Source organism: Parasteatoda tepidariorum, chromosome 12 (assembly GCF_982258835.1).
Source record: "Parasteatoda tepidariorum strain Cologne lab strain chromosome 12, Ptep-v5.0, whole genome shotgun sequence".
NCBI lineage: Eukaryota > Metazoa > Arthropoda > Arachnida > Araneae > Theridiidae > Parasteatoda > Parasteatoda tepidariorum.
Window position 1 is genome coordinate 33,563,563 of NC_141766.1, and position 137,158 is coordinate 33,700,720.

General features: G+C 28.4%; 2 protein-coding genes across 2 annotated transcripts; one reads left to right on the plus strand and one right to left on the minus strand.

Moving 5' to 3' along the window:
• Nucleotides 1–559: 559 nt before the first annotated feature.
• On the plus strand, nt 560–57,444 carry LOC107440928 (Y+L amino acid transporter 2). The gene is made up of 11 exons (XM_043041019.3): nt 560–1,186; nt 33,249–33,374; nt 38,278–38,371; nt 42,285–42,329; nt 44,101–44,224; nt 46,298–46,401; nt 46,522–46,618; nt 49,789–49,938; nt 51,145–51,229; nt 52,604–52,696; nt 54,419–57,444. The coding sequence occupies exons 1-11, from the start codon at nt 595–597 to the stop codon at nt 54,484–54,486; spliced, it is 1,578 nt and encodes a 525-aa protein (XP_042896953.1). The 5' UTR covers nt 560–594; the 3' UTR covers nt 54,487–57,444.
• A 15,489-nt stretch (nt 57,445–72,933) lies between these two features.
• Nucleotides 72,934–113,378, minus strand: LOC122269161 (uncharacterized). The gene is made up of 5 exons (XM_043041020.3): nt 113,140–113,378; nt 101,193–101,371; nt 88,143–88,215; nt 86,007–86,448; nt 72,934–75,102 (listed from the first exon to the last, which is right to left on the minus strand). Exons 2-5 carry the CDS (start codon nt 101,240–101,242, stop codon nt 74,048–74,050), a joined length of 1,620 nt encoding a protein of 539 aa, XP_042896954.1. The 5' UTR covers nt 101,243–101,371; nt 113,140–113,378; the 3' UTR covers nt 72,934–74,047.
• Nucleotides 113,379–137,158: the final 23,780 nt, after the last annotated feature.

Sequence of the window (137,158 nt, forward strand, 5' to 3'; positions counted from 1 at the left end):
GTTACATTTTAGTTTTTAGAGAAAATTCATTAAAACATTTTAATATTTCAAATAGATAATATTTTTAATAGATAATATTCAAATAATAAACAATATTAATTTTACTTTTTGGTTATAATTTAGTTTTTAAAGAAAATGAATGAAAAGGTTTTCATATATTTGATAAATGAACCATCCTTAGCATAATTTCTTTTTAAATATTTACATATTTATTTTGAAAATATAATTTTAATTCTTAAAAAAAATATTTTAATATTTTCCATATTCTTTAACATCTTTTCTTTTTCAACGTACATTTATTTTAATTTTTGATTATATAGTTTTAATTTGAAAAAATTATTCTTTTAAAGAAACCGCTTCATAGCCTCTTTTTCTTTCCCAACATTTATTTATTTATTTTTTGATTGCATAATTTTAATTTTCAAAGAAAATTAATAAAAAAATATTATTATAAAAGAATCATCCCTTAACACCTTTTCCCACTTAACTTTTACTTATAAAAGTGCTTTTCCACCTCAAATCATCACTTACTTTGGCGATCAACCACACAATACATTCTACGCACCCGCCAAGTTGTAAAAAATTTCAGGGCGCATGTGCGCAGCCCTTCCAGAGAAAGAGCCGAATGAGGGAGATCTTTTCACGCACAGAACTCGGAGAAGAATATTCCAAACACATCCCTCCGAAATGGCCGACTCACCGAACACCGTCTCTACAGAAAACGTCAAGATGTTAGAAAAAACATCCCCCACCGAAAAACCCCCTGCCAGCGATGTCATCTGCCTAAAACCGAAGATGACTCTATTAAATGGGATAACAGTTATAGTAGGAAGTATTATCGGATCTGGAATATTTGTAAGCCCGAAAGGGGTCTCAAAAGGTACCGGAAGCGTTGGCCTATCTCTCGTGGTATGGATCACTTCAGGAGTTTTTTCGATGGTTGGAGCCTATTGCTATGCCGAGCTGGGCTGTATGATTACAAAAACAGGAGCTGATTATGCATATATCATGGAATCGTTTGGCCCATTTGTCGCCTTTTTACGTTTATGGGTCGAATGCATGATTGTCCGTCCATGCTCTCAAGCAATAGTTGCATTGACCTTTTCCTTTTATGTTTTGCGACCCATTTATCCGGACTGTGAACCACCTGATACAGCTATTCGTTTTTTGGCCTGTTTATGTATCTGTAAGTATTACTTTTAACTGTTACTTAGATAATTGGTGGTAGGTCTAACTTCATGCTCATGCTGTTTCCTCAAAATCTATTCTCCTTTTTTCATGTGATATATATTTATAAAATGTATTTTGGTGATAAAATTTAGCAATTTTTTTATGTAAGAGCACCGAAAAGTGTAAAGTGTAATCACTTGACATTTTTTCTCTTTGAAAACAAGTGTTAGTAATGTATACCCATGCTGTTTCCATTAAATACATTTTCTTTTTTTAAATGATATATATTTAAAAAAATGTATTTCGGTGATAAAATTTTGCAATTTTGTATAACAGAATCACTCTTTTCAATATTTTTTGTGTTTCCAGTAAATACTCCTTTTTTCCAACGATATATATTTAAAAAATTTGTTGAAGTGATGAAACTGCGCAATTTGTTCACGTGTTTGTCTTTAAAAGTTGTTAAAGAATTGGTATTTTTTAATTGAAACGATGCCAAAACGTGTTTACTAAATAAAGAACGTGAACAGCAAATTTACAAAGACCCTGATCAGTTCAAATATTCAGAATTGGTTTACAACAAAATGTTTAATTAAATGCTCAAGTTCTAATATTCTAAAGCAAAGGACAAATTTGAATGAAGAAATTAATTCATAAATTGTCTGAGTTAAATTTTAGGTTTCAGATACTGTAAATATATAAATTACGAGGGATTTATTTTAAATAAACTATGAAAATACTTAAATTATTTCACATCTATAAATATTTGGAATATTTAGAAATAGTTTTAGAAAGTTGTAGTTCTAATATTCAAACAAAGTACATTTTTGAATGAGGAAATTAATTGATATTATTGTTTGTGTTGAAGTAAAATTCTAAGTTTCAGGCCATCTAAACGTTGTATTTTATGTGGCTTATTTGAAGGAAAATTAGAAAACATGAAACTTTTAATTTTTTCTAACTATTTTAAAAAACAAAATTCATTTAATGACTATTTGAAAATGATCGAACATGGCGACTTTCTAAATTTAAAACTTATACCTTGTGATAGTTGAGATATGGTGAAATAAAATAATGCGATTAAGCAACAAAAGAGTTTCTCTTGAAGTGTTAATTTTAATGAAAACAATCTTAAACTGAATTCTAAATACAGAAAAACGCCCCATTTAAAATCGTCAAAATATATAAGTGTACACTTATACTAGTTTTTGCACAATGCGAATTTTGTAGTTTTCAGTTCAGGCTTAATGTTAGGAAATTTCTTCAAGCTTGATATTTATATGAATTTAAAAAAATATACTAAACACATTTTTAATATAGTCTCTGATGAATAGATATTAAATAAGTATGAAACCCTAAATTTTACACAAAGTTTTAATTACGCTTAATATTAGAATAATTAATTTTCTACGTGAAGTCTTTAAATAACTGTTTTCATTGGGAAAAAAGATATTGTAAACAAGTTTCTGATATAAAGCTTTTTGATTCATTATTTGATATAATTTAATTATCATTAAAATGTATAAAGTTCATTGAAATATAATGCATTCTTCCTAAGCTCTTTAACTAGTGTGTATTATTCCATAAAAATTTCTATTTTTAAAAACTTTTTAGATTCTAATTTTCTGCAGGTTTTATACTTAAAAATATTCTTTAAGACATTTTAGTTGTAAATAAAATACTAAAAGTTTTGTAACAGTTTTAGGAAGTATTAAATTGAAATTTTGAATCTTTTCAGTGTTTTGTCCCTGAAAAATGTAAACTAGATTTCCCCGCAATTTTACTCGTGAAGTTAGAGGACAATTTTCTACTTCTAAATTTCAGTGAAGTAAACGGAGAAAATTTTCTAACTTCCTTCATAGTTAATTTACACTAAGCGATGTCTGTAATTTATTGAAGCTCTTATTAAATTTGCATAAATCATATTTCTATGTTTGAAAGCTTTCTAATTCATAATTTTCTGCAAATTTTGTACCGAAAACAGTCTTTAAAAACGTTAGTCATAAATAAAATGCTAAGAGTTTTGTTATAGTGTTAGAAAATACTAAATTAAAATTTAGAATCCATTCAATGTTTCTCCCCTGATAAGTGTAAACTCGTTTTCCCTGCAGAGTTCTTACTCACGAAGTTAGAGGATAAATTTTCTACTTTTAAATTTCAGTGGAGTAAACGGATAAAATTTGCTAACTTCCTTTCCGGAAAATTTAATAAGTGGTGACCGTAATTTATACAATTTTCATGAATCATATTCTATGTTTGAAAGCTTTTTAATTCATAGTTTTCAGCAGATTTTGTACCAAAAACATTCTTCAAAAACGTTAGTCATAAATAAAATACTAAGTTTTGTTATAGTGTTAGAAAATATTAAATCAAAATTTAGAATCCATTCAATGTTTCGCCCATGATAAGTGTAAACTCGTTTTCCCTGCAGAGTTCTTACTCACGAAGTCAGAGAATAAATTTTCGATTCCTAAATTTCAGTGGAGTGAACTGATAAAATTTATCAACTTCCTTTCCAGAAAATTTTATAAGTGGTGACCGTTATTTATTGAAGTTCTTATAAAATTTGTATGAATTATATTCTATGTTTGAAAGCTTTTTAATCTGTAATTTTCTGCAGATTTTGTACTTAAAACATTCTTCAAAAACACAGCTAGCTATAAATAAAATGCTAAGAGTTTTATTATAGTTTCAGTAAATATTAAATTAAAATTTAGAATCTTTTCAATGTTTTGCTCCTGATAAGTGTAAACTCGTTTTCCCTGCAGAGTTCTTACTCACGAAGTTAGAGGATAAATTTTCTACTTCTAAATTTCAGTGGAGTAAACTGATAAAATTTGTTAACTTCCTTTCCAGAAAATGTAATAAGTGGTAATAATTTACAGTAGTTTATTGAAGTTCTTATTAAATTTGTATAAATCATATTTCTATGTTTAAAAACTCTTCAATCTCCAATTTTGTACTTTAAAACATTCTTAAAGAAATGTTAGTTGTAAATAAAATGCTAAAAGTTTTGGTGTAGTTTCAGAAAATATTAAAATAAAATTTAGAATCAATTCAGTGTTTTGCACCTGAAAAGTGCAAACTAGTTTTCCCTGTAAAGATTTTACTCGTGAAATTAGAGGATAATTTTCTTTTTAATTTCAGTTGAGTAAATGGAGAAAATTTGGTAACTTCTTTCACAATTTATTTCGTAAGTGGTAACTGCAGTTTAATGAAGTTCTTATTAGATTTGTATAAATCATATTTTTATTAAGATACAATCTTTTAATATTAAAAATTATCACAAAGATATAAACTAAATCGTAATTTACAGAACTAAACCGGTATACATAATTAAAATTTTTAAAAGTCTTTGTCATAAAACATGCTTTATATTAACCCGGATGCCCGTTTGTTTTCGCAATAACAAATCGTCCAATTATATAACTTTTCTTACAATATTTAAATTCGTGCCAATTTTATGTATGGTCTCCTACTAGTAGTTGTTGCAAAGTTATTTTATTTCTGTGGCCTTTTTTACACAGGAAAATGTCAGCAAATCTTTTTTTTTACACTGTTTTAAAATAGTATCGATGGTTATTGGGCATGTTTATTTTGAAATTTCCATAGGCAATAGGACTAAATCATTAATTTAAAAGCACTTCCTTTTTTATGTCACTAATATGCGTATGAAAACTGTCATTGAGAGGAAATTACGGATGTATCTATTTGGAAATAATACTAAGAAACAGTATAACACTCAACTTTTGAAACATTAAGACTTATCACTATATCGCCCGAGAACTTCATTTAATGATTCAAGTAATTTTCAAAAATGCTCAAATTTTATACATGTTTCGAAGATTCGAAAGAAGCATTCTTTCGAATATTTCGTTCGAATAGCTCGATATTTTTCAGATTTTTCTAAACTTATATCTTTGAATAAATTAAATTTTAAAAATTGAATTAAATCTTAAAACAAAAAGTCCTGACAAATAGTTTATACAGGGTATTCCGTGATAATTGCTTTTAACATTTTAGCTCAGAAATAACAAAAATACTAATAAAATCGAACGAATCACTACTAACGAAAATGATATTGTAAACAATCAAAACCTGCTTGATTGATAAATGAAACTTGGTGTTTCTAATAATCAACTTTTAACCGTTCTCCGTTTCTCTGACGATAAAATAGATTTTAATGTTTCCAGTCCTTATAAAACCGGTGTATTTCCTTAGATTTCGATATTTATATTAATTTACGACCAATAATATGCATAATTGTTTTTCAGAATTTAAACTTTGAATTTAATCTCAAAATATAAATGTCGATAAATTCAATTTTGCAATTTAGCTAAATATTTAATTGAATACAAATGAAAAATAAGCACATTAGATTCCTCGAAAATTCACAATGTGCTTAGAAATATTTGAGCTTTTCTGAAGCTTTTCTTACAAAGCTTTTCTGAAATAAATTCAGTTTTCAAACAATACATTTATTTCCTGAATTCTGATCTTAAAATTACTACAATTTAAGAGCTTCAAACAATCTTTCATCCTGAAGATTAAAGACTAAAGATGGGATTATTCTGGATTAAATGAACAGGCTAGATATTAAGAGAATAGGCGAAAATTTTGCTCAGACTAAAGGGACTTGCATGGAATGCTAGACTATAATGACCTGAAAATACATCCGCAGATATTAAATGACGTCATTCAAACATAATTTAATTGAGGTAACAGGAAAGATTCGAAGTCTGGATTAATTTATGTCCTCTAGAAATATTAAAAGCAAAGAGTTGATTTGGAATCTAAATTCTTAAGTTGAAATTTGTAAAATCTATAGAATAATTTGTTCTATAATCTATAGAATAGTTGGCTTTTCAAAAGATTTAAATAGTCTCCAAAATTAAATTAGTAAACTTCCTGTAAGTATTTATGATTAATTTAAAATTTTATAATTCTTATAATTTTAAAATCAAAATTCTAATATTGATTACGATGAATTAATTAAAATTTAATGAATTACAGTAACAGAGATGCCTACTTGCTCCGGACAGCAAATATATATTTTAAAGTGGTAGTTTATCAATTGTGATTCTTGGTTTAATAAATTCAATTTAGTAGATTCTTATCCACCACTATTTCTAAATAATTTGTAGGCTTATATTAATCACCACTTTATAGTACTTATGTCATACTATACCACATATAAAGCAGACAAAAATTGTTAAATATTTGCAAAATTTACTTAGTTGTTATTTACCGTTTTTTTAAATTATTCTGGCGTGTTCGGAGCAGTTGGTATCTCTGCAGTAATGTGTAATTAAGTGCATTTGATAAATTTTGGTAATTGGTAAATAGAAAAACTGAATACCTTGAATAATTTTCGATCATATGATTGGATTTTCACGTATTAAGGCTCAATCTTAATGGTTTGAGTACCTAACATAAAATATGCTAATTAGCTCAGACAGTATTTTAAGTTGCGAAATCGGAAACAAAAGCGTGCTTTCTCTAACTAAAAATTCCCTTTTTTAAGCAATTCGGATTCTTGCCTCTTAAAATATGCAGGTAGCAGCAATCTTTTAAAATATGGTCCCAATAGTTTAGGCGGGAGAGCTGTTGGAAGTTTTAATCCCTTAATGATAATTTCACGTTTTGCGTAGGACACCGTATTTTGAGAACTTTCTAAGCTAATCGAAAATTTTTTTTGCTCATTATGATAAAATTCGCTCACCCAAGGATTCGTTTATCCGAGTAAAAACTATTTATTAATAACTATTTATTTTTATTAAATTATTTAATAATAGTCTGAAAAATTTTGAATTGTAATGTATACAAATTTTTATATCTTTTTAAAGTATGTAATTTTAAATAATAAAAAATTTCGAATTGTAATGAATGCGAACTTGTTTTGAAAAAAATGGTATCAGCTGATTTTAGAAAATGTTTACTTAGTTAAGGTCTCTCACTTTTTCTTCTCATAAGGGGTTTTACCACATTAGTAAAGAAATTTTTTTTTTATCTCTTAACCCTCTGACACAGATGGTACACCTGTGTCCCTTTTATATATTTTTTCTGACACTTAAATTACAAGTAAAAATATATTTTCGCATTTTTCAATTATAAAAAACAGTCAAATAATTACTACAAACAATCTGTTAGATTATCGGAATTATATTTGTATTAAAATATAAAATCCAATAAAAGTAGTTTGAAAATTTGTTTTTTCACTCATATTAAAAAATTTATTAATAATTGATTTTGTAAATGAAAGAACTTTTAATGATGAATTGGATCTAAATAACTGCAAGTAAGTGCAAATTTGTAAAATTAATGCTTGAAAGTCAGTCGTCTTCAGAAGATTTTGCACTTAACGTAGAGAAAGACCCCGGTGTTTCATGCTGTATTTCTTAACCATAGATTATGAAAATGCTAAATATAATATTTTAGTAAAATTTAAAGCGGAAGCAAGTTGTAGCTATAACAAGCTGGATCCGAAAAATTTGCCCAGGCTTCTAGAACATTCGCGTCTTTGTAGACCTCTGATCATAAATCAAATTTACAAAAAAATCAAATATTGATAATTTAAATGATAATTTTGATTTATATATGCTCGAAACAGGAGTGAAAGCGAGACGGAACACAGAAATTGCTGGTAGTAAAACTATTTCATTCACAGCTAGATTTTGGGAAGAGTCAACCTATTTATTTAAAATACTATTCAACATTACCTACTTCAGAAACTACAACATTACCAACATTACCTACTAAAGAAACAAGCATTTTAATATATATGCTATAATTGTAAAAAAATTTCGGTAGCTACAGATTTTTTTTTTCTCGAACAAAAATTCTAGAATAAAATGTCTTTCGTGCACTGTTAGAAAATTTCTGGGAAAAATGGTTAAATAACAATTTAGTGAATGGTTATTTTACCATATTTAATCCAAACAGTCAAATAACCATAAATAAAATGGTAATCAAACTGTTAAGTTTGAGAAAAACTGTTTATTAACTGCTTTAACCTAATACGGTTAAACAACTAGAATCTTATCTCATCAACTGGAACCACCTAATGAAGCTACTTAATTCTTTGCACCTGAGTACATATCATAGCAGAGCGGGCTTATCTGTCAATCTCATGACCGGCAGAACTGGAGTTCGAGTCCTAGTGTTGACACCGCAATATTTCCTCCATTCCCTTCAACAAGAATTTCCAGTGTCCGGCACTCTCCAATGCCCATTACCTTACGGAATACCAAGCTCCTATGTCTAGTTAAATAATTATTTATTTTTAACTTTTTATGAAAAATGCTAGTTGCAAATGGTTAAAAACCTGCATAGTTTTCTATTCATGGTTTTATAACCGTACTTTTTGTAAATGTTTTAAAAACCATAATGGAAAAAATGGTCTTCACCGTAATTTTTACGGTTAATCGAATGGACAGACAGCTGCCAGTTATTTTATCATAATTTCAAAATGAAAATTTTAACTGTGTACAAGTTTTTGCTCTTTTCCGTCTTGATATATATATAGGTTTTTAGGTCCTGGCTCGGAAATAAATTTTAAAGTGTATTTAAATATAACATGTTAGGTAAATGATTGCATCAAATGATTTTGCACTTTTCTTAAAGAAAGGTTTATCTGTTTTTAAAGAATTTTTATTTTGTTTTGCTTTTTTCTAAGAAACACAAAAAATATTGTGCTCCTAAAAAATGAATAAACGTTTCGAGTCAAAAAAATGAACATATGGTTTTGACAATGGAGTGAAAAAAATTGTATTACTTCGACTCCCAGCTAAAATGTTCCATTTAAAAAATAGCGAGAAAAATATAACTGAACAAATTCGGTTTATGTGAGACAGATAAGACTTTGCCAAGTCATTAAAACAGTGCACAGAAGTTCTGATAAAAACGACAGAGAACGAAAATATCTTTGGTTTAAGTTGATATAAAAACCAATAAATTTTTTTTGTTTAAGTAATTTAATAAGGGTATTTAAAGTTATGCAATAATTAGATTTATTAATTTGTGTTATTAAAATCTAAGTATTAGTAATACATGAATGTTAAGCTTACGTAAATTACATTAACATTTTTATTTCTTGTCTAAAATTGCTTTATGAAATTTTTTATGCATGAAGGTGAAGTTCATAAAAAATTTATTAAAATATCACAACTATTAACCAGATAAATATATTTGTATGATCAAATAAATATTATGGCAGAAAGTATGATTTTGCAGAAGTGATAGCAAATTTTTTTGAAAACTGCCCAATTTCGGGTTTATGTATGATTTGAAGTGTAGAATTCTTATTACTTAATACAGTGAGGTTAATCTAGATTTTTTTAAAAAACATAAAATTTGTATAAAAATTTAATTTTTGCGAAAATATAAACTTTTATATTTAATGTTTTTGTTTAAAAAAAAAATGCAAATCAACAAGTGAGCTCTTTTAAATCCGAAGCACGTATTGTTTTCATTTGGCGCAGCCAATTCATAAGCCAATTCATGTTTTCTTCAACTATAAACTCATATGCCAGCACTCCGTTTTAAAGCACAACTTTAAAAAATGCTTATCAAGAATTATTTTTTCTATATGAATATAACCTAAATGATTATTAATGAAAGCATACATTAAAATTATGATTTCTTTCATTTTTAAGTTCAACCAGAAAGTAATTTTTTGAAATGTAGAGAAAACAGTAAAAAAGCAATGTAGATTTTTCAATATGATTCATTTTAATGTTTCAATGCAATATTTATTTTTGAAAAAAAGATCTTTAGCGAAATTATTTTCGTGTAATGTAGAGAAGGTAGTTTTTTTAATGCTTAATTTTAATATTACATTTCAAATATATCTTAAAAAATAATTCACCCTAACATACTATTCAACTAACGATGTAATTAAGGAAAGTTATTTATAACATTTGAATTTATAATATCATTAAATTATTGCCGAGATCATTAAGAAGAATTAGTAACAGAATTTATATTTTAAACGTGATGAAGACGCTTCTTTAATAACTTTTTTTTAAATAAACAGCCTTATGTTTATTTTTTTCCCTCAAGAACCATCCGACCAATTTTGTTCAAATTTTTTATTTTTGGCATTTCAAATTACACAGTTTAAGTTGTTACAAAAAATTGTAAAAATTACTTCATGACATTATCTTTAAATATACGAATTTCGTAATGGTGTGCCAAAGATTTTTGATTTATTAAAAACTTCTCGAGATGTAGCCGACCGTTCTCCTGACTTAACTAATGGGACGATATTCTCAATTACTCTGGAACTATTTTTGATGATTAAAAATCCAAATCCGTCCCCAAAAGTGTTTATTCAGAGAAAGTGCAAATCGTATTAGTATCTTGAATTTAATTTATAATTATCATTACTTAAATTCAATTAATTTATAATTATCATTACTTAAATTCAATTAATTTATAATTATCATTACTTAAATTCAATTATTAGAACGAAAGTTATTTAAAGTTATATTTTATTTTTGATCACAGTATACGCTCCTTGTTAGTGCAGTTTTCCTCATTCACTTTGCAAATGTAATTAAAGCACTCAACGTTCTAACATTTTTGAAACCTTATTTTGCGTTAATTTGTCTTATATATTTAAGTATTTCTAACATTTTGAATTAAGTTTTAAAATAAAAAATAATAATAAAAGAGTTTTGAACAACTTTTAAACCTGATGCTTGAACAATTGAATTTTTATTATTTCACTTAAGATAGTCCTTTTATTGGATACCAAAATGTCGTTAGTAGCAAGTTTCATTGCTACATCAGATGTTTATGGGATATTCTTCTTCCGCTTGTAAGTGACTCGTCAATATTCTAACGGGGAGGTAATGTTTGAATAATATCAGAAAGGTTGCGATTTAATGTAAACCTATCTATAAACTCTTGAATTCAGAAATCAAATTCCGCCATTTTTCATCCAAAATTGTTTTCCACGGTGAATTTTTAAATTTTCTAATAAATTAAAACATTTTTTAAGGTTGCTTTTTCACATTTCAAATTAAACTGCATATTTTTAAATCAAATGCTCGTTGGAGTTGAAGTCGCATTTGAGGAATATAAAACACATTAACTATTTAAATTTAATACGATTTGATTAAAAATTTAACAGTTGAAATATCATTAAATTAGTTCAGGCTGCTCATAGAATTTCTTTCAAACATTATTTTGTCAATGGTGGTATATGGGATCTACCGAAGAGTGTGTTAAAATATATCAAAAATTAATATTTAATAAACATAAATAAAAAAACAAACGCTATACGTATGTTCCAACCTAGTGACTCCCGTCAGTCTCTGAAGATAACAAAGCTCGTTGACTAACCAGACTCCAATCTGTTTTGCCAATGAGTTTTATTATCTTCAACTAAAAGCAAAATTTACAAAATGCAGTAATTGCTAAGTTATTACAACCTTATTAAAGTCTCAAATTGAACCATATCGCTCAAAAGGGAACCATTTTGAGTTTGATTACACGATATTGTGACTCAAATGCGGCGGCATATTGTTCAATTTAACGACATTTTTTCAAATCCCCATCCGGATATTGTCATTTGTCATTCGAGTATCAGAAAGGCAGATTTGTTGACCACTGTTTCTCAGGGGCACTATATTACAGTTTGTCTAAAGTAAGAACTCCCCTAGCCATTCGTCTAGACACATGGCGGTGACTATGGTAACAAGGTAAAACTATTTCAAGCAGGGGTGTGGGATCACTGTTTAGGGCAGACTTTGAGTCTGGTCTGCGAAAGAAAGGTAATCTTTTTCTCCGTTCTACTGTGTTAGCCCTAGAGTGAAGAGAAGCTACCCTCCTTTAAATGCGCTCTTTTTGTTTCCGTAGCAGTAGACTGCCTCTAGACTTTGGCGGAGGAGTTCCTACCGTAGAAAAACTATAGGTGGTTTCACGCTGCTCCCACAATAAGGAGGACATATCGCTCATGGGCTGCAATAGCGGCACAACTAAAAAAAAAAAAATCAAGTTTTGAGATAAGTGGGTTTAAAATTTTCATTGCTAAGCAAAATGCAAACGAAATGCTTTAATTTGTTTTTAGCGAAGATTACCTTCAAGTTGAATTATGAGTTGTGCTAGTATTGCTGGTGAAAGACTATGCATTGTTAGATTTACACCTGTTAGTCCAAAACGCATGTTTTTTGAATTGTGCCACAATTGCAGCCTATGAGTGATATAATACAGAGAAGAAAAGGAAACGAACATCCGTGCCTTGTTCAGTATTCGAATTCTAGACCTTTCGGACACGAGGTCGGCAATTTAGTACCATAAAAAATTTATTGCAAATTTGTAGGATATTTTGGTTTAAAATATTGATAATTGTCAACATTGATCCTATTTTCGTTAAAGAGTATTATTTCTTGGCTTATATTTATTAATTTACACAACTACCAAGCTTAATTTATAAAAATTCATTAATCCAAACAAATTTGTTCTTGTGTGCAAAGAAAGATCGAAAAGATAAAGGGCTAGAAAATTCATTGCATTATAGGAAATTCCAATCTTTCACGAAAGGAGTTTGCCGGCGTTCCTTCTTTCTTTTTCCGGAATTAAAATTCTTTTGTGCAGGAAACGAAGGCGAGGAATAAGTTCATATATTTTGAGGGAGATGTGATTTCGACAGGAAGAATAGGGGGGGGGGGAGAGAAACCATTTGTCGACTGACCTATCAGAAAGCTCAACAATATTAGATCGATAATCATAAGCTAAATATGTCGTCATAAGTAGAAAAAAAATTATAAAATATATAAATAACCTTATTTTTACGTAGTTTTATTTGCAAGAAAATGGTTTTGTAAAATATTCTTTTATATTTAAGTTATTCAAGACATAATCTGATCGATAATACAGATTTATTTAAACACACATTTAATTCGCTTTAGGTCAAAGACCTGGTATAGAGCAAGGAACTTAGTCCAAAATTCAGCATTAAGAGGAAATATGCAATTCTTCTCAATTTTTATTTTTTAAACTTTCTTTTCGTGTGTACATTGATCAAAATTGAGTACCTTAATAACTTTTGATCCAGTAATCGAATTTTTATAGTGTCAACCCAAAATATGCTAATTAATTTGGGCAAATGATATTTTAAGTTAGAAACTAGACACAAAAACGTACTTTCTTTAAATAAATTTTTTTCTCCTGCGGATTCGGGTTTCTGATCCCCAAAATAAAGGGGGCAGCCGCAAAGATGGTTCTAATAGTTTGGTTCGGAGAGTGGCCCAAAGTTTGGCCCACTTAATGCTAATTTGACTTTTTGCGTATTTCACCATATCTCAAGAATTTTTTAAACAAATTAAGAAATTTTTGCCCACAATTATAATACTTGTTTATCCAAAGATAATTCCATGCAAAATAGAACTTTTAGTAAATATTTATAATTTTTTATTTTATTTAATAATGGATGAAAACTTTTTGAATTGTAAGGCATACAATTTTTTTCATCTTTTTAAAGAATGTAATTTTAAATGGCAAAATTACTGCCAATGGCAAACTTTCTCGAAATTGGTTGAATAGTTCCTGAGAAATCAAATTTTCCAAAAGTCATATTTTTTAAATTCAATTTCTCAGAAACTATTCAACAAATTAAACTTTTCCTTGGATTCTTTTGAATTCTTGTTTGGATTATTCCTCAAAATATGGAGGGGATAGCCACAACTTCGAAAATATGGTCACCATAGTTTAGTTTGAAGAGTGATTGAATGTTTATTAAATTCTATAAATTAAATTCTATAATTTAAATTCTATAAATAGTTCATTAATCCAGAATACTGAATAGTTTATAAATAATTACTACGAATTTATAGCTGCTGATAAAAAAAAATCTAAACTAATAAACGAGTCTAAGAATTTCCCCATAATATTATTTTATAGATTTCTCGACACATTTAAAAAAATTGATTTTAAATATTTTAATACAAACAAAATGAAGTTTTAATAAAAAAATTGAATGTTTTTTAATTTTTAATCAAAAATCTGTTGCTAAAAAATTTGTTTTTCCAATTAAGCTAGTTTCATAAAAGAAATTTTTTTTTAAAAATTCACTTATTTCGACTGGAAGCACCTAATAAAATTGGGGCAATGCTTACACCAATTTAATTTTGAGAAGGAGATTTATTCTTTAAAAAAATTTCCTAACAATGAAACTAAAATATTTATATTCATTTTTCTACAATTGTTAACCAAGTAAAAATATAACTTTGGTAAAACGTTTTAAAAATTAAAATTTTTTTACAATTTTCTTAAATAAGAGTTGGTGAGGGAGGTTAAAGAACCCTTGCAAAAATTTAAGGTGTTTTTGAAGTTTATTTGATGTTATTTTGAGGTGTAAAGATTGATTTGAGATTTACTGGAAGTTGAATTAAAAAACAACTTTAAAAGATCAACCTCCCAAGTTGTATGAAATTGTTTTATTTTCACCTGAGGTTGTTTTGAGGTTGATGGATATCTACTTTAGAGCAACCAGGTAAGGGAGGTTGTTTTTGAGGTGTACGGGTTATTTTTTCTTTTACACTTCAAGCAAATAAGTATATTATAGTTGCGAATGATTTCATCCGTTCTAAGCTAAAAAGTATTGCTGAGTTATATATGAGGTTGATTTCGTGAGGTGTAAATGAGGTTGAAATTGATGTTTGTTAAAGAGGTTACTTTTGGTGCGAAGCATAACCTTATTTTCCACCTCTGGTGCAGTTTTTATCTGTCAACCTCAAAACAACCTCAAAAACAGCTTTTTTTGAAAGGGAATAAGCAAGTGATTTTGAAAATTCATAATCGGAGTGAATTTTTTAATCTGAGCTCGAATATTTTACTGATTGTAATAACGAAATGATATATTTCTTAATAATGAAAGTACATGCTTCATAAATATAATAAAGTTATATGGACAAAAACAAAAACAAGAACAATTTCTTTTCTGAATCTGTTCATAACTTAACCAAGAATTTAAAAGCATGATTTAATGTGATGTTGAAGCAGTGTTTTAAATACTTTGATTGCGTGATCATTAATTTCAGGAAATTCAAATGGTCATTAACACTCTCTGCACTGGACAGTAATTGAAGTTATGTCATTTAATAGGTTTGTCCTTCAACTTTACAAAACAATTGTATATGGGCCTTCATTTTTGTAAATGTTATGTTTGCGATTACCTTGGTAGGAAGCGGTTTGAAATTTTTCAACTTGAGTACAGCTTATTCAACTTGTGTTAAGTACTGTAGGTTTTTATGTATTGTGAGGTGTACTTGCTTAACCATTTTGAAGCAGAATTTTTATTGAACATATTTTTCATAATCTTTCCATCATTCTGTATTAATTTAGGCCAAAGTATGTGAAAAATATTATATTTAGCATTTTAATAATTTATGGTTATGAAATACAGCATGAAACACCGGTGTCTTTTCCTGTGTTGAGGGTTAAATTTTCCAAACATGGCTCGCTTCCAAGCAATAATTTTTCGAATTTACAGTTATTGAGATCTGACAGAAGCAGTTATCATTCGAATTTTTTTTATTTACAAAATCAATTATTGATATATTTTTAATATAAATTTATTAAGAAATAGAGCATTAAACACCAGTGTCTTTTTCTGTCTTAAAGGTAAAATCTTCCAATCAGCTCACTTCTAAACAATAATTTTTCAAATTTGCATTATGTATATATGTATATATTTATATATGTCTCTATATATGTATATATTTATATATGTCTCTATATATGTATATATTTATATATGTATATATATGTATATATTTATATATGTATATATATATGTATATGTATATATATGTATATATATATATATATATATGTATATATATATATATATATGTATATATATATATATATGTATATATTTATATATGTATATATATATGTATATGTATATATTTATATATGTATATATATATGTATATGTATATATATATGTATATATATATATATGTATATATATATATATGTATACATTTATATAGGTATACATTTATATATGTATACATTTATATATGTATATATTTATATATATATATATATATATATATATATATATATATATATATATATATATATATATATATATATATATATATATATATATATATACAGTCACTTGTACCAAGATCTAATACTTAACTACAAAAGGAACTTTTTTAAAATAAAATTAATAAATAGCATTGCTGTTAGCATTTTAAAATCACCTAGTTCTAGCATCGACTATTTTGTATACTTAAAAAATTAAATTGAACTTTAAAATTTCATGTTTTTGGCATGTCACAAACAATGTTTCCAATAATAACTAGCTTCAAAACTTACCATAAATTTTTTAGTATCTAACTTTTATTATCTCAACCGGTGTAAGCATTTCTAGAATATACGCAGAGGGTATTATTTACAAAAACTTTGCTTAAAATAATTTTTTCTGTCTATAATTTGTTTGTCACAAGAAAATCTGTCATTTTCCTGGCTACTTTAATTTAGTGGTTTATAACCAAAATAGATAGAGCCAGCAATCAATATCTTATGTTAATAGAAGGAAATTTAATTTTTTTAGCACAAATTATTTAAAAAAACTTTACAATTTTATAGCACTTTTTTAGATAACAAGGCATTTGAATATTTTCCCTCAATTCGGTTAAAGTAAGCTAAACTCTTAATGTGTTCCTACCCAATAGTATATCCAGTTTTGTATGCTCTGACCCATGCTTTGACCCATGGGCAGATATTAAGTGCTAAATGTACCACTGCCAGAACAAGCCTGAGTGCAGATGTTAAAAGTATTGGTAAAATTTCCTGTAGATATTTCTAAATCAGACATATCAAAATTTAAAATCTTGCATTCTGAATCTATTTTGAAACTCTTATTTATAAATTTTGTCTCAATTTTAAAATGCTTTTTGATCTTTTACAGTTAAAAAAAATCAAACTTTTTAAAGAATGCTGGAAAATTAAAATGCTCATGCAGTTGGTTCAATTACTACTTCCCTTCAAAATATGTGAATAAAAAACCAGAGAAGGAATTAATTTTAAAACTTTTTATTTTAAAGGTTTTCACGAGGAAAACGTTTTGAAATTAATGTATTTCATCATTGAAGAAGTACATAAAAATGGTCATAAATATTCTATAAGTCATTTACATTTTTTAATTTCAAAGATTTAAGTTCATTTTTATTATTCTGGATTTAACTGGAAATATTATGCTTTTAGGGCTAATTCTTTTTATTATTATAGACTTTAATATTGTTATCAGGATTTAAAAAAATTGTTGAGGAAAAATTCTTAATTAAAATTATATTTTCCCCTATGTTTTAAAAATGATATAAGTTAAAATATTGAAAATTAGATGACATTTAAATTTTAAATGATGGTAATTTTTAGATTTAAATTAAATTTAAATAAGTTAAAATAATAAAATATATCTATTCTGATTGTGATGGAGTCACTTTTTATAATTTTGACTCATATTAACGTTAAAAAGTAGTTAAAAAAATTTAATAAAAAGTCTTCAAAAATCATCAAAAGCATCAGAAGTTCAATATGAAGAAAAAATGAAGTTAAGTTTCATTTTGCCTTTTAATACAGATGAAAATAAACTTTTTTTTTCTATTTTAAAGAGCATTATTTGCTTATACTTTTTTAAATATATTTAAGAATATAAATTTTCCAGATTTCTTTCTGAACCCTATTAAATAATTGTAATAAATATTCTCAGATCTTCTTCTATTTAAAATAATAAAAAATTTAAGTATGTTCACTTATGCTTGAAAAAAGTTTTACGTTCTCAGCGTTACGTACTTCGCAAGAGAAATCATTGAAAATCATGTTTTTCAAGCATTAAAGTATTAAATGCTGATGATGAAAAGTGCTTTACGGCTCGCAAAAGAAATTTTATGGACCGTTAAATGTTTGTTTGGAGACTTAGTCCTTATCAAGTGATTTTCGCATGATTATTGTTTAATTTTTATTTTTAACTTCAACTATTTTCTAGGTTCCTAAAGATATTGTTTAGCTTATATTTTAATCGCATTGAATTTTTAAATATATTGTTAAGCGTAATGTCATTTTGGCATTAGGAATATTTCCCCTAGATATTTAATAAAAAAGCTTAACAGACTGCATCACATATTAATCTTCACTTTTTCGGCCTTATTTGTATCAGCGATTAAAGTCCATATATATAAAGACTGAAAAGAGTAAAAACTGGTAACAAATAAATTTAATTTTTAGCTTTTTTTCGGGAGTAACAAAATATCCATAACCAAATTTTTTTAACCGATACAATTAATATATTGAATTGCTTCTTATCCCTAGACAAAAATTAATAGCAATGGATTGTTTATTGTTAAGAATCTATTTACTCCTCCAGAGAATTATCTATTATTGAAATAGCTTTACTACCAGTTTTTCTCTTTTTCCGTCTCGTTGTCAGGCCTGATTTGTATTCTAAATATAACTTTTTTTTGACCTGTACTTAAAGAAAAAAGAAGGAATGAAGAAATTTAAATTCTAAAAAAATGATGTTATAATTAGCTGAGACATGTGGGGTTATAATAAGGCTACGTTTATTTTTATTTAAATTGAAAAGGTAGCCGTCTCAATTTTTCTTTCTAATATACAAAGAATTTGAGGTGACAGTAGCTTTAAATAGAGTCGACTAATTTTAACCGAGGAAAAAAGCTTTGGTTTATTGATTTTTTAATGGAAACTGGGATAAAAGCTGTCTATATATCAAAAGTACTAATTTGTTTTAAAACTTTCCTTGAAATATAAAATTTAGTTGAAAAGTACTACGTATAATATAGGGGAAAGAAAAACCTATTTAGCTGGTAGTCTTAATTTCGGAAATAAAGCTGTCATAGCAATTTTAGTCCAAACTATTAATGAATCTGGAGTTCATAAAACTCAAATAAGAATGACTAAAAATAGATTTGTTAGAGAATCCCCATTATGACAATGCTATTACAGGTGTATGTGATCTTTCAGAACACAAACTTTGATTCGATGAACTAAGGTACGCACGTTTTTAGTAGATTATGTGAAAAGCTCTGGTACAAAATATAAGCAACACTTTTTTCAAAGTTAATATTTTTCCTTCAAACTGTTACTTACCATTCTTTTATAATAGGTGTTTCACAAGGTTTTTAAATTTTTTTCAAATAGCAGCGTAATAATTAGAAAGATCTTATTTGCTACATGGAAACGGTGATGCTTTTCACTAAATGAGAAAATGGGATTTGTCATTATATTGTAGAGAGTATACTATTGCATATTATTCAGCAAAATACATTTCAATGATAGTATGTAAGTATACACTATCTTCAATTGTGAGTTTGCATGTTTATTAAAATAATTATAGTTAAATTTTATAACGTAAAGTAAATTATTTTTTATCAACAGTATGTCTATAAATGATTAGGTTTAGGAAAAATTTCAAGTGTGCATTTCATTTATTTTTTCATTATCACCAATGCAACTCTAAATAATAATACTAAAATTTAATATATGTAGCCCAAATTCCATTACTTTCTCAATTTATTATTCAGTAGCTGTGTATTACAACCGCTAGTAAATACTTATAATATTTTGAGCAGCAATGGCCCAGGGGATAGAGCGTCGCCTTCCAATAAGGTGAATCGGGTACGAATCCCGGTGATGGCTGGTGGATACGAATTCCACATCCGGCTTGCATGGGCCAAAGTGCTGACGCGAAATATCCACAGTGGTAGACGCATCATGGGCTAGAGTCCCCTTGCCGTCAGGCTAATCGTGGGAGGTTCTCGTGGTCTTCCTCTCTATGCAACACAAATACGGGTTGGTTCCATCAAAACGTTCTCCACGATGGCAAATGTTTCCCAATACTTGATCCAGGAGTTTCCTTGTCTTCTGGATTGGGCTTAAAATTGCAGGGCTACGGAGGTGGACAAGGAGTAGTCGTAAGCCCAAACTTTTTGTCGGCTGTTCAACGACGGTTTTAAAGTTATATATATATATATTTTCTCAATGGCCACCTGTGTTAACATCCTTCAACTCAGACATATACAGGGCGATTTTGTTGGCCTCTCTTTCAGGGGCACCGTATTAGGTGGGCCAACGTCGCTCCCACAGTGAGGACAGATAGTTCAGAGAAGGAAAGAATATCCATGCTTTCCCGGGATTCGAACCCAGAACCTTTCTGATGCAAGGATAGTTCCCTGCCCCCTACACAACCGGTCAGCAAATTATAAAAATACAATATTATTTAGCTATAAATGAATTTTTATGCCCTTTACATAAAATTAGACCCACGAAAAAACTAAAATAGCACCCATTACTAAATCGTAGTAATTAAAAACCAATCTTACTAAATCGTAAAACTAAAATAGCACCCATTAAAATCATAGTGAAAAAAACAGCAACATTTTTACGTTTCGAAATGAATTATTTTTGTTCAATATTCATGTTCAATTTTTTTACAAAGGCTTCAAATTTTTCAATATTTAAATTTATAAATGTTAATTTTTTTTTTAGTTAAGTCTTTCAATTTTTACATAATTGAACGAAATGTTTAAAACTAATATTTTGAAAGATAAAAACAAAAACTTGATTTAGAAAAACGAAATAATAAAATATAAAATATTTTCTTTCTACTCTGAGTTCATGATTCATATTGAATGTAATGCTTAGTAACATAAAAGATGAAATCTGTTTTGGCGTCTCAAAATAATGACTTACTAAAGGTGAAGAAGCTTAACGGCGTTACTAACTCTTAAGGAGAAAAAATGGAAACATAAGTCGGGCATCTTCGAGTCAAAGAATCCGTGTTATTGGAAGATGGAGAGCATTTTACGGTATGCGCCATTTGCCACATTTCTGATATTGACTCGAAAAATAAGTTTTAAAAATTAAACTTAACCTATTGAGCGAAATTGCGTTCAAGAATGAGATAACTAGGATGTGAAAAAAATAAATTCTTTTATGGATGAGTTATACCTCAGTGCAATTATTTTCCGCAAAGTATGTAGAAATTCTACCTCAAGTACTTGACACCTGTAACAACCGGTATTCTCAGCTGTTTTTGACCATTTTATGTTTTTCAAGGATGTGATAAAGAACATTTTTTTTCAGTTTCTGTGCAATCGTTTCCGGTTGCTTTGATTGAAAAATGAAGCTATAGTACTCACATTTGAAAGTAGAATTATGGGAGATACGTACCAAAATGTCATTCTCTAAAAAAAAATTATTTTTCTTTAAGAAAAAAAAAGTTTTTCCTTGTTCAAACTAATTTAGAAAAAGTGTGCTTTTAGTACTTTTAATCTGGCTTATAGTATATACAATAAATTCCTACTATTAGCACAAATGTAATTTCTTTGTGGGCTTAAATAGTTCACTTAATTTATTTTAGTTAATGCAATGTAATTGAAAATTTAAAAACTAGTTTTAATTACATAACTACTAATTACTAATTACATGACTTCAGTTAACTTGTTTATTCTAAAAGGCAAAAACTCAAAATGAGTATTATCCATAATGTTACGTTCAATTGTACGTGATGCGATATCATGTTGTACCTTTGAAGAAATTTTCGCACTCTAAAAATAATTAAGGTGTATAAAAAAATGACAATATTTGTTCATAATAAATTAGACTAACGTTTTTCAAGATTATTAGACATATTTCACAATTCATTTAATTTATACATTGAATTAATAGAATCTTCAGAAAAATAAATAAGCGTTAAAATTCGTCTGAGGTAAAACATTCTCGGCCCTAATAACTAGATTAAAAACTTTATAAGTTTCAGAAATATTTAAATTTGAAATAACAGTTGACATGTTCTAAGAGTTCAAAAACAGGAGCCCATTCAAGAATAATCAGTCGTGAATGTGGACTCCTGTTTTTCCAGAGCTTAAAACTTGTTGCCTGTTATTTCCAATTTATATAAAAACTAAACTCAGTGGCTCAACAGCCTATGGAGGGCCAAGGCCTACTCTGCCCATCCTAATTTTCTTGATCTCTTAATCTGGGATGAAAGAGCAAATGTTCCTGTTAGATGATCACCATAACATGGAATCCCCAGTGTTTAGTCCCCAAGCCTGTTTGATACTCATTTTAACGACCCACTGAAGGGGTGAAAGGCTGAGTCAACCTTGCCTGGTCCGAGTATTGAACCCCGAACTTGTGGCAAGGGAGTGCGAGGATCACAACTCAACAAACTGGTGTTGATTTGTACTATAAAGCTTTTCAATATCTAGTTTTATTTGAAATTTTTTGATTTTTGAGTGAAACCAATTTTTGAAAAGCTGCGGCACAAAAAACTTATTGCATTTCAACACTCATATTTATTCTAGAAAAACGCGAGCAATTTAATTTCCTCAAAAGGAAATTTTATAAATTATATGTATGCTACAATCCCTAAAGATATTATTTACGTATTTCTTATATCTTTTCCTTAGTTTTTTCTTTTTTTTTAACTTCTTGTTTCAGAAGAGTGTATATTTCTTGAAAAGTATGGACTTTTAGAATAGTTACCAGAAGAAAAAACTTTCAAGTTGTGAAGATAATGGAGTTTCTTTTAAAAGAAAAAGATTTTGTTTTTTACAACTCCATATTTTTTAAACCCAAACTTTCAATAATTCCACAGAATATTTTAAATTAATATTAAACTGAAAGTTACTTTTCTAAACTGTTTTTACTCAGAGAGAGTTTGGAATACTTTCGCTATTCCTAGTTTATTCATCGCTCTATGAATGTAGGAAAAATTAATTCGAGAGTTAAGTTCTGTCTATACTTAACTTAAAGCAAACTACTGAAAGCAAACTATACTTAAAGCGAACTATACTTAAAGCGAACTATACTTAAAGCAAACTATACTTAAGGCAAACTATACTTAAGGCAAACTATACTCAAAGCAAACTATACTCAAAGCAAACTATACTTAAAGCAAACTATACTTAAAGCAAACTATACTTAAAGCAAACTATACTTAAAGCAAACTATACTTAAAGCAAACTATACTTAAAGCAAACTATACTTAAAGCAAACTATACTTAAAGCAAACTATACTTAAAGCAAACTATACTTAAAGCAAACTATACTTAAAGCAAACTATACTTAAAGCAAACTATACTTAAAGCAAACTATACTTAAAGCAAACTATACTTAAAGCAAACTATACTTAAAGCAAACTATACTTAAAGCAAACTATACTTAAAGCAAACTATACTTAAAGCAAACTATACTTAAAGCAAACTTTACTTAAAGCAAACTTTACTTAAAGCAAAATATTTATCATTATTTATGAGACACCCCAGTGATTATTTAAAAAAAAAAAACGCTTGTTTTTAACAAGAATTTTTATTAAACATGTTATTAAACATTTTTATTAAACATTAATTTAGGTCAAAATAAGTGCTAAAGTATTACTTTAGCATTTATTTATCGTTTTATTTTATTTAGCATTTATATTTAGCATTATATTTAGCATTTTAATAATTAATGGTAATGAAATATATTACTAAACACCGTTGCAATTTTCTGCATTAAAGGTAAAATTGTCCAAACAATATTTTAAAATTTGCAGTCATTTAGATATAAGATAAAGGTTATTCATCATAGAAATTTTTTTAATTTACAAAATCAATTATTAAATTTTTTAATATGAAGGAAAAGAAAAATCAAACTACTTTTTTGTATTTTATATTTCAGTACAAATATAATTCCTATGATTTAAAAGATTTTTTTTAATGACTATTAGACTTTTTTTATCATTAAATACGAAAAATTGCTTGTAATTACAGCGTCAGAAAAAATATATAGCAAAGAGACTCCGGTGTCTCATGTGCCTTAGGGTTAAGTTCGTTGAAAAGCAGTAAAAAATCTTATATTTATTCTGACATCTTGCTACATTATTTACAGTGATTTATAATTACTACTCGTTATATAAATTTTCCTTAGTCCGTGTTAAAAAATCTTATTAAATGTTTAAAATTGATATCGAAAGAAAGAATAAAAGCGCTTATAAGATATCTCTTTGTAACTCTTTGACGCAGATGGGACACGATTGCATCTTTTATATATATTTTTCAGACCCTATAATTACGTGCAAAAATATATATTGATATTTTTCAATTATAAAAAAAGTTTAATAGTTACTTAGAAAAATCTTAGATTATTGGAATTTGTTCCAAATTATAATATCAAGAAAAATTGGTTTGAAAATTATTTTTTCCTTCATATTCAAAAATTTATCAATAACTGTTTTTCTAAATAAAAGAAATTTAGCTGATTAATAATTGTTTCTCTTAGATCTAAATAACTTCAAATAAGGGCAAGTTTAAAAAGGTATTGTTTAGAAGTAAGCCATGTTTTAGAGATTAACATGGAAAACGTAGCAGAAGACAACAGTCTTTCTTGTTGTACTTTATAACCATAAATTATTAAAATGCTAAATAGAATATCTTAATTTATTTTGACCTAATTAATGCAAAATTATTAAAAAGTACAAAAAATATGTTTAAACAAAATATCGGCTTTCAAGGGTTAAGAGCTAAGAAGGGATGAAAACCATTAAATGCTTTTCATCCCTTTTTAGCTCTTAAACAGCTTAAATCTCTTCATTCCTTCTTAACTCTTAAAAAGCTCAACTTAGCTTAAAACCAGTTGAGTTGAGGTGCTTAACAATGGTTCTTAGTATAAAGCAAATGCATTTCAGTAAAACTTTAAAAACTAGTTTTTATTCCTTAATCCTTCTCTCGACTTCTATACTAACTGATCCATGTTTCTAAATTTTTTTTCACTAAAATGCCAATTTTCTACTTTAATAGTTTAAAGTTTTTAATACTTTTTTGGAAGAAATCCAAATATATATATAGTATGGGCAATCTGTGCAAAACACCCTGCATATTAGCTTTGGGATATTGTAATGTAAAATTACGTATCTAATATAATTTCTCTTTTTCAACCATGTAAAATAAGGTACCTGTATAATTTTCTTTAAATTGTAAAAATTCAATTTAGCGTGGTAAAAATTAAAATATTTTTTGTAAAAGAGTTTAGTTTTAACAAACTTATTTCCAAATCGGTTTTAAAGAGATTGAAACCTTAATTATTACTTAATTAATGTAACTAATTCTAAAAAAGAATTAGGTATTTCGTTTTTACCGTGAAGTAGTTATATTTATCATTCACAACAGCAAAAATAAACTAACAGCTGTGGGTTTTTGTTGGTACTTCGTCCGCATAAATTAAACATTATCTTTCTCATTTATTGTTTTTCCAATAATTTTTTCGCTACTTTAATTTCTTCAAATAAATGTCAAAAAAAGTTAAAATTATTCACGACAACTGTGACTTTTTTTCAGAAGAGGTTTACATTTTTCTAAATCAATTTCCTTAAAATTGTAAATTCAACATTATACATTAATTGTTTTAATTTTTGCTCCCCGACTATAAAAAATACTAATTAGACCTTTTTATATTATAGCTCACTAGAACAGTCTTTTTTTTTTCTCAAGGCGCTATCATTTTGCATCAGAAGTTTACTCAACTTTTTTCCTGTTCTTGACAGGATTAATATCGGATAGTAGTAACCATGGAAACCAGGAACTATCTTCGCCCTCACAACTCCCACCCGCACTGCGTTCACGAACATGACGTCATTGACCTCCCACGCTTCGACATTTTCCTAAAAATAAGTCATTCATATTCGCCCATGTGATAATTCCGGAAAGCCCTAGTTTTTCCTGCCATATGTTAGTTCAAGCAATAAAAGCAATTAGGCTTTTCAAGTATTTACACTTTATTTTAATTGTCGTAGATTTTCTTGAAACTAAATGGAAATGGGAATAAGTGTCCATAAATCATGAAATATATGTGATGCAAACTATGAAGAAAATATAAGACAAATTTTCATAAAAGGACGCTTTTAATTCACTGACGAATTTTAAAACTAATTACTTTAAAAATTTCCATGTCATAAATGATCCAGAACAAAAAAGTTACATAAGCCCTATATTGCGTATAAGGGCATGTGACATAAAGCATGTGACTTCCCGCATGTGACACACTATGGTAAAATATATTTAACCCCTTGACGTAGATGGGACACCGGTGTCCTTTATATATTTTTACATTTTACGTTCTAATTACAAAAAAAATAGATATTTTGGCATTTTTATTATAAATAAAGGAAAAAAAGAGAAATAAAGAAATTTCTAAAGAAATTTATTAGATTATCAGAATTATATTTGTACTAAAATATAAAATCCAAGAAAGATCGTTTGAAAAAAAATGTCTCAGTCAAGTTCAAAATTTTATTAACACGTTGAATGCCGCGTCAGCCATCGGTGGCTGACACTGAACTTTCCATTTAGGACGCGTCAACCACCGGTGGCTGACACTGAAATTACATTTAGGCCGCATCAACCATCGGTGGCTGACACTGACCTTTCACATAGGCCGCGAAAAACAGCTGGCTGACAGCGTATAACATGATATAGAACTATAAAATTTACTCTCTTTCATGGAATTGCAGTCCCGCAGTGGACTGATCGTTAAGACACGGTTCCCAGCAGATCACCGAAGTCAAGCATCACTGGCTACGGTCAGTGTGCGGGTGGGTGACCACTTGGATCAGTCTGCGTAGGGACCGAGGGTGTGCGGTATTGGTCCTCGTTAAACTGTGCTACCGTAAAGTGCTCGACTTCGCGCGTAGGTCGTCGGGCTACCGAAGCGGGGGTGCCATCCCTTCCACAGAGGATCAAAATTGTGATGGCATGTCTTCGGATCATCCTCCGGGATGTTTCTCAGACCGTCGCCAATAGCCCATTGTGCAGCTCTAGTGCGACGTAAAGTAACAACAATCATGGAATTGCAGAAAATTTATTCAAAATTTACTTCTTAGTTTAATGAATTCAATTTAGTAGATTTTTATCCACCACTATTTTGAAACAATTCGTATGCTTACATAATTCACCACTTTTTTCAGATATGTTATGCTAAACCTTTTATAAACTAGCAAAATCTGTTTATATTTGCAAATTTAGTTTGTAGTTATTTACCGTGTAGCCAGCCATGTAAAATTAGCGTGGCATTCAACGTGTTAATTATTTATTTAATAAATTGAAGAAATTTCAATGATGGACTGTTTGTGTTAGATCTAAATAACTGCAAATTTGAAAAATTATTGTTTGAAAGTGAGTCGAGTTTGGAAGATTTTACCTTTTACGCATAAAGACACCGGTTTTTTATAACCATAAAATGTTAAAATGCTATATATAATAATTTTCACTTATTAATACTTAATACTAAATATTGAAAATGTGTGAAAAATATATTTAATGAAAATAAAAGCATAAAAGTGTTAAAATCTAAATCTACGAGAACTCTTCAAATATCAATAGAGTTCCTCAATTATGTTAACTGAATTCACACCTTTTCTCTGCGCCTCTAAAATTTCAAAGTTGCTGCAATTATTTTTTTTCCTTTTGTAATGCGAAATATAGTTTTTAGGAACAACTTCAACACACATAAAATATTTGAAATTGAAAATTTACTAATGTATATACATATTGTGGCATGTTACACTTGTTGCCTGCGAGTACATGACTATCCTATTGTTCAGCATGTAACTTGTTTTGCGCACTACACATGGATTATTGCAATTTGCTATCATAATTACAACAAAAAAATCTTTACGTTTCTTTAGGAGTTATTTCATATATTTAATAATATTTAAATGAAACTATCAGAACGATTAAAAAAAAATATATTTGCAAAGTATCAGTTAATTTTGACAAACATCTCCCCAGAAGCCATGATGGCCCGATCAAAAGATGGTTTCAGTTAAATGCGTTTTAACTTTTGAATAATCCTTCAAAAATGTATCGTCGGTTACTGTTTTATTCTGGACAAAGATTGAAAAGCATGTTTACGAAAATGGACGTAGCTCAAAATGGGTGTTTTCGAAAATGGGCACAGCTCAAAAGGCGTGTTTTCGACGATGGACGTAGCTCAAAATGCGTTTTCAAGAAAAGGGAAATAGCTCACAAAGCGTGTTTTTGAAAATGGACGCAGCTCAAAATGCGTTTTTTTTTTTAAAGGGAAACAGCTCGAAAGGCGTGTTTTCGACAATGGGCGCAGCTCAAAATGCGTGTTTTTGAAAATGGACGAAGCTCAAAATGTATTTTTAAAAAAATGAAAACAGCTTGTAATGTTCAACCTAAATTTAACAACTAAGCGAGGAATTTCGAACTTCTTTACTTTTTTAAATACTAAGCCAAATTTCTACGAGGCAAAGTCCCAGATTTGGAGTCTGGGTAGCTGGATGTATTACAGATATTACTTTATACAGGCATTTCTTCGTACTCAAAACTGTAAACGACAGTGATTTTAAAAGATTCCAAATTCGTGCGAAGTCAATTTAATATAGCTGTTATAAGTTTATTAGACCCGCGACGACCTTGTAAAAAGGACTATTGACTTCAAATATCTTTTAAGAAGAAAACCGATTTCAAAAAATGTGGTAAGTTATTAAGACGAATAAGACATCACGATATTAATTTATTTGGATACATTAGTTTTTTTTTATTTTTTAGAGAAAAAAAAATAGGGAAATTTTAAAAAGCGCAATCAAATGCTATGTCCATGTCCTTAAATAGCCATGTCCATTTTTTAACAATATACAATACAGTGATAAGTACACTATACAACAATATACAATACACTATATATACAGATATCCTTATCTAGAGGAAATTGAGAGGATGACTGGAAGCCAAATATCTCCCGTCATCAGGATAAAATTGAGAGGAGATAGGTGATAATGAGAAAAAAATTCAAATTTTGGACAATTTTAGATGGTCAGATTCTAACTGGATTCGTCAGATTCTAACTTCATTGATTTTCCTTCGTTTATATAGTAGCTTAACGCTTATATATCATTGATGACGATATGTATTATATATCGTCCTCAAAATAACCGAATGGAAAGCTATAGCTAAATATAGGATTTTAAGGAAGGTCAAGACCCACACAGGGTTGTCGCACCGCCGAGAAAGGAAGGAAGGATATAATTATTTGCAGTTCCTAATGTAATTTTAACTTTATTTTTGAAAAGGGTTTCATAAAATATATATTAAAATTTGTTAATTACAAAACACTCTTTATAAAAATAATCTTGAGAATGGTTAAATTGTTATTAAAGTATTTCAAACTAAAAATATTTTTCTGGTTTTCTAATCAAATTTGTAATAAGACATTAAATATATCGTTATTGCTTTCCCTCTCAAAGTAATTGATTTAAAGTAAAAGGTTCAATTTTCTTTTGCCTCATCTTTTTTCCTTTTAAAGAAACTTTTAGCAAGGATTTATTCGGAAAAGGTGTCTTCTTTCTTTTTCTTTGCTTTCTTTTTAGTGTTAGGAAGAAAGGATGAATGCTTTTCGGTAACTTCTATTGGGTAATCTATTTCCTTTTCGCTAAGAATTGATTTACTGGGTGGTTCATTTAACCAAGATGCTCAAAGGTTTTATGTCGAAAAAAAGACATAATGGCGATAATATCTAAAATAAACATGTTATGTTTAATTATACGAGAGTAATATACACTTTTTTAACTAAAACTATTTTGTTAATGAATGCATAGCTGTTATTTATTACGCTTTTTATGGACGTGTTTTTTCAACGGAAGCAATATTTATGCATTAATATTTAATTTTTAGATTTTAACTTCTATTAGGTAATCTATTTCCTTTTCGATAAGAATTAATTTACTGTAAGTTTCATTTGACATAAAGGTTTTGTCTAAAAAAAGCTTAATGGCGATAATATCCGAAATAAAACACGTTATGTATAATTCTCCGGTAATATGAGTAAGTAATATATCCTTTTTTTAACTAAAAGTATTCTGCTAATTAGTGCATAGCTATTTATTTTTTTGGAAGCTACTTAATGCATAGCAATTTATTTTTGCTAATTAATGCATAGCTATTTATTTTTTTAATGGTATCAAATTTAATGCATTAGTTTCAGATTTTATAAATTTTAAAAAAGTAATTTTGATTACCACAGAGATTATAAATATTTAGATTTGCAGATTTATAAAAGATTTGAAAACAATGCCGAGGTGTATTAAAAAGTAATGTTTTGTTTTAAGATCCGCTTCTTTTAATTGAGTATCCGAATAATTTCACTGCTTTGTGAAAATCATTAGTAAAAAGTTGGCAAATTTGTTAATATTTTCAAGCAAATCCTTAAATTTGAATGAAAATTTACCCAAAATAATTTAAAATTCTCATGGTTCGTTGAGGTAATAGCCCAAAAAAGCCTCCTGAAACCAAGGTAACTCAATCTTTATTTCATTTGATCGATTTACTTCGATTGATTTTGATTTGATTTACTTCGTTCGAAGAATCGCTCGATCAGTTCAAATAGAAAGCTTAACTCTTTGCTTGATATGGAACACCGGCGTCCCTTTTATGTGTTTTTTTTCTGAGGCTGTAATTTCAAGCAAAAATATATATCAGTATTTTTTTTTTTATATAAAACAATCTAATAGTTTCTAAAAAAAGTTAGATTTTGGGATTTATATTTGTACTAAGATATAAAAATCAAAAAAGTAGTTTGAAAAATATTTATTTTTCATTCATACTAAAAAATTTATCAGTAATTGATTTTACGAATTAAAGAAATTTCAATATGAATAATTTTGAAAAGTTGCTGTTTGGAAGTTAACCGTACTTGGAATAATTTACCTTTAACGTAGAAAAGAAAAGAAAAAAAAAACGCCGGTGTTCCTTGCCGTATTTCATAATCAAAAAGTATTAAAATGGTAATTATAATAATTTTCACTTATTTTGATTTAAATTAATACAAAATAATGAAAAAAGTATAAACAAATATGGTTAATAAAAATTCTGAGTCAAAGGGTTAACGTTATTTACTCTTCGCACTGATTGTTAATTTGAGTGCGCAAAAACAGTGCGCAAAAAATAAATGGATGACCCTGATTAACCATTTGACCGAATATGCTCAAATTTTATATTTTACCATTTAAAATTACATTCTTTAAAATGATGCAAAAATTTGCACTCTTTACAGTTCAAAATTTTTTCGACTATTAAATAAAATAATAAAAAATAATAGATGTTTACTAAAAGCTATATTTTGTGTGGAGTTATCGTTGCGAAGACACATTTAATTATTTTCAAAATTAATTTAATAAAATAATTTAGTATTTTTTCAAAAACGAATTTAATAAACAAATTTAATAATGTACAAAAATATTTCAATTCGCTTAAAAAGTTCTCGAGATATGGCAAAATACGCAAAAAGTAAAATTAACATTAAGAGGTCCAAACATTGGAGCGCTCTTCTGACCAAACTATTTGAGACAATATTTCCAAGATTGCAGCTACCCCCTATATTTTTGGGATCAGAAATCCAAATCCGTCGAAGAAAATGTATGTTTCATTAGGAGAAAGTACGTTTTTGTGTCTGATTTCGTAACTTTAAATATCGTCTGTACTAATTAATTAGCATATTTGAGGTCACCCCCTCGAACCTTTAAGATTGATTCCTATATTGTGATGATACGATCATTACATCAAAAGTTATTTAAGGTGGTTCGTTTTTTATTTTGCGCTCTGTGCGTTACATGAAAAACGGCATTTTTATTCCTAGATTAGAATTTGACCTTATAAGCAAACTCTAAATTTTTATTTAAATACCTATTATTTCAGTCTTCAAAGCGTTTCAAACACAAAACTTTGTAAAATAAAATATTTAAATAACTAAAAGAATAATTAAACTAAATTGCTTTATATATTCTGATACATTAAAAATGAGAAGAATTAGCAAATTAATAAATTTACTTTTTTAAAAGCATTTTCAATCATATATTAGAAAGGTTAGGTTAAAATTTAATTTAAGTAGTTTTTACGAAAATAAACATCAGTATTGTTATAGAATTTAAAAATCTATTGTACTTATTTTTTTTTTTTAACCTCTGGCAATATTGTCTGGTAAACTTAATCATTTAAATCGGCAATCACTTGGATCGATTGCAGATATCCAATTTTTTCCATAGCAACGAAGTTTTTTTCTTATCGCAGAGCAAATAAGTAAACATTTGCTGCAAACTTACTTAAATTGTAAGAATAAAAATCTAATAGCCCCAAAGCAGTTATTTTTAGACAATTACTACATTTATGTTTGGATTTATTGGCTTCTGTTAAGGTCAAAGTTATTTAATAAAAGTCATGTTACTTCTCAGAAAAGTAAATTAATAAGTTATATACACTTTATGTAGGCGTCTGAACATCAACTATATCACTTATATCAACTACTTTAGAATCGGATCTAAAAATCAAACGTTATTGTCAACTTTTTATAGTTATTTAATTCACTGTTTTTTGTCTCGTAAATGTGTACATAAATCTATGTGTACATAAGTCAAGCAAATCTATAAATATATTTTTTACAGTTCTCTGATTATATGGCTACAACATTACGAAATCCAATCTAAAAACTAAATTTCAAGGTTTCAACTATTCAGTTTATCTATTCGAAAAACATATGCACAAATATTCCAATTTTGATTTATAATGTAAACAAATTGAAAAATTTATGTTATGTTTGTGTTCTGTTATTCTGTTATTCTGTATTCTGTTATTCTGTATTCTGTATTCTGTTATTCTGTTATTCTGTTATTCTGTTATTCTGTATTCTGTTATTCTGTTATTCTGTGTTCTGTTATTCTGTGTTCTGTTATTCTGTGTTCTGTTATTTTGTGTTCTGTTATTCTGTATCCTGTTATTCTGTATCCTGTTATTCTGTATCCTGTTATTCTGTATCCTGTTATTCTGTATCCTGTTATTCTGTATCCTGTTATTCTGTATCCTGTTATTCTGTATCCTGTTATTCTGTATCCTGTTATTCTGTATCCTGTTATTCTGTATCCTGTTATTCTGTATCCTGTTATTCTGTATCCTGTTATTCTGTATCCTGTTATTCTGTATCCTGTTATTCTGTATCCTGTTATTCTGTTATTCAAACAGGTGTTGTTCTGTATTTTTCAGGTTTGCTTACGTTCGTAAATTGCTGGGATGTAAAATGGGCAACAAGAGTTCAAGATTTGTTTACATATGGGAAGTTGATAGCCCTTATTGTTATCATCACTACAGGCTTCATAGAATTATTTAAGGGTGAGATTTATATCCATTTTTACAATGTTACAATATTTTAAGCGAAATGCATTTAATGTTACAAAAGGCTTAAGGTAATATAACGAAGAGCCACAGTTTCAAATTGTTCAGGCGAATGTGTTTAAAATCGTGTCTGGTGAAAAGCACTCTACTGGTGAAGAGTTGGAGGTAGCGAGTTCGATCTTGGTTGCTGATCAAACTTTTAACGGAGCAAAGGTGCAAGTTAAGTCAGTCTTGCTTGAAAATACTCTTATCGGTGGTGGTGCTGCAGATAGGAGAAAAAGGTGACAGCTCAGACGCTGTCTTTGTCATTTAACCTGAGTCAAAATTACGTGGCATTCCTACCATGGATATTAAAAGACTGTAATTAAAACGGGGTTCGATAATGTGGTGAAAAGCAATAGGACTTCCGTACAGACAAAAAAATATTTTTGTGTATTGTGCTGTTAATTAGAGATAAACATGGGAACTTATAAATTACCTATCTGGAAACAATACAAATGAATAGCTTGAAGTATTAATTTCGCCTTTAAAAAAGTGAGGATTAGCACATTCTGCTCCTAGCCCTTCAAATAGAATTAAATTCTATTCTGTACATATATAAAAAAAGTATGCTAAATTTTAAAGTAGTTAGGCATGAAAAATAAATATTTGTACTAGAACAATCGACGAAATTTGAGAAGTATAAATATTTGTGCACTAAAGTTGCAAATAAGAAATTTTTAGTGAAATTTGAACTAATTTTAAGAGCTTAAAAACATTCCTTTTTTGATATTCAGCAAAAAACTCAATTAGAAATACAGTAGTTGTCATTCCACACTGAAAGAAACACACGTTATTATAGCAGATTGGTTTACAACATTTTTTGAAATATAGATTAGGCTATCATTAATGTAAACAATATTATAAATTGAACTGGACTTAAATTACATGTTTAAATTTATTACTGATTGGCTTTAAATAAAAAAATGGAGTATGAAACAATTATCAAAAAGTATTTTGAAAAAATCGAACACTAGATGTTAAAATAGTTTTTAAGTGAAGCATTTTGATATTAAATACTTTTCATTGGAACAAGTATAAAGTTGTTAATAGCAAAAAATTCCTTAGATCTGTTTCAGGAAATAAAACTTCTTATAATCAACTTTTAATTAAAATTTTTATATCACTATTACTCTAACAGATTCTTTGTTTCAATGGTTAAAGGAAATTAATTGCTGTTAAGAAAAGAATTTGATATGTATGTCTTAGATTTCTTATCCCATGAAAATACTGTCTTCTTAAATTGATAAGAAATAAAGAATCGTGTACAAGTGTTTTATCAGTAATCGATTGATCTAAATATAAAGATAATTAACGTTAATAATTGATAAGAGAACTTCACGGAGCTATTTTGTGCTACTCAGATGTTACTCATTGAAAAATTTAATTTAACGCATATACTTAAACATGACTTCAAGGACAATGTAAGCACAACATGTATAGTTGATATATTTGTTTTTGTTAATTTGGCTTTACAAAACTATTTTCTACTAAAAATATAATCTGATTTATCTTCGTTACATACATCGTTTTCTTTGATTAAAATAATAAGAAAAGGTAAGCAATTCACTGTTAGAATTTTCATTCTGAAATTATGGTAAAATACAGGCAACAGTCGATCTATTCGATTAACCGCAAAGTTTACAGTAATTTTTTTTTCACCTTTACGGTTTTGAAACCGTTTACAACTAGTATGGTTATAAGACCATGAATATAAAACTGTTTTCTTTAACCATTTATAACTAGCAGGGTTTCAAAACCATAGAAACGAAATTTAACTGGACATAAAAGCTAGGTTCTTCGTTAGGTAATGGGCATTGTAAAGTGAAGGACACTAAAAATTCTTCATGTGTTGAAGGGAATGGAGGAAATATTGTAAGGTCAAAGCTGAGACTCTAACCCCAGTTTTGTCGAGATTGACATTTTGTCGAGATGACTTTTATTAACTATATTTAGAAACAATTTATCCTTATTTACATATGAACAATTTATCCTTTATTAGCAATGTATAGAAACAAGGTATCTTTTACTAACGAAACACAAACAAGCTCTAATAGAAAAAAAAGTTTTTTTTTGTATAACATTTGGTTTATGAAATCCATTGATTAACTTAACTTAAAAACGTACTATCTTTTGCGTTTGTTGCAAGGCATCAGATTTTGACTATCCCGTTATTTAAATCTGTATTGATTTTATTTTTGTATTGGGAATAAGTAAATTTCATTTGTTAAGGTTTGAATAGCAAAATGTGATTTATTTTATAACTATTTCGAGAAAAAATAATTTAATAGTAAAATTAGTTTGTTTTAAGTTTTAAAATAAATTAAATGAGTAAATATGTAATGTGTTAAAAATATTTCATTCTAGAAAGACCTAAACTGATATTTTCTTTAAAATAATTTTCGGAGAAAAAATTATTTTCAGATGTTCCTTATTATTCGATATGTATAAAATGAGGACAGGTATGTCAAAATGTCACTTGATCAGATTATCACTTAGGAAATTAATCAAATAATGTGACTTGATCAGATTTTCACTTAGGAAATTAATCAAAAATGTGACCTTATCAGAATATCACTTAGGAAATTAATCAAAAATGTGACTTGATCAGAATATCAATTACGAAATTAATAAAGAAATGTGACTTCATCAGAATATCACTTCAGGAAATTAATCAAAAATGTGACTTGATCAGATTATTACTTAAAAAAATGCCCCCTGAGAGGTACTCCAGTTATATCATATAAGGATTTCACTATTTTTTTTAAATAGTTACTGATTTCGCATTTTTTAAATGTCCATTTTTTAATTTTGGAAATTTTCTGACGTTGATTCTCAATTCCAAAATACAGAAGATACCAAATTGGAAATTAAAGACAAATATGCAAAATTTGTATTTGAAAATAAAATGAAATTCAGCTTTTATGATATGTCATTTCGTATTTGATCGTTCATATTGTGTGGTATATCCATTTTTCGTATATTGTATCCACCAAAAATTTGAGTCTTTAAATTGGCAATGTAATAATTCTATTTTTTTAATTGCTGAAAAACGTATTTAATGAAAAGAACACCGACATGTTTATGTAGGTAATAAGATGCTTCTGTGCGCTGCATTGTTATAGCGTGAAAATTTTGGAAACTTGTGAACAATTTGATATAAAAATATCACCTTGAAAAAAGTTTTTTTTTTTTTTTTTTTTTTTTTTTTTTTTTTACTATATTGCCACAAGAGCCGCGATGACTCAGGGGATAGCGCGTTCGATTTCCAATGAGGTGAACCGGGTTCGAATCCCATCAACGGCTAGTTGATACGAATCCGGCTTGCACCGGCCACAGGGCTAACGTAAAATATTCTCACTGGTAGACGGATCAGGGGTTAGTTCCTTTGCAGTCAGGCTAACCGTGAGAGGTTCTCGTGGTCTTTCTCTCTATGCTCCTCTCCAAATGCGGCTTAGTTCCATCAAGAAGTCCTCCACGAAGGCAAATTTCTCTCAATACTTGATCCAGGAGTTCTCCTGTCTTCTGGATTGGGTTCAAAATTACAAGGCTACAAAGTTGAACATTAGTAGTCGTAAACCCAAAAATTGGGTCTTCATATTACCGAACTCTCCAGCTATTACTGAATTTTGTAGTTTCAGAAAGTATTTTTTCAAATGTCATTTATTAATATTTTAATTTATTAGAATTCAAAGAATTTTGCTTATCATTACATGCAAATAGTTTTTAGACAGATATATAAAATGCTAGATTAACAAATGATCATGTTTTAAAGTTTCGATAAAATTTTTATGAAAAACCTTTTTTTTTTTTAAATTTTCTGCTGTAGCTTAACTGCCACTGAAAAAAAAACATTTTGTATCAGCCTCAAAAGTTGGAGGGTATATTAAACAGGATAACATGATTATAAAATAGTATTTTACTTTGTATATAAACATTGGGCACAAGTTATACAGCAATTTTTTATAATCTAAACTCCTATTCTGTTTTTTTTTCATTGATTAAAATTTATAGACAAAATTAGCCGAAATTTTCGCAAGTCTTAGACATATAATCATTTTTTAGTCACCCACATAGATTTCTTGTTATAGAAAAATGTATTTTTTACTGTTTGTTGAAATTTAAATGAAGTGTAAAAAAGTCCCCATTATATCCCCTCATTATTTCATAGATCTCCATATAGTTACGTTAACGTGACTTACAACATCTTAAATTTTGCAATTTTAAATGAAGAAATTCAAAAATTTTGACAAAATCGGTCTAAGTGTTCTTAAAAAATCAAAGTTTAGGTAAAATTCATGAAAACCCGATCATTAGATCCAAAAGTTATTTGGGAGCTTAATTGTTTAGTTTGTGCACAGTACATTTATACTAAAAATTAAATTTTCGTTCAGCTTTTTTTTAAATTCAATAAATGATATAATTATGAAAAAAATAAAAAAGCCGAGACCACTTTATATTATAGCAGGTTCACTGCAAGAAAAAAAATGTGTCAAAATGGTTTCGAAACAAATATAGTCGAATTTGAAAACCCTATGTATTTATTACGGAATATTGTAACATGCTCAAAGCAGCATATACTTATATTTGAGCAAAATATGTGCTTTTTTGAGCATATCACTACCTTCAATAATTAATTCACGAGGCTTTCAAATTCGACTGCATCGACTTTCTATTCGACATTTCGGAGCTATTTTAACACATTTTTGACTGAAACTGATTTTCAGTTTATTGTAATGTTTGGTAAGGCAACAAAATTTTGTTTATTTAACAAATCTGATACCATAAATTTTAAATATTGTTATAAAATATTTTATGTAATATTAAAACTGATATCTATATTTATTAATTATATTTATAGGCAAAACAGAATACTTTAACTTCGATAATTCAGAAACGGATATAACGAAGATAGCGTTATCGTTCTATTCCGGGTTATTTGCGTATAATGGTTGGTAAGTGAAATTTTGAACTTCAATTTCAATTAACTATCTAACAAGTGTGAACGCCATTAAAATGATCATATTTAATAAGTTCGTTAAACATTTTTATACTTTGAAAATATTTATTCATATTTCATATTTATAATTTGAAAACTATTCGATTGAAACTATCCATTTTGAAAAGCAAAAATACTGACTAAATTTTGTGCTCTGATACGGCAATGGTTTATTTTGTACGCAACTTACATTGCAGGAAATTCTAATGATATTTCCTATTCAATTTGATACCTATTGTGTGTGTCAACAAAGTAAAACGACATTTTAATGTATTTTATCACATTGAATGATATGGCCCAACGCATTTATGCCAATGAATAATATTGCCCAATGCATTTATGCCAAGGAATAATATGGCTTCACATATTAACTAAATCGTTTCAGCCTGAAACAGAACACTTTTAGTCATTTATAATTTAACCTATTGACCAATTAGAGAGAGTTAAATATTTGACCCGTAACCACGCATAATAGTTCTATAGACTCGAGATTTCATTTTTTAAAGGTAAATTAAAAGAAAAATATTTTTGTATATTATGTTAAGGAAAAGTTAACGTTTTGTAAGCGTTTGGCAATTGGAAAAGAAATAGTAATCTTTTAGAAAACTACATAAGAGAATTCTGAAGTGCATTTTATGTATAGCAATTAGTTAAAATACACGCAGCAAATCTATCTAAATTTCCATATATAGTTTTTAAACATCTCCCTATCAGAATATGATTTGATTCAGTTTCTCCAAAGCAAATTTTATTTAGCAAGGAGGCAAAAATTCTTTTTTTTTAAATGTAGCTAAATAATGATTTAATAACGTATCTATAAATAGAGAAACTCGATTAACATAAATTTTAAAAGCTCTTTTAAAATTAATTGAAGTTGTTTAGCTTTATTCATATTTCAAGCTTTAATTCTGTATTTTTTATAAAAACTAAAATATGCTTTTTGATCATGACTGTAGATTGAGGTTTGTACGTTTAGAAAGTTCAAAGAAGCCAGCTGCAGAAGATACCAGAAGCCTTTCTCATTACCTTAAATATATATTTTAAAAATTATACGTGCAAAAACTGAAATAAAGTATTAAGGGTCAAAAATTCAGTATTTAAATTTGGAAATAAATAAATGCTATTTAAACTTAATGAATCTCTAGTGAGGTTGGAAAACATTGAAACATATTTGGTTGCTTGAAGTAACAGGGAAGACTAGAAAGGGGATTACGCTGCTTTGAAAAAAAATCTTTTTTATTTTGCACACACTATTTCTGTTGATTCATATACAAAATAGCATCCTGAATTCGAATATGAATCGGGTTTTTGCACCACACTAATTGTTTATTGGGAACACCTCCTTCACTTTATCATTTCATTGGCCATGAATTGATGGTCATGACCGTGATTGATGGCCATGAATTTGATTTAGAGGAAGGAAAAAGGATAATTTTAACCATTGCATTTCTTTTGACGACCCAGAGAGAGAGAAAGAATTCAAAAACGTAAGCAGTTGGCAAGTAGAAGATTTCGAAGAAATTACTACCTTAAAAATAAAAAAATCATTAAGAATTTTTTTTTTTGCAATTTCAAAACTTATTTTCTATATATTCCAGTTTCTTGCCAAATCTGTTCATGTTTCAATCATTTCACCTCTCCAGCCTCTACTACCATTTTCTAGACCCCTAGGAGATGTTTCAAAGCTTTCATAAGGAAGTTTGCAAGATTCAATGAGCGAGGGCTTCCTGACATTCTTTCGCCACTTGCTTTTAGCCAAAATTGGGGTTTAGAATTCATATTATTGAGTGCTGGGGGAAAAAAAGGAAGGCTAAAAGCTGGAATATGTTAAAACAAAAGTCATAAACTTCCGAAAAAGGATTAACTACAGAAAAAAGACAGACTATGATGATTTTTTTATTTTCCCATTTAAGGAGGAAATCTTACTAAAATCTCCTTCCTAGCTATAACTATTCATGTCTATGAAGTTTTACTTTGTCCATCCCCGCATTAGAAAGTTAACGGTAAAAATTAACTTTTTTGCTTCTTCAAATAAAATTCAAAGCTATAAAAATTGTAGAAAAAATAAACATGGAGCTGGTAATGATGGATGGGGTAATGGTAATGGGATGGGGTAATAGGATGGTTTCCGAGTAATGATGGATGGTTGTTAACGGGGGTCATTTTTACTTAAGAATTAGCAGGAACTAGCACCTCAAAGTTTCAAAGAGCAGTCCAACTGACTATAATCTCGCTGACAGATTTTAATTGCGTTTTTGTTTCTTCCTCTTTTAAATATTGAGTTCCCTACTGTGAATACTTCTGGTCTTCATTTTTAGCAGGGATTCTGAAATATGTATATTAAGGGTGGATATTACGGAACACTTTGTATAATATTTGAATACGATAGCTAAATTCATTTTTCCTACAACAGTTCGAGTCATTATCTTCAAAAATGTTTTTAATTTTTTTATCTTGTAAATAATTTTTTTAATGTGTTTCTTTTTGCTAATTTTATATTTTTAAAAAATTATTAAGAAATTTTTTTTTAAAAATCCCTGTTTCACCGTACCTTCTACTGTACGTGTCTACAGTTAATTATAGTAAAATAAACACTTTGCAAGGTTAACTAAATCGATAATCTCTCTGTATGAGCTATCAATTGACTTCTGTTAAAATAGAAAAGAATGTTGCTGAAATCTAGCGATATCAATATAATATCAATCGATACAAATATCATTATTTTTGCGTGACTTTGAAACATTTTTCTTATTGCTTATCCTTCAAAAGGGTATTTTGAAATAAATTTAGTTGGCTACAATGTTTCAAAATTATTTACACCTGTATGTGATTTCGGATATTTTTTGATGCACTGAGTTGAAAAAGCTCTCATAATTTTTTTAAATCATACTCCGAAACTACAAATCTAGTTTCCTTTTCTCAAAATTATTTTCCCGCATTATTTATTGTTCATAATAATAATAAAGTTTTCAGTTGCATTTCATAGATTTTTAAATACTTATTTGTGATTGGAACTTTTTTAATTTCTAATGCTGTACTGCTGCTCAAATTATTATTACTCATCAACCGGGTTTACGCAATTGTTATTACTCTTCAACCGGGTTTACGCAATTGTTATTACTCATAAACCAGATTTACGCAATTGTTATTGCTCATCAACCGGATTTACGCAATTGTTATTACTCATCAACCGGGTTTACGCAATTGTTATTACTCATCAACCGGGTTTACGCAATTGTTATTACTCATCAACCGGGTTTACGCAATTGGTATTACTCATCAACCGGGTTTACGTAATTGTTATTACTCATCAACCGGGTTTACGCAATTGTTTTTATTCATCAACCGGGTTTGCGCAATTATTTTATAGAAAAAAGGATAATGGATTATAAATAGTTTTTATTACCGTTTTATTTACAGGAATTTTAATCAAAAAGATGTGTAAATAACGAAATATTAAGTTTTTATTTTTAATTGGATGTCCCGAGTTTATTCTTCAAAAATGTGGTTGCTTTTTTGCAGTACAAACTGGTTTTTTCCTATGTAAATCAAAGGAGATACAGTGCATGGAGGGAACACTTTCATGCAAATATACACATGTGCATCTCATTTAAAAGGTAATTTGTGAAAATTATCATTAAAATGCAAACAAGTTTAAAATTACAACTTAAGACTCATAAAATGCTTAATGTGTGCATATGTTATGTAGATATTTGGTAAAAATAGATTCTACTCTCAGTAATTATGAGAATGATTGCGATAATATTTTTTATTGCAACAAATTCATTCACTACAAACTTTTTTCTACCGTTTTACTTAAATATGTAAAAAATTTTTTGAAATCTAAAATGTGGAATTTTTTTATTTAGGAATTACTTGAACTTTGTGATTGAAGAATTAAAAGATCCACATAGGTACGTTTAACTTAAATACTAATATTTTTTTAAATTTTTATGGTAATTTTATTTGATTTTTTTTTCTTAATAGTACATGTTTGCATGAAAAAGTTGGTTTTTGATGGTAAGTCAATGATTTCAAAGTATATCAACGCGACGATAATGTTTTCTGATATTTAGTAATAGTTATTATAAAATTTATTAAATTATTTAAATGTACTGAATTTTACTCGGAGGTCTGAGTAAAAGAGCTTCGTACTTCCGTGCCACAGGTCTGGGGTTCGAAACTGGCAAAGTTGACTCAGGTTTCCATCCCTTCAATTGCCCTCAACAGTGCGCCAAATATGCATAGGGACTAAACACGGGGTTCCGCGTGACTACTTAGCCGGAACGTTCCTGCAACTCCGAGACAAAGATCAAGAAAACTGTGAATGGGCCCAGTAGGCCTTGACCCTCCATGGGCTGTCGTGCCACTGGGTTTGGTTTCAGAATTTTACTCGATATTGTGGGATTTTTCACAATTAATAAATTTTGATGAGTATGCATATTTGATAGTTTCTTCTTTGTATTTTCGGATTTAGAAACTGCGTTTATATAAGTGTCAAGCAACAAATAAAATAAAAATGTTTTCATCCCCAAAAGCAGCAATACAAAAATGAAAACTATGTAAAGGGTTTAAGAAAAACACTGGTTCAACGATTCCGCAGTGTTCTTCGGGTCTTTCCTTTTTTTTCTCGTTGGACTTACCTCTTTAATGGACTTACCTCTTTAACGATTTTACCTTTATAATGTAATTTTCTTTAAGTTTCACGCTGTATTATAGAGTCTGATTTCTTTACTTAATTAGATCTATTCATTCCGATCCATTATCTTTTTGCGTTAGACTTAGTTTATAGCACAGTTTGATCAGCTGACATAGTTGTTACGCTCGGTTATCATCCATTGAAATCTGCTTTCTAAATTCGTTATTCTATAATTAGGGTACAAAAAATTGCAATAATTTTTTGTTTAATGTTAATTTCTTAATACATAGCCGGTGATTATTAATAACAGATTAATTACATTGACCATTATATATTAAATTCAATGGTTAAAGTAACAATGACAGGACATAAACCTTTGCATTAAACAAGGTTAATGTTATGGTTTACCATTCAATTGATATTAAAACTTTATTATTTTTGGTAAGCAAAATATTTTTAAGCTTATCGAATTTCATTAAGTTATGTGAAATTGTCGCTTAATAAGAAAGTGTGAAGCCTACTATTAAACACTAGGACATGGAAATACGGGAACTATATATTTATTCTATAGGAATTTGGAAATAATGATTTTTAGATTCAGTCGCGTTTTATTTTAAATTGAAAAGTGCTTCGTACTTTTATTTTAAGGGTAATTTCTTTCGAAATGCTTATATTAAAAGGCAAACATTTTAAAGTGGTGGACATAATATTAAAGTGGTGAACGCAATGAATGTGGCATTGAAGTAATGAGTGCGGGACCGGAGTAACGAGTGCGGGACCGGAGTAACGAGTGCGGGACCGGAGTAACGAGTGCTGCCTAGAAGTAGCGAGTGCTGCCTAGAAGTAGCGAGTGCTGCCTAGAAGTAGCGAGTGCTGCCTAGAAGTAGCGAGTGCTGCCTAGAAGTAGCGAGTGCTGCCTAGAAGTAGCGAGTGCTGCCTAGAAGTAACGAATACGGCATAGGAGTAATTTATGCATATTAAAATGTGAGTTTTTTATTTTTATTTTCTGTTGAAGTATATTGACAAAACAAAAATATTTATTCTAGAAATCTACCTCGAGCGATATTTATTTCTTGCGTTTTGGTTACTGTTGTATACACACTAACTATTATGGCGTTCCACACTACTTTGTCTATTCAGGAAGTTATGGGTGCCGAAGCTGTAGCTGTGGTAAGTAATTTTATTTAGATGTTATCTTTAAAAATACTACTCATTAAATCATTGCTATATTCATAAGTTTAAATGTTTATTAATAAAACAGAATTTGTGTTTTCTGAAAATTTTGTGCATTTAAGATTAATAGTTTTAACGAGATTAAAATTTTCCAAATTAGAGAAAAAATTTATTTTACTATTTTCTTGATGCTAAAATAAATTTAAATATTTAACTATTCGAGAAATTGCAAAATATCGTATCAAGAGATTCTTTTTGTTGACTATCAAAGTGTGGATTTAGTACATATGTTTATTGGTTGAGTAATAATATTTCCAGTTTAACATAAATTTTAAGAGATGAATGTTTAATTACAGATAAATTATTGATGTTTTTAAAAATTTTCTAACGATATTTTATATTTTATTTGCCTTATTTTCCTAAATACTTTATTTTTCATTTAAAAAATATAAAATTTTTCTTAGCATTAGGTCTTGAAAACTAGTACAGTATGAAAAAAGCGAACACAAATGAAATAACTTTTGATGAAATGATAGGATTTTCACTTACTATGACTCAATCTTCATGGAACTTAACCCTAAATAACCTAATTAATTACTGCTGAGAATATTTTAAGTTATGAAATCAGACACTAACGAACTGTTTAAGCGAATTGAAAAACTATTGCAGACAATAATGAAATTATTTTTTTGATAATAATTCCATGTAAAAAGGTTTTATTTATTCATTATTTTATTTCATAGTCGAAAAAAGTTTGATTTGTAAGGTTTGAAAGTTTTTACATCATTTGAAATTATGTAGTTTTAAATGACGAAATCCAAAATCCAAAACTGGAACAAAATTGGATGAATAGCTCTCGAAAAATCAAAATATAAATATACTTTTTTTAAAATTAGATAACTCAGAAAGGATTCGATCTTTTTCGTTCAAATTTTGGAGTTTGCCAATAAAAATTATATTCTTTAATAATTGTATATTTAAAATTTTTTTCAATTATTAATACATAAAATTATAAAAAAATAAGAAATCCCTTTTAAATGATTTTTGCACGAAAGTTTCCTTGGATAAATGATTTTCATAATTATGAGCTACAAGTTTTCGTTTTGCTGAAAAAGTGCTATAGATATGGCAAAATACGCTTTAAGTAGAATGAACAGTAAGGGGTCTAAACTTTGCTCTGCTCTCCTGAACAAACTTTTGAGATCATATTTTCTAACCTTTGCCTACCCCCGTGCCCTATATTTTAAGATTTAGAAAACCATTCCCACTGAAAAAATTCATGCTTATTCATAAAAACTACGTTTCTGTGCCTGATTTCTATAATAAAATTATTGTATGCTCCATTTAATTAGCATATTTAAGATTAAGATCTCAAATAATTAAAATTGAGTTCTAGTAAGTGTTCATTATATTGAAAATTATTAAAGATGGTCGTTTTCTACTTAAAGTATTTATTGTATAAAATGTTTATTACATAAAATATATAAGTTATATTACGTATGTGCCTCGATATCTCTTACCTAAAATTTAAATTCGTGTATTTATTTATATTTCAATGTTAATTTACATAAATTCCAGCTACATTATCTATGGTAACTCTTAAAATTTGTATGTCCCGCAGTGAACTGATCGTCAAGACACGGTTCCCAATAGAACACTGAAGTCAAAAATCACTGGCTGCGGTCAGTGTGTGGGTGGGTGACCACTTTGATCAGTCTGCAAAGGGACCGAGGGTGGGTGGTATCGGACCTCTCGTTAAACTGTTCCACAGTAAAGTGCTCGAGCTACCGAAGCCGGGAAGCCATCCCCTTTGCGGAGGATCAAAATTGTGATGGCATGTCTTCGGATCATCCTCGGGGAAGTTTCCCAGACCATCACCAATAGCCCATTGTGCAGCTCTGGCACAACGTAAACCAACAACAACTTAAAATTTTTACGATTTTTTTTCTTTGTTTATCATATTTGTATATAAAAACTTGAAATTTTTTATTTCTAAATTATGTAATATTTATTAACAATTTTTCCTCTTTAGTTAAAATTTGGTCAAACTTGTTGTTTATTATATTCTAGATATACGCTGACCGACTTTTTGGGAATTTTGCGTGGGTTGTGCCAATTTTTGTAGCTTTGTCTACGTTTGGTGGTGTCAATGGAATCCTCTTCACTTCTTCCAGGTATATTATGTTGTGTAATAAGTATTGTTATCTTTAATATTTTAACTAATTCTCTTAGAATAAGTGCGAAAAATAATTTATCAGAGATGTCTTATTCGAATTTTGAATCTTATTTTAAAGATTGTTTTATGCTGGAGCAGAACAAGGACAAATGCCTGAAATCCTAAATATGATTCAAATAGATCATTTAACACCAACACCAGCTGTGATGTTCGTGGTATGATATATAATGTTTATATATCTTTTTAACGTGTTTAACTTTATATCTTTTTAACGTGTTTAACTTTACTTATTTTTAACGTCTTTAACTTTAATTATTTTTAACGTCTTTAACTTTACTTCTTTTTAACGTCTTTAACTTTACTTCTTTTTAACGTCTTTAACTTTACTTCTTTTTAACGTCTTTAACTTTACTTCTTTTTAACGTCTTTAACTTTACTTCTTTTTAACGTCTTTAACTTTACTTCTTTTTAACGTCTTTAACTTTACTTCTTTTTAACGTCTTTAACTTTACTTCTTTTTAACGTCTTTAACTTTACTTCTTTTTAACGTCTTTAACTTTACTTCTTTTTAACGTCTTTAACTTTACTTCTTTTTAACGTCATTAACTTTACTTCTTTTTAACGTCATTAACTTTACTTCTTTTTAACGTCATTAACTTTACTTCTTTTTAACGTCATTAACTTTACTTCTTTTTAACGTCATTAACTTTACTTCTTTTTAACGTCTTTAACTTTACTTCTTTTTAGCGCCTTTACCTTTACTTCTTTTTAACGTCTTTAACTTTATGTGAGCAAGTTTTATCTCAATTTAAGAATAAACACTTTTAAATGTATTACCTGATTAAAACTTCACTCACTTCAAAAATATATGAAAAGCCAATAACAGTAGACGAGTTTCAAGAGCTTCAAAAACAGGCACACATTTTCAAGACTTGACAGACGTGAATGAGAAAAAAACAAAAGTGATTCGAAATAAAAGAACACAGTTGCCAAACAAAAATGTAAAATAAAGGTGAGAAACAATCTCGGAAATGGGTGCCTATTTCTGAAGCGTTTGAGACAGGTTATTTGCTGTTTATATATTTTTGAAGTGAACGAAGTTTTTAATCGGGCAATATTTTACTGCTTCAGTTTCTTAGGATTATTTATTTAACTCATAAATGTAAATTCATATTATTACTCCATTATGTTATAATTCATAACGTATATAACTCATAAATGTTATACCCTTCGTTACATCATGACCCGTTATTTGGATATATGTCTTTTTACCCCCCCCCCCCAAATCGTTAAATAAGTGATTGCTGCGTTAAGTAAAAATTTATGTATTTAGTTTGCTTCTTGCTCGTTCGCAGCCTCTTCTGTCAATTGTTTCTTATTGTGGTTCGCTTCATCGGGCTTGGCTCGGGGTCTTGTGTCAACGAGTCCACCCCATCATTGTTTGGGGCTTTTATGCTGCATACCTAAAGAGTCTGAAATTTAGCGAATGAGCCTTATGGTGTTAGGCGTGACATGAAATAATATTGATGCGTTAGATAATTAATTACTGTATAATTACATGTAATCATTTGCAGTTATCATGGGCTAGAATCAGCTTGCCATCAGACTAACCGTGGGAGATTTTCGTGATTTTCTTCTCAATGTAACTCAAATGCTGGTCAAATTGCTCTCCACGAAAGCTAATTTCTCCCAATACTTGATCCAGAATTTTTTTTTTCTATATTGGGTTTGAAATTGCAAGGTTAAAGAGTAGAACATTGATACTTTTTAACTCAGAATTGGGTCGACTGTTCAACGCCAGTTATGAAATAAAACTCTAATAGAAACCAGATATGACCACAAATATGACTTAATGTCACCGATATTTCTTCTTAAGCTGATCCAATTTTAAAAATGAAATATTATTAGTCCCAATGTTGATTGTTTACCAGTTTTTATTGAAAAAAAAGCAATCTTGTCTCATAGTCTTGTCTATTTTTCAAATTTTATTTTACGGTTAGTCGTTACGACATAGGCATTATTTTATATTTCTATCAACTAGTTGCAACCACAGTTAGAGCATCCTACTCTTATCGCGAAGATTATATGTTTGATCCACGGGCCATTATTACAATTGCGGTCAATAAGTTTTGACGGTGCTTGTTATTGTGGTTCATCTATACAATGTTTTGCATTAATTTCCTCATGTTTTGTAATTATGTAATGTTTTACATCATTTTCATCATGTTAACAATCACGCAATGTTTTACATCAATTTCATCATGTTTTTTACATCAATTAGCATCAATAATTATGTAGATGAGAAAATTGAATAAAAACTTTCTCCTAGCAAAGCGCAATGAAAATATTAGGGGGACCGGAAAGTAATGTCGTTTCGGTGCATTTGATATTTGCTATCAAGATTTTATTGTTTAATCAATAACGTATTCATCCTCGTTAGCAACAAACTTTTAATGCCGGATCGAAAATGAATCGAAATGGATAGAAAAGTCTAACGAATTAAAGACTAACGAATATTTAATATTTGCCATCAAGATTTTATTGTTTAATAAATAATGTATTCATCCTCGTTAGCAACAAACTCTTATGCCGGATCTAAAATGAATCGAAATGGATAGAAAAGTCTAACGAATTAAAGACTAACGAATATTTAATATTTGTTATTAAGATTTTATTGTTTAAAAAATAATGTATTCATCCTCGTTAGCAACAAACTTTTAATGCCGGATCGAAAATGAATCGAAATGGATCGAAAAGTCTAACGAATTAAAGACTAGCGAATATTTAATGCGCCGAAACGACATTACTTTCCGGTACCCCTATTGTTAAGGCAAATATTGGGAAAAAAATGATCTGCAAAAAGTTCAAAATAAAATAATTTAAAAATAGAAATAAAAAAACCTTTATGGTTTTGAACGAAAATGAAGAAAATAAAATATTGAGTGTAAATTATAAGAATTGATATGATTTACAGTCTCGGTTAATCCTCTAGATAATATGCTCATTTCATGTGAAGTTTCTCTTAAGATGTGTTGAAAGAATTTTTTAATGAAATTTTTAATTAAATAATATGAAAAATTGGAGACTTTCGAACAATAACAAATAAACCGCCGACCTTTCATATGCTTTCTTTAATATTTTTTATAACAAATTCTTGTAACACTTTTAAGACTATAAGAACTTGACTATAAGAACAAGACTATATATTAAGACTCTTAGAACTTGAAACTATACCAACTGGATTCTTTAAAGTTACACCCAATATTTAATTTATTTTTTCATGAAGAGCCAAAATAAGTTTTGTTAATTTTTTACATTGTTGAAGAGTATTTACGATTCATTTTTTAAAATTTATTTCAACTAATATTGTACTTTTTACATTTAGGCATTCCTCTCACTAATATATTTGTGTTCGAAAGATATATACGCTTTAATCAACTATGTAGGATTCGCAACATGGCTGGCAATAGGCATTGCAGTTGTTTGTTTACCTTATTTACGTTGGAAACAGCCTGATCTGCCAAGGCCAATAAAAGTAAACTTTTATTTTATTATTTTTAATTTCATTTTTAAGTAGTTTTGGTACTAGTTATTTGTTAGATCTCTTTTTCTTTTTGAATTTGTAAGTGCATTTTCGCATAATAACTATGGCAGGTTTGCTTTCCTACAATGAGAAAAAGTATGGTCTAAACTACCAGAATATGGTAAAATTTACTGTGTTTCTGGTGCTATGGACACATCAAAACGATAATTTTTCCCGAAGTTCTTTGATAATGATTTTAATAAAATTACTATAAAATATGTTTTAATAATGTTATAAAATCTGGTAGTTTTACTATGATTTTTTAAATCATGGCATAAAAACCTGCTATTCGGTTTAATTTACCATTCAGATATATAATTTTTACTATGTGTGTGTTACTAAGAACTATAATTTTGAAAGCCAAAATTTCCGATAAACCATTTTTTTCTCCGTGTTTTAACCTACTAAAAATTTTTAATTGTTAACCCCTTGAAGAAGATGGGACACTGGTGTTCCTTTTATAGATTTTTCGGACACCCTAATTACAAGCAAAAATATATTTCGGTACTTTCTCAATTATAAAAAAAAATCTAATATTTATAAAAAAATATGTTAGATTGTCGAAATTATATTTGTACTAAAATATAAAATCCAAAAAATGTTGCTTGAGCTATTTTTTTTCATTCATATTCCAAAATTTATCAATAATTGATTTTGCAAATTAAGGAAATTTTTGTGATGAATAACAGTTTCTCTTAGATCTAAATAACTGGAAATCGACACCAGGGTTTTTAATGTTGTATTTCGTAACCATAAGTTATTAAAATTATGAATATAATACTTTTCACTTATTTATACCTAACTTAATACATAATAATGAAGAAAGTATAAGCTATATGCTTAATAAAAATTCTGCGACGAAGTGTTTACACGACTACAATTAAAACTCAAGATGTTAAAGTACAAGTAACTTTTAAAGCATTGAAACAGACTTAATAATTTAGCTGAAATTAAAAAAGTTTTGGAATAAAGCGTATTAAAATTGTTCTTAGAAGTACTAAAGCGCACATTCCTTTAAGGATTTATTATAATTTTTAAATCTAATTTTTGTATATTTTAGTTTTTGCATTCATTAGCGCTTGGTATTTATTAGCGTTTTGTATTTACCTTATTTAATAGCATGATTTAAAGAGTTTATACAATTATGTAATATTTCAGGTGAACTTGTTCTTCCCTATTATTTACATACTAGCAACAATTTTTATTACTATTGTACCTATGATCGCTGAACCTGTTGAGACAGGTAAGTAGCTAACTTAATGCATTTTAAATAAAACTTATTACTGAATTATAATGTTTTTTAAAGATATTTTTAAGTTTTACAAATCAGCAGAAGGGCGGAAAAAACTCTTTAGATAATAAAATAAGCTTGAAAAAAAAAAGCTAAATTGTTTCCGAGAAGTATGCTCCTCAAATATTTGTGAATGTGCTTATCAAAAATCATTCTTCTTTAAAAGCTCTATAGTTTGTACAAAATTTACCCTTAAGAAAAATACGTGAATTCCCTTTTTAATTTTTTAATTTCAATGAAAAGTTTATTTTTTTTGTATAAAAATATAATTTAAAATTCTAATTGAATTATAATTTGAATAAATCTTCTTTGGGCGATGTTGCAGTTTTCGCCCTTGCCCTTATCTCCTGATAGCATTTTTTTAAATAGCTATCGTTGAACAGTTGACCCAATTTTTGTGTTTACGACTACTAATGTTCAACTACGTAACCTTGTAATTTTGAACCCAATCCAGAAGACAAGGGAACTCCTGGATCGAGTATTGGGAGAAATTAGCTTTCGTGGAGGACTTTCTGATGGAGCTAACCCGCATTTGCGTTAGATGGAGAGGAAAGCCATGAAAACCTCTCACGGTTAGCCTGACGGTCCCCTAAACCATAGCGGCTCTCTGCTAGCAATTCTAGTCTCCAAACACTGTTCCAGATCCTGGAAATCACACTTTATGAAACTCCAAAATCAGCCAATAACTCGCCAAGCTTTCGATTCGGTTAAATAACTTCGTTGAGACATCGGACTCATGGAAACAACACGTTTACTGAATGTCAATCATTTTTTCCCCGCTTAGTCCTTCATTAAGTTGAAAGCCAAATCAAATTCGCTGCCGCTAAAACATAGTCTTCTGCGCCAAACTAAAAATTTGCATGCTGCAAAGTTTGAAAATAAGAAAAACTTGCATTTGTGACTCTCTTCCCTTTTGTGCATTTTATTAGTGCCCAAATACAATTTGATAAATAATCGAAGCATTTTTTCAAAATACAAGGTATTTTTCTCATTTTTATGAATTTTATTTAATACCACTGAAAAGAATGTACCTAAGTGGGAACATCGCAACCATTGGATTTTTTTTAAAGAAAACAGTTCTTTAATAAAAGAAAGCTTGTCATATTTTTCAGACATAACAAAAAAAGTACGCCATTTTAATTATTTTACATTGAAAAACACTGTTTAAGGAACGTAAATACATTAAAAAGAACTTGGACTTATTAAAATGTGAGTTATAAAATCTAAATTCAAATTACATAGTTATTTAAATTTTTACTGTGTTATAGACAAATTATTTCTTTCAGGTATTTTAACTGTTTCAAACCTGTTTTATGTTTTTTTTAGGATTTGGAGCATTGATTATAGCAACTGGTGTTCCTGTTTATTTTATCTTTGTTTATTGGGAGAACAAACCACGATGTGTTCAAAACGCAATACGTAAGTTTGTGCAACAACTTTTTAACAACTTAAAAATAGAATATTTACATTTTTAAAAAAAATATATTTTTATTAAAATATCATTCAGATCAAATATGGTTGCATTTAATTTCTAAATTTTTTAAATTTCGTAAATTTTTTTTCAAATTAAACTCGTTGAGTGAGAAATAAAAAAACGATGGAATTTAAAAACACACGAAAAAGCGAAAAGGTAATCTGAACTTTTTTTTTAATTCATTGCGAACGAAAGACCATACTGAATAATATTCATTTGCTTTTACAAATATGAAGATCGCAATAAAAGTCGACAGGTTTTAAGCGCCCCAAAAGAGGTGCCCGTACTCAAGATACAACGGATGTGAAAGAGGAAAGGAAAATATATTAAGATCAGAAAACTTTGAATTGCCAACGGAATTTTTTTTAAGTAAATGAAGTTTTCATATTAAGCATACCCTTCAGCTTCAGTTTCTTCAGTTTTTTACAGATTTAATAAAAGAAAGAATATCAAATACAATAATATATAAATATTATCGAATAGCATAGTTATAAAATACCATAATATCCCAATTATCAAATACGATAATATCGTAATAACTATATACAACGCTAAATATCCAATGCAGTAATGTCGCAAGTGTTATCAAAAATCATATTATTTTACTACTGTTAAAAATTTTTTAGAGCGAAAATATTAAACAATGCGAAATTGTTGATATTAAAAAAATATCGCAATATATCTTGAAATATAACTATTTCCAGATGAATCACGAGATTAAAATTCTAAAATTGCCTGAAATTTTTAAAGCCTGACTCATTTTTTTTAAAAATTATAATTGTTTCAAAAATTATATTTTGCTATTGTTTAAAATTTTTTAGAGCGAAAATATTAAACAATGCAAAATTGTTGATATTAAAAAAATATCGCGATATATCTTGAAATATTAGAAATATGAAGTATTAGAATATTAGAAGTATTAGAGTATTATACTTATACTCTTATATATTATAATATTATACTTGAAATATTAGAATATTGAAATATTTCCAGGTGAATCACGAAATTAAAATTCTAATATTGCCTGAAATTTTTAAAGCCTGACTAATTTTTTTAAAAAAATTATAATTGTTTCAAGAATTATATTTCGCTATTGTTTAAAATTTTTTAGAGCGAAAATATTAAACAATGTAAAATAGTTGATATTAAAAAAAAATATCGCAATATATCTTGAAATATCACTATTTCCAGATGAATCACGAAATTAAAATTCTAAAATTGCCTGAAATTTTTAAAACCTGACTCATTATAATTGTTTCAAAAATTATATTACTTTGCTATTGTTAAAAAAAATTTTAGAGTGAAAATATTAAACAATGTAAAATTGTTGATATTAAAAAAAATATCGCAATATATCTTGAAATATCATTATTTCCGGCTGAATCACGAAATTAAAATTCTAAAATTGCCTGAAATTTTTAAAGCCTAACTCATTTTTATTAAAAATTATAGTATTTTGCTTTTGTTAAAAAAGTTTTAGACCGAAAATATTAAACAATGTAAAATTGTTGATTTAAAAAACAATGTAAAATTATTGATTTAAAAAAAATATCGCAATAAATCTTGAAATATCACTATTTCCAGGTGAATCAAGAAATTTAAATTCTAAAATTGCCTGCAATTTTTTAAAGCCTGACTAATTTTTAAAAAAATTATAATTGTTTCAGATTCATTCACGCGAACTCTTCAGAAGCTATTAGTAGTTGTCGCAGCTGATAAGAAAACTGACGTGTGAAGATACTTAATCCGAAGAGTTGGTCTCAAACTCATTCTGTTCCTGCGCTTTTGGTGTTTGTTTTATTAATGAGTGTGCCAAATAAAATGAACTGTCTAAGATCTGAGTGTAATGCACTTTTAAGGAGTGTTGGACAATAGAAAACATTACATAGTGTTTCTGTTTTGTAATTTAAATATCATGAATGTGATAGGCCTACACTCAACTTGAGAAGAGATATTCTTTATGGTCTTAGCACAGTTGTTGATGGTATTTCTAATTATCGATTTATTAAACCACAGAGTCACTTTTGAGATGATCATATCATAAATCATTAAGTTGATCATAATTTAGTAGCACAAATCATTGCCGTGAACGGTTCGTCTTCAACATAATTTACAACATAATTTTTTATCGTTATACATTGCGTTAATAAATTTCACAAGTTGAATATATTTTTTGTTGTAAACTAAAAGCGAAAACTTGACCAATGACTTTATGGACTTGTCCAATATTTCTTTTATCTGATAATAAAAATTAAAAAACATTTAGCATTTTTAAGCAGTAAATATAAGTAAGAGTAATATTTTTAGAGAGCTTATTGAAAACTAGCAGTTTTTTTTTCAGAATGCTTTACTGAATTTTTTTTTTAACTTAGGTACCTATTCCATCTTGACTTCATGGTTTTGTTATTAATCTACTTTAAAATGTAATCATTATCGAATATTAAGCAAAAACATTTGCCTCATAAAATTTTTAGTTAAGATTCTACACTTAAGATGTTTGCTAATTAAATCGGTTAAAACACTGAATAATTCAAAATAGTAAGATTGAATACCTTTCAGTGGTAATTTCGCTGAATATACTTTGTCAAAAGGTTTCAAGATTTGCTTAATTGATTGGAGAATTAATTTTGGTATGCAACAAAATCTCTGAAAAATAAAATTTACGAAATTAAAAAATATATTTTGTTTTCGTTTATAACTTACTGTTACAGATGGACTGTGCATAGTATAATTTTAAATTATCAGACTGATATTCTTGTCTTGCAAGAATTCATTTAAGAATTTAGTTTTGTTTTTAAAACTTATGAATTTTTTTTAATTAAGAGGCATCTTGCAAAAACATTGAGTATTCTGTGGTTTAATAATTTCCAAGCTATTTCATTAGAATGAGTCATTTTCACAATTGCTATAATGTCTTGAACAAGTTTAATGCATTTTAAATTGAACTAAGTACAAGGCTTTGCTCCATTATTTTAGCAGAGCTGGTCACAAGTTCTAAAGAATGTGTTGTAACTGGTTTTAGGACATATTTATGGTAGTACATGTGCTCACTCATTATTATGTTATGTCGTTTCATTGTTTATTTGTGATTTCATTACATATCTAGAGTAATGTATTTGGTCATTATAAAATATTTTCAGTATCGAATTTTATTTTAGAAATATTTAACTTATTTTAATTAATGTTGAACATGAAATCATACACATTATTGAAGTTTCTGTTGTTTACCTATTTGTTTGTGTTTATACTAAATTAAAATATTTGACTAATTTCTTGAATTTTATTTTTAAAAATTTTTGACTGCCAAAAAGAAATTTAAATTTTTGTCATTGTTTGTTTTTTGTTGCTGACTATTGTGTAAAAATTTTTCATATGATTTTTTAAAGTTCGTTTTATGACGCAATTGGTGTGAAAAATATTTTGCTAGAGAAATAAAACAATTAATAGGAATTTCAAGTTTTAGCTGGAAATAGTGTTAAATTTAGAAATGTATAGCAAATTTAATGAACAGTTTAAAAGTTATACTACAGAAAAAATAATTCGAAATTTTTCTTTCGGCGAATTTTTTTGAATGTTATAATTTAAAATATTTGTACTAATATTTTTCGAGATCAGATGCGATTTATATAATGATATTTTTAAAATGAAAATTTTAATTTAAATTTTTAGTTAATGAATCAATTTTTTCAACACTTTTTCCCAATTCATAGGATTGTATCCTGGAATATGCTGTAATCTGTAATAAAGAAAGAGACATTCAGTTTTTGACATTTTTTTTCAATTTCACAAATACTTGCAGTATTTTGTAACTTTATAGGTCTCTCAATGATGTCATTTTTCATACTTATAAATAAAGTTTAAGTCTTTCAGAGGTTTGAAAGACCGAAAATACATTAAGAACGAAAACAAGTATTTTTAACACCCTTTACCAGAAAATATAGCAAGCTTGCAACTTGTATTGACTACTTTGGTTGTTATTTATGATAATTGTTAATTAAATAATTAAAGTTATAGTAAAAATCATAGGACAAAAAAGCTAGATTTTTTTTATAAAAATGTCCATATCTCCATAAATATTTATGCTAAGTTGACGAAACTCCATGCAATTATTCCAAGGAAAAAAAAAATTATGCAAGTTGCAAATTAGTGCAGTGTTTTATGTTATAGGGTGTTCAAAACACTTGTTTTCGTTTGTAGTTTATTTCTGACCTCACAAACCTCTGAAAGCTTTAAGATTTATTGATAAGTCAGAAATCGCATGATCTTTAGATCACCTCTAAGTTATTCAATAATTCTGTAAGTATTTTTTGAGAAATTTAAAAAAATATGTCAAAAACTGAAAGTGTGTTAACTATTGTAGGGTAGTGTATTATGTTAGATAATGAAACAATAAATTGATCAAAAAATATTTTTATTTTTTAAGTTTTTGGGCACTTTTTCTTGTTTTTATGAGTATATCTAAAATAATTATTTCCTTTTGAGCTGTCTTGCTTTTATTCTGGTCAAATATTCATGTCTTGTAAATGTAAATATGCAATACTTGTTCAAATTTAATATGGTACTAGTTACTTTGGTTACAATCAGGAATGTAAAATGTTGAAATGTTTGCATGTTTGACATATAATGCTCATATGTGTACTTTGTTTAAAATGACATGCAGTCTTTTGGAGGTGCTTTATTTAAAAGAAATTTTTTTTGATTGTTTTGATATGTTTATAGAATCTCTGTTGCCATTTTCATGTTGGTGCTACGTATTCGTCTTCTGGAGTCTATGACATTCAAATTTGCATTTATAAATTAAAATTTGACTGTAACATGTATTTTTTACAGTCGCATCCATGCAAAAGTCAGTTGTGAGCAGTATTGCACTTGGAAAATTGTTCACAATAATTTCTTTAAAAAGTTACTTTTTAAATTGTATAGATTAATTAAATAAAAATGCATTTTTCAAACTACTTCAACAGTAAGCTATTGATTTAAATAATGTTGCAGTAATTGTTTTTCTCCATCAATACTGTTTACTTGCTCTATTGACTGTTTTACTCAACCATTTCTGCAGAAAGTTGTTGATTTAACTGATGTTGCCCATTGCAAACATTGTGTAGGCAACTTCTTATGAAAGTTGTTGATTTAATTGATTATTCAAATTGCAAACAGAGTTATACATCAGATTCTAAAGAGAGTAGTTGAAATAAATAATGATGCAAATTGTAAAACATGTTAGCTTTTGATGAAAGTTGTTGATTTAATTAATTATTCAAATTGCAAACGGAGTTATACATCAGATTCTAAAGAGTAGTTGATATAAATAATGATGCAAATTGTAAATTATGTTAGCTTCTGATGAAAGTTGTTGATTTAATTGATTATTCAAATTGCAAACGGAGTTATACATCAGATTCTAAAGAGTAGTTGATATAAATAATGATGCAAATTGTAAATTATGTTAGCTTCTGATGAAAGTTGTTGATTTAATTGATTATTCAAATTGCAAACTGAGTTATATAAGATATTGTGATGTAACTGATTTAAATGTTAGATGTGATTAATTATGCTGTTTAGAGACCTATATTTGGTGTAGATTTAAAGCTATGCTTTAAAATCTATAATTTGCTTGCAAACTTACCAATGAAATGGCTGCATGTCAGTTAAGTTTTTCTTATCAGTCAAAAAATACTTGACTGTAAATGTTATTGATAAATGAGTATCAGCTTCAAGTGCAATCAGTTCTGCGTAATGATATGTATGTAATAATGTGCAATTTAAGTAGTGTGTACATTGTACAAATATAAACTTTGTTTTTGCCTACATCTACATGTTTTGTACTCTTAAACTTAATATATAGCAATCCAAAACACCAGACTTTGAAGCCATTTTTAATGTACATTTTGAATAATTTATTTAAGTATTTGAGATAAATAATTTCCTTCATAACTGTATATTAATTGGACTTTAGATTCACAGATTTAATTAATACAATTTATTAGTAAATGCAATGGGTACAAAAATGCTTCAAATCAAATTTATTCTTTTTTTAAGGATTTAAAGATAAATATTTTTTATTAAATAAGAACCAAATGTAATTTTTTTGTTATTTTTTTAAATAAAATTGAGGAATGACATAACTACAAAAACTCTTCCATTAACTCAAATGTTCATATTATGAGAATTTTTTATCTGATAATCAATTTGTGATCTTTGTGAAGTTTATAGATTTAATTGAAGTCAAGCGTATTGTGCCTTTTAATTATGGAAGAGAAGTATAACTTTTATACAATATATTGAGAAATATTGTAAACGATATTGCTGCATAATTTTCAAAATCCAAAACCTACCAAAAAACTAACCAAGGTTTACCCATTTTTCGTAGTACCTTAGTGGATTTGAAGGAAATAAGTTCGATAAAAACTAAAAATGCGTTAAAATTAAATTTCGGAAATATAACCCAAATTTACAAATATGTTCTGAATTTGTCTTGGGTAACATCGCTATTGTGGTGTTTGCCAACAAAACGCCTAAATTGCAAGATGAGATTTTTCTATTAAGTTAGTTTGGAAACATTTAAAGGTCAAAGTTTGTTTTATGTAATTGAGCAATAAAACAGAGCAATAAAGCAGAATAAATTCAATGTAATGTTTTCCGAAGTTTGGAAAAATTTGGTATCAAAAAATTAAAAAAAAGTTAATAGAATGCACATAAATCGTGAAAAGTACAGAAAATGCAATACATCTAAGTTGTTTTAAGAATATATATAAGTTAACGTCAAAGTGGCTTCTTAATGATATCTAAATAAAAGCTTTTAATGTTTCATACTCCATTTCAAACGCACCAATTCTCTAAATGAAGTTTATGAAAATAATAAAAAAGGATGATCCAATATCGTAACACTTTTCACCAGTTTTAAGTATCAAAAATTACGTCAAAAAAAATGTGTTAACACGTCTTTGACGTCTGTAATACCCAGTTATCAATATCGAAACCTGTCGGTAATCGAAATCATTGGCTAAAATACTTTACGCCAATTTTCGCCAACAGGGCAGAAAAATTGTAGCAGACGCATGGACGTAATACTTTACTTTGATATACTTTTTTCTGCTGAGACTTGCTACCTGCAAGAAGTAGACTGTAACAGTATTGCATCAAGCGTCATATTTTGCCAATGAAAGATGATTTTTGGAGTTTGGCGTATGAACTTACTGTGAAGTCCTTTCTGTATTTTCCGTCATTTTAACGTTTCTTGAACCTTATGTTTTACCTTGGAGAGCAACACCCTCTGGAACAAAGGTCCCCGCAAGGATCAGTTTTGTAGTCCGATGTAACGAACATAAAGTGAGCTGTAGGGAAAAAAGATGTCCTAACTACAAAGCTGTGCAATGGGGATAACAAAAAAATGACACAACGTTCCGATTACTAAAGGATCAGATTTCTAGTTTATGGTAACCCATGCGAAGGCTTTCGGTTTTTTATGAGGTTTGGGTTTAGGGCAATAATTCGATTTGGTATAAAAAAATATAACTATGCAATAATAAGTTTTAAATTTGAGTTACTTTATGAGTTTTTATTTAAAGATGTTACGAGGGTTTGAAGTTTAAAAGAGGGAGATAATTTAAATATCAACTTTCACATTGTTTTCAAGCCATTTGAGTATTTTTATTTGCTCGAATATTTGAGGTAAATACAAATGCACTTTATTAGCTTCATATTTCCTCTAAGTGTTAGTGAGTGGCACATATTGAGCCTTTTAGATTGAACAATGAGCTTGACACCTTATTAAAATTAATTTATTTTGGTTAGAAATTAGATTTACTATTAAAACTTTTCCACATAATCAAACCTTATTATGCAGCTGTTTGTTTACAAAAGACTAAGTTTATATAAATGTGAAACACTATTTTTATTGTGATTTCTTAGGATTTTATCTCGGTCCATAAGTAAGAGATAAGCAATATGGTGATATTTGAGTGTTAATAGTGTATATATTTTTAGAAACAAGGATGAAAAATTATTTGTAGCAAATTAGGAAATTTTTGATCGCATACTTCCAAAGTTGGTGTCAAAATTGTCACTTGTGTTAAAATGATGAATATTTGTGATAGTTTTCATGAAATTACAAGTGTTTAAAAATTTTGTTTTTTAGTAAACTATGAAATGTAAATTAGGAAGCGCAATTGTATTGTGAAATATCTTACTAATATAGCATGTTTAGACATGTCATTCAATTATTTGTATAACTATGAATTTAGTTTAATTCTCGTTTTTGTACTGGATTTTACTGCACTTCTTTGTAGATGAGAAACTTTTGAAATATTTCGGAAAAATAGACTTTCTATAATAAGTCTTTAAATATTTTAGATATGTTTCTGGCAACGATTCATATAATCCCAAATTTAATAATATTTATAAAGGAACATAATACAAGAAGAATCGGAAATTTTAGAAGGAATAATAATACACAATTTAAAAAATAAATAAATATTAGTATGAAAATATAAACGGGAATTTGGATAAATATATAATTTTGTTGAATATATTTCCTCACTCTTTATACAAAATATGAACCACAAGAATACTTAGTTTTCTATTTTTTATTAAATTTAAATAAAAACAATAATTTGTACAACCTATAGGTCAAAAATGTATCTCAATCGTTTTAAACGATTCAAGGATAATTTAATTTCAAGGAATTTTCATTTAGACACTGCTATTTTCAGTAACAGGGAGCTCCTTAAATGGGCTGTTATTGACTGATATAGCCCTCATTTTTTATTACAAAAAATATGTATTTAATTATGCCTACTTTTTTTAAAATTGCTATAATGTATATAAAGGAGTTATTGGAATTCATGTTTGTCTTTTTTACGTTACTTTTTAAAATTCAGTTTTATGCATTTTATAGTTTTAATCTGTGTACAGAAAAGTTATAAATAGAAATATATGCATATCAAATTTGAAAAGTTTTTTAAATTAAGTCACTAAAATTTTGTGAATTCAGTAATTGAATATAATATATACTTATATGATTGTATATCAGAACTAATTTTTTAATCAATAAATCGCTGAAGAAAGTTGAAGCAGTTGATTTTATATTAAAAATTAAATGCATAGGAATATGGCTTATGACAGGGTTTTCATAAGTAAAAAATTTTTTTTTAGATAAATCACAAACTCAGGTATTTGCTTTGTATGTAAAATATGTTTCGAAATTTCATGTATCAATTATTCAGAAATTTTTGATTACGCAAATCTTGAATTGTCTTCCTCTTATTGGTAAAGTCTTGTAAAATTATAATTATAGGAATGCTCTTCTTCATCCCGTTTGTTTAAAAGGTTTTACATACGAGGATTATCCAGAAAGTAAATTTCCCACATCCCATAAAAGAAGAAAATATAAATACGTGGAAAGTTTTATTGCAATATTTCAGCAACTCAGCATAAAAAGCATCGGAATCGTGGCAACAAAACCAAGGAATAACTGTTGCAGATCAATATTATAGAAGTTTGCAGCCTAGGAATGGAGGCAGTGTGTCATTAAGGCTCTGAATACGTCTTTGTATGCGGTATCAATATTGGGATTATAAGGTGGCTGAACGAACAGTTTGATTGAAGTGAAATTTCTGCTGCAGATTGTACGTAGAACATACGTGACAGAGCTTTGTAAAGGAACAACACCTCTGTTTTAGCGCTTAGTTGCACCTTTGCTACTTGTTCTTGCAACTGACGAAATTCCTGACAGTACGTAACTTTTAAACATACAAAAATATACCGTCAACCATGTTACCCTGGTTCCATTCCCAGAAGGCACTTCTGTTTGACAACAAAAGCTTATGCCACAGTGGGACAAATGTTGTGATTAATTAGTTGAGAACTAGCTGAACTATTGTTATATCATTTTCAGTAAATCTTTCAAGGTAATTACTCTTTTTTTATGAGCTTGGGGAAAATTATTTTTCGTATGACCCTCGTATTTCGAATATTGTGATAAAGTAACAATTTAAGAAGCATGTTTTTGCACTAGCTTTAAATTGTGTATTAACTTTTTGTCTGTTGCGTGAAATGTCAAATTTAATCATTCTGTTAAAAAATTTCACTATCTTGGATATTATAAGAATCAAGATATTGTAGTCATTCCATTTGATAATTTGTAGATATTGTTATATATAAGTTATATTGTTGTTTGTATTATGAATTTTTATGTGTGCAACTATCTGTTGTTACTTCATTTCGATGTTATTCTAAGAAAACTCGACGTATTTGAATTTTGTGCTTCATGTTAATCTACTTTAAAATCGTAGAAAGTTGTTATTTTTTTATATTTGTAGTTTTATAATCGTTACCTGACAGAAAGACATCGATTCATAAAATACAAAACAGTCAAAGTTGGCAAATAAATTCATTTAAAGTATATATTTATTGTTGGTAATTTGTTAGGTTGATGTTTGATGGTATTGATACGGACTAGACTGCAGTCTTGTATTACTATGCTATAATTCTATGTTAAGAATTTAATCAATCAAAATTATATAAATGTATGTGTATATTCATGTAACTCGTGTATTTCATCAGTAAAACTTTAATTCAATTTGAAGAGGATTCGTTCCATAACATATGTTATAGATGTATAAATATGAAAGGTTGCCTTTAATAAATGTTTAATGTATATTCCTTGTTTAAATTTATTTTGTGAATAAATTATTCATGTTATCATAGGCGTAGCGGGAAATAAGTCCTCCACGATGGATGACACATTGTTTTTTCTATTAGTCTAAAACAGTTTTGTTTATTTTAAGTTAAAAAAATATACCCATGATTTTAATCTACAAATGCCTAATTTTAGAACCACGATGCCTCAGGGGATAGAGCGTTCGCCTTCCAATGAGGTGAACCGGGGTTCGATCCCGGCGATGGCTGATCGATACGAATTCCGCATCAGGGTTGCATCGACCACAATGCTAACGTGAAATATCCTCAGTGGTAGAGGGATCATGGGTTAGAATCCCTTTGCCTTCAGGCAAACCGTGGGAGGTTCTCGTGGTCTTTCTCTCCACGTAACGCAAATGCGGGTTAGTTCCATCAAAAAAGGGCAAATTTCTCCCAATACTTGATCCAGGAGTTCCCTTGTCTTCTGGATTGTGTTCAAAATTACAACGTTACGGAGTTGAACATTAGTAGTCGTAAACCAAAAAAATTGGGTCGGCTGTTCAACGATGGTTATAAAATAAAATAAAATATTTTTTTTAAGAAATTCACAATACTAAAGAGGAAAACTAAAAAAACTATCAAAATGTCTTAAAAATTGTGTTTTTCTGTATGTAACAAAAACTAAGTATTGATATTTGTATCAGAAATAATTTAAAAACTCTTTTTTGGAGACAGGATAAATTTTTCACGTTATTATTTGAAGTGTCTATCTATTGTGAAATAATGGTAGGTCTCGTTGGATATTTTTATATTTTCTCAAAATAAAAAAGCGGTCATTTTGATAATTTTTTCAGAAAAGGTTTTGAATTCCAGAAAGAATATGCATGGAATTTTTCTCAATTTATAAATTGATATGTGATATTCAAACTTTTAGGTAATTGTAAGGAAATTATTCTGATAAGAGTTATATGTATATCTTTCAATTTTTTAGATCCCTTTATTGAAAAATAAAGTAAGATCTACTCGAAATTGTTTTTATAATAATATAATTTATTAATAATTTTTATTATATAATTATGTTATTAAAAAGCAGTCATTTTGATATTTTTTTGGAAAAGGTTCTAAATTCAAGGAAATGATGAAAATGGAATTTTTCTCAATTTCTGAATGGATTTTTAATATTCTAATTTTTGGGCAAATATAAGAAAATTATTCCTATTGGAATTATGAGTATAACTTTTCAATTTTTGCAATAATTTTATAGAAAAATAAAGTAAAATCTACTTGAAAATATATTTATAATCGAAATATAGTACGTTAAACTATAGTGTTATGATTGCTTTGTCCAGAGCTCCCACAACGTAATAAAAATAATTACAACTTCAGTTTCTTATTAACTTTTATCTGGAAGTTTAAGAAAATCAAATTTATAATGTATATTTGCAATTTGATTGAGTAAGTCTTAGATATTAAGACGTCATTAAAGATAATATTTTTTTGTAATCGTACTTCTCTGTCACTTCTTAAGTTATTATACGCTTTTTGTGCAATCGAATCTTCTCCAAGTGCATTGCAAAATTTCAAAAATTATTGAATTATCTTATGAAATATTTTGAGCACAAAAAATTTTATACATTCAAAAATATGTAAAACTTCATATGCAGCCTTTGAAATTAATTAGTAAGTAAAGAATACTTCGTTTATAATTAAGTGAGTTGAAAACTCTGGCAAAAACTTATTTAAGAATATTTAGGCATTGCTATTGTATTAAGGTTTCCCTAGAGAGTTATGCTTCATACTAAACTGAACTTTGAATTCAAAACATACTGATAATTCCATATGCAATATGAAGAAGAAACAATTGCATCAATACTAAAAGACGCTTGCCAAATTAGTGCCTATAGGGCAATGAAAAGCATTTTAATTAGGGATGTACCGTGTTCCGGCTATATTTTCATAGTCTGGTCATTACCAGTATCTGGCAGCAATTTTCCAATCCAGTGACGTTTAATGACGATCCCTCTTGTTTGGCACTTTCTTAAATTAAAAAAAAAACTTGATTCTTGGCCTTTTTTCAGTTCAGGTAACAAATTTTGAAAGAAATAAAAGCTTGTATTATAACTTCGACCAACTGAAACCAAGAGAAAAATCTCAACAAAAAAAAGTTATTAAAAGCCCCTGGATTGTAAATTAGCTACCCGACAAATGAATTTCACTCCCTGGTACTGGTTAATTTTACCGGGCATAAAGTGCCGGATAACAACCATTTGCGTTCGACACAACCATATTCGGAATTATAGTAACCTTAAAACTATTCATTAAAATAATTTCAGTTTTAGTAATCTATTTGTTTCATAAATTTTTTTAATAATCAAGAGGAATTAGCTGGTTTAAGCACGGCATATTTTACTCTTGTGCAGAATTTTAATTCGGGAAAATCTTGGAAAAATGGATACTTTTGGGACATAGAAATGTGTTTGTTAGCCCGTTAGTGGTTTAGCAAATGTGCAAAGTTGGGAGAATGTTTCTCCCCAATACATTATTTACCTATATGATAACATTAAAAAACCGATTTAGATATGTGGAGAAGACTGCAGGTTTAAATACGACTTTTTAAGTGCAGAACCGTCAGTGGGTTAAAGAAAGGTTAAGATATGAACATACAAATTCCGAAATTTAATGCTGTAAATTTATTTAACAACCAACGGGATATGATAGTTTTGTAATTGCAAAATTAGATATAGGGAATTACATTGGTATTTATTCAAGGTTAATAAAATGTTAGTGAATGAAATTAAAAGATAACCATAGAAAAATACGTTGCACGTCTCTTGATTAAAAACTATACAAATTGGAATAACAGTTTATATGTTTCAAGCGCTCAAAAACAGACGCGTTTTTTTAAGGCTTGCCAGACGTTAATGAGAAGAAAGAAAAGTGATTTGAAATATAAAACTTAAAGTTGCCTATGAAAAATGGAAAGAGAAAAGTGAGAAACAAGATTCCAGGGCACCAAGATCAGCTGATGTGACTGGGATGGAAATAATTTTGGCTTTCGCAAAATTGAATTTTATGAAATCTTTCGAAATTGAAATTTTGATGACATGGAATCTTGTTTTATTCATATGAATGCTGATTTAGTTGTTAAAAACATAAGTTCCTCACAATTCTAATTTATCTCATTTTTATTTTTCCATTATTTTTCTTCGGTCCGCAGTGGACTGATCATTAAGACACGGTTCCCAGCAGATCACCGAAGTCAAGCATCACTGGCTGTGGTCAGTGTGCGAGTTGGTGACCACTTGGATCAGTCTGCGTAGGGACCGAGCGTGTGCTGTATTGGTCTTCGTTAAACTGTTCTACCGTAAAGTGCTCGACTTCTAGTGCAGGTCGTCGGGAATCTAAAGCAGGGAAGTCATCCATTCTGCAGAGGATCAATTTTTTTTTAATGACGGGCACTTGGAACTATTGTCCATTGGCCTCAGAAAGTGCCAGAACTGCTACCCTCTTCTCGTTAACTAGTACTTCTCGTTAGCACATGTGGCGAATCCACGGCGGTGGGGCAGCGTCGCCCACGTCACACAGCCACAAACCCGTTTATAAGGCTTGTCACATTCACACACAAAGGAGAAAGGACATAGAACACAAAGAGAGAGAAATAAACATCCATGCCCAGAGCGGGATTTTAACCCGCAGCCACTGGCTCAGCAGGCAGGCACACTAACCGCTCGGCCACCTGGCCGGCAAATTTTTTTTCTTCGGTTAATTGCGGGCACTTGGATCTATTTCCCATTGGTCTCAGAAATGCCTGAATTGCTACTCTCTTATCGTTACCCAATGAGCACCTATGGCTAAGTCACGGCAGTGGAGTAGCGTCGCCCACGTCATACAACCACAAACCCGTTCATTGGGCGGTTATATTCACATAATCACACAGAAGAAAGGACATAGAACACAGAGAGAGAAAGAAACATCCACGACCTGAGCGGGATTCGAACCCGCAACCATCGGCTCCGCAGTCAGGCACGCTAACTACTCGGCCACTTGGTCGGCGGATCAAAATTGTGATGGCATGTCTTCTAATCATCCTCAGGGATATTTCCCAGACTGTCGCTAATAGCCCATTGTGCAGCTCTGGTGCGATGTAAATGAACTACAACTATAACAGCCATTTTTCTTCGGCAACTATACGTTTTATATTTCAAATCACTTTTGTTTCTTCTGATTTACGTCTGTCAAGTCTTTAAAAGGCTTAGAGTTTTATCGTAAAGGTTGCATCTTTTTTTGTACTTTACATTTGATAATGGTTTTAAATAATCACTTTAAGGGTGGAGAATACAAAACAACCTGTCTTGAATTGTAAAATTTTGTGTATCGTAAGCAACAAAAAATATTACAAAGTATTTTACAAAAATGATTTTTATTTTTTATTTTATTTTCACAAAAGTCATTAAAATGCTTCAAACCACGCTTATTGACAATAGGCGTAGCAGAGCTTTCTCAATGCAGTTCTTAACAATGAATCACATGATTATGACAAAATTAACAAAATTAACCAATTTCTAATAAAGTATAAATACAAATCATTCAAAAATTGCTGTTTGTGAAATGTCATATCCAGTGATGTAAATAATTTACATCAGGGAAATTTAAACGTTATCAAGTGGCAGTGAAAGGTATGAATATCTATTTACAATTTTCAGATTTTAATTATCTAAATTTACTTTCTAAAGATTTATACACTTGTAGGAGCATTTTTTAAAAAAATAAATGAATTATGAGTAATGATTTTCGAACTGGCAGTGATAAAGTTATATACGTAACAGCTAACAGTAGGATTTTGCTCATGGAATATTTATTTCAACTTCAAAGCTAAAAAATATCTAATAAGTATTTAGATGTATATTCATGGGTGAATCTTAATCACAAGTAGCATTACTTTTTTACGCGTCAATTTATTAGTTCTTTAACACATTTAATTATATTCTGATAATTTGCAATTGCTGTGATTTAAAAATTTAAAACTACGGAGTAAAAGTTACAATCAATATAGATTATATTTAAAGAAACGGAATAAAAAAAAAATAAGCACATTAATTTTTTACGCGTCAATACCGAGTTTAATTAATTTAACTAAAATTTGATAGTCTGTAAATGTTGATGTTAAAATCAACGTTAATTATAATATTTCAAAAATAGAATATATAAAATTCAAACAATGATAGCAATACAAGCAGGAATTATTATGAATTATTTACCCGCTTATGCGCAAGGCATATTAAAACTTTTTATTTGCATTTCTGTTTTTATTTTTAGGTTTTTCCTTTAGATGTAGCGTGAGGTTCTGTTATAATTTTATTTGTATCTTCGTCTCAACTTCGTCTTCATCATCAACTCAAAATTTTCAATTTGAGTTTCTCAACACCTTTCATATTTTATTTGGTAATAAATAAAACCCCATAAGACATTTTAACAAATTCCTTAAGCAAATCATGACTGTCAATAGTCGCGAGAAGTAAAAAAATGCAAATGAGATTTAAAATATGAGCAGTAAGTATATGGGTGTAATGTTTTCCTTTGAATTTCCTAATAATTTTATTTTTCATTTTTCAGATTCCATACACAAACCGTCTATTAGTATTCCATCGCACTTTTTCCAAAAATAATATTTAAAATTATCCAAATTAATTACTTAGTACTTATCTAGTTCTGATATTATTTAATCCACTAACTAAGCTCACGTACTAACTATTAGCCATTTCAAGAAAAATCGCGAAAAGCATAATATAATACCATTTAACTTAACTTCCACTGTGTTGTTTTAAGGGTATTTGTTTATAATGTATTGGACCAGCCCACTGAGGTGATAGCTAACATGATCCAGCATGTTTATTTAAACAAAGAATGTTTATTTAAACATTCTGCGTGATCAGGTGTTGCATTTCGTTAACATCTTCATGATGAGTATACTGAAGATACCTGTATTTTTCAAAAGGACAACAACGAGGTTCATCGAGTTTTAAGAATATATGAATAGTTATATAAACACTCCCACACCATATTACATATGGATTGGCCGGCAAAACTATTTAACTTGAACCCAATAGAAAATCTGTATGATTTATTGAAATAGCGGATGAAAGGAAGAAAGCAATATTCTGCAATTTAGACCATTTTTAAATCCTCAGTGAGTGCTTTAATTTAGATGCGAGGTACCTATGAAACCTTGTGGTCTCTTGAAAATCTAATCAAATCATGGCAGTTATGGTCCAGGGACCGAGTTTCACGGTATTTAAGTTTTTCTTTTTATGATTTCTCTAAAGGGGACTAGTTTCCGCCGGATTATGTTATTTTAGAGCAATTAAACTTAAGCATCGAGCAGAAGAAAAATCTCTTCATTATTATTATCTTTAAATACATTGAGGACGGGTTCCGTAGTTCCCTGTGCAAAACGTCTAGTGATCAGGGATTAAATGATTCCTTACATATGATCCCTAAAATAAAACTTTTGACCATCCTACAAAACCACTGAACTTTAATGCTTACATTCTAAAATCATCCCATCCATGGAGGGAGTGCCTGAGCCATATGTTCATTACTTTTGGTTTATTTCAGTAATACGAGTTGATGGTCCTTTATTTTGTTCGTCTTCAAAGCTTAGTGGGTCAAAGTTGCGAGATACCTATCAAACCTTATGAACTCTTAGAAATCTAAACAAATCATGGTAGTTGCTGCCCAGAGACAGAGTTTCATGGTAATTAAACTAAAGCATGGAGCAGAAAAAAAATTCTCTTCATTATTATTATCTTTCAACACATTGATGACGGGTTCTGCAGTTCTCTGTGATAGAACGTCTAGTGATCAGGGATTAAACGATTCCTTACATATGATCCCTAAAATAGAACTTGTGACCATCCTACAAAACCGCTGAACTCTAATGTTCACATTCTGAAATCATCAAATCCATGGAGGGAGTAACTGATTACTTTTGTTTACTTTTGGTTTATTTTTAACTTACTGTTCATTAAACTGTTCATTAACTTACTGTTCGTTTACTTAATTACTGTTCATTACTTTTGGTTTATTTTTGTAATATGAGTTGATGGTCCCTTATTTGGTTCGTCTTCAAAGTTTCAACGTTGGTGTGTAAGGGCGAACGCTACCAAGAGAAAATACCTAATGACACATGCAAAGTAATATTATATTCTATTAAAATACCACGAGAGCAAAGTGATCCATAAAAAATCCCCATAAATCAACCAAAAATTATCTTAATGACCTTTTATCTTCACGGCGATCAGTTTCCTCCATTTTCTAGCACAAAACCATGCTGAAATTGAGAGCCGACACTTTTTTCTGTGACCTATTTATACTGACACACCACAACCAAATTGCACTTTATTGCAGTTCAGGAAACGATGCTTGCGTTGAGTCAGAGAATTTCGCTTATATGTTAGATTTGTAAGGCTCCTCCAGATTTGAGATTTTTTCTTTAACAGAATAAGAATACATTTATTCTTTTTTATAATGAGATTATGGTATAAGTTGATTTTCATGAGTATATTGTGATGGTACTGAGGATACTGGATCATTCGAGGTTTCCGTACTGGATTTGAAAATATTCGGTTTTGTAATCTTGAGTTGTCTTAAACAACCAAACGTTATCTTGATGATTTTTTATCCTCACGACAGTCAGTTTTATCTATTTTCTAGCTTCAAAACCATGTTGAAATTGAGATCCGATATTTCATTCTGTGGCCTAATTGTACTGACATACCACAACAAATAATACTTTGTTGTAGTTCAGAAAACGGTGCTTGCGTTTGGTTTAAGAGTTGTGCTCATATATTAGATTTGTCATGCTCATCCAGACTTGAGTTTTTTTCTTCAACAAAATATGACTAAATTTTGCTATGAGATTTTGAAATTAGTTGGTGTTTATGAGTATAGTGTGATGATATTGAGAATACTGGATCATTTAAGGTTTTTGTACTGAATCTGAAAATACGAAGTCCGAAATCGAATTCAGAGATTTTGTTTTAGCTTTCTTAAAGTTAGCTCCAAGAAAGCTAAATATATCATATCTTTTCTTAATTTAATTCGTATATATATGAAAGAGTAAATTAATCTTCAGCCTGGATTTAAGAAAAATATATCTCTTAAGTTTTTTTATTGAAAGAATTCCATGAAAAAAATATATAGTTGAAAGAATTCCTTGAAATGTATGTGACTAGGTAGTAAAAATACTTCTTGAACGCTTGAAAATATCAAAATTTTTTACTTTTTACTTATATATAGAAATTCTATTTAAGTGAAAAGCTGCCTGACAATGTATTGGTCACCCTGAAAAAAGCAAAACTTTATATTTATTTAAAGATTATTAAAAAAAAGAATCTTTTAAGCACGAATAAGTACAAACGAAGAAAAAAACTAAATTGCTTCTTTCACTTTTACATTTTTAAATGTTTAACTTCTTTTATCACAATCGTAAGATTCCGTTTCACATTATCAAATTTCCTTCTGCAAATGACAATTTTTTTTAAGTACTTAAGTATACACCCAGTCCTTGAACTATAAAAGAGGGAAAGATCTTAGAAATAGCACGTAATTTTTAAAATCGAAAAGGTGAAAAGGGATTTAAGAGATTATTTTATAATTGTTTAATGATTGAAACACATTTTACTGTTTATGTCCATTTTTGCAATATTAGAAGCAATAAACTCAGCTTATATTGCATAAGAAAATCTTCTTTTGAAGACATTCGTCCACTAATTACTATGTTTCAGTATATTAAAAGCATTTCACTTCGAATTAAAGCTTTAAATTTACTAGATAAGTTATTAATTTATGTCGCAACTTTTAACAAAGGAAATTGTGTATCAAGTCCCTCTTTGAAATACTTCTTATATATTAAATTCCATACTTATTAGATATTAAATCACTCAATTATTAGAAATTGAAATCCACTTAAAGATATTTATTAGACATTAACTTCCTGTTGAAGATTCTTATTGGATATTTAGTCTCACTTTAAGGTACTTATTAGATATTAAATTCTACTCTTATTGAAAATTAAATCTCCCAACTCTTCAAGTCCGGCTTAAAGATATTAATTAGATATAAACTTCCAGTTTAAGTTCCTTGTTGGATAATAAGTCTAACTTTGAAGTACTTATTATTAAATATAGAATCCCTTTTCAAATACTTATTAGATATTAAATGCTACTTTATGATACTGATTACGTAAATAATAGAGAAATACTTAAAAAATGCAAAATTGTTTAGTAAACGTAATTGCCATGCATTTTTAAAGTTAAAGTTATTGTGCTGAAGACTAAAATTATGATTTATTGTTATTGGTCTAAGACTAAAATATCATCGGCTTTTAAAACTCAGTCTATGAAGAAAAAATATTTTGGAGTTTTGATCATGGTTTCTGGTTATCTGAAAAGATTTTATTTAACTTTTCTTTTCAGTTTGTTCTTCTTGCAGTTTGATTCAATGTTTATTGTTTTTCGAGTGCACTTTGTACATTTTAAAATGATTTTTTTTTTGTATTTCTTAAAAAATTTGTTTAATTTCAAACAGTAACAGCTTAATCGAAAATTGAAAAAATTTAATTATTATTTACTTATTTAATGTTGTTGTTTATTTTGTGATTACAAAATATCATTTTTTTTTGTATTTGACTGATGAAAAGAAATAAAATTTCTATTCTGCGTGGAAATCAGATTATCTTATACTAAGTTCAAAAATTGAGCAGAAATTCGGAAGTAGCTTTTATTCTAAAACATCTAAATTTTTGAACAAATAAATTTGTGCTTCAAACTATTAATTAAGAGAAAGAAAACCGGTAATAAGATTCTCTACTGAAAGAAAAGATATATTAGTCAATTTCGTTTTCATTTAAAATAGTTATTATAATAGTTCAATAAGCATTCATTTTCTTATAATTGAAAAAAAAATTGAGGCGTTTAGTTCCAAAGTCAGCCCATTCCCAACAACATCTTTGTTTAAATTAGGTGCTTGCACTTTATTTCTTTGAGCAATTATGAAGCATCATGAAGCAAGAATGATTATTTTCAATAAGCTCAAAAAAATTGTTATTTTTGTTTTCACTTAATTAAAATTCTTAATTAAAAAAATAGTTTTTTAATTATTTAGCATCATAAAAACTAACAAAAACCACTGGTTTGCTTTAAAAATAAATTTTGTATCAAGGAAAATTATCTTCAAATAAACCTTGAGCTCAACATCAAGAACCCACAGACAGATCTGTGTAGGGATTAGGGAACTGGCCTTGCATTAGAAGGGTTCTGGGCTCGAATCCCGAACAAAACATGAATGCTCTTTCATTCTCTGTACTATCTGTCTTTACTGTGGGAGCAAAGTTAACCAACTTAATATGGTGCCCCTGAAAGAGTGGCCAACAAATATGCCTTTCAGATGCCCGTGTTGTTGAAATGTCATTGAAAAAAAAAAATCCGAAACCTGAACACTCTGTGACAATGGATTGAGCTTATTTTGGAACTGCTTGCCTCAATTATTGCAAGTGTCTTGAAATAGTTACCGTTTAACAAAAAATATTTCTTGTGTATAAGCTTTTGTGAATGCTGCACAAACGCTTGCAATTAATTAACTAAAAGAAAATCAAGTAGTTAACTAGTCGTCTTACATTGTTTTTTGTGTACATCTTCTAATGATTTAATAGCTGCTTTTGTGTAACGAAGACCTAACGTCGTCGGTGAGTCTCTTAACCTTGGAACAAAACCTTGATATCCAGGTATGGGATGTCTCTCATCACTTCTATAAGTGGATGGTTTTCTGTCTTTTAAATAGTCAGAATGCTGCTGTTTATATGGTCTTTCAGCAGACACATTTCGCTGAAGACGATTTTCTTTCATATTACTAGCTGTCTTTTCACCTTTGGGTGGATTTCCAGTATCGTTTACTTCTTCAGATTCATCGATATGCTCTTCATTTTCTTTATTTTCATCACCATCTTCTTGCTCATTTGATAGATACTCTTGATTCTCTTGATGTTCTACCTCTTGCGCATCGTCTGGATTTTGTGTTTTCATAGCTTTATGTGCATTTTCCAAGCACCGTAATGCAGCTTTACTGTATCGAACACCAACCGTATTAGGGGAGCCTTTGAGTTTAGGTATGAAACCTCTGTAACCAGGTATGTATGTCTTACTAGAGTCAAGATAAGTTGAAGGTGGTCTTTTGTACACTATTCTCCAATCATTTTCGTCTAGAGCTTGCTGTCTAGGATGTGGTTTATGTCTAGGCGTATGAAGTGGTCGTTTGTCCAATAACTTTTTAGGAGAGTTTGCTATTTCCTCATCAGATAAACATTTTGCAAGAGCCTTCTTGTTTTGTTGGGTGTGCAAGGCATTTAAACTTTTTTCTACCGCTTTGATGTAACGAATTCCCAAGGAAGAAGTGGATGTCCTTACATGGGGAACAAATCCCTGGTAACCAGGAATTGGATAATTGTTTGCATATGTAGAAGGGGGTCTGTTGTCAAAGTAGGGATCATCCTTTCCTTCTGGAGGTCTTTCGGGTAGTTGCTGCAATGCGGACGTGAAGTTGTGTCTAGACATCGGATAGATGGTTGCTTGCTTCGGATTGAATGTTGTAAGCAACGCATCCATTTCTTGGCAAAAAGTTTTCCCTGGGTTGACATTATTTCTTCCTGGTAAATGACCTGCAATATGTAAAAATATTATTTAAGATATTATATGCCTTAGAACATCCTTTATAAACCATTATATATTCAGTAGTTGTAAAAAAAGTGAGGCATATTGTAAATTTTTACAAAATTTTGGCCGAACGGCCTGTGTAGGGGACAGGGAACTATCCTTGCATCAGAAAGGTCCTGTGTTCGAATCCCGGGCAAGCCATGGATGTTTCTTTCTCTCTCTATGTGTTCTATGTCCTTTCTCCTTTGTGTGTGAATGTGAGCGAATGTGACCCGCCATATAAATGGGTTGTGGTTGTGTGAATGGCGTGGCAGAAGTGGAATTCCTGGCCATAGATGGCGCACTGAAAAACAGGAACAATCGCACCCCCACTGCCTGAACAGGCATACGACAAAAAAATTGACTCATCACTTCAGAAAAAACTCTAAAATGGGAATATTAAACTGATTTTGATTGTAAAATACTGTTGTGTTCTTTTACTTTCTATCGCTGTTTGTTCTTCGATGTGGTGATGAGTCAAGTTAAGAATGATTTCAACAATAAAATAATAAATTTAATTAAGAAATAAAGGAAAACAAACTACTCCATCAGCCGAGTACATTGCTGCTTCCTAATCGTTTCATATTAAAAATCTTTCTCTTACATTTGTAAACAGACACAGTAGTTGTGGCGTTGCGCCACGTGCTGGACAACTCACTATTAAGGGGAAATGTTAACAATACTTTAAATATACAAACAAAATGATATTGCCAAAATTTGCACAAAAATTCATGTAGAAATAAATGTCTTTTAATCTTGTCTAAATGTATTATTTAATAATTAGCTCTAGGTTTAAGGATTCTTAAAACAAATGTGACAGTTAAAAATTTTTGAAGGTAGCTTTTAAATATAAATTTGATTGACATTCATAATATATATTTGATCAAAACTCATCGTCATGCAAAAATATGCATAACATATTTCTTCAGTTTAAAAACTAAATTTCATGAGACTAAAATTAGTAAAATCTCACATTCATATATATATATATATATATATATATATATATATATATATATATATATATATATATATATATATATATATATATATAGACACAAATAATAAAATAAAAATTAATATAATGAGAAACTAAAAATGGGGAAACCAATAGTCGTTATCAAGACAAATCTATTGGTATAAATTAATGCGATATTTCTGAATAAAGAATAATTATCCTAAGATATATATATCTGTGTATATAAGAGTGTATATATTCTTACTTTTAGTTCAGTATAACTCTTCATTCAACTAGATTTCAATTTGATTACATTTGTTTGCTCGTAAAGGAAATCTGAGAACGAAATATAAACAATTGGATAATAATCTTCATCTTCAACAAAAAACTTTTTCGATACTCGTTCTTGTGTCCTTCAAATCAATAATAGATTAAAGTAACACCGTAAGAGATTTTTGTTATTAATACTCCAATTAGAATGATTCAGGGATTAATACAGTAAAACCTCGCGTGATTGCAATTGATTTGGAATTTTTTTATCAGGGATTCTTGCAGACAATTGCATTACTTTTTTGAAAAAAAAAATAAGTCTAATATAATTGTTTTTGGAATTTTTTCTTTAGCTTGTTTAATTTAATATTGTTACATTAGCATCTTTTTCACTCAAATGGTAGGAAAACAATACAGTATGTATTTGACAAAAGTTAAATTATTTAATATTATTGCACGAGCATCTCCTTTTCAAATGGTAGAAAAACCATACTCTACGCATCTAACAAAAGCGAAATCCTTTAATATTGTTACACGAGCATTGTTTTTTTTTTCAAAAGATAAAAAATATATATATATATATATTCGATGAATCTAACAAAATCAAAAACCCTTGCCAGGTCAAGTGAATAATAAAATTATAAAATGAAATCACAATAAATGGTACTGGCAAAGTTGGAAATTTCCCCCTTCGATTTGTACTGATGTGAAGATTTGAAATTAAAGAATTAAAGATTTTTCAGTTATAAGTAAAGAAATAAAAGAATTATATGAGCCGGATTGGCTCAAGGATAGAGCGTCAATGATGCCTGTCAATGATCTGACCCAGCCGTGATTGGTTGATACGAAATCTGCTCTCGGCTCGCACTGACCACAGTGCTGACGTAAAATATTCTCAGTGGTAGACGGATAATGGGTTAGAAACCCTTGCCGACGGGCTAACTATGGGAGGTTTTGTGGTCTTCCTCTCCATGTAACGCAAATGTGGGTTTTTCAATCAAAAAGTCCTCCACGATGGCTAGTTTGTCCAAATGATTAATCCAGGAGTTCCCTTGTCTTCTGGGTTGCGCTCAAAAATGCAAAGCTGCAGAGTTGCAATGAAAAGCTGAAGGTATAATATATAACTGTTCAATGCTGGGTATAAAATATAAAATTTAAAAAAAAAGATTAAATTATTAAAGAAAAAATTTTATGAAGGGGTTGGTATAAAAAGCGTAACGCAGATTATAAATTGAACATAAAAATTTTCACAGTTATTAACATTTTTCATTAAAAACTTTAAACTAATAAAAGTGTTTACCAACAAAAATATCGATATACGTTTTTGGATTCTAATATTAAAGATAACATTGATTTAAAGAATTTATGTAAAGTACTACTTTGAAAAATCGTTTGGCAACATTTCAAATAATAATTCTGAAGATATAAAAAGTTCTCACCTGGCACTGTTTCAATTATTTCTATAATTGTGTTTTGTGGTGAAAATTGTATTTTAGTACAAAGCAATTTGAGAGTAATAGTTTCCGAACACTACAAATAATTAGTTACGTGATTAGATATGACAAAAGTAATCATCCTAACGTCAAGAATAGTACTTTTTTACACTGTTTATTTTTATTTATATGGTAATTGATAAAAAAAAACTGTGTTTTAGAGTTCTGAAAAAAAAATTGAAGGAATAATAGCAGCGAATAAAAGCAAAAAGAGAAATTAAACGGAATAAATTTTTAAAAACAAAACACAGAAATTCTTATAACAAAATACATCCAAATGAATATTTTTTGTTGAAAATAAAATATTTATTTAATTGATATTTAAGGAAATAAATTCTAGAAATTTAAACCTTATTGGTACAGTGTTTCAAAAATATTACATTATTAAATAAAAATTTTTCCATATGTTCCTTAAAATTACTTAAGATTGAAGTTTTATATTAAAAAAAAATGCGAAAAGTAAACTGATTGCTTTAAAATTTAATCGTTGCGGTTCGTAAAAGAATAATATTTTTTTGTTATATCGATATTATGACACAAGATTTAAAATATCGTTTTCTTAAAAATCAGCAACTCAAAAATGAGCTACGTTACTCTACACATTAAGAAATGGACTGAAAATTGATAGACAAGATTTATTATTTATTTTCTAAGAGAATAGTAATTTTTTGGGGTTTTTCTGACTAACATTTAAAATTACATCACCTTCTTTTTTACAAAAAATGCATAATAATTATGCTGTTGAACAATTAAAAATAAACTTGACCGTGACAATTTGCAAATTTAAAGTTAAAGTTATAAAATTAAAGTTATTAAAAAAAGGTGATAGAAATGAAGGAATTATTTTCAAATTGGACAAGAATACAAATTTGCATTTTTCATATGATGACAACAAAAGACACTTTTAAAGTAAGCGTTTTTTAAATTCAGAAAGCATAAATCAAATATATTGGGTAAAAAAAATTTTTTTTTAAATGTTTTTAATGAAATATATGATATCAAAAAGAAATCAAATTCGGTGGAAATAATTCCTTTGAAATATTATATTTTTAGATACAATTACAACTAGTAACAAATTATTCTTTTATTACTTTTATTCAAGTAGCATTAAAATATAATACTGGGTTTGTCGAAACTGTATTTAAACACACGAAACAAATAAGATAGTGAATGTTTCAGCTAAACATTGCTTGAGAAAAATTATTTTCAAAAGAACCAAAATATAGTATAATTTACTATGTTTCTGGTTCAATGGGAGCACCAAAAAGCTCGGTAATTTTTACCAAAGCACTTTGGTAATGATTTTGGTAAAATTAACAATAAGATATGGTCTTATAATACATGATTAAAATTGTTAATTTTATAATGATATCTTAGAGCATGGCATAAAAGGTATTTATTCGGTTAAATTTACTTTTCAGTTTTGTATTTTTTGCTAAATGTGTGGTACTAAGAACTATAATTTTGAAAACCAGAATTTCCGGTAAACCATTACCATATGAACGGAAGAATAACCAAATGAATGGTTTAAATGTCGTGTATTTTAGTTTTTATTCCCAGAATTATGATTTTTTTAACCAGAAATGACAATACCATACAGTGCGGTAATTTTTTCAGAATTTTTTTCTCCCTGTAAATGTCTAGCAGATCATGAAGTTCTTTATTTAACGCAGTTTTAATGTTTGTAATGTGTAAAATATTAAAATAATAGTAAAATTGAGCCTTCAATATACTTTCTTAGATGCGTTACATCGAGGTGATTACGCATTTTGCGAACGCAAATGTGTAAAACAAACCTCAATTTAGGTGGGGCAAACCTCAACTGATCTCTGTCGTCTCATTTAGATTCAGAGACTACATGCTGTGAATTTAAATCGCCGTGTTCTGCGGTAAGTTTTCATTTTCTAGATGATTTTTTAACACCCTTTGATTTATCGGTCGAATTTTGGACACCCTGTATAGAGTTTTAGAATTTTTTTTTCGAAAATGAAGTAAAAAGATTATACACGTATGAGGTCGGATTAATAAATAAATAAGAGAGAAAAAGAAAGCTAAAAGTGTGACGCCGAAACATTTTTGAGAAATGCAGAGTAAAAGAAAAGAAAAAAAAATCAAAACCAGATTCATTGTCTGGTGTAAAATTAATGGTTTTCAAATGTTCACCTTTAATGCTGGAATTTGCTTTTAGTTAAACTTCCTTGTGAATAATTCACTTGATTTTAATGCATTTTTTTCCTTCTTAATTATTATTTTATGTCTTAAAAGTATGGTCGAAACTACCGGAATATGGTAAAATTTACCGTGTTTCGGGATGTATGGGACGATCAATATTCTCTGTAATTTTTATAGAAGGGCTTTTGCCATGATTTCAGTAAAATTTACTATAAAATATTGTTTCATAATAAGTGATAAAATTTGATAATTTTATTATGATACCTTTGTTGTTGTTGTTGTTACTAATGCCACTTGCCACACGGGCAAGTCTACTTGGTGAAACCGAGCAAATTTAAGGCAGAGTGTGCGTTTCTTGTTTTTCAGTGGCGCCATCTATGACCAAGAATTCGACTTCTGCCACACCATACGTCGCACCCGTGTATAGGGCGGACCCATTCATAAATCCATTCATTCATCCACAGATCGTAATTTTGACCTGAATCAGAGAACGATCGATCCCAATCCAGTACCCCCAGAGGTTTTGATTTGTTATGGGAACATGGAGGACTTTTGCGACTCTACAGATTTCACGTGCATCAGTCACTTTACTACACGGGGAGTCTTCGGTCGGCGGGGTTCGAACCCACGAACTCTCGGACATGGGCCCAGTGCCCTGCTGACCAGGCTATCCCGGCATGATACCTTTGAACGGGGTATAAAAACCATTTATTCATTGAAATGTACTTTTCAGTTTTGTAATTTTTTACTAAATGTGTCGTAATAAAAACTAGAATTTTGAAAACTATATAAAACCAACGAAAAAGCTATATGAACTGAAAAATCAGTAAATAAATGGTTTAAAAACCGTATAATTTCGTTTTATTAACCAGAATTATGTTTATTATTGATGCCGGGTAAGCCTGGTTTGTAGGGCGCTGAGCTCACATTTGTGAGAGCGGGAGTTCGAATCTAGACGGCAGAATTCTCCCCGTATAGTAAATTATGACTGGTGCATGTTGAATCTGTCCTGTCACAATGTCCTCTATGTTCCCATAACAAATTATACCTCAGGGGTACTGAATTGGAGATTGATCGTTACTTGGTTCAGATTAAAATTACGATCTGTGGATGAATGAATGTATGAATGGGTCCACCCGATAAACGGGTGTGACGTATGGGTGTGGAAGAAGTCGAATTCTTAACCATAGATGGTGCCACTGCAAAGCAAGAGCAATCACACCCCTTGTCCTAAAGGACAACAACAACAACATGTTTATTATTATTATTATTATTGTTACCAGAAGTGTCCTTACTATATAGTACGGTATTTTTACAAGAATTTTTCTTCGTGTACTTTATAACTTTTTTACTCCAAATCTGATAAAGATTCTAAAAATATGTACAAAGGGTAATGACTATGGAACAATGTGTATTAGGCATTATTCGCATAAAAAATTTGAAAACATAATTTTTGTTCACTCTATATTTAGTATTTAAAATTAAAATAACACATACAAGATAGATAAAAATTTATTATTTGTGAACCATAATTATTATTTAGTTAACACTTGGTTAATAAGTGTTTTTAAAAATTAATTCAATTTTTTTTATTTATTATTAGATATTTTTTTCCCAACTTGCATAAAAAGCAAACTCAGTGAAAATAAAGACTGTATTTTATATAGATGACCCCTCTATTTAGGGTAGTTAAGTATATATTATTCCAAACAGATAAAAATAGTGCTATTTTTGTGTAGAATTATCAATTTTCTAGCAATAGTCACGCAAATTTACTATTGCAACTTACAAAATAATATTTTTTCACGAAGGTTAGAAATAAAAAATAAATTTTAACGCCGCAAAAAATATTCAATATACTTTATTTTAATTTTAAAATTGTACTGTTACATCGTCTACCAAAGTGTTATGCTAATTTTTCATTATTTTTGAATAATTTATTATTTTAGTCAAAAATTACATTTCATACATTCACTTTAAATTATTGTTTATGTTAAATGCTTTATAATCTTTTTTTTGTCTAGTTTCGTTAGAGTTTTGTTTATTGTATACATTAAAATTCAAGAAAGAGCAATTAGTGATAAAATCTCTGTAAAAGTGACAAACAAACGATATTTTACCCAATTAAAAGATACCTAGAAATATTACTAGTATTTTAATTTATTTTTGAACACCTCGTCTGACAAAAATAAGTATAATTTTGACAAGATACTCGAATATGAGACACAAATTTTATATTTCTGCTCTGTAAAAATAGAAAAAATAGGTTTAATGCAACAAAGATTATTGCTAGGGAATTGAATGTGTATAATGTCACGACATTATACGTTCCATAAGCATCCTTTTAATTTTGATGAATCTGAAAATATAAAAGTAGTGTCTAGGTATTGTAAAATGGTTACGTGTTTCAAGATGATACCTCTTTACTGTGCCACCAGGGAGAAAACAGTGTGTCGATCTCGGAAGCAATACTAGATAGTGAGAAATAGTGAATAACAAAATTTTATAGTATTATTGATTTATTACGAAAAGGCATAGTATAAAATTAATGCTTGACATTCAAGTGGACATAATTGTTAAGAAAAAAAAGAAAGGCTTAAAATGTACAGTTGCTTATTCTCGATTTCCTACACTGTGATGTGACGTCACAATTTTCGAAGGAATAGGGAAATGGTAATTTCGGCTATCAAAGAAAATCACCACTAGTCATTAAAGAAAAAAAAGAACTAGTTTCTAAATGCAAAGTTCAAGAGAAGTTTTAAAAAGAACCACAAGATGCTTATTCGTACTAAATTGACGCTACCAATTGATTTGAAGAATATCTTAAGCTTCAATTAACTTTTATCCTTCTACTCTCTTTTGAACAGTGAAGCAGTAAAAAGTAGCTGTAAAAAGAATGGGGAATTGATAATTTCGCTTATCAAAGAAAATCACTACTAGTCATTAAGGAAAAAAAAAGAATTAGTTTCTATGTACAAAGTTTAGGAGAAGTTTTAAAAAGAACCACAAGGTGTTTATTCGTATTAAATTGACGCTACCAATTGATTTGAAGAATATCTTAAGCTTCAATTAACTTTTATCCTTCTACTCTCTTTTGAACAGTGAAAGCAGTAAAAAGTAGCTGTAAAAAGAATAGGGAATTGATAATTTCGCTTATCAAAGAAAATCACTACTAGTCATTAAGGAAAAAAAAAAGAATTAGTTTCTATGTACAAAGTTTAGGAGAAGTTTTAAAACGAACCACAAGGTGCTTATTCGTACTAAATTGACGCTACTAATTGATTTGAAGAATATCTTAAACTTCAATTAACTTTTCTCCTTATACTCTCCTTTTTGAGCTGTGAAAGCTATAATTCTGCAGTTTAGCACCAAGTGGCGCTGTAACTGGTGTAATTGTGAAATGCATCGCCACTTTACTACACCTAAGCACCACTTTTACAACTACAGCTGAAACCAATTTTCCAATAGTGAATAACAATAGACATAGTTTAAAATTAGTACTGGATATTCTAGTGGACATTGATGTTTAAAAAAAAAGAACGCTTAAAACGTACAATTGTTTACTCGCAATTTTCTATACTGTGACGTGACAACGCAATTTTAGGAAATAAAGGGAACCAGTAATTTCAGTTATCAAAGAAAATTACTGTTAGTCATTAAAGAAAAAAAGAGCTAGTTTCGATGTACAAAGTTTAAAAGAAATTTTAAATAGACCCAAGTTGTTCATTCACACTAAATCGACGCCGAATGTAATAATATCAACAGTTTAGCAATTAACTTTTCACTTCCTGCTCTCTGTTTGACATAATAATATTTGACACATGACATGTGGAGGTAGTACTCCACAGTTTTACTCCAAGTGACGCTGTAGTTGTTCCTATTTTGAAATACATAGCCACTTTACTGCATCTAAACATCACTTTTTGAACCAAAGCTAACACCATTCAAAAGTTAAGAGAGTATGTAAGACGTCTTATATACTATATTATATAATAATTAGGTAAGTATTGAATCACAGCATAGGTGTTATACAGTTATTGTATATATCAGCAATTAAAGAAAACCAGTTTAATTATCTGAAAGCATAGTAAGCTCTTTTTAAGTAGTAATAGTTTTATACTTTCAGTTATAATGTTTGCTTGTATTGAATTTAAGAATTGAAAGTTAATTCATTTTGAACGTGGTGCGAATTAAAATAACTTTGCTTCACAAAACAAATTTTATAGCTTTTAAAAAAAACTAAATCGTAATAATAATGTTTGATTTGCATACATAATGATGTGACAAGTTTCTATACTAAACATACAAGAGGTAACAATGGTGAATAGAAATTTTGTTCTGAGACTGGTTTTTAACTTTTGGTTTCTGAAAATCTCCTTTTTCACCAATTAAGTCGAGTAACTGAATATCCTCTTATTGTTTGAGGTGTAACTAAACTAGTCGGAATTGAATCAGTCTAGGATTAATTAAATCTATCTAACAAAGCATTCCCACGACAGCCCGTTGTTGGCCAGGGGGTCATAATGGTTAAGGCCCCAAAATTTCGTGACTTACGGCATGATTATGAAAACGTGGTCAGCACTGCGCACAGTGACGCCCATACTTCCCAGACAAGCTGGTACCCATCGAGTTGAAACTAGGTGTTCTTCATGCCATCAGTGGGGATCGAACCTCAGTTCTTCACAGTGACAGTTCAGTGCCTTAACCACAGAGAAATCACGGCTGGAACCTATCTAAATGTAACTAAATAAATCTTAGGCGAAACTGAACTAGTCTAGACAAGAAAATTTTGATGCGGTAGAATATGTTACAGTTTTAAAATTACCATGTCTATTTAATTCTAGAACAACTGAAGAGTCGAACTTAACAGAAATAGTGGTATAAACTATTCATCATTATAATCATTGCCTTAAATAGAAAGCAATTATTGTTTGGTGGTTCAAGAGGTCCCTAAATCACGGAAGACACTTTTCATTGAAAATTCTGTTTCACCTCCATTTTCGTTTTAAAATTTAAAGTTCAGAAACAAATCGAGTCAGTTAAACCTAGAATAAACCATGAACATTCAAATGCTGAAAAAAAAAATGTTTTCAAAATGCAAACAAATTATTGCAAGGTAACTTCCTCACTACCAAATAATTCAGCCATAATTCGTTTATATTTTGATATATTCAAAACAAAACAAAAATACTAGTTTTTGAAACTTTATGGTTTACTCTAAGTTTACTGGAACTCCTTTTTCCAAAAAATCAAATTTTAAATTACTTCCCAGATAGCAAAATAAGGTTTATTTTACCTTAGCAAAAACCTTTTAGTAAACCTAAAAAAGGTTTTTATGCGGTTTACGTGTAAACCTTCTAACCTTAAAACGAGATCTGTGACAATCTGCTCTATTCTACTCACATTACCCTAATCCAAAACCTGGGAAAACAACCTTCTATGTAAAAACCTTAAATTGAGGTTGTCTTAGCGTGAAAAATCCTTGAATAAAGCTAGTCTTAAGGTGAAAATAATTTTAACTTTAGGTAATTATAAGGTTTCTTATAGCAACATCTTATATGCTCATCGAAAATCCACCTTGTCATTAAATTTTAATGGACAATGCAATTTGATCCTATTGCTAGTGTGACATCAGATAAAACGTCATCATGGACCTAAATGACCATTTCACTTAAGTGACAATACTTTTTAAAAAAGCTTTAAAAATAATTTTTAATCCTTTTAGGATGAAAGGTTTGAAATTGCAATATTTTTACTTTATTGAAAAAAGGTTTTTAGTTTAAGCATTTCAGACACAAGGTTGTCGTAAAGTTACATGCTTTCTGGGTTGCGATGGGGAAAGAAAATTTGATATGGAGGGTTTTTCTTACGTCCTAGAATCCTCTTAAAAACATGTCATAACATCACCTTTCTAAAACCCAGCAAAGTTGTCTAGGTTTAAGGTACACACATTAAATATAGATCATGCTTGTCTTACCAGTATAACCCGGAATTGTTTTTAGAGGAGAAAAATCAACAGGCGTCCACTGAGTTGCAGCACTATATTTCTTTTTCCTGTGGGCTTCTTGGTCACTCCATTGGGTTGCAGCACTTCGTATCCCTTCTCTCTCTTGTTCTTTCTCCAAAAACTCTTCAAGACTGCACTGGATGGCTGCATGTTTCTGCATGAAAGATTCATCTGCATTTATAATATCCATAGAACCTTGTTTCGAAGCTTGTTCAGACCTGCCATCCGTCCATTGAACACGCCTTTGTTGTTGAAGGTCATCAATCTTTGATATTTTCTGGTGAACGCCATTTCTTTGAAGACATGCATCTTGTGTGACACGTGTGGTAGATGAATCTCTTCGATTAGCTGGTTGATAGGGAATCAACTTTTGAGTTGCAAATTCTGAGCTGAAATCTGGATGTGAAGATTTCTGAAAAAAAATTGAGTTTTTTTTTTTAATTGAAGTTGTTTACGGAAGTTTATTGCTGGAATAATTTTATACATGAGTTAGATACACGAGTTAGATCATGAAACTTTTTATCATTTAAAATATTTGATGGAAAAAAGGTTTAATAGTTGGCGGGTCTGACATAATTCATAGAAAAATTATTGTGGTATAAAATAGTAAATGGTATTTTCGAGGGTAGTTACAAAAGTATTGCATATAGAAACATATTTTAAATTAATTAATTTACGATAAAAGAATAATCAAGTTGAAACAAAAGTAATAATAAAATAAATTTCGTCCCAAAAATGTTATTTCAGCTATTGCTGACAAAAATTTATCTTCGATACATGAAATATTTTAATGTTTTAAAGATTTATAATTCTTTTTTCTATGTATTTACTATTAAATAGATTTGAATTTATATTACCACAAACTCATTACTATTCCTCAAATTCCTCAGCATAAATAGTTTATACATAATGAAAAAAAAACATTTCTTAATTTTGTAATAATTTAGAAATTTAAATTTGTATGGTTTTTGTAATCAGTTTTTATTAGCAGAAAAAAAAGGTTTTAAGATTTCTGCATTTGAATGTTTTTTTCTAAAAATCAATGAATTATTTTTTTAAAGTTCCGTTTATTTAATAATAGTAATTCTGCCATAGTTAGAAAAGGATTGTAGTAGATATGAATAACAGATTTGGACCTATAGAGTACAGATTTGGTAATATAGCATTTAGCATTAAAGTTCTTTTCAACTATTTTCTTTTATTTAGTTTTTAAATCAGTTTAAAAAATCTCATCACATTTGTAGTAACCCAAACACTTTAGGTTTCACTAACATTGTTAATAATTCTATATAGGATATAAAAGATATGTACAGTAAAACCTCTCGGGAGCGACCACTCTCTGCTCCACAGTAAAATGGCCGTTAATGGAGGTTGGTTGTTTTGAGAAGTTACCTCCATTGACTTCAAAATGTTATTGAAGGTACAAGATTTTTTTTGCAATTGATTTTATTTTACTCAGTGTTATTTTATTGGAATTGAAATGCCACATGCGTTGGGGTCATAAAAATGGGATAGATGAATAAAATTTAGGCTTAATAAAAATGCCCCTACTGATGTGTAAAAACAAATTTATCAATTATGAATGATAGAACTATATTAAATAAATAAATAATTATGCTTTTTGCTTAGCTTTGCATTTAGTTTTATATAATAAAATTTTTTTTACTTCCACAAATGAGAGGCTTGCTTGATTGATATGTTTAGTTCTTTTTTTTTTTTTAAATAACTCTTTTTCTAATTTAACTTTTATCTTTCAGACTAAATCATTGATTGCATTGTGCACTCTGCGCTTCAAATAAAGGTTGTCAATCGTTTTCAGAGATCGTCGAAAAGAGCTCGCTAAATAAGAGCCACACACAAATATTTGTTATACATTTGAATATACTTTTTTTTAAATTAATATTTTCTCGCGTTAACCTATTTCACTTTTCCGCATTTGGTGCGAAGGTTTAACGTTCGCTGGGAGAGGTTTTGATGGTCTCTCCTAAAGTTTTTCTTCAACACGAGGAAAAAATTCAGTGCCTGCCAAAAGTGGTTGTCAATAAAGGAGATCGCTATACAGAGGTGATCTTTCCTGGAGGTTTCACTGTATATAAAAATACTTACGAACAACCGACTTTCATCATATCCATAGGTGTGACCAAAGGTATACTTTAGCCCTGGAACATAACCAGCATACCTGCAATAAGTGTTAAATTATTATAAAAAATATTAAATTTTTTTTAAATACTTACAATGTAAAAGTATTAGATAGCTATGCAAATTGTGTGTATTAATAATTAAATTGTGTATATTAATAATTAAAATTATGCAAATTGAGAATATTAATAATCTAATTGTGTAAGTAGGTAGATAAATAAAAAATTGCAACTTCGTGTAGCAAATTGAGCATGCAAAAAAAAAACTTGAAATAAATTGAACGATGATCAAATCATTAAAAAAAAACTATGTAAATTTAATTTTAGCTTTTTAATGAGGTTTTTATTTATACATGCAGTATAATAAAATACATTCGATACAAAAACTTATTACTTATCAAAAACTATTTCAAATTTTTATCATTACTCAAGTTTATTTCAAAAATATGTAAATAATTTAATATTTTGCTTTTAAACAATTATCATTTCTCTCAGGGGATTGTGAATATTCTCCATCTCTTATACATACATACATATTCACTTTTTCAGATGCAACTCACTCTCTTAAATTGCATCATCCAAGTTATTGCTAGATTATTTAATTATCCAATAGTTATGATTATTCAAAAATAGTTATAATTATTTATTAGACAATCTACGAATAATGTAAATGCTTTATAATGATACAGTGTAATCTTGTATGCTTAAAATTAATATCTCTCGTCATATTCCTATGTATCACCTTTTTTAATTTAAATTAAATTCATTAAATGCAAAAAAATAGTGGAAGAAAATCTTCTCAATCTTTACTATTAAAACGTATAAGGTTTAAGCTCTCTAGCTCCATTTATAAAAATATATTTAATGATCAAATTACTTTAAAATTCACACAGTTTCTAATTCATGGGTTTGCCTAATTTTCTAATCCAGTTATTCGAAATCCGTGAAATTATTATGATTATTATTCGATAACAATATTCGAAGATACATATCTCATGTCATATTGTTATATATCACCTTTGTTATTTAAAATTAAATATATTAAATGCAAAAAAATTATGGAAGAAAATCTTTGCAATCTTTGCTGTTAAAATGTAACAGATTTAAGCTCTTTAAGATTATTTATAAAAATCTATTTGTGATCAAATTATTTTAAAATTCACACAGTTTCTAATTCACGGGTTTGACTAATTTTCTATTCCAGTTCCTCGAAATCCGTGAAACTATTATGAGTATTACACGATAACAATATTCGAAGATACATAATCCTGTTGCATTGAGATATAATATTGAGCAATATGCGAATATTGAACTTTTATATATTGCTGATTAGAGCATAAATTTGGTTATTTTATATTTTGGTTATTTGGTTATTAAAGAGCATAAATTTGGCATATATTTGGCTACTTATAATGGATTATTTTATAATTATATATAACATAATTTGGTTATTAATAAATTTGGTTATTTATTTTTGGTATATATTAATGATTATAACTAATATATATATTAATTATAATCATTACCTAATTTTATTGTTATCTTTTAGATATTTCTATCTGAAAATCAAGCACATTCAATACAAAATAATAAAAAAATAATTGTAGATAAAATAAATAAAGAAAAATCTTTTCAATCCTTACCTTTAAACAAATGAAACAGACTATTTTAAAATCCTTTTAGCGCTTAAGTTCTTTAAGTAAATTCAAGCACTTTAAAATAACATTATTGAAAATATTTTATTAATATTATCAAATTATTTTGTAATCAACATATTCTCTAATTTTTAAGGCGCGACTTATTCTCTAATACACTGCTGCGAAACTGTTACGACCACTATACGATGAGGATATTAGAGGAATGTGATCCTGTTGTTATGAGAAATAACATTAAAGTGTAAACTGTTGGTTAAAACCGAGTTTCGAGATAGTACTGTTACCGCGGCAACCAGCAGTAACAGTTTTGGGAGTTGTGAGTGGTAGGGTGGGGCCCATCCACTTATTTAATGGGCAAAAGCACATTTGGATGGACCGTTTATGCCGATTACAATTTATCATTTTGGTTTTTTGGTCTACTTCTGAAAATAGGAAGCGATTGTTGATTGGACGATGAATCAATGGAAAACCTCGTTGTCCTGTTTTCCAGTAAAGCAACAGGTTGAATCATTTAGAACTTTTTTTGGGGCGAGTATATAAATGCACTAAGCTAGCATAGGATTATACACATTTTATATAAATGATTTGAATAATGTTAATTTTTCCAATTGTTAATTTTCATTAAATAAAGTTAAAATACGAAATAAAAATAGGCCCACTGACTAATAGTTCATATACTGAGAAAAAAATTCAGGTAAAAAAACAAACATATTTTTATGTTAAAGATATTTCTGATAAAAAAAAAGAGAATTCTGGTAATTAAAATCAAAATTTAAGGTATTTAAATCATTCATTTAGAAACTTTTGGCATTCATTTAACTAAATTTCTGACTCTTAATATTACAGTTCTTGTTACAACACTTTCATTAGTAACACGACAATAAAAAGTAAATTTTACAGATAATAGTTTTCATGCCACACTTTGAGGAATCATTATAATTTTACCAGTTTACCTCAGAAACATTTATTTGGTAATTTTAAGGATTTAAATGATTTGGATGATATGTAATGGATGATTTAAATGACAGGATTTAAATGATATATAAATGATTTGAGTAAAGTAGATGTTTCCAATTGTTAATTTTTACAGATTAAACTAAATTAAGTTGAAATACGAAATAAAAATAGGCTCACTGACGAATAGTTCATTCACCGAGAAAGAAAATTATGGTAAAAAAAACATATTTGTATGGTAAAGACATTTTTGATAAAAAAAAAGAGAATTCTGGTAATTAACACAAGAATTTAAGCTATTTAAATCATTCATTTAGAAAATTTTGGCATTCATTTGGCGAAAATTCTAGTTTTCAATATTACAGTTCTTATTACTAAACAGTCATTACTAACACGACAGTAAAAAGTAAATTTCACAGAAAAATATTTTTCATGCCATACTCTGAAGAATCATTATAATTTTACCAGACTATTCCCCAGAATCATTTATTTGGTAATTTTAAGGATTTAAATGTTTTGAATGATATATAATGGATGATTTAAATCATATAAAAAGGACTTGAATAAAGTAGATGTGTCCAATTATTAATTTTTACAGATTGAACTAAATTAAATAAAAAAATGAAATGAAAATAAGCCCACTGTTGGATAGTTCATGTACTGAGAAAAAATATTCTGGTAAGAAACAAAAAAACATATTTTTATGGTAAAGAAATTTTGGATTAAAAAAAAGAGAGAGAATCAGGTAATTTACCCATGATTTATAGCATTTAAATTATTCATTTGGCAACTTTTGATATTTGTTTATCAGATATTCAGGTTTGCGATACTACAGTTCTTATTATAACACATTTATTAGTAACATGATAATAAAGAGTAAATTTTACAGAAAAATAGCTTTCTTACCATACTCTGAGGAATCATTATAATTTTGCCCGACTATTCCTCAGAACCATTTAATTGATAATTTTAAGGATTTGAATTATTTGAATGATATATAGTGGGGGATGATTTAAATGATGGAATTTAAATGATATATAAGCGATTTGAATAAAGTAGATGCTCCATTTGTAATTTTTATAGATTAAACTAAATAAAGTTGAATAGGTCCTCTGACGAATGCACTGAGGAAAAGATTCCGGTTAAAAAAACATATTTGTATGGTAAGGTAAATTCTGATAAAAAAAATTCATAATTATTAACACCAAAATATATGGTTTTTAAATCATTCGTATAGTAGCATTTCGCATTCGCTTGGCGGAAATTCCGGTTTGTAAAATTTCAGTTCTCGTCAACCTTCGTTTATTAGCAATAGGACACTAAAATGTAAATTTAACAGAAAAATAGTTTTCATGCCATGTTCAGAGGAATCATGATAAAAATAACCAGAATATTTTTCAGAACCATTTATTTAATAATTTTTAAGGGATTCAATGGCTATGTTATATACCATATAGAATGGTGGTACATCATGTAGTCTGTTTACTTTGCCATGGTTTAATTAAAACGATGATTCATTAAAATGGCTGATAGGAATTAGATGGTAGTTAATTATTTGTTTTTCTTATATATTTCTAATTCATAACAGAGGGAAAAGAGCCATAAACTATGCTTTCAAATGTGGAATTAAAGTGATTTAAAGATACTAAACTCGGATAGATCAAACTAAGGCGTCTGTTTTGTACATATCTTATGTGGGACGAGAAATTTATCTGTTTACTCACATAAATATGCGGGTTTTGTTGCTCAATACTAAAAACGGTAAGAAAACCCTTGACAATTTAAAAGACAGATAGTACAAGTTTAAGAAAGACTGCACAAGTGCATCCATGGCTATGGTGGTATTCCGTTACTTTCACATTTCAGAACGTTTAGCGGAACAACAATACCGCAAAATGAGAGAGGCCCTTGGGAATTTATTGCCAGTAAATCTATACCAAACATTACACATTATTAGAGCCTCCTGGACAGGGAGGAATTGTCCTTCCACAAAAAGCTCTGCAGCGTAGAGGTAGTGGGTTCAATATCTTTGTACTGTCTTTTACAAGTTTGAGCTATTCAGTCGGTACGAATAATGCATCCGGCTTGCACCAACCACAGTGCTGACGTGAAATATCCTCAGTGGTAGATGAATCATGGGTTAGAGTCCCCTTGCCGTCAGGCTAACCGTGGGAGGTTCTCGTGCTCTACCTCTCCTTGTAGCGCAAATGCGGGTTAGCTCCATCAAAAAGTCCTCCACGCAGGCAAATTTCTCCCAATACTTGATCCAGGAGTTCCCTTGTCTTCTAGATTGGGTTCAAAATTACAAGGCTACGGAGTTGAACATTAGTAGTCGTAAACCCATAAAATTGGGTCAGCTGTTCAACGACGGTTATAAAATATTAAAAAAAAGTTTCAGTTATTTGTTTTTCAATAGAGTTTACAAGCTATTCTTTGTATTGAGAATATGAGCCTTCAAGCCTTCATATGTATTAAAAATAAAAGCATTAATATATTGTTACATACATTTATGCAGGCTTGTTTGCTCATTACAAAATGTGGTTTATAAGCTCTAGTCAAGTTCAAGAAAAGATAGCCAAGTCTGGAGAAAGATATTATAAAGGCTCATCTAGGGCTACGATGCGATTCAAATCCTTTACCTACGTTTGGCGGAACAGCAAGACAGCTCGATGAGGGAGGCTGTTGTAAAACTAATTCGTAAAAAAAATAAACATCACAATTTTAAGTATTTATTTATTTATTGTTGCATTCACTTGTGCAGACTTGTGTGATATTTTCTGAGTATTGCACATAAACCCTTGTATATTTGAAGAATTGATAGCACATCATAAAGTTGCTTCCCAGTTAGAGCGACCTATCTTCAAGCTTCCGTTTTAGAATATTAGGATAGCCTATAGGGTATTAGTAAAAGTAAAGCTACTGATTTAGTTCAGCTTTATTCTAGCATTTGCATAGTTATGAAGCTCCTTTTTTACTGTCTTAATGGCTGTTGGATGTTAGCTAATTGCTTACATAAATTAAAAAACTAACCAATAAAAAATAAAATTAGGAAGCTTTTACATAATAAAATAGAGGCTGTCAAACTGAAAATTTTTTGTGTTTGCTAAAACTATATCAGAGCTGTTAAAATTACAGACCATTAATTAAATTTCTTAATTTTACCAAATTTACTACCAAATAGCATGATTAGTAATCATATATTTTAATTTTGATTTTGCTAAAAGTAATTACCAAAGCACTACAGTATATTATTTGGTGTTCCCATAGAACCAGAACACGTGGTAAATTTTACCATATTCCGGTAATTTTGACGCTTTTTTTCCCTCTGTGTGGGCATAGCATTAAAGGTAGATGACTCACTATTCTCCATTTCAAGTAATTTGAACAATTTAAAGATTAGTTTGTCCAGTTATAGCTCTGAAATGCTGTAATTGAAATCTAGTTCTCAATTTTTTTTGAAAGGTCCCTTAGATGCATTTGTTTTGCCTGCAGAACTGTAATAAATTTGCAATATTTTTTGAAGCAGTTACAGATTGTTTTTCATTTTTATTTGAAAGGACCTTTTCTTACCAGATGAAGACAACAAATTTTAGTTAAAACATTTTTGTTCTATTTTATTTCACACAAAATGTAAAGCTAATCTTTGCATATTAAAATAATTGAAAAATTAAGCATTGCATATTAAAATAATTGAAAACAAAGCAATGCGTATTAAAATAATTGAAAAATAAAGCATTACATATTAAAGTAATTGAAAATAAAGCATTGCATATTAAAATAATTGAAAATAAAGCATTGCATATTAAATATATTAAATTACTCAAAAAATAAAAGCGTGTCTCGATTTGATTGGGAAAAATCAAAATCCTATATTGCATTTCTAAAAAAAAGACCGTAAGTTAATTTAGATCGGAATCAAGAATTTGTAACATTGTATTATCACTTTGTAATTTAAAATTTCAACTTCAAATAAAAATGCCAAACACGTGCCAAGCCAAACACGTGCTCTGGCATATTTCATTTATTTACTCTTGTTAGGTATTGATTTCTTTAAAATTTATCTTCTTTGCTTATATAAATAAAACAAATCGATATAAAAGAGTTTTATTGATTCATACATCAATATTTATGTTATACTGTTTTTCAATTAAACTAAATGCAAATTAACTTAAAGGTTTGCTACAAATTGTAGAAAATTTTATTGCAAATTATGTTGGTTAAGTAACTTTTTTTTGCTGAAAAAATTGTTTAAGAGCTTGGGGCAATCTAAGAAATACTGGTTGAGAGCATAGGACATTTTTTTAAATCAAATCTTTTAATGTAATGAGAAATTTAGATTTTTACGAAACACAAGTTTCTATAGTTAAAGTTTAGTGGAATATAGTTTAAGAATTTCATAACTAAATGTGAGGCCGGGATAGCCTGATCTGCAGGGCCATGGGCCCATGTCCGAAAGTTCGTGGGTTCGAACCCCGCCGACCGAAGACTCCCCGTGTAGTAAATGGTGACTGATACACGTAAAAACTGTCAAGTCGCAAAGTCCTCCATGATCCCATAACAAATCAATACCACTGGGGGTACTGGATTGGAGACCGATCGTTCTCTAATTTAGGTCAAAATTACGATCTGTGGATGAATGAATGGGTCCGCCCTATAAAAAGGGCTGTGACGTGTGTGTGGCTGAAGACGAATTTTTGACCATACGATGGCGCCACTGAAGAAACAAGAAACGCACACTCTTCTTTAGATTTGTTTGGTTTCGCCAAGCAGGCTTGCCCGTATGGCAAGTGGCATTAAAAACAACAACAACGTAACTAAATATTTATTTAACTACCCATAAGTGGGAGCTAGTGGTATTTGTCAGAGCTAAACAACTCTTAGACAAAATACTAATTTACGATAAACGTGTAATTACTGTTCCAGAATTGGTTTTACTACAAAAAGAAATAACCTTGATTTAACCGTTCCAGATTGGTTTTCTTTTCGATAAATGCTTTTAAATTTGTTGAAATCAACTGACAACAACTTTTAACATTAAACTTTAAGTATAGCAATCTGTTTTACTAAAAGGTTGTCTATCGCAAGTTTTCTTTTCTGCAATAATGGGCTTTAAACATACTTTCAAAGTTGTATTTTGTGCAGTATCTATATGTTATTATGTTACCTTAAAATTATCATAACATTAAATTTTAATCTTCTTTTTATTTATAATTAACTATTAATTGTGTAATATGTTGCAGTGAGATTCATTTATAGTGTTGCATGTGGAAAAAGTTTTAACTTCATTAACTTATTATCATGCTCAAATACAAATTTCACGCATACACTTTACCTACAAGTATTTTGTACTTATTAGCTCTGTGACGCAGAATTTTTGTTAAACATATTTTTCATACTTTTTCAATTATTTTGTATTAATTTAGGCCAAAATGAGTGAAAAATATTATGTTCAGCATTTTAATAACTTATGGTTATGGAATGTCTTTTTCTGTATTAATGGTAAAACTTTCTAAACACGACTCACTCCCAAACAATAATTTTTTCAAATGCGCACTTATTTGCAGTTATTTTGATCCAAGAAAAGTAGTTATTAATTATTTATTTTTCAAAACTTATAAAATCAACTTATGTATACATTTAATAATAAAATTGATAAATTTTTGAATTTGAATGAAAAAAAAATCAAGCTAGTTTTTTTGGATTCTATATTTTAGTGCAAATATAATTTCGATTATCTAATTGATTTCTTTGTAACTATTAGACTGTTTTTTTATAATTAAAAAGTTCCAAAATATATTTTACTCGTAATTAGAGCTTCTGAAAAAAAAATGAAAGGGACACCTGTGTTTCATCTGCGTCAAAGGGTTAATTTGTGCTTATGTGAGTGAATTTGAATATCATGAGTTGCTAATTAATCTACAAATATTCATAATTAATTACAAAAACATTTGAAATAATTAATTACAAAAGCATAAGATATAATTAATTACAAAAGCATAAGAAATAATTAATTATAAAAACATAAGAACTAATTATAATGCAGACTTAACTTTATGCTGCATTGATTTCTCTAAGCGGTTTCTATTCTATTCACGAAAATAACTTCACTAATTTTCTTTTATGATTTGATGAAAAATATAGTCAATCCAACAATTAATAATACTCTTATATTAACCATTTATTAGTTTCTATAATGAAACATTTACTAAGAAATGTTTCTGCTAAAATATTACAAGAATGAAGATGGAGTTTTAAACCATTAATCAAAAGTGTCGAACTCCGATTTAGTCAATTTAAGGAAAGATATTTCATATGAAATTCCCCATACTAGACAGTTTTGTAATCAGGTTGGAACGGCTATTGGCCTTTTATAGCCATGTTTGACATATATTATGCAAGGTTTCCAAACTGCTAGAATTGCTGTATTTTTTTACTCTTTCATATTTTAATATATCAGCAATGCGCTTTGCGATTTCGTGATTATTTTTTCAGCTTAACACCAAACGTTATTAATAAATCAACGAAGAAAAACAAAAAAATGGAAGGCTATTTTTCGAGGAAAGCTATTTTCGTTCGCCTCGAAAATTTATTATGTTTTTTAAGCAAATTATGATAGGCTTTTATGGGCTAAAGAGCTAATTTAGATCTTGAATTATGAATTCATATTCTAATCATAATTTTTGTCTCTAGACAGAAAATTACCATAACGGGAATATGTAAAGAGTATAGTTAATAATATCTATTAAATAAAATGGGCTGGTAAAGATAATGATTTTAGTTGAAATAAGAGTTATAAATAGATTTTAACTAGCATATTGTTACATTAGTGAACTTTAATATGCAATAAAACAGCGTTAGTCACAAGAATTTTAAGAGTTTTGAAAATAATTTGAATGGCGTATCCATTGATATCATTTTCTGCTTGTGTTATGCCGTTTTTAAGTTGAATCTAAATTCGAAATCTCACCTTAGAAATATTTTTAAACTTTCAAAAATTGTAAAGTATCGACAATAAAATTTAAAAACTAGTTATTACGATATAGTAACCAATATACTTTGATGCAATTGTTGATTTTTGATGCATTTGTTGCTTAATTTTTGATTTAATAATCAATATACTTTGATGCATTTCTCGATTTTCTGAGAATTGACAATTACTTTCCTGTTTAAAAGAAATCGCATCAAAAATAAAGAAAATGCTGGAAAAGTCCATTGATATCATTTTCTGCTTCTTTTGTTATGCCGTTTTTAAGTTGAATCTAAATTCGGAATCTCACCTTAGAAATATTTTAAGCTTTCAAAAATTGTAAAGTATCGACAATAAAATTTTAAAACTAGTTACTATGATATAGTAACCAATATACTTTGATGCAATTGTTGATTTTTGATGCATTTGTTGTTTAATTTTTGATTTAATAATCAATATACTTTGATGCATTTCTCGATTTTCTGAGAATTGATTACTTTCCTGTTTAAAAGAAATCGCATCAAAAATAAAGAAAATGCTGGAAAAGTCCATTGATATCATTTTCTGCTTCTTTTGTTATGCCGTTTTTAAGTTGAATCTAAATTCGGAATCTCACCTTAGAAATATTTTAAGCTTTCAAAAATTGTAAAGTTTCGACAATAAAATTTTTAAACTAGTTACTATGATATAGTAACCAATATACTTTGATGCAATTATTGATTTTTGATGCATTTGTTGTTTAATTTTTGATTTAATGATCAATATACTTTGATGATGATTTTGTGAGAATTGAAGATTACTTTCCTGTTTAAGAGGAATCGCATCAAAAATAAAGAAAATGATGAAAAAAGTCCTTTTTTATTGATTTTAAATGGCATTTTATATAGTTTCTGCCTTTACGGGAGCACCAAAAAAGCACCGTAATTTTTATCGAAGTGCTTTAGTAATGACTTTTGATAAAATTAAATCACCATGCTGTTTGGTAATAAATGCGGTAAAATATTGTAATTTTATTATGATACCTTAGAGAATGGCATAAAAATTCTTTTCATTCGGTTTGCTTGTGAAATCGCTGTTTGACCTGGTTAAAGTGAGTTTTTATTTTCTGATGATTTTGTTTGAGTTTCTTTTCTAAATTGATTCTTTGTATTTCATGTTTTTCCTGGACTTCTATACGAAACCGTCGGGGTACTGAGGGAGTTACTTTAGGCATTTGCTTCTCCCCTAATAGAAATGGTTTTGTTTTATGGATACCGGGGCCGGTGCCCCCTGAAGACGTCGGCTTCTGTGGTTATATTTTTATTTTTATTTCCTTCGTTTCTTTTATTACTACTTTTATTCTTTTTTTGAAATTTCTGCTGCTTTTTAGCGCGTTTTTTTTTCAATGAAGTTTTATCTATTTAGAATTTAAATTTTTTTTTGTTTTCTTTCACTATTATTTGCTCAAATTTACTTTGCAGTTTTGTATTTTTTACTAAATGTGTGGTAATAATAACTGTAATTCTGAAAACCAGTATTTCCAGTATAGCGTTACCATGCGAACGGGAAAGCTACAAATTAATGGTTTAAATACCTTAAATTATGGTTTTATTACTAGAATTATATTCGTTTTTTTTTTTTTTTTTTTTTTTTTAGCCAAAAATTTCATTATCCTACAAGAACGGTAATTTCACCAGAATTTTTTTCTCAGTGCAGTAAATACGAGTTTAATATCAATTATCTCGCTTTTCCATCTTTTGCGTCTTTTTATACAACAATTGCGTATTTTTTAATTTACTTTCTCTTTCTATTCAATTCAGAAAATAATTTGGAACCAAATTTCTTCAGGCAGTATTTTAACAAACTTTAAATTTGAATTTTTTCAAGATTTTTCGTTACAAAACCAAATAGAAGTATGATGTCAAATCAAAACGGCTTACTTTTAAAAACTTCATTGTCTTAAGTACTGTATAATAATGATATTTCTGATAAAAAAATGAAAAAAAGCGTAGTCAATAAAACCAAAATATACGGTATTTAAACGATTTTTTTGGTACTTTTTTTCGTTCATATTGTAACGGTTTGTGATCTTTAATATTATAAATCTTATTATCACACATTTCGTAAAAAATACAAAACTGAAGAAGAAATTTAACAGATTTAAATAGTTTTGATGCTGTTTTCTAAGATATGATAAAATTAGCAAATTTTACCAAATTTTATGATACATTATAAAACTGAATTTTATTGTTAATGTTAACAAATTCGTAGTCAAAACGCTTCGGTAAAAGTTTTCCGATCTCTTTGGTGTTCCCACAGAGTTGGAAACACGTTAAATTTCCCCATATTTTGAAAGTTTTAACCATATCTTTTTTCTCAGTGTACAAATAAAACTATGAGAATTTTGAAGAGTTTGAGGAACATTTACACCGAAGAGCCATTACATTATAACCACCCTCCATCTATAAAAATGGGCTCACCCAGGTTTTCATGGTTTCTCGCCCAGGAATAATGTTTTCATGGGGCACATTAGGACCCATAATCCTCATAGAAAAATCCCTGACGTCTGTAAGCTACTTGAACATAGTTGCAGACCAGGTTCACCCATTCATGGCAACAGTTTTTCCTGTGGAGGATGGTGCTTACCAACAGGATAATGCACCATGTCATAAGAGTCGAATCGTCATGAATTGGTTCGAGGAACATTCCGGTGACTTTCAAGTCATGTCTTGGCCCCCAAATTCACCTGACCTCAATCCAATAGAGCATTTGTGGTCCTACTTGGAAAACCAAATTCGTGCTGCCAAGCTACCCCCTCGCAATGGGAGGGAATTGCAGGACCAGATGGTGAGCACTTGGTACCAGATACCTCAGAATACCTATCAGCACCTTGTGGAATCAATGCCACGGCGGGTGCTAGCAGTTTTGAGGGCTAAAGGTGGTCCTACATGTTATTAGCAGGGTAGTCTTAATGTAATGGCTCTTCGGTGTTTACAATTGTCTATACTTTAAAAATTTTTAAGTTTATGTTACAAAAGTTCGGTACTAAAGCATTTCAAATTGTTGCAGAAATGTTTTTATTCAGTCCCTATAACGTGGAAGCCCTTTTTTTTTAAACTATTACTTAAATAATATGGAAATATTTCTGACAATTTTAATAAATGACTGAATTATCTCAAAAATATTTCTGAATAAATTTCAGACTGAAATATTTCAAAAAACTCAGCCAGAAAAATTAAATTGATATTTTCAGAAATTTTTTTGAGATTATGTGTTATTTTCTGAATGATCTTTAATCAATATGGAACATGCATGCAACGTTTTGCGTTATTTGAGTATATTATTCAGCCTTATATTCAGATACATGAAAAATTTGTTAGTAAAAAAGCAACTTGCAGTAAATAAATACTTTAATAATCTATCATCTATCATTTATTATAATCATAAAATAAATAAAACTTACCCTGGTACCCGAAAAGGGCGAATTTCAGGCTCTTGCAATGCAACAGACATGTAAAAGTTTTATGTAGCAAATTATTCAATGCTAGTAATGAAGAAGTGTCATTTAATTGTCTCACAATATTCAAATAAATGACATTTTTCAAGATGAAACAAGTTTCTTAAGTTCGTTCCATTCATGATCTAAAAAGAAAAAATTCGTTTGAGCAATTTTACAATCAAAAACTGTTGAAAGAAAAAAAAGCTAGAAATACTTTAGGTGCAATATTTTTTAAGAGAGTATCTGGTTTGAGAGAATGCATTCATTCATATAATACCAGATTGGAAAAAATTGCAAAATTCAAAACTTTGAACAAATTTTTTTTTAAAAAATACACCAATAAGAAAACGATTCTAATAAGTTTAAACGAAGCCTAACGCATCAAAGTTAAACCAGTTTAAAAATATTTAGACTTGAGGTGAGAATATTATTCAAAAGCGCATTCATTTACCTAATTGCACTAAAATGATATGCTTTGGAAGAAATTCTGGACTAAATAATTGTAAAAATTACCGGCACGCATGGTGCCTGTACTTCTTAACGTAAAATCTTACTGGAACATGTTACGGAACAAAAAATCTGACATACCGTAATTTTTACATATTTATAATATATTTAATAATTCTAGTGATTCAGTGACTTTAAAGTACTTATTATTGTAAAAATTACTGTATGATATTTTACGGTAAAAATGGGTTTTACGGATGACGGACACAAATTACTGGTACTTACCGTAATTTGCACCGGAAATTTTTACAGTGTAGACAACCTGGAAAAATTTCACGTTAGCTTGTTTAACATGTCACGTTAGCAGATTTTACGTTAGTTTTAAGATTTAAATGTAAATTCTAGAATCTCACTTAATCATATGACACTTTTAAACATCTGCGCTTTAACGTGTGCTAAAAATTATAAACATGTATTTTTAAATATGTAATTTCTTAAAAAAAATTTGAAATAATAAAATAATTAAAGTTTTACAGAGCAGGTTTTTTAAAAGTTAATTTTATCACCTTTAAAGTAAAGACAATATAGAAAAACATTCGGTGAAAGATTATTTTTTAAGAATTAAAGGGAATTTTTACTAATATTTTATGATGCAGTATCTGAACTACATTATCAGATACGGATTTATAAATGCTGGCCTAATTCAAAAATATTTTTTTTAAATACTGTGGCTCTACACACTAAAAAAATATTATGAATGAAAAAAAAGATAGAAAAAAAGTATGAAAAGTATGACTACTACCAGAATAAAATAAAGAAGACAAAACTACCAGAATATGGCAAAAGTTACTGTGTTTCTGAGTCAATGTTAACATCAAAAAGAGCGTGAATTTTTGCGGTAGCAATTTGATAATGACTTTTCTTAAAATTAATAATAAAGTATGGGTTTATAATATGTGATAAAATTTGATTAATGAGGTAAAATTTGCTAATTTTATCATGGTACCTCAGAGCATGAGATACTTTTTACTTTCGTTTTTTTTCTAAATGTGTGGTAATAAAAACTATAATTTGAAAACCACACTGTAAGAAATTTCGGATAATATTACGGTATAAAGTGCCAGCACTTTTGGGTACATCATTCGTAAAATCCATTTTCCAATCCATTTATTCCATTCTGAGTTCCGTTGCTTTTTACCTTAATTTGATCCGAAATTTTTTACATTACAGAATTTCCAGTAAACCGCTACAATACGAACAAAAAAAACTACCAAATTGATGGCTTAAATGCTGTATAATTTTGTTTTATTATTAGAAATATGATTTTTTATCATTACTATGTAAGTATGGTAATTTTAACAGATATTTTTTTTCCTCCGTACATACATATAAATATGATCCAAAACAAAAATATGTAAAAAAACCTTTAAGGTAGAATGAAAAAACAAACAATATCCGAAAGATTAATGTCCCTTTAAAAAGATGTTTTTAGTTTACGTTAAGTAAATGCTTCATTTTTGATTATTTCGCAACAAAATACTTCAATAAACACTGTCAGAATTTTCATTCTGAAATTATGGCAAAATTACCGGCAGCAATCGGTCCATCCGATTAACAATTAAGTTTTTGTTTAGGACCATTACATTTTTTAACTTTACGGTTTTTACACCGTTTACAACTGGTACTGTAAAAAAATAGTGAATACAAAACTGTTCGGTTTTGTAAACATTTATAACTAGCTTAGTTTCTAAAGCATAAAAATGAAACTTAAACGGACATGGGAGCTTTGCGGGTGTTGCACCATTTATGCGTGAATTATAGTTTCTTTTTTAATAGTCCAGGGTCACCGATTGAATAGTGCAGGAAACTGGAAACTCTTAATGTATTGAAGGAAGGAAAGAAAAATTGTAGTATCAAAGCTGGGATTCGCACCCCTGTTCAGCTGGTCAAGAGAATGACCAATTAGCCCTCTCAGCTACAATTCATACCCAACTGCTCGAAACAAAATGGATTTTTAAGATGGGTCCAGTTGGTGTGGATAGGATTCTGGTTATTTAACAGTATTAGGAAAACACAATCAATAAATATTTTTTTCTCACACTTAAAAATTTAAATATCATCTTTTTTTTACGGTAATTTGACTGTTTTTGTTTAATATGGTAAAATAACAATTAAATAAATTGCTATTTAATCATTTTTATCGAGAAATTTCCCATAGTGAAAATTATGATAGTAATCAGTTTCGTAAATTTTTCAAAACTAATGCCTTCTTATGGTAACCACGTTTGATTTTTTTTAAAAAGGTGGCATTTACGATGATTGAAGATTTTATCTTAAAATGCTAATTTCTTCAGAAATTATCATACATTTCTTATGACTGAACTTAACCTGTGGAAATGTTTTCAGAATTTCAAATAAATATTATGAAAATTACTAAAAATTGAAAAAAGGGAAAACTATGCATTAATGTATAAATTTTTTTCAGTAAAAAGTTGTTTTTTTTCTATTGTAAAAAAAGTGCATGTTTGTGCTACGTATAAAATATTTGTCAAAAACTAGAATGGAGAAGCAAAATTGTTAGAAAAAAAAGGAATAATGTAGCAAGAAATTAGCACTAAAATATCAAACATCGATGAATATCAATGACTATATTTCTATTGTTTTATTCTTGTTATAAAATTTCTGGTTCTATCTTCTTCAATCAAACGTTTTTCTCACAGTTTATAGTTTAAATGCCACCTGTTTTATGGTTATTTAACTGTTTTCTTTGAATATGGTGAAATGAAGACTAAAAAAATTGCTATTCAAACATTTTTCAGCAACTTTTCTAACAATGCAACCATAAAAGATTGTTTTAAAAATTAAATATGTAATTTTTTTTTTAAACTTGTATTGATTTTTTATTGAACGTAAATATTTCAAAACAAAAAAAAGTTAGGAAAAAATTCGTGCCTTTAATGCATGAGAAATATCAAATTTTTTCACACTTTTAAATTTTTTATTTTATTTATTTATTATTGTTTTAATAATTAGTTTAGTTTTAATTTCAATAATTATGTTTTTATTATCAATCTAACATATCTCAAAGGTTTCAGTAAAAATCATAAAATCGATTATCACTCTTTTCATCTCAAATTATTTTGAATAGAAATATCAAATTTTTTCACGTTTCTTAATTTTTTTTATTTATTTATTATTCTTCCAATAATTAGTTTAGTTTTAATTTTAATAATTATGTTTTTATTATCAATCTAACATATCTCAAAGGTTTTAGTAAAAATCAAAAAATCGATTATCACTCTTTCCTCTCAAATTATTTTTACTGAAAAAACGAATGTCACCACCACGTGACCACAAAACGTGATTCCCATACAAACTATTAATTTGTCTCCCATACATAATGAAAGCAAGCAACCCTGTGCAACCATAGAAAGACAAGGGCAATTCATAATTTTCACGTCCATTTCTCAGTAGAGAATAATGACTGTCAACTATTTTTAAAGTCCTTCTACTTATTTATTAAAGATAATATTTTAAGTAAATATATCTGTGATTTGATATATATTTTATTAAATTTATAGGTTAGCTTTGTAACGTAATTGTTTGGAATTGACATGAAAAAAATCGATTATTAATGGATGTCGTACGGAGAAAAAAGTTCTGGCCAAAGTACCATACTGTATGGTAATGACATTTCTGGAAATAAAACCAAAATATACGGTATTTAAAGCATTCTTTTGGTAACTTTTTCGCCATATGGTAACAGTTTACCGAAAATTCAGCTATTCAAAATTTTATTTTATTTTATAACCGTCGTTGAACAGCCGACCCAATTTTTGGGTTTACGGCTACTAATATGTTCAACTCCGTAGCCTTGCAATTTTGAACCCAATCCAGAAGACAAGAAAACTCCTGGATCAAGTATTAGGAGAAATTTGCCTTCGTGGAGGACTTTATGAGGGAACTGACTCGCATTTGCGTTACATGGAGAGGAAGACCATGATAACCTCCCACAGGTAGCCTGACGGCAAGGGGGGGCTATAACCCATGATCCGTCTACCACTGAGGATGTTTCACGTCAGCACTGCGGTCGGGGAAAGCCGAATGCGGAATTCGTATAGACCAGCCATCGCCGGGATCGAGCCCCGGTTCGCATCATTGGAAGGCTAACTTTATATCCACTGAGCCGTCGCGGCTCGCTTTTTAAAATTTTAATTTATATTTTATAACCGTCGTTGAACAGCCGACTTTTCAAAATTGTAACTTTTGTTACCACCCATTTGGCAAAGAAAAAGAAATAAAAATGAAAAGTAAATTTGACCGAATAAATGATTTTTATGCCACGCTCTATAGTATCATGATAAAATAAAATTACCAAAATTTAGTTATATATCTGTTATAAAACCATTTTTACTGTTAATTTTACCAAATTCATGACCAAAGATCTTCGGTGAAAATTACCGAGATTTTTGGTGTTCCCATAGAGCTATAAGCACTATAAATTTCAGCACATTTTAGTAGCTTTGTGAACAGTGATAAGAACAGTGAGCTCAAATCACATTAATTCCTTGAACACAAAAAAGGTTGACCATAGGTGTGTACGGTAACTCCTTGTAGAAAATTAGAAAGTTTTCAGACAGAATGTTTCCTAGCATTAAGAGTAGATTCACAACATTAATGTTTTGTAAAATTTTATTTAAAATTATGCGTTAATTGTGACTGAAAATAGTCGCAGAGTATGTTTCAAAGTACTCCGTTTAGATCTACAGTATTCATTTACCGAAAAACATTCGGAAATTTAATTTCAAATTATTTACTAGTTGTAACTAATTCCTGCCCCATTATTTACTATAAGGTACTTTGATAAGATATTATAATATTATATTGTATAAGATATTATTAATATAATAAGTTGTAAATTTTTGTTTTGTTTATTGATTAAATATAAAATTCTTTAGAAGGCATCAATCTCATAAAAAAGATTTTTGAGCATGTTTAAAAGAATCGCATTTTCACTATTCGGTTGAAATTTTTAATCTGTCGCAAATATATATTTCTGCTAGCAGAGAAATGTTTCCAACTATTGTACTACATTTGCAACTATATTATATGATATTAAATTATATTGTTTCTATTGTATTACATTGTATTGTATTTGCAGTATATTTTGCAACTATTGTATTGTACTAATATACGGTTTTTCTGAGTTTTAAAACAATTTTAACTTACACAAAACTAAAAAAAAAAAAATAGCCCAACAAAAAAAGCATAATATAGCTTTTATGTGTAAGCATAGAAAAGGAAAGCTATTAAATTTTACGTACTATTTTCTTTTTCAAAAATTTTTAATTTTGTTTAAAATAAATAAATTTAAGCTGTTTTGAAAAAATAGCTTCGTGTTTGATAAAATATAAAAAAGTACATAGATGAAGAGATATCCTTTTTTGCTCAGTTTCTAAATAAATGAACATACATTATTTGGTTGTAATATGTATCTAGAAAAATAACTGGCATTTTTTTAAGTTAATCAACTACAACTTACGAATTTATTTTTGCAATTAATAGGATATCGTTCTGTTATTTTTTTCGTCGCTTTTATTGGATAAAAAGTTCTAATAATTAACGAAAAATATCATATTTATTTCAGTTTAGTTACTAATTCTGAAATCAAATACGCAACTCTGAAATTTTGAAAACTATTATTGGCTTCGACGAAGTCTTTACAAATGATGACTTGATGACAAATGATGACTTTACTTATTTTCTAGCATTCAACTCAATATTCATAATGAAATAAAGAAAAAAGAAGCCAAATGTACCAAATTTGTCTAAATTATAATTTTAATTTTTAGCACAAGTTATCTATAATTGGAGGAATTTCGAAAAAATGTAACTGAATTTCGAATTCAAAATTTATATTTTAAATTGTAATTTTAAACTGTATTTAAAAGCATAGTTCTTTTTATTTTTTTTTTCAGATTTGTGAAAGTTTCATCATTGATTCTAGTATCACCATCAATACCAGTATTAATAATGTCCTCATCAATAGCAGTAATAGTAGTAATACTGTCAATACCAGTAATAGTAGTAATACCGTCAATACCGTTAATACAGCAGTAATTGTAGTAATACCGTCAATACCGTTAATAAAAGCATAACCAACAACATTAGAAATGGATAGTATCACCATATAGAAAAAAATATAGTAAAAACTACCAGAATATGGTAAAATGCACCGTGTTTCTGGTCCTATGGTAACACCAGAAGGATCGGTAATGGGGCCCACTGCCTTAGAGCATTGCATAAAAACCATTTCTTGGGTAAAATTTTCTTTTCAGTTTTGCATTTTTTACTAAATGAGTGGTAATAAGAGCAATAATCTTGAAAACCAAAATTGACGGTAAGCAGTTACCACATGAATAAATAAGTTACAAAATGAATGGTTTAAATACCGCAAATTTTGTTTTTATTAAAAAGAATTCTTTTTTTTTTTTAACCGGGAATGTTATTATCATACAGTACGATAATTTTAGTAAAAACTTTTTTTCCGTGTACTAAAAATTAACACTAATCATTCATCAGAACATATAATTTTGCTATTTTTATTAATACTTCTATGAAATAAAAAGCAAAATTTTATTATTACCTAAATTGGAAATAGTCAATTTAAAGTAATTGAAAGAAATATTAAAAAAAATAAAATAAGTATTGTTATGTAACTCAGACAAAAAGTTCATAACTAACCAAAAGGCCATCTACCAAAGAATATTTCAGTTCTTGTGACAGAAAAAGAGTTACAATGGCATTCAATATAACAAATAAGACTGAATAACAGCACAATATAGTGAGTCTAAATTACAATACAACGTAATAAGGCTGAATTACTGCAGCATTCATTTTAAAATCGTACACAATATAGTGAGACTAAATAACTATACAATGTAATATGGTTGAATTACTGCAGCATCCATTTTAAATTCATTCATAATATAGTGAGAATAAATAACAATACAACTGAATAAGGTTGAATTACTGAAGCATTCATTTTAAATTCGTGCATAATATAGTGAGACTAAATAACAATACAACGTAATAAGGCTGAATTACTGCAGTATTAATTTTAAAATCGTACACTTAAGACTGCATTTTTATTAACAGAGCTCCATTTTACAAATAAAATTTTATTTATCAAACATTTGTGATTTATTTTACGATACTGGTGTTTCATTTCTGTGATATAGAATTTAAACCAAGTCAAATAATATATAACTTATTTCGTAACTTTCCTTCTTAAAATAAAGTTTCTATTCTGTTTTGCCTTTGTTTTGCTCTCCTTGAATCCATTTATAAGATCTTCAAACGATGTGTAAACAATGGGATGACATATATTTTAGAAACTCGTAATTTATGATGCGAGACTATGTTTGTTTAATCGCTAGAAAGCTTAGAATTAGAAAGAAATGAAAAGAATAAAGCAAGAAAACCATACTCATCGAGATTCACTAAGCATCCATGTTTGATACATTAGGACTTATTTCTTTCGGATAATTTTCTTATTTTAGGTAATTTTGGTTCTTTAATCTAATTTTTGTGAGATATTTCATTACGAGAAAATAGAACAAGAAGTTTTATAACAAGAATTGAACAAGAAAAAGGTTTTTTTAAGGTTTTTTAAGGTTTTTTGACATTAAGGCTACATAATAACAAATATACTTAAACTATCGAGTATAACCTATGATTAATTTTGAAAAAATCATAAGTCTAACAGACTTGAGTATATATATATATATATAACATACATGACTTAAAAATGTAGAGAAAACATGGAAAAGAGATAATAAAAATTTATGAAAAGAGATGAAGAAAAATAATTTAAAATAATAATTTTAAAAAAAAAATACAAATAGGATTAAAGAAAATGCGAAAAAAAATTAAAATGTATTCCAAGAATGACCACTATGAAAGGATGATTTTAAATTTTCACATCTTGCACAATTTTTAATGATTTTTTTTTAATTTTAAAGCAATATTTTTGTTGTAAATTCAAAATTATGCTAAGAATTTTGTTTGATTTGAATATTTCGGCAGTTACAGCAAAAAAGGCAGTTATGGCAACAAAAAAATTAGTTTTTATAAAAATGGTCATATTTTCATGAATATTAAAGCTAGGTTTACAAAATTTTGTGCAATCATTGCATATGATAACAAAAGTAGTTGATACAAATTACAAGTTTATGTCTGCATTTTTGGTATACGATATATGTTTAGAAACACTATCTTTAATTTTTTACTTATGTCCTGTCCCTTAAAAATTTAAAAGCCTTAAACTTTATTGATATGTATGAGAAATCGCATGATCTAATGATCTAAACACTTCTAAAGTTATAGAATACTTCTCATAGTGTTTTTTGAGAAATATGAAAAAAAGTTTAGAAGTGTTTCAATAATATTGTCTAATCCCCGTATATCTCGTTTTTATTTGTTTCGTAAAAAACATCTGAAACATTTTTTTACTTAAACAATACGTTTTGAGTATATTTAGCAAGTTATGGACAGTTTTTTTACCAAATTTTCTTGACATGAAACTAGTTCGCACTTTTGTTGCTCAAAAATTATATCCAAAAATCTCTCATGTTCAACTTGACAACTTAAAGACTTCTGCTAAACTAAGGTAATTAATCTGGTAAACTAAGCTCCATCAAATGAATCCAAAATCGCTAGTAATTGTTCTTATCAGAGTTTAAGAGTAGAAAAAGTAAAGTTATTTGTTTAAAAGAGAAGTAAGAAACAGTTAAATATTCAATTAACTGTTACGTGCTAAATATTAATTTTATTATTAGATATATATAACTAAAATATTAAAACAGTAAAATACAAAATTGATAAGAAAAAAAGAAAAGTTGCATTTTAAAACAAGCTCAACTTCCTGTTTTAATTTAAGAGAATTTAATTTAGTTTAAAACCAATTTTAAATGCTGTAAATTAAGTCAACTGTAAATACGTACTTATAAATCATGCACCAAAATTTGCAAAATAACAGTTATTTCTTTCTTTAAAATAGTACTTTTATGATTGTTCTAATTATAGAGATATATTATTGTTCTAATAATTATTAATGTTCTACTAATTACTAATAATTTCATTGTTCTAATAATAGATTTTTCTAATAATAAAATAATATTTCTATGATTGTTCTATGATTGTTTTATGATTGTTCTACAAAACAAGTTATTGTAAACTCACTTATTCTGAATCCTATTACATTCAATCTGCTTGTTTCCTACACAAAAATCTGTTTTATGCTATCTGAATTGTTAGAAATGTCTTGAAAAAAATGGTTGAATAACAATTAGTTTAATTGCTATTTTACCACATTCAAACAAAACAGTCCAATAACCATAAATAAGATGGTATTCAAACTGTTAACTGTGAAAAAAACCCGTTTATTATTTGCTTTCACCTAATACGGTTAAGCAATCAGAATTTTATCGCATCAACTAGGTCCACCTAATGAAGTCGCTTAGTTCCTTGCTGCTGAGTACATATTATAGCCGAAAGAGCTGATCTGTCATCCTCATGACCGGTAGAACCCTTTAATGCATAGTTTCCAGTGTCCTGCACTCCCCATTTGGGACCCTATGCAATTAGAATATGATACTCTCATCCGTGCATAGGTGACAGTACCATGAAGCTGTCTAACAGAAAAAAGTCTAGTATTTCCCATCTTTCACGACAGGTGAAATAACCAGATAAACTAATTAAATCATATTCCATGGTTCATTTCATAAAAGACAAATCAACCACAACCTAACTCTGATGCCCATTACCTAAAGAAAAGCCTAGTTTTAATGTCCAGTTAAATTTCTAGTTTTAAATGGTTTAAAAACTGTATACTTTTGCATTCATGGTTTTCTAAACATACTAGTTATAAACGGTTCCAAACCCGTAAAGGTAAAAAAATGCTCTTCACCGTAAACTTTACGGTTAATTGGATGGACTGACTGCTGCAGGTTATTTCACCGTAATTTTGGAATGAAAATTCTAACAATGTTATGAGAAAATGTGACAAAGCGACTCAGTTCTTCGTAAAATTATTTACGAGTAATCTTTTAATAAGTATAATGGATAACTAAAAAAATGAATTAAGAATTAATGAAAAACAAGTAGTTTTAACGGGATGTTAAAAAGATTTAATTTTATTGCTCGCAGTAACTATTTGTTCAAATTTTCAATTAAATAAATTTTAATCAAAGCAGAGTAATTTTAATTAAGCAGATTAAACTGTGAAGTATCAGAATTTTTTTCGCTAGCTTTTGATACAGGCAGGGATTAAATGTAAATGTAATGTTCTGACCACTGTTCCGACATAAAATATTTCCAGTCGTGCCTTAGAATAGTGAAGCTAATTCTGAGAGCGGGGATGTGCCAGAATATGACTCGGAAGTTTCATTGTCTTCTGATTTGGGCTCAAATTTATTAAACAACGGAGTTGAATGTAGAGTATTAAGTAGATAGGATTTCCTCAGATGATACGAGAAAATTGGAAATCACATAGCAGCGCAAAATAATTAATAAAAGCTAACATTTTACAATAATTAATAAAAGTTGAAATTTTACAATAATTAATAAAAGTTGAAATTTTACAATAATTAAAAAAAGCTAACATTTTACAATAATTAATAAAAGTTCATATTTTACAATAATTAGTAAAAGCTAATATTTCACAATAATTAATAAAAACTAACATTTTACAATAATTAATACAATAAACAAAAAATATGTAGAATTAAATTTACCAGTCATAATGGATGCACCACTTTCGAAAAACTTTTTTTTTTTTAATTAAAAGTTTTACGTAGAAATTTACATTAGGCTGAATAAAAAACCCCTATTTTATATTTAAAGTTAATATGTGAATATATTAAATGTATTAAGATATTTCTGCTAATAAATATCAAATCAGAAACATCAAGTTTATTAAGATATTTCTGTTACGTAAAATATTAACCAAAATATTGTTCAAAACTTTTGTATTTAGAAATTTAATTAATGTTTTCTTAAAATTATATAGGAATTAATTTTCCATTATTATGCGTTTTATGCAAAAATTATTCATAAAATATCAAATACAATAATTAAATGAATGGCAGAAATTAATAACTTCAGTAACTTCATAACTTTAGGTAAACAATTTGTAAACAACAAACTTTTAAATTTTATGTTTTATGTCATTCATTGTTATTACACCTTCATTTTTTTTTATCATGAAATGATAATTTAAAATAATCTAAATGATGAATTTCAATTTATGTAGATCTCACTTAAATTAGTTTTGATAATAATTCATACAGACAATTATTAAGACGATGAAAATATTTGTTTCTCAATGTAAACTAGAGTGAAATTTTACGATTATTTTCATTTTTTATATAATAAAAAAATACAATTTATCAAATATACTTACCATTATGAAGAAATTATTTAAAGAAAAGTTCTTGTCTCTTAGGGACTTGTAAGATTTTTTATCCTTTATCCCATTTTTGAAAAAAGAAAATTATATCATCAAATTCAACTTATTTTCTAATCCTTTTGACAAGGAAAAAGTCACACAATAACTTTAATTTGATTGGAAAAATATCTGTTATGTTATTATTATGAAAAAAAAAAGTTCTATCTGTTCGCGCTAATATCCTCATGAGTAGTGAATAATTCCCCACAAATATTTTCTTCCCAACTAAATGAATGGTTGCTCACAGTGTTTCAGCTATATTTGGCTCTTTATCGCCCCTAGGGTGATATTATCTTTCCTGGACCTTGACGAAAAAGAAAAGAAAATAGGTAATTTTTCGGAGAACTGACATAGAAATCAAATAAAACAAGAGAATATGTTCTTTTTTGTTGTTAATATAAAAGCGCTTCATTGTTCTAGTATAGATAATTGTATTTTGGAGTGTTTCTCATAACTAAAAAAATACATTTTCTGTTGTGTCTTAAAGATAATTAGGAATTAATGTGAACATGATATATTCATTGAACTAATTTTAATAATCGAAGTATATGCTGTCCTTAATGAGTTTCTATTTTAGATTTTAATGTGAATGAACATTTAAACTGATATGGAACATTACTCTTTACAAATTACAAGAAGTTGGGAGAATATTTTTTTAATCGTGTTTCGAATCCTATTAAGGCTTTACACGCGAGATATAATAATTATAAATGTTAATTAAAAAAAAACTAGTTTGTTGCTGGTAAACTTTTATTCAAAACCTTCATCATCAGTTATGAATAAAAAATAAACTTATGAATGAATGTAAAATCATTATTTCATTCATTGGTACGTTTTATTTTATTAAAAACTAGGCATCGAACTAAATGTTTTTCAATAATTAAGTATTGAACTAGTAGCTAAGCATTATTTGTAAAGAACAAGTTTAAACATTTTCAAACAAATATAAAGTATACCAGATAAACCCATTATATATTTAAAGTTCATAAACTGAGAAACCAGAATTGGTAAAACGTACCGTGTTATTAAAACAGCACCTAAAAGGTCAGTAATTCTTATGGAAGAGCTTTGGTAAATATAAACAATAAAATATAGTTTTATAATATGGGGTAAAATTTGTCAAATGTGGTAAAATTTGGTAACTTTTTCATGATACCTTAAAGCATGGTACAAAAACCATTTATTCGATTAAATTTACTTTTATGTTTTGTATTTTTTACTAAATGTGTAGTAATAAGAGCTGTAATTTTGAAAAGCAGATTTTCTGGTAAATCTTTACCATGCAAACGGAAAAATTATCAATTGAATGCTATAAATACCGTATATTTTGGTTTTCTTAACCAAAGTTAAATTAAGCTAAGTTAAATTTAAGTTTTTTTAGGTAAGTTTAAGTTTATTTTAGTTAAGTTTAAGTTTATTTTAGTTACGTTTATTTTAGTTAAGTTTAAGTTTATTTTAGTTAAGTTAAATCACGTTTAAGTTAAGTTTTTTTAGTTAAGTTTAAGTTTATTTTAGTTAAGTTAAATTAAGTTTGAGTTAAGTTTTTCTAAGTTAATGTTAATTTTTTTATCAGAAATGTCATTACAGTAGAGTATTTCCATGTGTGATATTTCCATTCCATGTTTTTAATTGAAAATATAAATAACTCAGTGCAAGAACAAGTCGAAATATTAAAACTATATCGTTAAAATAGACATTGAAGCCTCTATTTTAATTTTCTTTTAAATTGTTCCTTTTATTTTTTGTTAGAAATTGTTTACAAATTGTGTTTACTATATTTATTATAATCATTAAATTCGTTTTGTGTTTTATTAATGCTCTACAAAATATTAGGCAGTTATACTTAGGGATAGAGCTCAAAATAAAATCAAAGTTTAAATTTTTAAAAAATAATATTGAGATGTTGAAATTACAAATGCGACATGGAACATACACAATAAAATAAAAAGCCTTTATGAATTGATAAACATATTGAAAAATAGATATGTTGATGGGACTATAGAAATATTTATGAAGATTTATTCAACTATTTGACAATACGAGCTGTACTCAAGTTTCTGAGTGAAAATTATGCATAACTTAAATTAATAGGATATTGAAAGCTATGAGAATAGTCCGTCTGTGAATAATGTGTTTTACATGTCAGCATAATCTGAAATTGCTGGCAAATGAATCCATTTGCTTCGTTATTGCGTACTACTTTAACAATTATGGCTTCAAAAATGGTTAGAATAATTGTTTTATTGAAGCGACATTAAGAATTCTTAATAATATTGCAATACTGGAATAACAATTTGTGTTTTTATAATCTTTCATATAGTTTATTGGCCAATTTACACTGATATTTCACTAATAAAGTTTTGTTGACAGCTATATCTAAATTAATTATGTAAATACCTAATTTTAATGGCATCTAATAATTATTATGGAAGGATAACATAATGTGCATAATAATCTTCTCTATTTAAAGAACGTTGGTAATGCCGGTTTAGTTCATGTTAAATAAATGTTTCAAATAAATATCGTTGTAAATAATGGATGTTTCCCTGTTGTAAATGCATATTGATAAAAATAGAAACAAGCATTGAAGAGCAAAATGGAAGAAAATACTTCGTGGCATAGTACTAAATGAAGTAAAGTGACATTGTACTAAAAGTGATAGTACTAAGTAAATTTAGGAGCATAATTTAAAAAAAAATTAAATGGCAGAAAAAGGCTGTTTATTAAACATAAATTTTTTTATTAATGTAATATTGTATGTATTACTATGAAAGACCGAAATTGGTGATTGTCTAGCTTCACCGGTGAATGTCAATAACTGCAGGTGAATGTCGCTTTAGGCCACATGCTAGGTCGGATTTGATATTAGTGTTTTTCATCATATTTATTATATACTTTTGCATCAATGCCTAAATGTTTATCCGATAATTTTACACCCGATCAGAATAAATTAGGAAAAACATCAGTGAGAAGAATACCGGGCAGATTTAGGGATAATTATCGGTATTCTTTACCCTAATGTTTTTTAAGATTAAAATCTTCGCAGGGCATACACTTGCCCAATATTTCCAACACTGATGTTTTTTTAAATGCTGTATTCCTTGCACTGATGTTTTTAAGGTTAAATGCCAATGGCCGGAATTCCTTACATTGATAGTTTTTTAAGATTAAAAGTCTTTGCAGGGCATACACTTGCCCGGTATTTCTAATACTGATGTATTTTTTTAAGTGCAAGTGCAACATCCATTGAAATATATTATAAAATTTTCATACACTATGCAAAAAATAATTCTGCATATTATCTTGTTATTTTTCTAATAATACCATTCAAGGGTTTTTAATACCTTTTAAAAATTTTATTAAATGCAATGTTGCACAAAAAAAGCTATCTTTTTTTAAATATTTGTCACTGAATTACCGGTAAAAATGCTAAGTAACCCTACAATCATTACTTTTTGCTTGTGATAAAATACCGTCTATAAACAACACAGATAGATAAATCATTAAAAAACTGTTTGAATATCAATAATTTTGAAATACAAGCAGTTTCTTTTGAGCCTAAAAACATTTTAATTGGAATAAAAAAATAATTAAAGCTCTTTCTTTTTCGAATAATAAAAACCTGTTTCAAAAATATATCAAAGTATCGTTTTATTTTAATTAAAAATAAACAACATATTTTTGGTAGCTATTTTGTCATATATTTTTTAACTCTCACAGATATTATTTTTTTCAAATTTTAAGCTTATAATTATATTGTAAAATATAATCAGACTCGGTAGTTTTTTCAATTTGGAAATTAACTTCCAATGTAAATTAATAAAGTTATCAAACAAAATATACATAAAAAAGAAAGAAAGCAAAAATAATTGAATTTGAAAATTTGAAATTTTCAATTCTGATTAATAAGTTTATCAGACAAAATATATAAAAAAAAGTTCGTGGAGCCTCAAAATTTAACGCAGTTCATTTATTTTTTTATGTAAGAGATGGATAGTGTATTTATTTTAATCATCATAATGCCTTAAATGTTAACAAATGAAATCATTAAATTAAAATGTTTACACAAAAAGAAAATAATAAAAGAACATTGTGAAAATGAGCAAATTTGAAAACTTTAACTCTGATATAAATTAATAAATTTATCAGGCAAAATGTACCTATAGAAAAAAAAGGAATGCTTTTTAACATCAAAATGTTACGTAGTTATGTAAATGTTTGGGTGTTTATTTATGTCAATTATCATAGTGTTTTAAATATAAACAGCTGAAATCATGAAATTAAAATTTTTACACAGAAAAATTATAAAAGAAAAGTGTCTATGAAAATGATTAAGTTTTAAAACTATCACTCTGATGTAAATTAGTAAATTTATCCGACAAAATATGCCTATGAAAAAAGAATGCTTGTTTACATCAAAATTTTACGTAGTTTTTGTATTTTTCATGCAAGAGTTCGGTTGTTTATTTATTTTAATTGTCAAAGTGCTTTAAATATAAACAGTTGAAATTATTGAACTAAAATGTTTGCCCAATAGGAAAATAATGAAAAAATTGTTTGTGGAAAATATTATATTTTCACTCTGTCGTAAATTAATAAATTTTTCAGACAAAATATACCGATAGAAAAAAAAGAATGCTTGCTAACAGCAAAATTTATGTAGTTTTTGTATTTTTTCATGTAAGAATTGTTTATTTATGTTAGTGATCATAGTGCTTTAAATGTAATCAGCTGAAATTATTAAATTAAAATGCTTACTCTAAAGGTAAATTGTAAAATTAAGTAGTTGCATTTTGCGTCAAAAAAATGTCCAGTTATAATTCAAAATTACTAATTAAACAACTACTACAAGAACTTTGTTTTATAAGTTTTTAAAATAAGTATAATTAATTCTTTTTAATAATATCTGATAAAATGCATTAAAAATATGTAAAAACTTTTATTTCAGAATTTTCTGTTTGAGACTACAGATTGAGAATCAGTCTATTGTATAATGTGTAGTCTATTGTACAGTATATAGACTGTAGTATTTTATTGCGTATATTTGCTTACAGACGAAAACTTTTAATTTAAAAGATGAGATTGAATAAAAGAAAATTCAAAACATTTTCAAACATAAATTTTTTTCCAAGCTGACATAGAATAATGAATTTACATTACCTTAGAAAAATTTTCTAACAAAAATAAAAACTTAAAATTTATATTTTTTACAGTATGTCAAATAAATACTTTTTCATAAGTTTACAACTTACATGTCTATAATATTTTACTGATTGAAAAATGCTGTGTTTTATTTAATGCAAAAAATTGGTTTTACATAGTAAACAATTTCATCTCTGGCTAAAGCAGTTACAAAGATATATTGAAAAAAAGAATTTCATTTTCGGTCAAGAAGTTAAGTGTTAACATTAAGGAATTTTTGAAATGTTTTTAAATATTAAATATAAGGTTTCGTGCTTTTAAAACTATTATAAAGCAAATAGCCTATAAAAATCACCTGAAGTTTAAGTTTCTGTACAACGAATTTTATTTAACTATACATATTCATTTATAAATACAAATTATCTGTATTATATATTTGAGAAACTTAATTTAAAAATTAAAAAAGATTTGAAAATACATTAGAATATTCCAATTGATTTTAAAGTTTTCTAATATAATTTTAAATTTCGTTAATTAGAATACGCAAATATTTTTGGTTTGAGAGAATAAAAAATAACAACATTTTATTTTCGGTTTAGAATATATATGGAAAAATTTATAAAACCTTTCTTTGTATTCAAAAGTTTAAATAAAAGTTTCCATTTTCTTCTAAAGTCTGTAACAGGTTTATAATTTTTCATAAATTTTCATATTATACAAATTAATAATATTATATTAGAAAATAATGATTGAAATCCTAAAATGTCCAATTTGTTCATATTGCAAGTTATTCTAAGATGCATTGAATTGGAACTCGCAAATATTTTATATCAGAGAAAATCTAAGAATTAACAATAATCCAAACGTATTAAAAAAAACTTCAGAATATAAAAACTTTAGAACAACGGATGTTATAATTTGATAATATGTAACAAATCATTATTAATTATACTCAACTGGAATAAGCAAATATTTTATGTCGAAAAAACTCAAAAGAAAAAAGAAATTCTAGCTTGTTAATAAAAACATTAGAATATGCCAATAAATATTATAATTTGCTTATTTGACGCAATTTATTCTCTGTTACATTGAACAAACATTATATGTCAGAGGAAATCAAAAATTATAATGATTTATCAAGCATATTCAAAAAAAATTTGAATATGCGATTGGGTATTATAATTCCTAACATGTTATAAATTATTATTAATTACATTAAACTAGAATACGCATATATTTTGTATCAGTGAAAATCTAAAGAAATAGCAACATTTCAAACTTGTTAATAAAAGTTTTAAGAATAAGCCAAAAGATATTATAAATTGTTAATGTGTAATAAACAATACTTAATTAAATTAAACTAGATTACGCAAATATAATATGTCGGGAATTAAATAAAAAATAATAACAATATTTCCAACACATTTAATGAAAATATATGTATTGGGTATTATGGTATATGTATTACAATTTGCTAATGTGTCAAAAATTATTTTTAATTGCATTAAACTGGAATACGCACATATTTTAAATCGGAAAAAATCTAAAGTAATAACAAAATTTCAAACGTGTTGATAAAATTTTAAGAATAAGCCAAAAGATATTATAAATTGCTGATATGTAATAAATTATACTTAATTACATTGAATTAGATTATGCAAACATAATATTTCGGAAAAAAATAAAAAATAATAACAGTATTTCAAACATATATTTAAAAAATATATATATGTATTGTGTATTATGGTATGTGTATTATAATTTGTTAATATGTTAAAAATTATTTTCGTTTACATTAAACTAGAATACGCACATATTTTATACCGGGGAAAATCTAAAGTAATAACAAAATTTCAAACGTGTTGATGAAATTTTAAGAATAAGCCAAAAGATATTATAAATTGCTGATATGTAATAAATTATACTTAATTACATTGAATTAGATTATGCAAACATACTATGTCGGAAAAAAATAAAAAATAATAACAATATTTCAAACATATATTTTAAAAAAATATATATGTATTGGGTATTATGGTATGTGTATTATAATTTGTTAATATGTTAAAAATTATTTTTGTTTACATTAAACTGGAATACGCACATATTTTAAATCGGAGTAAAAATATATTTAATAATAAAATTTCAAACTCATTAAAACCTACACTAGAATATGCCAATAATTACTACAATTTTTAAATATATACTTTTAAATTATTAGTAAATGTACTAAATTAGAATACGGTAAAAATATAAGTAAGAAAAAATCAATAAACAATCAAAATATTGACACAATAGTTGTAAAATTTTTTCTCCTAATATTCATTGATACTAAACCACAAAATAGTAGCCATGGCGAGATTTAAGCTCAATAAACGTGAAGGTCTCATCAAAAAATTAGTGGCGCTTGCGTTATATTTATTCGAGTGAAGTTTGCCCCACTTTTAAAGGGTGGAGCACCCAATTGGATTCTCGCTACGACCTTCATCAGATACTTATGATACCGTGGTGCGTGACCTACCCGGGCATTGGTGTCAAAATATAAAGTCTCACCCACAAGGTTTAGCTCAAGGTAAACTAAATCTCTAGAATTACTCGGGGTATATTGCTGAACGAAGCACTCAAGTTATTCTAGCTGCTGCATTAATATTCAAGTAGCTTGATTAATTATGATTCCTAAAACTGTCGTTATTAGTGGCATATTAGCATGAATTGCTCTTAATAGAAATATTTACTGTCATTTGAGTTTTTATTTGAAGATTTTTCTTTGAATAAATTATAAATTTATTGTGCTTGATTCTTTTTTTCTTCTTCTTTTTTTTTGTAAATTAGACATGACCAACAATCGGCTAGTGGGTCTAGGCTGCCAATTATAGCCCACGAAGAATAGGATAAAGGTTAAATTTTTTTTAATCATATCTTATTTTGTTGAATTTTTTTTAATCATTTTTTTTCAATGAAGAGCAAATTTCACACTAAAAGAGTAATAAAATAAATAAATTTATAGATATCTATTAACTATTTTAATCAGACAGTAAAATCGATACTTTTTTTTTTGTAAAATAGACATGTCCAACAGTCGACTAGTGGGTCTAGGCTGCCAATTATAGCCCACGAAGAATAGGATAAAGGTTAATTTTTTTTTAATCATATCGTATTTTGTTGAATTTTTCTTAATCATCTTTTTTCAATGAAGAGCGAATTTCACACTAAAAGAGTAATAAAATAAACAAATTTATGGATATCTGTAAATTATTTTAATCAGACTGCAAAAACGATATTTTTTTTTGTAAAATAGACATGTCCAACAATCGACTAGTGGGTCTAAGTTGCCAATTATAGCCCACAAAGAATAGGATAAGGGTTAAATTTTTCTTAATCGTATCGTATTTTGTTGAATTTTTTTTTTTATCATATTTTTTCAATGAAGACCAAATTTCACACTAAAAGAGTAATAAAATAAATAAATTTATGGATATCTATAAATTATTATAATCAGACAGTAAAATCGATATTTTTTTTTCGTAACATAGACATGTTCAACAGTCGACTAGTGGGTCTAGGTTGCCAATTATAACCCACGAAGAATAGGATAAAGGTTAAATTTTTTTTAATCATATCGTATTTTGTTGAATTTTTTTTAATCATATATATTCAATGAAAAGCAAATTTCACGCTAAAAGAGTAATAAAATAAATAAATTTATGGATATCTATAAATTATTTTAATTAGACTGTAAAATCGATATAAATCTAAAATATTTATAATACGTATATTCGTCATTTTAAATTGGTATTTCGTTAATTAAAATTTTAATAGTTTTTATATTTAAAAGTTATAACTTAAAACTAAGTAAGTGTAATATTTGAATCTAACCAAATGAATAATAAATAAGATAGTACGAGGCTTGACATGTCTCCAAACTTTAAACGTTCTTAATTCAATTTGTTTCGTACATATATGCCCAAGTAATTGACATAACTTTTTTTCATACAACAGTTAAACTGCATAGATGTATACCGAGTTAGCCCACCTCCTTTTTAAATTTTGAACGGTTACAGCAATAGTTATAAAAACACTTATCAAAAGTGGGCTCAACATGTAGTAAAATGGCTAGGTGTAAGAAAAAAAGATTGCTTAAAGCGCCATCTGGTAAATAACTGTAGAGTTAGCGTTTCTATCAAGATATGAAAATATTTACCCCGACCTGCCCCAATTCAGGGCATACGGGTAAATGTTTATTAAAACCAAGTAAAAACAGAAAAGAACATAAAAAGCAAAAAGTGTATAAAATACAAGAGTCATATGCCAACAGCTGGGAGGGCCGCCATATAGTGCTTAAAGCCGACGGCCCACCCTTATACTGAGCCAAATTACAATAGTATTGAAGACCTCAACAAAGTTACAGAGAGTACAGTATGTGTTACAATACATAATTAGTAGTTACAAGATATAAACATCTAAAATAAAACAAGACAATTAAAAATATAAATACAATAAAAAAAATAAAAAAACTTTCTTCTTTTCTTCCTTTTCCGTCTATTTTTGTTGATAAAAGCGCTAAAAGCGAATATACAAGTGAGTAAAAACAACAAGATATAGGAAATAAGTAAATTCTATAGGAAATAAGTAAATTGCACCGTTATAGAGTGTCATTAATTTAGTATGGAACAGACACCTTATGGAAATTAAAGCTAAGAAAAGAGCATTTTAAACGCTCATTTGTTTGTTCGAAATTTCCTTCTTTGTGTCGTGACTAAACGATATAGAAAAAGAAAGAAATTAAAAACTTCTTCTTTCAACAAAATAGCTTTATTTTTAATGGGCATAAGAAAAAAACGGAGCACTTTTATAACTTCGAATCAGATTTTCATTCTCTTAATTGCAATTTTAATAACCTGGAAGCCAACATTAAATATGCTAAATAATCAGCACAAAAAGATAAGTTACTAAATCAAACCCAAAAATGAACTTTTTATAAATAAAAAAAACTTTTTTTTCAATGAATAAATTAATTTCACTTTCTGAGCACGGAAAAAACACAAGTAAAACTACAGTACTGTATGGTAATGACAATTTTGATAAGAAAACCGAAATATACGATATTTAAACCATTAATTTGGCAGTTTGTCCGTTAAATGGAAGTGGTATGCCGGAAATTCTGGTTTACAAAATTATAGTTCTTACTGCAAATGCAAAACTAAAATGCAAATTTAACCGAAGAAATGGTTTTTATGCCATGCTCTAAGATATCATGATAAAATTACCAAATTTTATCACATATAATAAAACCATATTTTATTATTCTTTTCACGAAAATCATTACCAAAGTACTTTGGTGAAAAATACCGATCTTTCTTGGTGTTCCCATAGAGCCAGAAGCACGATAAATTTTACCATTTCTGGTAGGTTTGACCATACTTTTTTTCTCAGTGTGTATTTCATAATATTTCCGTGGAAACTAGTTTCAAACTATTTGCACATTATTATACAATTCATTTATCCGAAGATGATTCATTTCAAAAAATCAGTTTAATGAAAAACATTAATGTTTATAAAAAAAAACTTATTTGTTACATTACCTATAGGTCTGGAAAAATAAACTAGAAGAAATTTCGATAAATAGTTTATTCAAAATTTTACAAAATTAGAAATATAAGATTAATTCCTAATCGTCTTGACAAACGAAGTTTTTGACAATCTAAGTTCAATATTATGAACACCCACAGCTGAGATTGTTTTTCCAATTTAAAATGAGAATTTTTTAACCATCAGAAATCACAGTACATAAAACGGAGCTTTAATGATAAGTATTTTTTTGTGGAGTTTTCAATCAAATATTCAAGTTTTTTCATAAGTTTTTAGAAAATATTTGTGAATAAATTTGACAATCTGAGCTCATCAATGTAATAGATCGGCAATAGATATTGTAATATTCAAGTTTTTTCACAAGTCTTTATAAATATTTGTGAATAAATTAAATAAAACTTGCTGCAACTAGCAAAACATATCTCATATTTGAAAACATATTTTTAAATATTCTGATATACATTTTGAGTAGATAATTCAATATAAATTTTATATCAGTAAAAATGCAAAGTGTATTAAAATTTTTTGATAAAAAAAGTTTTTGACAATCTGAACTCATCAATGTAATATATCGAGATACACTGGGAAATAATTTAATTTAAGGAGTGCTACGAAAAATGTATCGACTAATATAAATGAATATTTAGGTTTCTGGACAGGTTTTTAAAATTACTTTTAACTGAGTTAAATAAAAGCAACCGTAACTTATTAAGTTTTATTTCAATAATCTGGAAAATATTTGTATTTAAACACCCGAATACATTTCGATAAAATAAATAATTAACACATTTCATTCAAGTAAAAATACAAGGTTATCGTTAATCGTCTTGATGAAAGACGGTTTTGACAAGTTAAGCTGTGACAATGACAAGCTTACAAATGTGAACAATCACAACTGGGAATTCTCGACAAGTTTTTAAAAATACTTTTAACCGAGTTAAACAAAAACAACCGTAACTTATTAGGTTTTATCTTTGTGATCTGGAAACTTTTTATTTTAAAGAGACTAGAATAAATTTCGATAAAATAAATAATTAACACATTTTATATATGTAAAAATACAAGGTTATCTGTTAATCGTCTTGATGAAAGACGTTTTTGACTAAGTAAGTTGTGACAATGACAATCTATGACAAACAATGTGAACAATCACAGCTGAGAATTATTTCTAATCTTAAATGAGAGTCTTTAAAAGCAATCACCAGAAATCACTGCACATAAAAAATGATTGCGTGATTGAAGTTTTTTGGCGATTTTGCGTGACACATTACACAATGTAACATGAAATTCCGGGGGAGAACATAAAGTTTTGCGTGACAGGAGAAGTGGTGATCCAAAAGTAGAACGTCAAAAGACAATGTTAGACTAACAAGAAATTTGAGAATAACTATTTTTAGAGAACTTTTCCAGATTAGTAAAAGTATCACACAATTAAGCACGTGACTATAAAATTTCGCTTATCGATGGATAATTAAAATATTGTTTTGATTATTATTTTCAGCTATCATACTTAGGGGTATTTTACTTTCGGTTTATTTACTTTCTTTATTTACTTAGGCTTATTTACTTTTCTGAACTACCGGAATATGGTAAAATTTACCGTGTTTCTGGCTCTATGGGAACAATAAAACGCATGGTAATTTTACCGAAACTTTTTGGCAAGGAATTTCTTAAAATTAATTGTAAAATATGCTTTTATAATATGTGATAAAAGTTTGTAAATGGGGTAAAAATTTCAAATTTAACTTTGACTCCTTAAAGCATGGCCTAAAAACCATTGATTCGGTTAGATTTATTTTTCAGTTTCGTATTTTGGAAAACTAGAATTACTGATCTACCGTTACCATATGAATGGAAAAATTATCAAATGAATGGTTTAAATACCGTATATTTTGGTTGCATTAATTAGAATTATATATATTGTTTTACCAGAAATGTCATTTCTGAGCAATACGGCAATTTAACCAGAATTTTTTTCACAGCGTGTTTTTCGATTTTAAACTTCTTAATTAAAAATTTGATTTCTCGAAAAATTGGTGATCAAAATATTCTAAAAATTTGACTGGTATCTTTTAAGAATCAGTACTATTTATTTGTTTAATTTTGTTTTTATTCTAAATGTGTGCAAATAAAAATTATACTTCTTAAAACCAAAACTCCCTGCAAACCGTAACCATATGAACAAAAACCGTTGCATATGAATGGCTTAGATACCGTATATTTCGGTTTTATTACCAGAATTATTTAATTATTTCTTGAAATGTTTTCACTGTTCTGTACGGTAATTTTTTTCGAATTCTTTTCTCCGAATGGGTCATTACAAACTTCATCAAGAATGTACATGCTGGAATTTTGACGAAATATATTATTTACTTATGAATACTGATGCATGTCATTTTTTGTATTGTTTTGTATTGTATAGATTGTTTCCTTAAAGCATGGTACAAAAACTAATGATTGAATTTAGTTTATTCAGTTTTATATATTTGCTAATAAGAACTATAATTTTGTAAAACTGGAATTTCCGTTAAACCGTTACTATATGAATGGAAAAATTACCAAATGAATGGTTTAAATATCGTATATTTTAGTTTTATTAACTAGACTTATCTATATCTTTCTTACCAGAAATGTCATTACCATTGCGGTAATTTTGCCAGAATTTTTTTCTCCTCATATACTTTGACCTTAAACTTCTTAACTAAAAATTTGATTTCTAGAAATTATGGTGATAAAAATATAATGAAAATTCGACTGGTACCTTTTAAAAAATCAGTACTATATATTTGTTTTTCTGTTAGTATGTATTTGTTTTTTGTGGAGCCACTTGTGGGTTAGTCTTGGAATTTTTTTGATTGGCGTATTATATTTGTGCTGTTTTTTACATTTTAATTTCATGTGCTATTCCATTACAGCACAATGGAAAAGTGTTTGTCGGTCCTGACTCCGACACTGGTCTTCAGTATCCGGGGCACTTTGGACTCCTCCGAAGTCCACCAAAGACCAAAATCACACTCAAATTGGACACCCGACCAACTAAAGACTGACAAAGAACAAAATACGGAAGATGGAGTTTCCTAAAAATCTCGACTTCCTTTCACAGGGATGGATAGACGACATAACTAGTTTAGGTCAGCTCGAATTCATTTAATACAATTCAAGTAATTATCTAAACAAATATACTGAACAAAAAATTACATAAAAGTCTCGCTTGGAATAAAATAAAAGTAGAAAAAATAATAAATAACGGTTAAAAATCGTTATATTTTTTTTGGTTCATGAATTATTGTGAAACTTGCAAAAATTGTTTCAAGGCAACAGCATGCTACTACGCAACAGAAAACAGAAAACCGTGACAGTGGAAAAAAAAAAACCTTAACCAGGTAAACGAAACTAATTTTCTTAAGTTTAGGGGACTATTTTTTATAAACAATTAAAACATATTTCGAATCAGTTGAGGGAACAATGCAACGAAAACAGAAAATCACTACAATGCCGAAAAAAAACTTAACCAGGAAAATAAAACTAATTTTCCTAAATTTAATGGACTATTTTTCTAAAAAATTAAAACATATTTTGAGTCAGTAGAGGGCATAACGTAACAAGAAACATAAAACCACGACGATGCAGAAAAAAACATAACCAGGAAAACGAAACTAAACCTCCTGAACGCTGGGAGCAAGAACAGTTTAAATTTTTTTCCAAACAATATCAGCGATTAATGGTAGTTAAAGATAAATTGGGAGGTCCTTAATGTCACAAATTAGATATTCCGAAAGTTAAAGGCGTTTCTTTTTTCCAAGGAATGTACAAATAGCTATCTGCAGCCATCGGGAAATGTAAGAAAAGAAGCAGCAAGCAACTTTAAATCGCTTGAGTTTCAAAAGTTAATAAATAGCATAATTCAAAATCTTTAAAACAGATTAATGAATACCGGTAATTCATTAACGTGCGATATCATGTTTAATCAGAATCGGCTTGGTTTCATAGAAAATTTGGAACCGAAATACAGGAAAATGGAAGATGTTCCTTTGAAAAAAAGCAGATCAACTGCCTCTGCCGTTTTTTGACATTTTCGTGTATCGGATAGACAACAATAACTGTAAGGACTATACTGAAACTATTTTCGGAAACATGGACAATCATATTATTTCTAAGAGTATTCAAAAGACAAAGAAACGTTATAAGTTCTAGTTTTAAGCTGGAAAAGAAACAGATGGACTGTAGAAAACATTTCATATGATCATGTAACATATAATCATAATTTCCTTACCGGAGCTGCGGTGGCTCAGGGAATAGAGCTTTCGCCTTCCAATAAGGTGAACCGGGTTCGGAACTCAATACGAATTCCAAACCCGGCTCGCACCGATCACAGTGCTACTGTAAAATATCCTCAGTGGTAGACGGATCGTAGGCTAGAGTCTCCTCGGCGTGGGAGGATCTCGTGGTTTTTCTCTCCATGGAAAGTAAATGTGACTTAGTTCCATCAAAAGTCCTCCACGACGGCAAATTTCTCCTAATACTTGATCCAAGAGTTCCCTTTTTTCCGGATTGGGTTCAAAATTGCAATGCTACGGAGTTGAACATTAGTAGTCGTAAACCCAAAATTGGGTCAGCTGTTCTACGACGGCTATAAAATAAAATAAAATTTCCTTAATGGGATTACTTCTGAAAGACTGGGACAAAAAACCAAGCAAGTGAAATCCAAAAAGCCACTTTAAAAAATTTTAAAAATAATTAATTTATAACTAGAATAAATACTTTTATATACCTCCTATTTTATGTTCCTGTTATGTTCTATAATTACTACATTTTTATCGAAAAAAAGTTTTTTAAGAAAACCGGTTCATAAATTATTTGAATCTGTAACAATGGATATAAATTTTGATAGTATCGCAAGCATGACACTAGCATATTCGATTTAACGCACAGAAAATTCCAATTCCAAACCCGGCTCGCACCGATTACAGTGCTGCTGTAAAATATCCTCAGTGGTAGACGGATCGTAGGCTAGAGTCTCCTCGGCGTGGGAGGATCTCGTGGTTTTTCTCTCCTTGGAAAGTAAATGTGACTTAGTTCCATCAAAAGTCCTCCACGAAGGCAAATTTCTCCTAATACTTGATCCAAGAGTTCCCTTTTTTTCCGGATTGGGTTCAAAATTACAAAGCTACGGAGTTGAACATTAGTAGTCGTAAACCCAAAATTGGGTCAGCTGTTCTACGACGGCTATAAAATAAAATAAAATTTCCTTAATGGGATTACTTCTGAAAGACTGGGACAAAAAACCAAGCAAGTGAAATCCAAAAAGCCACTTTAAAAAATTTTAAAAATAATTAATTTATAACTAGAATAAATACTTTTATATACCTCCTATTTTATGTTCCTGTTATGTTCTATAATTACTACATTTTTATCGAAAAAAAGTTTTTTAAGAAAACCGGTTCATAAATTATTTGAATCTGTAACAATGGATATAAATTTTGATAGTATCGCAAGCATGACACTAGCATATTCGATTTAACGCACAGAAAATTCCAATTCCAAACCCGGCTCGCACCGATTACAGTGCTGCTGTAAAATATCCTCAGTGGTAGACGGATCGTAGGCTAGAGTCTCCTCGGCGTGGGAGGATCTCGTGGTTTTTCTCTCCTTGGAAAGTAAATGTGACTTAGTTCCATCAAAAGTCCTCCACGAAGGCAAATTTCTCCTAATACTTGATCCAAGAGTTCCCTTTTTTTCCGGATTGGGTTCAAAATTACAAAGCTACGGAGTTGAACATTAGTAGTCGTAAACCCAAAATTGGGTCAGCTGTTCTACGACGGCTATAAAATAAAATAAAATTTCCTTAATGGGATTACTTCTGAAAGACTGGGACAAAAAACCAAGCAAGTGAAATCCAAAAAGCCACTTTAAAAAATTTTAAAAATAATTAATTTATAACTAGAATAAATACTTTTATATACCTCCTATTTTATGTTCCTGTTATGTTCTATAATTACTACATTTTTATCGAAAAAAAGTTTTTTAAGAAAACCGGTTCATAAATTATTTGAATCTGTAACAATGGATATAAATTTTGATAGTATCGCAAGCATGACACTAGCATATTCGATTTAACGCACAGAAAATTCCAATTCCAAACCCGGCTCGCACCGATTACAGTGCTGCTGTAAAATATCCTCAGTGGTAGACGGATCGTAGGCTAGAGTCTCCTCGGCGTGGGAGGATCTCGTGGTTTTTCTCTCCTTGGAAAGTAAATGTGACTTAGTTCCATCAAAAGTCCTCCACGAAGGCAAATTTCTCCTAATACTTGATCCAAGAGTTCCCTTTTCTTCCGGATTGGGTTCAAAATTACAAAGCTACGGAGTTGAACATTAGTAGTCGTAAACCCAAAATTGGGTCAGCTGTTCTACGACGGCTATAAAATAAAATAAAATTTCCTTAATGGGATTACTTCTGAAAGACTGGGACAAAAAACCAAGCAAGTGAAATCCAAAAAGCCACTTTAAAAAATTTTAAAAATAATTAATTTATAACTAGAATAAATACTTTTATATACCTCCTATTTTATGTTCCTGTTATGTTCTATAATTACTACATTTTTATCGAAAAAAAGTTTTTTAAGAAAACCGGTTCATAAATTATTTGAATCTGTAACAATGGATATAAATTTTGATAGTATCGCAAGCATGACACTAGCATATTCGATTTAACGCACAGAAAATTCCAATTCCAAACCCGGCTCGCACCGATTACAGTGCTGCTGTAAAATATCCTCAGTGGTAGACGGATCGTAGGCTAGAGTCTCCTCGGCGTGGGAGGATCTCGTGGTTTTTCTCTCCTTGGAAAGTAAATGTGACTTAGTTCCATCAAAAGTCCTCCACGAAGGCAAATTTCTCCTAATACTTGATCCAAGAGTTCCCTTTTCTTCCGGATTGGGTTCAAAATTACAAAGCTACGGAGTTGAACATTAGTAGTCGTAAACCCAAAATTGGGTCAGCTGTTCTACGACGGCTATAAAATAAAATAAAATTTCCTTAATGGGATTACTTCTGAAAGACTGGGACAAAAAACCAAGCAAGTGAAATCCAAAAAGCCACTTTAAAAAATTTTAAAAATAATTAATTTATAACTAGAATAAATACTTTTATATACCTCCTATTTTATGTTCCTGTTATGTTCTATAATTACTACATTTTTATCGAAAAAAAGTTTTTTAAGAAAACCGGTTCATAAATTATTTGAATCTGTAACAATGGATATAAATTTTGATAGTATCGCAAGCATGACACTAGCATATTCGATTTAACGCACAGAAAATTCCAATTCCAAACCCGGCTCGCACCGATTACAGTGCTGCTGTAAAATATCCTCAGTGGTAGACGGATCGTAGGCTAGAGTCTCCTCGGCGTGGGAGGATCTCGTGGTTTTTCTCTCCTTGGAAAGTAAATGTGACTTAGTTCCATCAAAAGTCCTCCACGAAGGCAAATTTCTCCTAATACTTGATCCAAGAGTTCCCTTTTTTTCCGGATTGGGTTCAAAATTACAAAGCTACGGAGTTGAACATTAGTAGTCGTAAACCCAAAATTGGGTCAGCTGTTCTACGACGGCTATAAAATAAAATAAAATTTCCTTAATGGGATTACTTCTGAAAGACTGGGACAAAAAACCAAGCAAGTGAAATCCAAAAAGCCACTTTAAAAAATTTTAAAAATAATTAATTTATAAATAGAATAAATACTTTTATATACCTCCTATTTTATGTTCCTGTTATGTTCTATTATTACTACATTTTTATCTAAAAAAGTTTTTTAAGAAAACCGGTTCATAAATTATTTGAATCTGTAACAATGGATATAAATTTTGATAGTATCGCAAGCATGACACTAGCATGTTCGATCTAACACATATAAAATAACTTTAAATAAAAAAAAGTTATACAAGAAAATTGCAATTAAATAACGTAATTATATCTATGGCTTATTGTTATAAAATAACTTAAATATCATACTTATACGTATAATCCTGATTCGGTTGCAGTTTTAAAACATGATTACTGAGAAATTATTAGTATTTGGTTGATATTATGACTACTGATTGTAAACGAAATTATGACTACTTTTAATAACGATTACAATTTGCAATTGAATACTTGAATAAATTACTAACTTTTTGGGCAACTTTGGTAAGCAGAAGAGTATTTTAAGCTTGAACATGATATTTTTATTTTAAAGTTAACTCCTTGGGACAAAATACTTATTTCTGTCACAAATGCCTCAGAAAAATTATATACTAAATTTACTTCTATATTTGTTTGAAATTATAGAAATAATTTTCTTGACATGCTGTAGATTAATTGGTTTGAAATAACGTAAATCACGAATTTAAACGTTTTTTATTCGACCTTAATATTAAATTTCAGTTTATCTAATTGAAAATCTGTTTTTTACAGCTAATCACTGATAAAAAATTGTATTTAGCTTCAGAAAAGGAGACAAATTGCATCGAAATTAAGGAAACAAATAGCATATTTGTGCCTGAAATTCAGTATTTCGATAGATTTTTGGGACAAAATAGTAATTTTTGTCAAAATATATCAGAAAGTTGTGAACTGAATTTGTTCCTATTATTTCTGAAATCGTTTGATGCTGTATCTTAATTTTTTTGACAGCAAAATTTAAACATTTTCAAATTGTTTTGTTCAATCTTAATATCGTGTTTCGAATTTGCATATTTGAATACCTTTTAAGTAAACCACCGATTAAAATGTTATATTTCAGTTCAGAAAATGAAACAAATGGAATAAAAAGGAAGATAAAAATAGCATTTTTGCCCTGAAAAATCGAAATTTCCTTAACAACAAAACTAAAACGAGTGGTTACGACTTTCTAAAATTTAATCTAAGTTAATCTTACATCAATATTTTTATAAATATTTTCATAATACTCAAATGGCTTTGAACCATGATATTGTTCTAAGTTTCTGCAACACTTCATATAGCACCATGTCGAACCATATCATAGTATAAATAAATACTTCATGCACTGAAAAAAGTAAGGTTAAAACTACCAGAATATGATAAAATTTACCGTATTTTTTATTCAATGAGAACACCAAAAATCTTGGTAATTTTTAACGAAGCGCATTAGTAATGATTTTGGTAATATTAACAATAAAATATGGTTAGATAATACGTGATAGAATTTGGAAATTTTATTATGATATCTTAGAGCCTGACATAAAAATTGTTCATTAGGTAAAATTTGCTGTTAAGTTATGTATTTTTTATCAAATGTGAGAAAAAATAAGAACTGAAATTTTGAAAACCTGAATTTCCAGCAAACCGTTACCATATGAATGGAAAAATTACCAAATGAATGATTTAAAATACCGTATATTTTGTTTGATTAACCAGAATTATAGGTTTTTTTTACCATAAATGCCCTTACCATACAATCCGGTGATTTTACCAGAATTTTTTTCATCGTGTACGACTTCTGTTGTACTGTTTCTGTTAATAAATGTTTTATACTAAAACAGTTAGGATCTATACCGTTTTTCCGCAATCCGCAATCCGTGTTATACGGATCTATACCGCAATCCGTATAACACTTTTATAAGGTTGCAACAACCTTCCGTGATATTTTACTGCAAGTTACAGAATGGTTAAACATTGAAAAAAAATTTTGAAAGTGTATAATATATTTAGTTACGATTTTTTAATTTAATATTCCAGTCAAATAAAGAATTATTATACTTATTTACTCTATAAGTAAATTATTTTTTTCATTTGAGTTGAATATTTAATATCCCATTTACTCATACAATTTTATATAAGTTCATAATTATTCTACAAATCTTTTCTATCTGTTGCTTTCGTTACATTGCTTCAAAATCATTGTAAACATTTGAAACTCTGATTTATATCAAAAATAAATTTAATTATTGGAATTGATTATTACGGTTCATTATCGAACTTATTCCAATAAAACCACTACAAGACTAGGCGAATTTGAAATATTACGAAAAAAAATTTAAAATGTACGAAATTTAGATTATTTTGAATAAAGCTTTAAAAGTTGGAAAAGTTTAACTGTTGGAATGGATAATTACAGTTCATTATCGAACTTATGCCAATAAAATCCCTACAAAATTAAGCAAATTTGAAATATTATGAAAAAAATAAAAATAAAAAATTTAAATGTACAAAATTTAGATTATTTTGAATCTATAAAGCTTTAAAAAATAATAACTTTACAATCTTTATTTCTACTGAAAAATGATTGGTTTTATTTTTCTTTCCTTTGCAATCTCATTTCTGATGATTGTAGTTACAGATGGCGCCAAAGAAATGAAACATATTGGATTGTCTTGGATACCGAAAATTAAGAAACAAATTCTTATATTATTCATCTTAAAGAATGGATCCAGAGGATTACTCAAGACAAAATTGTCATTAAAGTTGGAAAAAAAAGTTCTTTTTAAACGGGTGAGTATTTCATACTTTTGATTTGAAATATCATTAAATTGGGTGTCCTTGGTGACTATCTTTTTTTCCGCATGTATCTGAAAGTTGAACAATTTAAATGTTTTTTAATAATACAAAGAAAGACTCATCAAAGTATTTAATTAAAGTGAGAGACATCTTATGTTACTTCTGAAATTCTTACAATTATAATTATGTATTAACCGTAAATTTTTACTTTTTCCTTAAAATATAGAAAAAAACTACCGGCAAGTTAGTAATCTAAAATTAAAAATTTAGTTAGTGAATAAATTTTTAGAATAAAAATGCAAGTTTTCAGTGGACGAAAATTTCAATGTATTTGTAAAAAAAAAGTTTTTTTTTCTTTTTTTTTACAAATTTGATTGCAAAAAAAAAGAAAGAAAAGAAACTTTTTTCTGCGGATATTTGAAATTTGAACAATTTAAATGCTTTTTAATGATACAAAGAAAGATTCATTAAAGTATTTAATTAAAGTAAGAGACATCTTATGTTACTTCTGAAATTTTTACAATTACAATTTTGCATTAATCGTAAATTTTTACTTCTTCATTAAAATATAGAAGAAAATTACCGGCAAATTAGTAGTCCAAAATAAATATTGAGTTGGTGAATAAATTTTTAGAATTAAAATGTAAGTTTTCAGTGGACGGAAACTTCAAGGTATTTCTAAAAAGAATTTTTTTTCTTTTTTTTTTACAATCAAATTTGTAAAAAAAAAAGAAAAAAATTATTTCTCCCTAAAGAAGTCTTATTTACTTATACAGTTAGTTCATTCTGCCAAGTTACAGTTATCCGACTTATATTTATTTATTATGAGTATAACTAAACTTGCCTAGCGTTCTTTTAAAAGGGTGATTCTTTTTCTCAAAAAGAAAAAATTTGATTGTGTAAGTGCTTCATTAACAGGATATATTTTATATAAAATCAAGATAATTCTATCAACAACAACATATTAAAACGATAAATATTTATGCATTCTATAAAGCTTCCATAAAATCCGGGGAGTTGGTTCTTAATTTATACAGTCAACACCTTCTTTAGAAAAAGCCTAGTACTCATAATTGTAACGAATTTTAGCAAAAAAAGTAGAGTTGACCGTAAGTTTATGCAACCTGCTCCCTTCTTTGACAAAAAAAGTCCAGTGCCCGTGTAACGAACTTTGTCAAAATTAGTATAGTCGATCTAATTTAAACCGTTATTATACAAAGCTTCCTAACTCAATTAGGAGGTGTACACTTTTTTCTGTGATGACTGTAATATCAGGATGAGGATACAAAAAAAAGTTTTGAAGTTTTTTAATTGAAATTTTATTAAAATAATTGACACTCTTTAAAATTTCGGATTAAATTACATTGAAATGAACCGGTACTCAGGGTGTCAGTACGTTTTACCGTTAAATCCATTTTACCATAAAACGTGAAGGATCAGAAAAATCTAATATGCCATAATTTTAACCGTAGTATTTACTGTAAAAATTACTGAATCACTGTTAGCTAATAAATATTAATGCAAAAATTACAGTATTAAATTTTAGGGTAGTATGGACTTTACGGATGCCAAATTAGGTTGTCAGAACATTTTACCTTAATTCTATATAGAATTTTTTAACAATGTAGAGATTCCTCTTTCATTATTTTTCTGCTAAAAAATAAGCAAGATCAACAATCTTAATAATATGATTGATTGATTTCTCCAATATTTTGAAGATCATTCAATTATCTGTAAAAAGTTTCAATATACAAAATGAATAATTATTTGTGAGCTTATTTTGTAAATATAATTACATAAAAAATTTTCTTTATACATATTTTAAAATATTTTTAGCGAACATGATACAGGCCTTGATATTTTTAATATGTCTCTTACTGTTTCCGAAAAATTATGAAAAAATATTTTATTATTGCAATAGCGTTCTTTTTTTCCTTTTTTTTACTCATTGTATACACCACTGTAACTCGATTTTTTAACTGTAGTATGTGTTTTGTCTTTGGAATAAAGTAAAATGAAATAAAAACTCCGGGTTCAAACACAGTTAGAGCCAAAAGTATTAGTGAACGTGCAGTTCTCTCACTCCTCAACAGATGGCAGCACTACACTATATCACCTTGATTCGTCAATCGTATCTTGTACGTCGCAAACAACGCCACGGACCAAATTGATGAAAACTTTTACGTGCATATCGTTAATTTACGTCAGTAGCCATATATTTTACAAGAATTCATTTACATGTAATGTCAAATTATAAAATGTAATTTCACTGTGTAATTTCAAATTATAAAATCTAACAATTGAATTGATTTGATCTAATGGTTCTTGAAAAATAACATTTAAATACGACTTCAAATTGCGAAATACGCAAAAAGTAAAATTTACATTAAAAGGCCTACATTTATTTCCACTTACTCTCCTGTCTAAACTATTGCGATCAAATTTTCCAGATTTGCGGCCACTATCCCTCACAATTCGAAATTATGAATCCAAGTCTGTCGAAAAAGAGTTAAAATTATTTAGAAGAAGTGCGTTTTTGTTCCTGATTTCATGTCTTCAAATTAGTGGTCGGTATATTAGTATAATTAACTACTTTTTTTATAAATGTAGTGACTACAAACTGCTTTCGAAATGTCGTGACTATATCAGTATAGACTAATGATATAGTGAATGGATATATTCCTTAGACTACTGATATAGTCTAAGGAACTGAACTTTGCTGGGAAAATTTAATTTACACTTCTGGAG

Excerpts from the sequence above, each read along its gene's own strand:
- LOC107440928 (XM_043041019.3), top strand. The coding sequence starts at position 595 with ATGTGCGCAGCCCTTCCAGAGAAAGAGCCGAATGAGGGAGATCTTTTC. Across the intron at positions 33,375-38,277 it reads CTTCATAGAATTATTTAAGG|GCAAAACAGAATACTTTAAC; the intron begins GTGAGATTTATA and ends TTATATTTATAG. Across the intron at positions 38,372-42,284 it reads TTATTTGCGTATAATGGTTG|GAATTACTTGAACTTTGTGA; the intron begins GTAAGTGAAATT and ends TTTTTTATTTAG.
- LOC122269161 (XM_043041020.3), bottom strand. The coding sequence starts at position 101,242 with ATGTCTGTTGCATTGCAAGAGCCTGAAATTCGCCCTTTTCGGGTACCA. Across the intron at positions 88,216-101,192 it reads CGCCCTTTTCGGGTACCAGG|GTATGCTGGTTATGTTCCAG; the intron begins GTAAGTTTTATT and ends CACTTATTGCAG. Across the intron at positions 86,449-88,142 it reads ATGATGAAAGTCGGTTGTTC|AAATCTTCACATCCAGATTT; the intron begins GTAAGTATTTTT and ends ATTTTTTTTCAG.